Source organism: Emydura macquarii, unplaced genomic scaffold (assembly GCF_026122565.2).
Source record: "Emydura macquarii macquarii isolate MOO-44397 ecotype Brisbane River unplaced genomic scaffold, CSIRO-AGI_Emac_v2 contig_2422, whole genome shotgun sequence".
Lineage (NCBI taxonomy): Eukaryota > Metazoa > Chordata > Testudines > Chelidae > Emydura > Emydura macquarii.
This window is the reverse complement of record NW_027132559.1, coordinates 31740235-31884413: the sequence shown is the minus strand read 5'-3', so window position 1 is coordinate 31884413 and position 144179 is coordinate 31740235. Positions and strand designations below refer to the sequence as shown.

General features: G+C 40.0%; 1 protein-coding gene across 1 annotated transcript; it reads right to left on the bottom strand.

Moving 5' to 3' along the window:
* Positions 1-31261: 31261 nt before the first annotated feature.
* CALCR (calcitonin receptor) lies at positions 31262-134826 on the bottom strand. Its single transcript, XM_067561695.1, has 13 exons — positions 134818-134826; positions 131423-131510; positions 122795-122948; positions 117991-118101; positions 107521-107633; positions 102048-102139; positions 93999-94125; positions 68927-69080; positions 62671-62731; positions 62513-62579; positions 59289-59507; positions 45217-45258; positions 31262-32919 (listed from the first exon to the last, which is right to left on the bottom strand). The coding sequence occupies exons 2-13, from the start codon at positions 131468-131470 to the stop codon at positions 32698-32700; spliced, it is 1410 nt and encodes a 469-aa protein (XP_067417796.1). The 5' UTR covers positions 131471-131510; positions 134818-134826; the 3' UTR covers positions 31262-32697.
* Between the last annotated feature and the right edge of the window lie 9353 nt (positions 134827-144179).

The following is a 144179-nucleotide window of genomic DNA, read 5'->3' as shown; positions in this document are numbered from 1 at the left end:
AGGAGATATTGATTATTCAGTAAATTCAATATTTACTGAAACATTGTCCCCCACTAAGATAAGCAAATAAGTCTTCAGTATGAGATAGTGGATACAGGCCTGCACATAAAGCAGTGTCACTTTGAAACCTCCACAAATTCAGATTGAGCCATCCTTCTTGATCACTGGTACAATGGGTGTATCCACTCACTATGTGAAATGGGTGACAAGACTCCAAGTTCACTAAAGTCCAAATCAGCTGCACCACAGGCTTCACAGCATAAGGCACAGCTCTGGGCTTGCAATAGTTTGGCTGGCTGTCAGACTTAACAGTGAGCTTCGTTGACACATTGCTCATCTGGCCAAGTTCTTTTTCAAAAACTTTGGCGTGTCTGTCCAGTATTTCTTGACAGTTTTGAGGTGCTTTTGCAATTGCCTTGATCCTGGTCCAATTCATCTTGAGCGTCTCAAGCCAAATCTGCCAGATAATGGTGGAAAGTTTCCTTCAATCACATAGAAGGATAAAATGAGTGATTAGTCCATCAAGCTGAACTTTCACCTGAAGTATCCCTTTTGGGGGACACATGGGATGCAAGATCCTTGTCACCAACGTTATATCTGGACCCAGCAGTGAAAGAGAGAGACTCAGAGGGAGCTGATTTGAACACAGCTGTGGTGACTTTATTCTAGGAACAAATGAAAGTGAGGCACTGAGTAGAGTGCCCAACCATTTAAGGGGCAGGACATCACAGTATGTGTGTCTTAAAAGAAGGTGACAGAATGTTTCAGCTGAAAGATGGTGTTTTGGAATGCAGGTATTCGTATGTAAGTTTTTGTTCTTTTCAAAGCTGTTTTGCTTATTGGACTTTCCAGAATGACCAATGCCTTCCAAAGTTAAGTTAGTGGCAAACAACAGTTTGCGCTGAAAGATAATTCAGACAATGGAATTGGCTCTTATGGAAGTATTGGACAGTAATAAGGAAAAATGTGAAGGCTGTGCTTTTCATTACCACATTTGTCTGTCTGGAAATGAATAATAAAGCATAGTACTGTGAGATGCAGAAATGACTGTCAGTATTTTTTATAATTATAAAGTCAGTGAGTTCTAATGTAAGGTTGTGTGATAATGTAAGTTTATTAGTTACATATTAATAATTACATTTAATTATATAGCTTTTTGCATCTAATTGCCTGTGAGTTGGATAAGTTTTTAACAAATGGGGACGGAGAGAGGCACAAAAAGACTAAGTGCTTGTCCAACATCATGAAGTGAAACCTGGAACTCTTGGTTACCAATCCTATACTCCAAGGACTAAAGAATATTTACTTTTGGAAAAACATTCCCCTGAAATCACTGTAATATGAAAGCTCTCAGCTACTCTGTCATCTCACAAATGAGTGGCGTATGTGTTGCTGGAACTGCTACGACATCTGTTCCATTCTGTTCTTCCACGGTACTTGTTCTTGGGTTAGTATTGTACATCTCTTCTCTGTTCTGGTCAACTTATTTAAAAAAAAATAACTGGATGTTAATATTAGTGATTGTAAAAATGCCATCATTAATACTACTAGAACACATAGACTTGCAATACTGCTGCCAATCTGGTTTGGGGCTATAACTGGTGCTAACCTATGTCAAACTGCGTTAGTACCTTTTTCACAAGAAATATGTTTAACATTTCAACACAGTTCTCCAGCAAAGTGTTAACATGCTTTGAAAATTCTGTGAAGCCGGTAGGAAAAAGTTTTATGTGGTGGACTCTAAATATGGGATCACACTCTACTCCACCGTGTGAAAACAGCTCTTGAAGGTGATAAATTAGTGAATTAAGATATTTCCCCCAAAAATGATATGATGTGCATTGTGAATCTGGAACCTGCCTCTTAGTTTGATGTTTCAGTGTTATGCTTTTCTCTGGTTGAAGAGGTGAATTCTGCCACTCATATCTATGGGACTACTTGTGAAGTAAGGTATTAATCTATGTAAGGGTGGTAGCATCTGACAAAGATACTGCAAAGTCTGAAAAAGTCTCCTTTGCCATGACAAAGGGAATTGATATTTTTTTGTCTAAAATGTAAAATCATATCATATAAAAATTAGCTACAAATCCACAAAATTCTGTGGTACTACTGTTCTTCAAAAATGGAAGGAAGAATGATACTGGCAATTACCTTCTTAAAGTCCAGCTTCTACCCCTTGTAAAATAATGGAATGAATGTTGAGAGAGAAATCCTTGATCTAGAAATGATACTGTGAGAATTAAAGCTCTAATTACATATAGCTTGGTACAGCAACAACTACATGGAACAGTCTACAAATATTTATCAACTGTTCTATCAACCAAGATTTGTAGGTTGAATGCATATTTTGGTGACGTGTCTGGAATATCAGCTGCTGAGATAGCATAGGGCTAAGCCTGCCTTTTCATCCAGAGATCCAACAGATGGAATTCTTATGAGAAGATTTAAGGAGCCAAATACGGTGCAACTCTTCTCCTTACCACGCATGACTGAAAAGTCAATAGGATTGCCGGTGGTATGCCAATGATAACTGCTCTAGGCAGAGATCCACCAAAATCAAATTTGGCTTGATGCCCAAATCTATCACATGTACTACTTTACACATGCTTTGTGCACTGTGTAGTGTTGATATCTCTGCAATACTTAAATAACATATATTTAAAAACTTTGTACATGCATTTATAAGAACAATAACACACCTCAATACACGTATGTGTGGTCTTGAAATAGGCACTTTAGTGCTGCCTTTGGCTGAAAGTTGTACAAATGCCCCCATCTATCATGACTGCATCTGTTTCCCTATTATGGGGGGAAAAAAGATACTATTGATTTTTTTCCCTATCAGACTGCAGCACATTCGCTCTGTGAACAAGGATGCATTTGTCTTCCACAGTGGGAGAATAAATCCAAATAGATCATTGACAAGTGACCTGTACAGCATGTTCATCTATGTAACGGAAAGAAAAATCTTTCAGCTTCTTAACACTTTCCAAAGTGAAGAAAATGAAACAAAAACATATTACCTTTATTTATCATGAGCTTTTATTGTTAACTTAATAGAAGATATCTCTTTGCATTACATCCTATATCATTGCAAACAATTACCTAGAGATGGTTTGATCCTTTGAGGTATCCTTAATACCCATAAAATGACTCTCAGTACCCACCATACATAATACAAAGAGTAGTGTAATATGAATATCTGAATACTGGAAATGGCAAAAGCCACTACGAAGCATGATTATTTGGAGAAGCTGGAGGTACATTCCAAGAATGCTAAGAACTATTTGTAAATGATTTTGTTTTGCAGCTGGGGGTCATGATTTATGGTAGTCCCATTCTATGATAAGATGCCTAGAGCATTTTGTGTGGGCATATTTTTTCTTGTTTAAATATAAGTTTAAAAAATTAACAAAATTCCTAAGCTCTTAAAAGAAAGCTTAAACAAGAACACTTTTATAAAGGATGGATTCAAAAGAGGTAGCTTAGTATAACAAAATACAGAAAGTAGCTGGCTGCCTCCTACAGTGGTAGGTTATGTGACTAATCTTGGAGGTCTATTCTCTCATCAGTGCAAATGCTCTAGCAACTTTAACTTTCTGCATCTGCCCTGAGGAAAGAATATTACATTCCTTAGGTTCCTCTTTGTGGATGATGGGATAAAGGAGAGCACCTAGACACCTTTGTTCACACCATTGCAATATACTCCTTCAGGGCCAGTACACACACTTATACTGGAATGCACTCTTTATGTCTGTGAAGCAGGAAACACGAAGAACAATCACTCACTGAATAGAACACCAGAGCGGTTTTTCTTTTGCTAGACACCACTTTGCTGGTCCTTTGGCTGTACATGAATGGAATGCTGTACAGGAAAGAGGTTTTCTTTTGACGCTGATGTTTTGTAATTTGTAGATACAGACAGATTAAATAGTCTTCAGCATTTGCTATTTTCTTGTGATTGCCCCATTAAAGAACATGATTTTCTGCTGAGAAGTGAGTCTGTGAAAATAATGTCAAAGTAGCATCCTTTAGGGTGTTTTAAAAAAACCCATGCAATGCATATTCAAGTGACACATAAATGACACAATCCTTTCAAATCAAGCTAGATCTTTCAAACTTGTTCAGAGATTTTTATAAATATATTGTTATGCTGGGGGTTTGGCCAACTGGCTGAAAGGGGTTTATAGCTGAGAGCAAATAAATTGTCTCCTGCTGTTGATTCCCACTGTGTTCAGGGAAACAGGATTTTATGTACACCCTTTGTAAATAAACATCAAAGAAAGACCTAACTCCGAGTTTTTTTTCCTGCTAATGGAACCACCCACAAGACCCTGAATATTGGCTAATTGCTCAGGTGAAATGATTTAACAATAAAATAGGTTGTTTTACAAAAATGAAAACAGATGCAAATTAGTGCATAAAGACAAATGAATTTACAAAGGGCCTGAGTACTACAACCAGGTCTTATTAAAGGATTATTTAAGCAACCGATGATTTGAAGAATGGGGCCAAGGGGAAAGAATTGAAAAACTTTCTTTAAGCATAGAACAAAGGGACTTGAGGTGAGGTCCTGAACTCATGTTACATTTGACAATTCCAGCCTCGTTATGCATGTACATACCACATATCTAATATGAATTTTTTTTCAATTATCTATGGCCTTATTTGTGTGGAACTCTCATGCATTTCACTAGTGCTGGATCAAGCCCCTAGTAGACCTGATGAACTCTTATTTTGACTGTCATAAAGTGACCAGTAACGTATGATCATTACTTTGAAGATTTGCTTTGTTTTCTGCAGAACATTTTTCAAGTTTCACGGCTGTGTTTCAGTTGAAAAAATAAATCCTCCCGAACTGGGCTCTGCCCATTCTGTATTGCACCCTTCAGTGGATTTCCATTAGGCACATGTTAATAGAGAAGGTACAGTGATGTGAAATGAGCAGACTGTTTTCAACACATAGGGAAATGCATCCGTAAAGAGAGTAAAAGGGCCAGTGGCCAACAAAAATTTCACTCATCAAAATTACATTGATGACAACTTGTTTGTGACTTACTATGCTCTGGCTGCAGCACGGTGTTGTAAATTCAACAGTGATAAAGTGAACATCAAACTCATTTGGAAGCAACAGTGTACAAAGTGACAGGAAGAGCTACAAGTCATAGACTACCATTGTCCCACTGACACTATTGCAGGATTTATGAGAGCCGGCATGTTAACACAAAGCTATGTATCCTTCTTTCATTAAAGCTTTTTTTCTCTATTTCACACTATTAAGAACTCGGGAAGTTAAAAACCTTTCTATTAAAGCCATGTTAAAATAAGAAAGCCGCAGCCATGAATGTGCACATGGTGAGTCAGGAGAAGAGGCTCGGTACTGCAGCAGAAGAACAGAGAACTTTGTGTGCAGAGAAATGGACCAGCAATTGTCACCACTTCATTATGACAAAGATGTATAGGTGATTGCCCCTAGTTTCATTATTACATACTCAGTCTGTCAAGAGGTGCCCTAGAAGACGCTTAGTACCAAAAGCTGAGGCAGACGAATACAAGGCCTACCAAGCTGTAAAGAGGAAGGCATCTTGCCTGTGTAAGGAATGCAGGTTATGAGCCACCATCGTGATGAGTAGCACCTTACACCATGTGTCTCTTCACTATATGGGACTGGTAGTAGAACAGGGTGCTACTCAATGTGAATAAGGGTAGCTCATTATGACTCCATGAAAGAAACTAATATCCTAGTCACTGTGATAATATATACAAGTAATAATCATTGTTACCCTAATCAGTAATCTAATAGGGATCATTCGAATAGAAAGAGAAAAGACCAAAATCACTACTTGCAAGACATCAGAAAAAATTTACCGAACTGGTGACCCGTAGGCTCATTAGGCTTGCACCTTAATTTAATCAGTGAGCCCTATTCAACACTGTTCCTGTGTCCCTTTGCCATAGTTAAGCCATAGGGCAAGAATAAACTCCTCCCCTCCTGAAAATACCTATGGCACGGGGGGCTTTTGAGTCACTGCCACAACAGCCCTAAATGCGGGGAGCATTCCAGGTCAGCCAGGGTTGTAGTGTGGGTGTGCTGGATAGGACAGGAAGGACATATCCAGGGCATTCTTACACTGGCTATTCTGCACCCTTGCAAAGCCTCATAAGGACCATTGCAGCAGAGGTGTAACCAGCAGTGTGTGTGTGTGTGTGGGCTGCAGAATGGGAGGGAGCTTGTGTCTCCTCTGGGTTCATGTGCTAGGACAGAGCTGTATATGCCTCACTATCATCAGAGAAGAAAGCCCTGGCAAGCAGATCTGATAAAAGTGACATCTTCATAAAACAAGAATTACATGTAAATAATTATATTCTTTATGACTCTTCCATTTTCAGTTATGGAAAGTTTATATAAGAAAGGCAGACTCTAAACACTTAAAAATGCATTAGTGGTTGTCACCGAGATGGTGAAAGAAGTGCAAGATTTCTCAACAGATTAAAGCCACCTAAGTCTCAGTTCCCCCTGAATTTTAAATGAATTAGTAGTTCCTCATCCCTTCAAAATGTCACATAAAAATCAAATTAGCAAAGATTGGTTCTTGTATCCAATTTCAACCCTGAGAGATTTATTTTTATCAGAAAACTATTTGCTAGACTATGCAGTTTTGGAATATTGTTGCATGTTTTATTCTTCCTGATGGTTATATAGCATGTCTGCTGCCCCAAATACACTACCTTTCACCTAGCTCTCATTTCACTGAATAGGTTTTGACAAAAAGATGATGGAAAAAGTTTATTGTGCAGTTAGGTTGCCATCTGAAAGACTTGGAAATAGAGGCGTACATTTTTAACACAGTGCATAGAGATTTAGTAGCACAGTTCACATTAAGTTCCTTAGGTCACTCCTGGAGTCTTTACTCGTTGTGTTTACTCTGGCCTTACTCCTTTAACTTCTTGGAATGTTTTGTCTGAATTAGGTCTTCAGGATTTGGACCACTGACTAACCAGGTGGCCATCTTGACTTCTTGACTACAAGACAAATATTGAAATCCTTACTCTATATTTGCTCAGTAACAACTCAGGCAAATTTACCATTGAAGTTAGAGACCTTTGCCCTAGTAAGGACTATGTAAAAATAGAGTAAGGACATCAGGACTTCATCACAAGCCAAATCATTCTCTATGCTTTTAGTTACAGGGAGGCTGAAATGTGCAAAATGGTGGCTAAAACTGGAAGGTAAGTATGTAAGGGAGGAAGAGGAGGCTAAGTGGCATCATCACCTCTGAACATACACTATGACCATTGCACATCTGGGGCTCCATGTAGTATAGAGTATAGCCTGCCTCATATTGGGAAGGGCCACTCTGAGTCACTGAGAGAATCCAAATGACTCTTTCTATCAGTTTCTCAAAGCAACACCACACCAGCCCCCTTTTCTCAAAAGCTGTACGTTTTTGTGGCGTTCGGTGATCAGTGCTTAAGGTGCTTCCCAGTGCTCTGTTTTACTCTGCATCTGATTCCGTCTGCTGGAGCCTCTTAAAGGTATATGCCCCCCCTTCATCTTCCTTCTCTAGAGGAATATAGCAGTAATCAACTTTAACATATTCCTCATACAACCGGGGGACAACCTCTCTATCTGTGAACATTGTCTCCCACCATAGTTATGCAGAGCATAACGTGAAATGGTGGCAGCTCCAAGATTTTTGTTTTTCCTTATCTGTCTCTTTATACATCTGCAAATCCCCAATGACACTGACATCATTTTCTACTAGTGCCGGCATTCTTGTTTTCGGTTTGCTGTTGACCAAAAGTCAGCAGGTGACAAGCCATGCATCATTGATGCCATTCTGTAATTGAATAGTGCTAAATAAGGATCAGCATTCTTTTTCAGAGCTGCTTCATTATTTTGACACTGTGCTCCGCCAACCCATTGCACTGGTGATAGCAGTTACATGTCTCACCTCATACTTCACTGCAGACTGCTTAAACTCATGCCCACTAAACTGTGGCCCATTGTCAGACATCACAACGGCCTGTATTTTTTGACATATGTGAAAAGCCTTAGCAGCTTCCTCAGTGTTGCTGTTATCCAGTATGAAATGACTCTGGCACTTCGCTTAGATTTTTCAATCTCTAAATTACCTTTATGTAAGTCTTTTTAACATGCTTTTCTGTTATACCTTAGGACTCACCATTTTGGTATCTTTAAACAAAACCCCATCTAGTACTGAAAACTCTCTTTTAAGGTGATAACAGAGGCTGGCCTCCCATGCTAATAATCTTACTGACTTTCCACAGTCAGGAGCTCTAGCACTCACAGTCCACATTTTAGACACTTTTAAAAATCAGATTAACATGTACAAAAATCTAGCTACGGAATTTGCTCCATTGCATTTTTGTCAAATGTGCTGGAAAGCAACTGTCACCACCAAATCGCTCTCATTTGTATTCAGTTTCAAATTTGCAAATCATTGCGGAAAAAACCAATTGCTCTATTTTTGGAGGCGTCTAGGGGAAAATTGACAGACCCTTTGGCAATGGCAATAAGTGGGTTATCATCAGTTTCCTGTAACACAAGCCTCCCAAAAAATACATCCATTTAGTGAGGCCAAAGGCTCCTTTTCTATGTGAGCGTTTTTAACAACACCCATCAAACATAAGTCACTGGCCTCCAATTTTGACCATACTGCTGTCAGAGCACTGTGCCAATACCTTCCTTGGAAGGACCCGTCAATAACTTAGTTTTGCATTTCCTCTCATTGTTCCAGAGGACTGGGGCATCGTTAATTAACTCCTTCAGTTTCTCACACTCTAAGATTTGCATCCCCTGTTAAAATTAGATCTCTTTGTACAGTAGTGCTCTGAGGTTGCAGGTTTGGGCAGCTAGAGTAGGTACAAATTTCCTTATATCGTTCACCATTCCCAGGAATCTTTGTATCCCTTTCATGTCTATTTGGGTAGTGGGGATAAGCTCACCACTTTAACCTTGAATTTTACCCATTTACCTTCCAATACCTGTGGTTTTTCTTTTAGTGTTAACACAGTTTCTGGCAATCCATTGGTTTATGCAGCTAAAATGAATAAATGTCCCATTTGCTATCAGGCTGACGGTCCACTTGTCTGCTGCAACTTTGTCCAATGCTCCTATGTAGAATTCTCCTGGGCTAGTCGTACTGTTGTTATCCACTTCATCCATCCTGTGTGCACTTTGCTGGGACTTGTAAACTCTTGCAAGGTAATGTAATCCATTGCATTTCTTGAATCTTTCCCCATAGGCCTGGCATTTCTTGGTTGTGTTTGTTGCTACAGCATGTGCAGCCCCATGTGCTATTTTTGCTGGACTCTGACTTTGAGATCCGCATGCTTTTCTGTCTGAGGCCTCTTTTCTTGTCATGTTTTTAGATTCTCTATTATGTTTACAGTGTTAGAGCACTGTCTACCCCACCATAAGCTCAGAGCAAGACAGCAGTGTGAATGCTCAGAAGCAGAAACTTAGGCAGCTGGGAAATTTTACCCTGAAAATTCAGCTAGCGAGTGAGTTTAGTTGCCTATGGGGTTCAGCAGGAATTTTCCTGATTGCACTGAGCAAAAAACTGGAACTTAGGTACCTAAACTCAGACTTAAGCTTCTAGATTTGGGTGCCTAAGTCCCTTTGCGACTCTAGCTCAAAGTGCCTCCCACGGAAGCTGAAGACACTTCACACCATGAGAAAGTTTGTATTGTGAAGTTACATAGAGTATCTTCCCAGACTAGGAGAGAAATATCAAGTAACATTCTCTGCCACCTATTCCACTCTGATCACGTCCTCAGGGAGTTGTTGAAGGCGGATGTCAAAACTAAAGCCTCTGTAGGAATTGTAAGCTGAGTGTTAAGTCATCGTCAATTTTTGTCAGCTATTTATGATCTTGTGGTATGAATGTCTGTTTAAATAGCTAGGGAGCCCAGAAAGCGCCCAGTTGTGCTGTTTGTTGCTGGAGCCATCCATCTTGCTCCGAGCTGGCAAATATATCAGGCTTTTGCTTTTGTATGGTCTGAAACTATCAGCTTTACTAGTTGAGCAATACAGCCATGTGGGAGGATGTCCTGGAGACACAATTGACAGCTTGTTTTGCATTATTTAATTACAATGGCTAAATTCTCTCTGTCAATGTGTACTCTGAAGGCAGTGGAAAAACTGAGATTTGTTATCTGCTGAGAAACCTTATAATGCATATGGCCTGAGGACAGATTAAATCAAAAGGTGATGCAGTCACATGGTGCCAGAGTGTTTAAATTCTAATGGCCTCTCTACTATATATAACATCCTCCAGCTGACACATTTGTCATGAACTATATTTATAAATGAACCAAACACAGTAAACCTTCCCTCATTCTCAGTAACTGGAAAATATAACAAAGTTTTAAAGGAGTCCACAACTTGTCCTTGAAGTATCTTCCTCTGGTTTTCACTGGTACCGTTCCAACTGGTGAAGGCGCATTTAACAATGCCAATCCAATGTACTCTTCAATTACACTATATGTACCAGTAGCTGTGGTTTCCTATGACATAGTTCTAGGGGAAATAGGGATAAAACAGGAGATACAGTTTGAAGCTGAAGAAACAGAAATAATGATTGTAAGGAGGCAAACATTTGAATATCTAAAGGAAAATAGTCTGGCATATTTATTAGTGTAGGATCAAAACTAACCTATGATTCATTTGCTTAGAGCCAAATTCCTCCCTCAGGTGAACCCCACTGAAATTAGTGGGATTGGACAGGTATAACTGCGGGAAGAATTTGCTCCATTATCTGTGAACATTGCTATAAATCACAGAAATAAACACCACCCTACTTTATGACACACACTAATTCTCCTCTAGGGCTTAATCCTGCAAAGTGCTGAGCATTCCTGGTATCCATCGATTGCAGTGGAGGCTGGAGGCATTCCCCCCCCCCCCTTTAGGACTGAGTTCCTGGGTAAAAACAAGTAAACAATAAAGATAAACCTGAAAACCAGAGAGCAAGGTGAGCTCAGAGGGAACTGCATCTCACCAAAAATAAGTCAGAGATTGATGGATACTGCCAGAAATTGCCCACAATGAATGTTATTTCTGGGCTACCATCCAGGTGACCAAATTCTCCTTTCAAAAGAATCTGTGAAATAATGGTCTAAGAAAATCATCCTGCAGCCCACCATATCCAAAATCCTTTGAAGCTGCCCTCCTCCCTACCCAGAGCTCAGTTTCAGGGCAGGGCCACTTCAAGATCCTGAAAAACTCATTGCACAGTCTTGGCGTGCTGTTTCCATGGCATTATTCTCCAACTCTTCCAGCCTCTCAGTATATAAATACCTAACAAGCATAACATGTTTTGTTTCTTTGCCTACTCACCACTTTCGTTGGGAATATCTACATTCTGGCCATCAGTGAGGGCACTCTTGGTTTTCTTAAGAGCACAGAGAGGGACAAGAAATTCCCTGCATTTTCAAAGAGTAATTCAGAAAAATGAAGGCTCAGCGTATCAATAGAGCTCTAATGTTTAGACGATATTGCTCGCGGATAGAAAGTGATTATAATGTACATAAAAGCAACTGTAAACAAGTTATGTTGAAGACAAGAAATCATACTTTGGTGGAACATCCACATCTGGGTGTTTCTGTCATGTGCGCAGTAGAGAGCACTATACTTTCAAACTGATCATATCTCCATCTTCAGTTATTCTACTCAGACTAGTCTGATCAAGGAAGCCTGTGTAAATGGTTTAAAAAATAACCTGTCAGGTTTATGAGGGGATATTTGCCCTAGATGTAGCCAAGGGATCTGTGACAATTTAAAGAAATCCTACAGGGATATTATATCTCACAGTTATTTATTCTGTTTCTGCCTTCAGCTGGCAGCCTGTGAAAATATATTTCACACGGTGTAAAGCTGCAGTGAACTTCACGAGCAGGAATGGGAATTTATTTATAACTCTCTCTCAAGTTAATGCAGTAGGGCTGTTTTAGCTTCTTCTTCTTAATTCTTCAGACCTTGGAACATATTCTCTGGCCCACTCTGCATTTTTGCTCAGGTGGCAGTAAGCAATTGGAAACCTCTCACTATTTCTGAGCTGGGGCTAGCCCCATTATGGAGGAATACCCAGCAGGGATCGAAACTGGTGGATATGATTCTTACACTTACAACCGCCTGCAGCACAAGTGGCGTTGGGAGCAGGAAAGAGAGCATTAGCGGCAGAAAAGGCTGGAGTACTTTGCATTCCATAAAATCCCCAACTAAGGTACCATAGCCATCTGGGCTAGTAAGAGCAGCACTGCACAGGCAGGTTGCTCTAACCTGTGCTGAGGTCAGAGCTAAAAAGCAGGAAGCCATAACCTTCTCTGACAACTCCCACCTCATGTCCCCCTCGCCTCCACTGCTCCCCATTGTATGTGGGATACAGCAGAGAATCTGGCTCATTTGTTTTCTCTGTTTTGGAATCAGAACCAATTACTTTTGTACTTTCCAACTGAACTGGAGCTAGCGAGGATTCAGGTACTAATCTAATCTTCCCCAGTGTTCAGAATAGTTCCATCTGGGGCTAGATCAACAGAAAGAACTTAAACTCAGTGTTGCAATAGCTGACTTTTAGGTGCCCTCCTTTCTTTTGGAATCCACAGTCTTGAGTTAGATGCCCAGACTCCCTATTCATTGCAGGGGGAGAAAGGGGTGCCTCAGAATGTAATTCACAAAATCCAGCAGGCTATATAGGGAGTTGTCTAAACTAGCCAGTGGAAAATAACAAGGAGAGGAGTGGGGCCTGAGGGAGAGAGTGATTTTTATCACCCAGAGGTTAGGGCTCTCACTTGGGAGGTGGTGAGGGACTGAGTTGAACTAAGCAGGGATGACTTGGTATAAAAAGTCACTTGCTAGGTGAACTCCAGAGCCACTAATAGAGGCAGCTAACAGGATAGTTTTGAAGAGAGTGTGAGGCCTGCCTTCTAGGGTCAGCCCTATGTGGATATCAGGATGGCCAGTGATGGAACAGTGGTGGTGACCTGCAATGGATGTGTCATGTTCTCTTTCCTGCCTGAAGCGACTTCCTGTGCACAGCCTGCAAGTTGGCAGCTGTGCTGAAGGAAAAGATTCTTGGACAGGATGAGCAAGTTGAGGCAATTCAGAGAAGCAGAAGAATTTGGGAAGCACCAGTAGCCCCAGACACAAGGAATTATGGAGCTTTGCATAAAGAAGGCAGTCCGGGAGAAGAAATCAGAGAGGAGGCCTGGCAATTTGTAACCACCAGGGGGCAAGAAGTCACAATTGTCCAGGAACCCTTTACTTGTAGTAAACCTCTTTAACTTCATAAACTCCAGTGACCTGACATCCAAATGAACGCTACAGACACCATTCACAACTAGCAATTGCGATGAGGCAGGACACACTTTGTTTTCTCCCTAATGCATCTTAGAACAATGGCAGGTGTTTTCCAGCTGTTTTATCCTTTAAACATAGATAGCAGTTTCTGGATCACCAATACCAATGGTATTGTGCATTAAAAATGCAGATAGATAGTCAGATGTCTCTGAAATCCAGGGAGCGGGACTACAACTATTTCTATGAAATTTGATAGTGTAATTAACTGAGCAGGTAAATGCTACCACCAAAAAAATAGAAGTGAGATACTAATTCCTTAAAGCAGATGCCTCAGGGCTTGTCTACACTACAGAGATTACAGTGGCACAGCTACAGCATTGCAGAAGTGCCGCTGTAGTGCCATAATGTAGATGCTTCCTACAGCAATGGAAGGGGTTTTTCTGTCGCTGCAGTCAATCCATTTCCTAGAGAGTCAGTAGCTAGATCAAAGGAAGAGTTCTTATAAAAGCTGCCAGAATTTATAATATTTCTATGTTGTTCTATGTTTCTATGTTGTTGTGTGTGAGAGTTAAACCAATCAGCAAGAATAAAAGAATATGAGCCACGACCCAAAGTGCACATTTAAGTTCTTTAGAAAGGTGGATGGTCCCAAGACCTCATAGCTGTCTGTGTTTCTATCCCAATAACTTTCAGCTGATTAGATATAACTAAGGTGTGTTTCCTAACTGTCTCTGAATCAAATTCTTCAGTGCAGAAGGCTGTTGGATCTCCCCACTCTCAGCGGCATCATTCTGTAACAAACACTGACTGCATTTATACAGACAGCCTGCTGGTTAGAGGGGACTCAAGCTTGACTTTTAGCACTAGGGATCCAATTCAGCAGTCCATCCATAATGAGCAAAGCACATGCATAACTTTAGCCATGTGCTTACATCCCCCTGAATGGTCAACTACTTTGTTGAACTGAGGACTGAAAAGTGAAAGTTGAAGGCAGAACTCCATGAGCTGTTAGAAAGTAACAAGCTTTCTTCTTGGTGGGGTCAGCCATTAGTAGGAAACTTGCTCTCACATGCTAAGACGCTTGCATATTCTAGCATAAACGTGATCATTGTTAACAATGAGAATTTTAGGAAGTTTTCAGACACTACCACAGACTTCCTTACTGATTTTTTTAAACCTTTTTAATGGTTAGAGGTTTATAGACTCCAAAGTGTTTCCTTCTGTCTTGATGAATGAAAATTGGAGGGAAATAAGACCCAACCCCATAATGAGACAGTACTTCTTTGTTCTTGCAAAGAGCTTCAAAATGGCCATTAGAAAGAAGACATGAGCATGGACAATGACATGAGATATTTTAGCAATGAACAAATAGAGTTTGAAGATGAGGTTATTAGTCAGAGGATTGCCAGTGATGTATGGGAGCTTTCCAAAGTCACTAGCATCTCAGGACATGAGTTACCAATAATTGTTACCATCTGGCAGCTGCTCAAGGTGCCTAGACTAATTGAGTTGGTGATCTCAGTCCACCTCCTAATGGAGAGATGGTCAGATCACAAAAGCAATTATTACAATTGGTGCTCTTGTTGGGAGTTTCAACAGCGGCCAAAACTATACAGCCATAGAGAATAAATTAGGAACGACCCCTTTGCATGGTGGTTAAGGCACACTGATGAGGCAATGGGATTAATTTTGTGCCAGTGGTACCATCATTATATATATCATTGCCCTTAGACAAAGATAATACATCAGTTCATTGTGTGTCAACATGAGCCTTGAATTTACTTTTCAAGGTTCCTAATATATTTTGTATACCTCTTACGGTGCTCATTAGCTTTTCACATGACAAGCACATCTTGCCATCTCCTATTAGACATGTTCTGTTTATATCTTTTAATGACAAATTTCTAAAAGTGCAGGTAGAATTTGTCATTTCAATATTGCCACCTAACACAGCCACACATATATTCTCTGTCCACTAGAATGTATGTTTTTTGGGGCAGGGACCATCTTCATGTCATGTGTGCATACAGCACCTGGCACAATGGGACCGCTGTGTGATACCACAATACAGACAATAAATAATAATAATATGTCTCAAAGATCCTAAACAAGTTTTGCATGATGTTGGACTAAGATATCATTTTGGGAGGAGTCTTTGCCTCTCACTTTTCTGAGATGCAACGTATTTAAAAACTTCCTGTTCTGAGACCTCCATCTGTAGACGGGACAGGGTCTGTGCAGCTGAATAGAAAGGCAGCAGGAGTAACTCTGGTTAAACAGAGTGGGAGTGGAGGAGGTGATTTCTGGATTTGCGATGTATCTGGTTTAAGCAAAATAAAAGCAGACTAATAGGATTTCTGCTACATGCCTTTAATGCAACTGGCAAGTCTTTAAACGTCAGATTATATAAACAGGGCAGGTCTTGTGCTTCCAAAGCTCTCTAGCTTGGTTTCTCAACAGGAAACTTCCATCTCTTTGGAACCTACCTCTCTTTAAAGCTTTGAGTCTAAATAAATTCAGATGTGCATTAACGCAGGCGCATTTAGGAAGTCCAGGGCATCCCTGATGTTACCCTCGGCCCCCAGAACAGTGTCAGCAAACTCAGTCTGGAACCTCTGACTGGAATGAATCCCAAACCCCTATCCCACTGTCTGGCTCAGCAGGGCTTTCTCATAGGTGTCTGACTGGGCCAGGGTGCTGCATGGCTGGGGGATGGAAACTGACGAACACACCCTTGGCATGCCAGGTATTGTGGTGATGGTGTTTCAGAAATGTCCTGTGTTGAAGACAGTCCCTTACAATTACATAAGGATCTGAAAAAAGAACTCATTTCCACACACATAAATAGGTGTGCTGGAACAATTTTTATAGGGGGGGAATGCTGAAAGCCATTGAACAAAACAGTAAACCTTGCATATGATGTAAGCCATGTATTTGGTTGCTATTATTACTTCAAGCCAGGGGGGTGCTGCTACACACCCACCACTTCTAGTTCCAGTACTATTGCCTGGGGACAGTGAGTACAACGTACAGATAATACCCAAGTTGTAGATGTTACTGAAGAACTGGTGATGGTAATAGAAAGTTCCTCCACCGTTTTCAGAATGATTTACTTAGTGAGAACCTTTTCTAGAGAGGAGAACATGTGTTCCTGTCACTCTCAGCAAAGTACAACATTGACCAATGACAATGCAAATTATTTACAGCTCACAACAATTTGACATTTGATTCCAGCTGTGTGATTTTTTGCATGCCATAATCAGATGCTTAAAACAGTTTGTTTGGACTGTGAGGTAACTGTTTTGTCTTAATTTCTCATTTGTTCCAAGGACCAAATTACACCAGAACAATTGCCAGAGAGGAAAACAGATAAGGTGATTTTGCAGGCTGTTGGAAATTTAACTCAGAGCCAGCAGCAGCAAAAGGCACCCTCTGCATAACCAGCACCTGCTTTCTTCAGCACCAAGAAGAATGAAGGTAGAGGAAATTAATTGCATTGACTAGTGACTACAGAAATGGGCAAATCTAAATACTTTGCACTGAAAAAAGGAAACTATGTGGCTGAATCTACACTAGATAGTTTTGTAGCTGTTTTTCGGGATTGGGATACTTAGCTACTAGCCGGTTCTATAATTTGATACCTCACCATGAAGTGAACAATAGGAAGAGATTTTAAAAAAGCATTAGATACATCTAGGGTTACCATGCAGTTGTTTGTGTGGATTTGTATTCCCTGTAACTGTTTGCTACCTACCATTTCACGACACAGTTTTTGAATGGTATGATCTGAAAGCTGGGGACTGCCTCGTGTTTCTTATAATTGGATTAGCAGTCAGGCTACGGTCATTATGTGCAGAAACTGAATGGGAATCTTTGAGCTTCAAGATATGCAGAATCTAGCTTTGATTGAAGAAATAAAATCCAGAATCCAGGATGCTGCATTTAGATCGTAAACTTTTTGAGGCAGAGATGACTTTTTCATTGTGTGTTTGTACAGCACTTAGCACACTGCAGTTTGGGTGTCTGACTGGGATCCTAGGTGCTATGCTAATACAAATAATAAGTAATACATAATAGCTGAGTTGTTGTAAAGAGACATTGAAGGGAATTATTTCAGGCTGCTGTCAAAGATATTTGGCAAGGAAAGGCAGAGCTGGATCAGACCCTTTAATGCATCATAAATCAGCAGTTTGAAATGGCTAATGCAAGGAAGGACTTTTAAATGATGTCTGAATACTTATATGTCAATATACAAACCAAGGGTCTGAAATGTTCAGATCACTTGCAAGTGAAATACTATTTTGCACAGATGATTTAGATTCAAAGATCCATGCACAGAAATATGAATGTTTTGGGAGTCATAAAAATAAACCTGCTGGAGAAATAAAATGATCTTGAATTTGAAATACCAGTTCTTGATAATAGCAAAGGGGCCTTAAGTCATGGCTCGGCTATCTGATGAGGAAAATAAATGAACTGACAACGAAATAAAGGAAAAAAATATCTATTTAACTAGAAAGAATCTATCCTAGAGGTTTCTATGGCACCCATCACCCATGGTTTCTATGGTATCGTTAAAAACAAACAAACAAAACAATGAACCCGCCCATCAGCCCTTGCTTGGAAATCAATTCAGAGGCTCAGTCCTGTATGTTGCTGAGTACTCTAGACCAATCCAGCGAAGTACTTATGCATGTGCCTAACCTTAATCATGTGAGTTACCGCATTCACTTGAAGGGGAGTACTCACATACTTGAAGTTAAGCATGTGCTAAACTACTTTACTGGGTAGGGCCAGGGTTCTCAGCACCTTGCAGGATTGACTCCCTAATGCAGAGGAGTTAACTATGAAAATGTGGTATCGAGAAAGTGACGTCCATTCTTTTGAATATCTAAATTGTGTTGAACATTATAAATAATTAGACTCTTTACAAGGAGGCTAAAATATTGGGACAGATGGCAGTAATTAGCAGATAATCATCACGGCTCTGGCACCCAATTTCATTCCCTTCTCCCTGATGTAAGGGGAATCCCCAGTTTTCATAAAAACTGCATAGGTGACTAAACCACCCACTCCTACTGGTGTAGGGTATGTTTTAGTGGTGGGAAAAGGGCAGGAAAGGGTGGAGCTAGAGTATGACCCCTCACATTGGTGGAGCAGTCTTTCGCCAGAGTAATAGCTACTCTAAGTTTTACTGGGAATGGTTCACTCACTTGTTCGGCCAAGCACTGGGGAGAGGAAGGTGGCTTAGAGTGAAAATGTGCAATGTTATGAACTGTGTCTGCATACACACAGTGAAGTCATCAGTGGCATCAAAGCTGGGACCTTCAGCACCAAAACTATAGGCCACTTGTGCTAATGGAGAAATCTTTTACCTGTGCATAAGAGGCAGGTGGTTATAACTGCTGGAGGCCGGCCACAAAAGGGACACATGTTCATATGCCATAAGCTTGTCTGCTACTCCACTAAGAGCCTACTGTGTCTTTGTAGCAATATGTTTTTCTGCCAGTGTGAAATAAAGCATTGCTGGAACCTTTCCTGACTCCTTGGTTGTGACACCATGAATTTCACACAGCTGTGAATACAATTTATGAAAGAGACTGAAGTATTAGGCTGGGACACACAAAGGCTAAATGGAGGAGCTCTCTGTGAGAATGTTCTGAAAGATGCCTCAGATTCTTTTAGTGAAGGAAGGAAAACACATACTGTAATCTAAATATAATTAGACTCTTTACACGGGCAAAATTTTCTGGAAGAAGGGAAAGATGGCACTGACCATCTTCTGGGTTGAATGTCCTACTCCCCTAGCAAATCCTACATTGGTAATGACAGTGACATTTCCCCCCAGAAGTTCTTCACAAACCCACAAACTCAGTGGAATAATTTGGAACTAAAAGAAACTCTGAGGGAAATGGCAGCAGCCACGAAGATGAAGATTCGCTTCCAGCAGAGTTATTGACTGGCCACGAAGTCTGGATCCACTCTTTAATTATTTATTATTAAATGTTAACATAATACCTTCTGTTATGAATACCATAATGACTGTTACCTTAACATCTTAGGATATGTCTACACAGTTTTTTGGAGCAAGGGGGAGTGAAACCCCCCCAAACCAAGTCAACAGACTGGGCTAGCGTGGCTCACACTAGCAGTCTAATAATAGGTCTATAGACGACCGCTTTGAAGTTGCAGTTCCCAGGCTAGTGCTTGGGCTGTGAAGCGCCCCCCCTCCTAGGCCTCAGAGCTGGAGTTCCAGCCTGAGCTACAACTTCAAAGTGCTGGCTGTACAGCTATTTTTAGCTAACCCGAGTCTATCAACCCAGGCTGGGAGTCTCGCTCCTGCTCACTTTGAAATGTTGTGTAGATGAGCCCTTAAGGTGTCGGGTACAGAAAGCCTTATCAGTTAAAAAAGGCACGTCTACCAGGGCACATGCGTCACTTTTGGGAATACAGTTAGGCAATGTGGCATTCCATAACCCACCCAGCTCTAATTCTAGTCTGAGTCTGAGTATTCACTGGGAGCACTGCCTTCTGTACGCTGAAGTTAATGTTTCCATTATACGCTCTGAAAACCAGGGTTTAAGGTTTCAGCTGCTCCTAATTATGTCACTTTGAAACTTGGCTTACAATTTACCAAACCAGATGCATTTTTCCCCCCAGGAATCCACTAAGCTTTTTGGAAAGTACACACCAATAAAATAGTAAACGGCTCAGGATTTCAGATTGTATTTTCCCAGGTGCTATATCAAATATGGCTCAGTTTGGAAAAAACAGGAATATGCTGTATCACTCAGTCACTGCCTAATATGGCTGGGTTGAACTCGGTCTCTGTAACGGGGCATATGTTCTCTCCCTCCAACATCCTTGATCACACCAGAAACAGCTCACCTACTTTTGTTGTAGTGTCCCTCCACCCACACCCGTACAGTGCAACACAACAATTCTAATACCAATGACCCTATTGCCTTCAGCCCCTGTTCATTAGAGCCCTGGGAGGAAAAGAGCTCTCCCTTCCTTGGGATCTCCGCTAGTCTAGTTAGCATCCCCCTTGCTAACACTTTCTTCCTGCCTCATAATAAGCTAGTCAGCTAATGGGCCAATTAGCTCTTTAAATCACCCAGCCTCCCTGTCTGATTAGCTAATTCTCCCTATTTCCTCAATCAGCCATTGCTGGGAAAACTAACTGAGGCAAACTTGATCAGAGTGCTGACCTAGGCCTCAGCCCTCTGTCACAGGCTCCAAAGAGGAGGGTGGTGCTCAAATATGCCAGCCGGTGCTTTTTACTAACCTATATTTTCACATCAGTAGAGACTGCAGCCCCTGCTCTGGGCCAGAGGTAGAGTGTCACAAACTACATCAGAAAGGTACAAGAGAGAAAATGGTGTTTTCCAGAATGAAGTGGTGGGAGTTTTTCAAGACTGTGTAAGGAGCAGCTCAGGAGAAAGTAAGGTGACCTAAAACAGATGTTTGGTGTCAGTAGGGCATGTAGTCATAAAAGAGAGGGGCTTATTACAGACTCCATTCTGCTACTCTTACTGCATATTCCCTGGATAGTCACGTGGGGACAAATTCTGACATCTTTGCTCATGCTGAATGGTGTCTTACTCTGGGAGCAGTCCCACTAATTTTGGTGGGGCTATTCCTGTTGTAAGATATTGCTTACGGTGAATAAAATGATCACAGTCTGGCTACTGAATTCAATGGCACTGCTTACAGAGTAAGATATTATGCAATGAAAGTATGGGGGACTGAACTAGGTTCTTAATTAGTTCCTATGTACAAAGGCCTTGTGCCAACTTCCATACATCTCTGGTAATTAGTCCCAGATTTCAACTCTCCTGCTGATTTGCTATCTCTTGAGCAAAAGCTATTGCTTAGTCATTTATTTGATATATGTTTAATGCAGCCACACGGAAGAGCCATTTGCCTGCAAATGTTTATATACAAATCAGGGACTGACAGGAAAACTGAGGCGACTGAGCAGGGGAACAGTGGAAAACCCTGTAAAAGCCTGCGCAAAGTTTGGATTTCAATAGACAGTTTGCAAATGGAGAAAGTCCGGTTATGTCTAACCTTTTCATCCCTGCCTGCAATCATAGCCTGAGTCATGTTACCATTAAATTGCATTGTATTTCAGAGCAGGACTGTCAGGAACATCAGGGAGATTGATATGTGTGGACAAAGACTAGGTAAATGATAGCTGCTAGATCTGAACTCTCTGCTGCTTGGAACAAATACCACCCCCAAGAAGCCTAACAAATTGCTTAGTCTGAAATACTAATGTTAAAAGTGAAAGATTGGTAGCAAGCACCACTTCCTCTCCTTTTATATATTTATAGTCATTTCTATGGCCTTCATCACGATTGATTATAGGTGGCAGTCATATTGTGGCGATTATAGCAAAGAACACAATGGCGCGATTGACCTATTAGACAAAATGTATTTTTCTATGACTGTGGGCTTGACTACACGGTGATTTTGGGCATGGCAAGCCAGGGTGTGAATCTCCAACACCCTAGCTTGCTGCCCTCCAACTGGCTGTGTGGACCCCTACTACTACACACTTAAAGTTCTGCAGTGAGCTTTGACTTATTGCTGAAACAGCTGTAGGTCAAAGCGTACTATGTCAAATTGTGCACTACACACAACGGAACTTTTGGCGCCCGGTAACAGGATCCGCAAGGCCAGTTAGTGCGTGGCAGGCTAGTATGCTGGAGATTCACACCCTCGTTTGCTGCACACTAACTAGCCACGTAGACATGCATGAGAACTCGGACAGGTACGTGTCAGTCCTGATTTCTATAAACCCTTAGCTTTGCTGGGGACTTAAAGAAATACCCATTTCAACCATTTTACAATGAATCAGACTTGTTTTTATTGCAAAAATAGAAGCCTCTCACAAAGCCAAAATATTTAAAGTACTGAATTCAACACTGAACAAATGACATGTAAAACACTCTTGTGCAACACCTAAAATAAAACAAGAACAGAAACATTGGGGCAGCTGAGTGACACAAGTGGAATGCATTCAGCTCAGAATGTGCTCCTTCTGACACCCAAGTGATCTGAAGACCAGAACATCAGGATACTGAACCTACCTCTGAACTGGCAGATGTTACTGTCTTGGCTGTCATACATGTAACCTTCCAGAACACGCTGCTTTAAATAACACCATCAGAGCAAGGATTGGCTACTGCATCATTTCCACACAGAGTGCTCTCTGAAAGCAATACTTCTGGGGATGTCGTAAAAAACATGATGGCAGCATCTACTGGTTAACAGTGCCGTTGGGTGGGTAGTAGTGAGAATCCCCTGCTTGACCCAGCTCTAGTAGCTAATATTCATAGAACAATAGGTATGATGTAAGGAGTGAAATCCTGGCTCCACTGAAGGCAATGGGACTTTTGATGTTGACTTCAGCAGGGCCAAGATGTCCCTCAAGATCTTTAGGAAAAGAAAATTTCTTCGGAATGAGTGGTTCTAGATAATAATCTATTGGTGAATTATTTACACCAAGCTTCAGATAAATTTAATTATTCATATACACTGCACAGCGCTACAGAACAACACACATTACTTCGCGAAATACAAACATTTCCTAATATAGAAAATCATCAGTGGTTTTTATGGTGTAGAAACACAACAACTAATAGATGAAAACATAGCCATGAACTTCCTGGCTCATAATAAATCAAAGGAATAATTTCCTTAGAAATGTATCTGCATTAATGTTAGACATAAATAATACATTTGTAGCTTATTGTCATACACTCAGCTTTACCAACAAGGAAATGTGTGCCACTCTTTCAAGCTATTTCATTTTATGAATGATGTATTTTGGCCACATTGCAATAAAACTTGGTTATGTAATAGTTTCCTTTGATAAGCCTGTCGTATTTTAGCCAGCCTGGAGTTCAAAAACCTATTCAAGAAACCTAATTAGGATACGTGGACACCCACTTACTGGGTATTCGTATTTCATCATGTTCTTGACTTGTGACTATCTACTGCTAATTTACCATGACGTAAGTTGGGCTGAGGTACTCATTTCACAAATATTATGTGAAAAAACCACACAATATATATGGGATGATGCTTTTTCTTTATTTAATTGATGCATCCTTCTCCAAATCACTGTTAGTAACTCAGATACCATTCTAGTTTTTGCACTGAAAGTTCCTGAGCATTAAATATTTTGCTGTAAACAAACATTATGGCTGAACAACAGAGCTCTCTGTTTAAAACAGTTCTTTATAAAGCAAATTCGGTACCGCTTTGTCCCTTTGGTCAACTACTTCTGCATGGGGAACAGGAAACAGTGTGGTTCCCTCTGTGGGATTTTGTATACCTTTCTCCATTTGGTGACGGTGGCGATGAGCAGCGCTGCAGCCATCCATTGCCCTCTTACACCCTCAGAGATCCTGAACATCCATGGAACTCATGCAGAGGGGCTTCGTCAGGGAGCAATAACAAAATGGAGGAACAAATTCTGTGCCTTCTCCATAACTGTGGAAGTGAAGGCTATAATATGGTCCATATATATTATGTATGTGTTGGACATACTAATTACATCATGCACGTAAATGTTATGTCCTATAGTCAGCTTTTAGCCACAGAATATGCCTGAATAATGCCTCACTTCATTCGATGGCTAGTTAATCTTAAGAACTGCCACAAATACATTGGCAGAATCCAGTTAGGCGTTTAAATGCTTGCTGTGTACTCAAACATATTATGCGAGCTCATACTCTAAAAAGCTCTTTTAATAATAGAATTTAATAAGTAGAAAGTTTTCTTTGATGATGTTGTGTACATTACTGGCCTGAATTAGCTAAACCTGCCCATGCTACAATCTGTAACACTCCAAAGCTGGGCTTCCTTCCATTTTATACAGCTATGTTCATGACAGATTGTTTTTTCTCTGTCTTTTTCCCCTGAGGATGTCTGTACTGATGATGGCATTTCTACTCCCGAATATTTACAGTGTCCATATTAGTTCTTATGTTCACAGAAATTAAACAGGCCCTTTTTCAAAATTGTGACAAGCCCTTGCTTCTTTGCCTTCGTGGGAGGAAACATGAGTCATTACCTTATCTGTCTGCAAAGTGACCGTTAGTGAAAAAAACATCCACTGTAGGTGAAGTTCACCCTGCACATGGTTACCAATGTATCCCCTTAAATGCCACTTATACTCTCAGAATAGGGAATACAGGGGACTTAACTGGTGCATCAGCCTTGTGCCACTATCTGTACAGGGATAAACGTCACCTTACATGCACAGGACTTATCGTGCAGGTGAGGAGAGATCATAAGAGTACCAAGAAGTGTAACTGATGGATTCCACATTGAGGCAGGTACCATCTGCTTAGAGATCATGGCAGGATCTGGGCTTTAGGTAGGGTTTTTTGATATTGTAAAAAGATGTTATTCTGCGACGTGTTCAAGATAAAACAGTCCCTTTATATATATATAGATATATTTATATATAAAAACAGCACTGATACGGATATTCAGATGGTGGGACAGATATTATGACAGTGTAATAAAATAAACGAGAGGAAAGTATAAAAATAATCTTATTACGCATTTTATATACGTATCATATTATCACTATATTTTAGCCCTGTTGGAAATATGAAGGCATGATTACCTTAATCAGATACCTTGAATGTATGCCAGTTATTAGGTACTAATTTTATAATATTGAAAACAGGCAGGGCCAAATTCTGCCACTGACATCAATGGGAATTCCCTCTGTGCCACTCAGAATGTACTGAACCTACAGTTATTTCACACTGACCCACAACTTATCCTAGAACAGCCTTTCCCACAATAAGGGGGGTTGACTGCTAGTGGCGCAATGAGGTTTCCTCCCATGGACTAGACGTAATAGTGGGGAAGAGATTACTTTATATTGGCACTACCCTTTTAGCCACTTGCAGCATTGACTTACTGGTGCTTTTCTCTTTGTGGGGTGAGGGAGAAGCGGAAGAGGGGAAGAGTGCCTCTAGTGTGGAAATGTCTCAGGAGTTCTGCAGATTTCTTGCCACTGCAATGCCTTCCTGGTGAGAGGGTAGGGGCAGGAGTGAGACCACTGGACTGGCTGATCTCAGCAACATGAGCCCCAGAAGTATATTAAGGAGTTAATATATCTGAGTGACCACTAAGGGACCTGGAAACATTAGCATAGCTCCTACAGGAGCCATACTGCCAGGGGAAGGGACACCAGCATGGAGGCTGGCTATTCTAACACAGGGCCAGAGATGCACACAGAGACCCAGAGTTGGAGGGGTGCAAAGTTGAGCTTTAGACCAGCTACGCACTCTGATCCCTCTCCCACTCCCAACTTGCACTGTGTGTATTTTGTTTGGACTCTGGATTATGCCCTATATAACTGAGTACAGACATATATATATATATACTAACTAGACTTTGATAGGATATTTGTGGCTTGTGTCCTGTAGTGTAAATTGCTTCCAAATTCCTAGGCACTTTTGGCTGCTGGTTTAATTTTTGTTAAAAAGTCAGTTATAAGTAGCTAGAAGCCATCATTTATTTGGTTTCTGAATGTTTTTGGCCTATTTGCTCAATGCTTTCTTCCTAACCTTTGTTGGAAACATGCAGCTATAATGTCATTTGTTAAAGTATTAGTGTGAAAAACTTGTTTGGACAGTATTATATGGTAGGGATTAAAATAACGCTCCAAAGAATTTATACTCTTGACATACATCAGACAGGAGTGCACAAGTGGAATTAATAGTAGGCAATAAAATGTTGAAATTCTGGTTGTAGAGAAGAAATGAGCCCCATGGAAAGATATATGATTGCTGGCTGATGCAGCGATGAAAGCGCAAACAGGTCTGCCAATGAGAGCAGTGGGTTCTGAAATGGAAGACAAGGAGGAGACAAATGCAGAGCGCATTATAAAAGGTGTTTGTGTGGCCATGTTGGTCCTAGGATATGAGAGCGAAAATATAGGTGAGGTAATATCTTTTATTGGATCAACTGCCATTGGTGGAAGGTACCAGTTTATGGGCTACACAGTGCTCTTCTTTAGATCTGGGGAAGGAAGCAGGGTATCTGAGACTAGGGCTACACTACAGTTTAAGTCAAAATAAGCTATGTCACTCAGAGGTGTGAATTAGCCACCTCCGGAGCCATTTAAGCACTAACCTGAGGGAAACATGCTCATCTTTATTTTTCAGTGGTGAGAAGTATTTTCCCTTGTAAGGTTTTTTTTCCTGGTCATGAAAGCGGTGCTCACTGAAAGGATTAAACCCAGAGGAGCTTTTATAGAGATTAATGGCCCAGCTAGATGTCCCTGTACAATACTGTGCTCTGCAGAAATATATGGATTACATGTAATATATTTACTTTTATATTAAAGGTACTTTAATTACGTCCTCTGCCAAATAACTGGCGATGTCAGGGAACAGCACAGGGTTTCTGGCACTGGATAGGAACTCAGGACTGTTAAGGGAATTATATTTTGCCTGGATAGACACATAAGAATGTGGTTGTATGTTGGTTTTTTTTTTTGGAGTTGGAATGTGAGCTCCCTTCAGTGCTGGTCTCAGCCTTCAACTTCTTTAGGGGCAATGGCTCCATTTCCTCATGCCCCAGTTTGCAAGCACATTGCTGTTGCCATTATTGTGATTCTCCTGCACGATGGAACTCAAAGGTCCCAATTCTGCTGCAATTGTAGTTAGTGGCAAAACTGCCATAGAGTTCAATGCAGTGGTTAGGATTGGGCCCAAAGAGAACAAGCAATGGGCTTCAGGTGGCTCTTGTACAGTCTATTAGAAGGGTGGGAACCTTCTGTGCCCCTTCCCATGAAAAGTCATTTGGTAAAATATAATGAGGTTGGAATGAATTGCTGTTCCAAAGGCATACAAATTTCCATATGATTCTGCAATAGCCAAACACATATGATTGCCTGTATCATGAAGATGCATTTGAGTTACAAATATGCAAAGCACTGAAAACGAGGACATCTTTATTTTTGTTAGTTTTTAGAATTTGTATAATTGAAAATAGCCAAACATTGGTTTTTTGTTAAGATTTGCATGGGGGAAAAAATAAGAACTGGAATTCACTGAGATTGTTACAGCCCAGAACAAAGTTTCATCCTACAGCAAAGTTTTATTGCCAAGTTATAAACACATGAAAATGGGGAGTTTGCAATGGAAATGCTGGCAAGCCTTTAATTAAGGCAGCGCTGCTGCTAACTGTTATAAGGTAGAGCATGTTATTCCCCCCCCCCCCCCAACTGTGCTGCATTTTTTTAAACTAAAATATATTTATTAGTCATTTAAATGGACCAAATGAAAAAACAGGGCTAAGTTCCAGCATTCCATGCCACAAATTTTTTAATTTGTGTTTAGCTTCTGTACCTAATAAAGAAGAACAATGAGAACCTTTCTGCATGATTTAGTTATTCACACACACCAGCTGTACAAATACTTCTGCCAGGGCCAACATTAAGTGAACTGAGATGTTATATGAAGGGATGGGGTTTGAGAGGTGAGAGGTCCTACTAACGTTCTTGGTATAGGATTTGTCTTCCCTGAAACTACTCTTTAAACCCATTGATACAAATTTTCCTTCCAGCTTTTTGACTCTCTGGTATGTATGTGATGCATGTCCCTGGAGGAGAAAAAGGAGCTGTTCTTGTGAAATATGCTAGAATAATAAACATTTCTAAAGGCTGAATTTGTCTAGGCCAATAAATTACTATTGCTCTGGTCATAGAAGAGTTCTTCTCACCATCATTGTCATGGAGAGTTCAATACTATCTATAAAGTACAGAGGTGAAATTCACTTCACTTAGGTAATGCCTTAGTAATCAGACTGTCTGAAGGTGAAGGGAAGGGCCACTGAGCAGGTGAAATTCTCTTCCTCAAACCCCAACATAAAAAATAGTCTCTCTTACACTGCTGCAATTATTCCATCCTAGTGGGTCAATTAGCAACTGCACCTCTGTACCATTTGCACAGTGTGCTAGGGCCATTGGAGGATCTATGTCCATAGGACCCTGGCTTGAACCCATTGCTGCCTTCTGTGCAGGCTGATGTGATGCTGGCATGATTATAACATCTTTGGCATACATGGAACGTGAAGACATCCCTGGAGAGAATATGCCTATGTACTAGACCTGGATGGGAGCTGGATTCTCTGTTTCACAGGAAAGTCCAGTATTTCAATACTTTTTTCCATTCCAAAATGGAACAAAAAACTGAACTAAACTACTTTCTCACATAACAAAATTCTAATTTTTTTGTTTCAGGTCAGTTGAAACATTTTGTCTTGGCAAAATCGAAACATTTTGTTCTAATGTTGATCTTTAAACTTTTTAATTTTTGTATATAAAAAATCCTAATTCATTTGGTTTTGAAAAAGTCAGTTTGAAATTTAAAATAGTAAAACCTGACATTTTGAAAGTGTCTAAAAGGGATATTTCTACCGCATCAACCTCATCTTCTATTTGCTTTTGTCGTTTTAAAGAAATTTCATCAATATCATACATTTTTCAAAACATTTTAATTTTGATGAAATTGGCTGTTCCCATTGTTTTGATGGAAAATTTCTGACCGATTCTAACCTGCAGGCTTTCCTGCACTGCCTCAATGTGAAACCAATATTGAATTAAGTACATCTGTAAGCCAGATTCTCAGTTGATGAAGATTGTTGTAACTCCACTGACATCACTGAGCTACTCAGGTTCACACCAGAATGTGAGGTTTCCATCACATGGAAAAGAGAAAACCAAAATCCTGAACTTTGTTGCTCCAGCTGAGTCCATGAAGTGGAATGAATAAATGAATGAAGAAACCAAAACATGATGTTCCCTTAGAAAAATATGTCAATATTGTACATGACATGAATATAACAGACTCTGAAAAACAATTTGTACATATGTTACACACGCATTTATCAGACCTTACGTATTATGTACATTTCTATTACAATAATCTATTTCCTGTAGTTAGAAATTAAGTACACCTGCTGAAACCCTACTGGAAAGTACAATATGCATCAAAAATGTTCAGAAATATAAAATTCATAGTAAAGCTGCCTCATTTTCTTTGACCATTAAATCGTCCATTGCCCATGGCTCACTAGCACAAGTAAAAAATAGCAACACACAAAACACTCTCGTCCAAAAAAAAAAAAAAATCTTCTTTTGTGAAGCCAACAAAGCAGATGTGTTCAGTGGTCTCCAACCTAGGTTTTTCACTGAGTGAATAGACAGGACTATTTTTTTCTCCCTAAATACATCACTGGATTAAATTCCTCTGTCAGTGAACTTGTTCTTGAACAATAGTTTGGTAGGAAGATGTGGTCCCACTGTGTGTGTTGGAATGTAGAGATTAGCACAGTTAGGTATAAACAATAGTCCTCCATGTCAATTTTATAGGTGAACAGAAAAAAGCTTTCAGGCTTAATCCTGCTCACAATGTTTAAAATCTCTTCCATATCAGCAAGCATGAAATTCACTTCAGTGCAGAGGGCCCACACAAGGTCTGTGACTATTTAAGTTGCATTCAAATATTCTAGAGCCTCATCCAAAGCCCATTTAAATGAATGGGAGTCTGTCCATTGACTTAAATGGCTGTGGATCAGACCCTCAGTGCTTAATTGTTGCACAGGCCTTGTGTGAGCTTAATGAATGAATTTCACCCTAAGAGAATATGAACTTGATCCTGCAGTTCTTTCTTCTCAGAGTTCTTCCTGCAGGATTAGGTCCTCTATTTGTAGACTTGAGTTACAAATACATTGACATTTTAAAGTAAAGTACTGTATTTTAAACATTTTCCCTCTTTTACTTATCTGGCAAAATTCGAGCTTAGGACTATTAGAACTAATTATAGTTTAGGCACCTGAAGCAGTGCAAAATTACTTTTTTATGCCTTCATCAAGACTTTGATTCTTGCAGGGGAAAAACAAATCTTGGATGGACTCTCAGAAAGTAAGTAAAGAAGAAAGGGAGTTTAACATATATTTGTAATTAGCTGGTGCCTCTGAAAAAGGCATTGGTTAGTGCCCTGGTGACATCAGAGATGGTTTTTCCTTCTCCTCTTCTTCCTTCTCCCTTTCTACTCCCTGCTTCTTCCTCTTTTCCCTTTCCTTTCTTCTCCTTGAATCCCAATGATGGGATTGTGACACAAGTGCTAAGTCAACCTTCAAAAGACACATGGCCGAATGCTGGTATTGAGATAGCTAAGGTACGCAATTGACACCAAAGGCAGGAGTAGGTGAGTTTGTGGCATCGGAAGTAAGTGACTGATGTGACTGTCTCCCTTCTGTTCTTCATTCCTTGTGCCTGGAGCAAGTGGAATTGTGATGTCAAATATACATGGGATCACATAATAAGCAGAAGTGGAGGCAAACAGACATGTGTGGCCTCTTTCTGGCCTATTTTAAAGGTGACAGATCAGCGATTAACCTAATAAAAAAGTCAAGACCTCACTGTACACCTACTGGTTGTTGGCTTTCAAATTACCCAACTACATGAAAACCAGAGGAGACATAGTGAGACATTTCACTGGACATTCTTTCAGAGATACTTGGGAATTTATATATCTGCCCACAAAATAAATTCTATAGGCAAAAAGTCCTACGATGTGCAAGCACCTAGAACTAGAATTGAGTGAACAATGGGTTTTTTGGTTCACTTCCAATTCTGGTGGGGGGGAAATCAGAACATTTTTGAAATTTCAGTGAATCAAAACGTAAAGAAAAAAATGTTTCACGTCGAACAAAATATTATGTTCGACCTGAAACACTATTGTTTTTATTTCAATTGAACATTTTTCTAAACTTTTAAATAAAATTAAAGGAAATTTCTTCACAAAGTCTTTTTGAATAAAAACATTGAAATATTTAATTTAGAAAGTGTCAAAATGAAACATGATTTTAAAAATATTTTTAGGGTGTTTTTTTTAACTGAAACAATGCAGAGAAATTGACACAAATTAATGGAATGTTTTGGTGTCATCAAATCCTTTTCTTTTTTTTTCTTTTTTCTTTTTTTGCCAGAAATAAAATAAATCAAAATAAAATAAGTTTGGTAGAAATTTTTCACCAAGTTCTACTCAGAGCCTCCAAGGCACAGTGCTCTCCATTTGCAAGGACTTTTACATTCACCTTTGCAAAGAAATTGTAGCTATTCTACTCAGCCCACTGGTGTGTAACCGTCATTTGATGCTGGCAAAGAGGAGCCTTAGAGCTATAAGTAAGTTTCTCCATGGCTGTAACACTCAATTAACAATCATTAAAAGACCTTTCATGTTTAATAATTACATAAAATATTGACTTTCTAATAATGAATATTTCTTCTGCTCTGACATTGTAATAAACTAATTCCTCATCTCTTCCAGTGGACTCATTTACTACCAGCGCACATCATTAGATAGGCAAATGTTCACTATCTGGAGACTCAGAATGTCAACATTAATTAACAAAAATCTTAATTTCCAACTACATTTCACAGTTTATTCAGACTGCAAAAGTGTTTCTTACTTACCCAATTGCTGGGCGGAGTATGATGGCTACAGTTTTCCCATACATTAATATTATTGAGCAACTAGCATAGCTTGAACAAAAAATATTTTTGAGATCTCTGCAGGACTTTCATGAGGCTCCCAAAGAAAGTGTTTTGTTTCTCTACTGATGCTTATGTCTATTAATGTTGAATGTTTTTAATACAATAAATAGTTTACCTTCATTTGTGTTATGCACCTGATGTCAGGAGGGTAATACTGTATGATATCCTCTTGAGATAAGGATTTGAATACCTTGGAATGATGGGTTCCCCTACCTCTCCCCAAGTGCAATCATTTCTAGGAAAGCAGCAGAGCTGATTAAAATGAAAATAATAACAGATTCCAAGCCCATTACACCTAATGAAAGATGATCGTTTAAAGTCTAGGGTGAAAGAAAGGTATTTAAAGCAACAAATGCTGAACAATTCCAATCCTGGAAACTGAACATCCCTTTCTATGAACTAATCCATTCTTCTATATTTGCTATGGGATACCTTGAATTGTTATGACTATTGAATCCTTGTGTTCTATGGCCAGTAGCAGGAACTGTGGAAAATCCAAATGTCTCAATGAATAGTTCCATTCTCAGTCTTGTTTCTAAAAGCAGCATGCTGTAGTAGTATCAATACTATATCCACCCCTTTCAGTCAGACTCTCGCTGGGCCATCACCATCTGAAGCTGATGTTTCTGTAGTTTGCATATGATGTGTCCTGTCATCTGGTTTAACACTCTCTCTCAGTGGCATTAAAGTCTGCACTCCTCTTTTTTTCCCCCACCCTGTCATGAAGAGAATGCACAATGACCTGTTTGTCTCATTTTCCTCCATGCTAGGCCGACGTCTCTCCAGATTTTAATGCAACGAGTTCAGAGTCATCTACGTATTTTCCATTTAACTGTTCGTTGTTGGAATCATGATGATACAGGTAAACGGGGACCTCGGTGATAGACGTTGCTGTGTAGGAGGTAGAGCGCGTAGAGCAGTGCTCTCGTCGTCTTTGCCCCCACTGAGTCTTATACTGCATCCATTGCCTTTTTAGAGCTCCCTGTACCTGGAAGGGGAAATCAAACAATCATTTTATACTTATTACTAGTTGATGGAGTTAGCTGGGATGTGAACTGGCATAGCAAGGCACAAGCTGGCCCCCCTTCCCTTTGGTATTATTCTGGATTTTCTAGTTTGCAATATTAATGCAGCACCATGGCTTTCAACAGAAAATTTATTTGAATCTTCTCTTCTCCACCTTGTCTTAAAGTTCGAACTGGTTGAATAATATTCAAGAGTAATTTTATTCAGGGTGAAATGTCCTTGGTGTAGACAGCCAGCATACAGAGCTTAAGTAAAACTTTGTCTGTAAAGCTTAAGTGGTGTACACTGAGGACATTTCACCCTGACTAAACTAGCCATGAATAGCGAAATGGAAGTGATGAAAACCTGATGCTGGCCCTCTGCCTGGTGGTGATTTTCATCCTTCATACATACCCCATCACGGTGGGAAAAGCACTTTCCTCAGACAGCTGCAGTCAAATGTATTTCAGATAAGGAGGTTTGATTGTGACTCGGACTATGTAGCCAGGCAGGGGAACATGAACCTGCCGTAGCATCTTGCCTGCTTGCTCCTTCCCTGAAGCAGGTGTATGGAAAGTAAGAGGGTAATAGACAAAGCCAGCGTGTTGGGGTGGTAGTAATTTACTGCAAGAATGTGATGTAAATAACTACCCTGGTAGCAAGCAGGTGAGGAAACGAGACATACAGATGTGCCCCTGAATCACAGTGCTCTGCATGGTACAGATTACATACCACCCTTTCCTCAGGGCCATGTCTAAGGACACAGACTACCCCTAAACAGGGCTTACCTTGATTAAGATAGCAACATTTAAGAATCACTGATATCCCTACTATCGCCAGAACTCTAATGCATTTTATTAGTTCATATACAGTAAAATCTCAACCACACACACAACCAGCAGCAGCAGCCTCTGTGCCTCTCTGGTGTGATGGAGGGAAGTTACTGTCATGTCATATAAGGGTGAAGCTTCATTAGGCATTGCTAAGACGCTGAGATGCTTACTGAGCATACAGTGGGTTACATCACTAAGCTAGGAAGAGATATTCCAATTCCTTGCAACTTTGTATTTTTAAGCCATAGGACAAGCCGACTGATCCTACAAATCCTTCCTCATGCAAGTTGTTGCACTGACTTCAGGAGGACTACTCGCGTGAGCAAGCAAACATTTGCAGGACTGGGCCCTCAACACTTAATAAAAATGATATCCATGGCTAGTTTCAAATATCATCTCTTTTAGCTGTAGTCTAGTTCAAGACAAAGTGGTTAGAATTGTTTTCAGCTGGAGATGTGTGGTTTTTATTCACTTTCCCATAACTCAAGAATGGCTGAATGTATTTTTTGCTAGAGCCCAAGCACAGAAAAAGCATAGATTTTAATGGAAACCACTGTGCAGCTTACTTTTAAGGGGCATGACCAACGTTTACTCTGGTAAATGCTGATACAATTCAATGGGAACTGGCTGCATTAATGAGATTTTCATATCATACCACTGCAGAAATTTGATGAGTGAAAAGAAGCTGCGGTATGATCTAATGTGACAAGGCATTGCTAATAGAGCAGCAAAGTGTTAGTACAGAATTGTGAGGTATGTCCTGTAAGCAGCTTTCACCCTTGCAGTGGCTCACATCGAGCAAATAAGACATGTAACTGCAGTGGCTCACATCAGTGAAACCCACAGGAAGGGACCAGGGGAGTAATCTTTGCAAGGACTCATTCAGAGAATTTCTCCACATCATTCTGTGGGAGAGAAGCAGGCAAGGTTTCCCACCCACCCGTTGGGAAAGGGCTGGAGAGCAGCCCTCGAAACCGGTTGGATTGAAGGGAGGCCAGGGTAGCCTGTGCAGAAACCTTGTTTCTCTACGCTGGCTCTGGCCATCACCAGCCCCTTTTCCCTCTGGCCTACCTTGGAACACAACTGCACTAGGGCACGGTGAGCAGGGCCTGCCCCTGGCCATCACTGCCCTTGTGGCTACTGGAGTGTGGGTTGGTGCTCTGCAGAAAAGATGATTTGGAGTTTACCCTTTCTGAGTAAGCTCCATGTGGTCAGAAGGAGGAAGAGGATGTGTCCCCAGGTCTTGCTTCTGGCCCACCTATATCTTCCCCCTCCATGAGGATCCCAGGACCAATGAAAAGGCCCCAGTGGGTCCAGGGTGGGAGGGAATGCTGCTGCAGGGGGGTAGGTGAGCCCCTCATACACCCTCAAGCCTGCTCTAACTTGTGCTGTGGGCTGAAGTTGCATCAAGACAACTGCAGGTTGGGGACAAACATAGCTTAAAGAAGAGAGGCATGATCCTATCATAAAGAACTGCACAATCTACGGTGAGAAGCAGCTCATGTTAGTTTCACCAGGGGGTAAAGCTTTGGTAGTGGGTAGTTTGAAAGCGCGCAGACACTCCTCTCCCAGTTCAACCCAGGGTAAAAGTGCCATGAATTAAAACGCTCCAGCTAGTACCAAGTGCATAAGGTTAAAGTACGTGTGTTTTTAATTCTCTACAGAAATTTTCTGCTGCACTTACAAATTGAATGAAAGTGTGTTAAATTGTATTCCTGTGCTAACTCCAGCGAATAAGGAACTGATCTCAAATGACCGGATCCTCTGCTAATTATTTAAAAGAGATTACACAGACTTGAAATGTGTTAGCCACATTACTGTGCTTTTAAAAATCATGCGCATGACATTAATGTGTTAATAATCAAAGAGATTATCAGCTGGGGGCTGCCATGTGTTACAACACAGTGGTGCATGGAATAAACCAAAGTCTGAAGTACAGAGGACGTTTGTGTTTACTTTAATCTTCAGCTCTCTAAAACGTTTTCTGTTCTCGGCCATCCATTCTCACCTCTTTGGCAAGAAAGATATATGGCTATTTTTTCAGACAGACATTCCATTTTCTTGGCCACCCTTCCAGTCTAGAAGTAACCGCAGCACTGGAAGTATGGTCTACTGAGCAAGCTAATGCCAAAAGCTTCCGTCTGCATAGTGTCGTTGTTGGAGAGAGATACCGCAGTGCTGCTTGACGTTGTCACTTTACAAGAATAACGTTCTGCAATCATGTATGGGTCAGCTCTCAGCTTAGGGAACTGAGAAAAGTCATCCCCATAATTTACGCATTCCTGTTCTTTCCCTATCATTTAAGACACCAATAATGTATGATGGCTCCTCAGTCAGTGTCTTGGCGGACAGTGCTGTAGGCTGGACTTTTATGGAATGGTGGGAAATAATATGTAGCGAGGAAGTGGGCGTATGGCTTGCTGCAAATACTAATGTGAAATACTAGGTAAGGCTAATAAGTCTTGGGAGCATTAGTTTTGGAAAAACATCATCTGGTTGTGCTTTAAATGAAATGATCCAGTAGTACAAGGTAAATCACTGAGGCACAGAACTTCTGTTGTATTAATGCTAATCCCTTTGTCTGTTATATTATGTTTTCCCATGAAATATCACTCTGTGCGCTAGTGATCTGGTAGTAGCTGGATATACAGGTTTGGAAATTGTCTCTCATCAAGACTAAGGACCCGACTATTGCTTTAATCTACGCCATGCGTTCAGTCCAAGCAGCAACATGAGCCCTGGGAGGAACTCTGGTTGACCAGACAGAATTCTCCAGAGACCCAGGAGGGAACACATGCTGGAGTGGCAACTGTGCCAACCTTTAGGAACGGGGAGCAGATGTTCCTTTCAATACCAGGCCAACTCGTGTGCGTGTGCGTGTGCGTGTGCGTGTGCGTGTGAGAGAGAGAGAGAGAGAGAGAGAGCACGAGAGCTCAGACTGTCCCTTTCTAAGTCCTTTATTGAGGTGCCTAATGCTGCCATTGATGCTACGCTGGGCAATATCTCTGCTCCTCACCAAGGTTATGGTCCTTGCACCCCTTTCTCTTTCCTCGTGCACCTGAAAGACTAGCTGGAATTTAGAAGAAAGGGATGAAGAACAAAAAGGAGGTGAGACGTAGAAACCACCCTTTCCAGAGAGAGAAAATATTTCTGAGGATTATAACTGTCCCCTAGGTGAATCTCCATTGAACACTGTGGGCCTCTCATTTCCATGTGTTAAACCCATCACCCTACCCACTGATTTTATCTTTTGTCTAGTTTGTAGAAAATAATCTTCATCTACGGCGACTCTGATAAGTTTACTTAGTGCTTCGATAGCCATGTACAGAACTAAATAATACTCACACAGAGGCGGGGAACCAATTGCTATTATCCCAGTTTCACAGATGGAAACTGAAGTAGAGAAATGAGGTGACTTGCCAAATGCCACACAGGGATTTCTTAGCAGAGCTGGGCTGAGAACTCTAGCTCCTGCTCCTCGTCTTGATCTCAATCTATTAGATCACAGTGCGCTCAAGAAGGCTGGTTCTAATGTTTGTAAAATTAGACTAGATGAGTTCACATTGTTACTATCTTAAATTAGGTGCCCCCTACTCTGACATTCTTTTATGGACGATGTTTATATTTTTAACTCAAAAAGTACCAATTATGGGTGAAATCCACCTTCGGGATAAAGGCAGATGCAAAGCTTTCTGTGGGGGCTTCATGGTAGACTTGATTCCTGGCCCTGGGGATGGATTTCATCTTTATAGCATTCCCCTTTCTGCCACACTTCACCCATTTTCTTGGATTGTACAACCATAAGCACATTTTATGCTTCATGGATATCTACCAACAACTTACAGATTTGCAGAGACTAGCAGATAGCCTTGAGTCTATGTGTTATAAAATGTGCCCATAATTATTTTCAAATTATTGACGACTTGATCTATAAATGGGTTCATGAATTTTACACTGCTGTATGCACACATTGTGTGATATTACTAAATAGTAACGTGTAGTTTTTTAAAGCTTCCCTGATTGGCTGTTTGCAAAGGTAAGTGACACTCTCTCAGAGAATAATGAGATTTCTAAGCACATCTCTCATTGCCCTTGCTGGAAACCATATCTAACTCATATATATGATCAATTTAATCATGGATTCATTAGACCATCATCATATCTACAGATACAATCATGTAGTTAGATGTCCAAGCAATAGAATGCACCTGCAATTATTTAGGCAAGCAACTCTGTAGATGCAAAATTGGAAGCACCACTTTTCAACATCAGGCTCTATGTCTTATCTAATTTTAGGCTTTATTTAGTCCAAACATTCCTCAGTGATGTCCAAGTTTAATACATGTGCTATAGCCATGGAGATGCGTCTTGTTTCATTCCAAGTTGGTAATTTGCCATCAGAAGTGGATACCCAGTCACTAGGAAACAGTTTGTGACTACTCCTCTGCTGACCACCATATATGTCAATACGGCTATCGTAACTAAGGATCCAGTGAGTTTGTGTTCTGACTGTTCAGTGTGTCCTCTGATGCCCTAGCCATGGTTTGGATTTTCTGGCTGAGTGACAATCAGACAGACGGGGAAGATTCTTAAAGGGGCTGAGCAACCTGAGGAAGCAACTCCCACTAACAACTGTATTATAAAGCTGGAGATGTCATGTGTGGAGTAATCAATCCATATTTTGCAAATAGCCACCATCAAAATAGTACTTCATACTTAGCAATGTTGCTGAAACTTGGCCTTTGGTTTTCTGCTTAACACTACATTATGAGTAAATTAGTAAATCATATTGTAATTCATACTCTGTCATCTAATGTCTTAACTAATTTATGAGTGACACTTTGCAATACATTATCTATTACCACATTGCAATTTTTTTACAAGGACACGTAGGACATTACTTCACTGCTATACTTTGAAACCAGTAATAGGTAGAGAGCCCACTGGTTAGGGCATTCACCTGGGAGGTTACAGTCACTTGCTCCAATGACTAATTACTTATACACAGTGGAACAGCTTCAACAGGAGAGATTGAGAGAGCCTTGCTCCAGAGTACATCCATGGTCCAGTGGTAAGAGCACTTTCTATCAGGGTACTCTAGTTCAAATCCCTTCTCCCCATTAAGCAGAGGGGGAAAATTGAACCTGGGTCTCCCACCTCCTGGGTGAGCATTCTCACCAATGGGCTAGAAGGCCAGGGTGGTGTTGGGCACCACCACCTCTGTCTGATTGTGGGGGATTAGGTGTGCTGTGAGTACACTTAGTGGATGGCCCCTGCAAGCAACTTAGCCAGGGCAATGCCTTGCTTGAGCATCCTACTGGGTCTTAGGCTGAGAAAGGCAACACAGCACATAGCCTGAGGCAGCTGTGTACTTGCTCACTGGCAGAAATTTAGGCACCCTGGGTGAGAGCCACAAAGGAACTGAGGTGTTGTAGTGCATCATGTCACCTAACTTTTTAGTGCCTAGAAAATTTATGAAACAATTCTGTGAATCACAAAGCCTCAGTTAGGTGCCTAGCCTCCCACTACAATCAATGGGGAGAGACAGGCACCTTACATTGCCTAATCCTCATATTGCCATCTACAAAGCCAACACGCATGGTGGGGAGCCACCTAAGCTAGCCTCTGGGAGAGGATCGCTAGAGTGGTATGTGCTAAGCCCTACTCCTCTCATGGTGCTAGGTACCTAAGTATGGGCTGCAGGAGGCGCCGATCTCTGCTTGTGATCTACAAACTGGTGGAAGATAGGCGTTCGGCCACTTATGTTGCATGTGAAGCTTGAAGCAAAAACAGCTGGACATGTGTGTGTGTATGGAGGACCTCCTTTGTATTCTTTAGCTTAGTGGATAGGGTACTCCCCAGAATGTGGGAATCTCCGCTTCACCTGAATGGGAGAAGGGATTTGAAAAGGGATTGGCCATCTCTCAATTGAGTATCCGAACCAAAGGTCTATGAGACATTCTGGTGTGGGCTCCCTCAATCTCACCTATAGAAGTTGTTTCATTTTATTTAAATAATTGTCTAATTAAATATTAATTGGGCCAGTGAAGAGTTAGAATGACTATATGACCCAGTAGTTTGCGCATCCCCTTGAACTATAGTCAGTCCCTGTTCAAATACCTTCTCCTCCTCAGGAGGAAGGGGGACTCCTGCTAGGGCCTCCTGTATTTCAAGTTACTGCCCTAGCTGCTAACCTAAAGGTTATCAGAGAAGTCCTCCTCCTCCCTGCCCCATTCCCCAGATGTTTTGTGTGAACTTGTCTGAGGGACCTGATCTGGTAGGTGGCTTTGAGCATGTCTACTGGGTTGGGTCGCTACATGTGAGCTAGTTGAAGTAATGCCTATCTTCCCTGGTTTGTGAATCACTCTGGAGCTTAGGCGCCTAGAATGAGGGAGCAGAGTGCATGCTCAGAGGCAGAAACATAGGTGCTTAGGAAATCTTTAGTGCAAATCTTATGTACCGAGTGAATTTAGATGCCTGCAGGGTTAAGCAAGTGGGAGTTTTGTGGATCACAGAGATATCTAAAAACAGGACTTAGGAACCAGAGTACTTTTGTGGATCGCACCCTTAATGACTTTGGTTGCCTACTGGGTTAGGCGCCAGCTGAGCAAGGCATTTGATGATCTCAGTAGTGCCTAAATGTTGGAGTTAGGCACCTTAGTTCTTTGGTGGATCTAGCCCTTAGTCCATTTAGATTCTATGTCCTTGATTTTGGGATTCTATCAAGGATTTATAGAGGGGATGGTCTAGTATACTTAATCTTGCCTCAGGCCTGGTCTACACTACAAATTTAGGTTGACAGAATCTGCCTTACATCAAATGAATAATGTATGTGTCTACACTATTGGGTCCCTTCTGCAGACCTAACTCCCCTGTAACATCGACTTAATTACTCCACCTCTGCAAGAAGCATAGTGCTTAATTAAATGTTGATGGGTTGACAGAGAGGTGGTGTAGACACAGTGTTATGTAAAGTTGATTGAATTGGCCTCCAGGTGTGCCACAATGCTCCGCTGTGATCACTCTGGAGACCGTATTCAACTCTACTGCACAGTAGTCCCTTCCCTGATAAAGCCCTGGGAACTTTTGAATTCCCATTTCCTGTTTGATCACCATGGAGCACTCGCCAGATCAGTTGATCATGGTTACTCAATGCCCCAAACACTTTCCAGCCTGGAGTACACAGGTGGATCTTCTTGGTCTGTGGGGAGAAGAGTCTGTGCAGGCACAGCCCCGATCCAGCCAAAGAAACGTAGACATCTACAAAAAGATCGTGTGGGGCATGCAGGAGAAGGGCCACACCAGGGACATGCAGCAATGCCATCTGAAAATCAAGGAACTTCAGCAGACGTACCAGAAGACAAGGAAGGTGAACAATCATTCTAGTTCTGCACCACAGACATGCACTTCTACAATGAGCTGCATGTGATTCTCGGTGCTGAATTGACCTCTACCCCAAAACGCAGCGTCGATACATGCCTCAGTCAACAATGAGGAGGATATTCTGGACAAGGAAGAGGAGAGAACAGGAGACAAGCAAGCAGGGGATCCATTCTCCCTGAGAGCTAGGAGCTATTTTTAACTCTGGAGCAGTCCAGCCAGTCACAGGACAGCATGGTGGCCGAGCATGATGCCAGGGAAGGCACTTCTGGTGAGCAATTCCAATCAAACTGTAAAGGTTACATGCTCTTATATTTTATGTTTTATAGGAAGGACAAATGAGGTGCAGTGGGTATCTGCTTCTCAGGGGCTGCTCCAGCTACGTGGAGGGTACCCTGTGGAAAAGACTGTTTATGGGAACTGATGGGCAGGATTCCCTGGGAAGCCAATGTGAGGGGGAAAGAAATCCGATAGAGCTGGCTGTATTTTAAAGAAACCTTATTGAGGGTGCAGGAACAAACCATTCCAATGTGCAGAAAGCATAGCAAATATGGCAGGGGAGCAGCTTGGCTTAACAAAAAAGTCTTTGGTGAGCTTAAACACAGAAAGGAAGCTTACAAGAAGTGGAAGCTTTGACAGATGACTAGGGAGGAGTATAAAAATACTGCTTGCGCATGCAGGAGTGAAATCAGGAAGGCCAAAGGCACTATTGGAGTTGCAGCTATCAAGGGACATGAAGGATAACAAGAAGAGTTTTTACAGGTATGTTAGCAACAAGGAGAAGGTCAGGAAAAGTGTGGGCCCCTTACAGAATGGGGAAGGCAACTAGCAATAGATGATGTGGAAAAAAGTACTTGATGCTTTTTTTGCCTCTGTCTTCACAGACAAAGTCAGCTCCGAAACTACTGCGCTGGGCAGCACAGAATGGGGAGAAGGTGAGTAGCCCTCAGTGCTGAAAGAACAGGTTCAGGACTATTTAGAAAGGCTGGACATGCACAATCCATGAGGCTGGATGCAGTACATCCGAGGGTGCTGAGGGAGTTGGCTGATATGATTGCAGAGCCATTGGCCATTATCTTTGAAAATTCATGGCAATTGGGAGAGGTCCCAGACTATTGGAGAAAGGCAAATATAGTGCCCACCTTCAAAAAAGGGAAGGAGGAGGAACCGAGAAATTGCAGACCGGTCTGCCTCACCTCAGTCCCTGAAAAAATCATGGAGCAGGTCCTCAAGGAATCCATTCTGAGGCACTTGGAAGAGAGGAAAGTGATCAGGAATAGTCAGCATAGATTCACCAAGGACAAGTCATGCCTAACCAACCTGATTGCCTTCCATGATGAGATGATTGGCTCTGTGGATGTTGGAAAAGTAGTGGATGTGGTATACCTTGACTTTAGCAAAGCTTTTGATACAGTTTCCCACAGTATTCTTATCACCAATTAAAGAAATATAGGTTGGCTGAATGGACTATATGAAGGATAGAAAGCTGGCTATATCATCAGGCTCACAAGGTAGTGATCAATAGCTTGATGTCTAGTTGGCAGCCAGTAACAAGCAGAGTGCCCCAAGGGTCAGTGTTGGGGCCAGTTTTGTTCAACATCTTCATTAATGATCTGGAGGATGGGATTGCACCCTCAGCAAGCTGGGGGGAGTGGTAGATACGCTGGAGGGTAGGGACAGGATACAGAGTGACCTAGACAAATTGGAGGATTGGGCCAAAAAAAAATCTGAGGAGGTTCAACATGGACAAATGCAGAGTCCTGCACTTAGGACAGAAGAATCCCATGTACTGCTACAGACTGGGGACCAACTGGCTTGGCAGCAGTTTTGCAGAAAAGGACGTATGGGTTACAGTGGACAAGAAGCTCGATATGAGTCAACAGTGTGCCCTTATTCCCAAGAAGGCTAACAGCATATTGGGCTGCATTAGTAGGTGCATTGCCAGCAGATCGAGGGAAGTGATTATTTTCCTCTATTCGGCACTGGTGAGGCCTCATTTGGAGTATTGTGTCCAGTTTTGGGTTCCCCACTACGGAAAGGATGTCGACAAATTGGAGAGAGTTCAGAGGAGGGCAACAAAAATGATTAGTGGGCTGGACCACATGACTTATGAGGAGAGGCTGAGGAAACTAGGCTTGTTTAGTCTGCAGAAGAGAAGAATGAGGGGGGATTTGACAGCGACCTTTAACTACTTTAAGAATGAGGGTGTTCCAGGGAGGATGGAGCTAGGCTGTTCTCAATGGTAATAGATGACAGAACTAGGAGCAATGGTCTCAAGTTGCAGTGGGGGAAGTCTAGGTTGGATATTAGGAAAAAGCTTTTTCACTAGGAGGGTTGTGAAGCACTGGAATGGGTTACCTAGGGAACTGGTAGAATCTCCATCCTTAGAGGTTTTTAAGGTGCGGCTTGACAAAGCCCTGGCTGGGATGATTTAGTTGGGGTTGGTCCTGCTTTGAGCAGGGGAGTGGACTAAATGATCTCCTGAGGTCCCTTCCAACCCTAATCTTCTATGATTCTATGTGCACAGGGATGACCCAGGAATCCTCCATGGAAATCTCCAGGAAAGTTTCATGGAGGTATTCTGCAATCTTAATTACTGCGGTGACTGGATGTTGATTTAAATCAAATCAACTTAACTTTGTAGCATAGACATTCCCTTAGTGTCTAAATGAGGTCCCTTCCATCCCTACATTTCTATGGTTCAGACATCCCTAAACACAAACACAAAGTTATACCCACAGTTATTTGCACCTGCAGTTGGAGGTCTGGTTAAAAGTATTGGGCTAAAAAATCTTCAGTGTGATTTTGTTACATGGCAGATATTGTGTAATTATTCCCATTGATTTTCCAGTTAATTATGATCGATGTTATTACAAGTATTAGTTATTAATGTATGTACAGATGTGTGTAGCTTTACAGGGTGACATATTGAGTCTTGATTTTTTGTTGAAGGAAGTTGCATACCTATCTCTCTTTGCGCAATGCTGAAAACTGACCTCTTCAAGTGCACCCAATTTGTACAAGAAATATCTTGTTTTAATTTCAGTAGAGTTTCATGGTAATGCTCCCAATATGTTTCAAAAGTATTTTTCTGCTAAACTGTTAAACTTTCAGAAAATGGCTTGTTGTAGCTATTAAAGCAGCTCTTGATGTGTCTTACCACGCTATTTTTATTTAAAATACCATAATGATAGTGGAGTAGACCTAAAAGCAGTAGTAGGCATATAACATATTGAACCAGCTATCAGAGAGTGGGAGAGAACTTTCACTCAGGGGTTTTTATTTATCAGTTATTACTTACAAATCATAAACCTTAAGAGAGGCCAATACTGCTCCTCAAATGAGTGAATGAAATGGCACTTCATAATGACACAGTACTGCTTCTCTGCATATATCATCCTAAGAGTTTGTATCTCTCAGTTTAATTAGACAAGCAAGTTAACTTTTAAGGTCAGGTGTTGGATTGAGATAGTATATGGTGGGTGTCTATAATGGCATTTGTAAGGGAACCCAATCACTTTTTTGCAGGATAAAAGCTATGATTTAAAAATAGATTCTAGGCTTATGGCTATAGATGGAAATAAAAGCTCTAAGAGATTGTCATTACTTCCATTCATCTCAATAGAGTGTTGACAATGGTGCCTAACGATCAAAATTCACCTATTAGTGCCATTGACTATTTCACTGTTGATTATTTTAGCCAATCATCAAGCTATTCTGGGAGTGGAGGCAGAGTTTAGGTTTTCAAAGGTGGCTGATGAAGAGTGTAACCTACTTTTTCCCTTCCTCTGACCTCTGTCTTAGATTAAATTGAGAAGCTAGAGGGTGTACCTTATATTCCACCATCTGCTCTGTAAAGATCACAATCCCAACTCATGAACTTCCCAGAGATGTTGCAAGGATAAATGAGCATTTCTACAGTGCGATGAAAGTGTAAAGCACTATATCACTTATGCATGTAAAATACAGATTTATTGTGCTCCAGTTATGTCAATTGTGAACTATAGTCCAACTACTTTAAGAGGCTGACTTTTGTTCAATACAACTGATGAATTTCACATGCTTACCTCTCCATTGAAGAAGCAGAATATAGTTGCAACAAGTAAGCCCTAAGGAAGAAGGACAAAAAGAACATAGATAAGAATATTCAATGTTTGTGCATTATTTGCTAATTCAAGGCTTAGAGTCATGAGATGAAGGCATTATGCTAGTCTCCCATCTCTACAACCTCAAATGACCATCCTGGATAGGTTTATAGTCAGGTATTACAGTATCCCATTGATTTTTGTCTTTCCACCATGTTTTACTAGTGCCTATGTTGTCATGGTCTGCTGCCATTACCAGTCATTCCATTTCACATGTTTGCCATTAAGCATTATAGTTGCTTCTGGGGAGTGCTAGAAAAGGGAAGTTAAAAGGGCAGATCTTAGTCCAAGGTAAGGGGAACAAAGCAGCTCATTGGCACTGATTCTTGAGGAAGAAATGATGGAGGTAGAATGACCTAGATGCTACTACTCTTTTTTTGGAAGGGGCATGCAAAGGGAACTGGACAGGCCAGGTGCCATGGCTGCTTTTTCAGCAGGAATGGAGTGCCCCAGGAGCTCTTAACTGGAATGTGTATTTGGAGAAGTGAGGCTGGGAATGGGAGGCAACATATGCCTATGTGGGAGGATGGAAGCATCAGTGGATAGGAAAGAAAGAAGAGAGAGAATGGACTGAGCAACAGGGGAGAGGGAAAAAAAGAGAACATTGGCCATAACTTGGCCTTCACTGTTTAAAATTAATCTAAGTATCACAACAGGAGTTAAGAGGGATATTTAATTGCTGCCACAGCAAAATGAAACAGGGTCAGGTCAGGTCAGGAACATGCGATGAGGAAGTGCAAAATAAATAAGAGCAATTTCTCACACTTAGGTACTGCAATGCAGAGCCACTTAAGTAGAAAAGATTTTTTCCTAAAAGATTTCTACACTGTGTTCTTAAAGGTATATTAGATGTTTTTAATAGCACTACATAACCACATTTAAAGTCAAGTGCATTCATTTTAAATCGCTTAAAATATTCCTTAAAAACAGTGATAAAATAAATGTAGTAATGAATTTTAGGGGAAAATTGCAATGCAGTGGGTTAGCATTCCCAAGGGATGCTGTGGGGAAAAAAAGGTGTGTGGGGGGGACAAGGTTAGAAGTGTTGTAGCAAAATCTTTCAACATCAAGTCAATTGATTGCCAGTTAACTGGATGTCGTTAACACCACTGTATAGTTTGGACACTTCCCAAATATATGTTCCAGGCTACAACCCCAGGGGAGCTAGCATTTGAGGAGTATCCAGACTAGCATTTACAACCACTTTGAGTACAATGGCAATCAATAAACTGAAGGTTAAAATCCTCTAGTGATGACAAGTCCAATGTGACTGACGAATACCAATCTGCCTTGGTCAGAGTGATAAAGAAAAGAACATAGAACCATTAGGAGCAAAAGATCCACAGTAGACAATGCAGGAGAAAGGAGAGATATGGTTCTGAAAAAATGATTTCTACTCATTTTTAAGAATGAAATGGTGTGATTCTCATAAACTTCAGCCCAGATTCTCCAGTTCAGCAAAGCAGTGCTGAGGGGAAAGAGGGAAGGCAAAGGTGGCTTTACGCTTCCCCTTTGCTGCTCCATGATCCTAGAGCAAGCTGGGAGTTGAACTGCCTTAGAATCATAGAATATTAGAGTTGGAAGGGACCTCAGAGGTCATCTAGTCCAACCCCCTGCTCAAAGCCTTCTAGGGCTGCTCTGAATTGTAACCAGTTTTGGCCAATTGCCTATGGCCCCAAGGGACTGTTTCAGTAGCTGGGAACTGGTGAGTTACTTTTATGCTTTGCCTCATCCCCTTTTCTCCAGCCAACCCATTGTGAGCAGGGAAAGCTTAATAGGACAGCAAAGCCACCTTTGAGGTTACTTTTGTGCTTCTAGATTTGGCTCGTATGTGTGATACAGTTGTGTCAGTAGCACACTTCATTATGTGCTCCCTTCTATGGCATATGGCATAAACACAAGAGATACCACTAAAGAAAATACAATCCATACAAGTAAAAATGAATGCTCACTTACTGTAGTTTAAAGTAACAAAAGTTACCTATGATCTTGAAAAATTCAGTTGCAGCTGACTGGGCATTATTCTGAGTGGAAGCTTAATTCTGTTCTGGGGTTTAGAGAGCTTTTCATTTATACAACCAAGCATTTTTCAAAGCTGCATTTCTTAGCCTACTGAAAAGATCTATTTCTACATTGGCTTCATGTTCCTGTTTTCAGTGTTGTCAATTTTCTTTCCCCCTCAAGATATTTCAGAAGAAAGCATCTGAATCTCTCTCCATTCACATTAGCTTTTTGTTACATTGTTAAAATGCTCTTTAAATTCCTTTGCTTTTATGTTAGCATGAACTGGTTACATTCATTATCTGAGTAGCCCAGAATGCACAGTGTAACAATAGATGAACTATCCTAATATTGTAATAAGGACGTGCTAAGGCTTAATTCTCATGGCACTCTTTACAGAGCATAGTAAGATATCCAACATATATATGTCATAGAATTGTTTTTTGACTTCAAACCTTCCAAAAGTGAAATCAGAAACAAGCTTTGCAGAAATCAGACACAATGTTGATGGCAGTTTCTTTGAAGGGATAATGAATGTTCAGGAAGTTGTTCATCTATGGTTTTGGAATAAAGAGTGTCTGTTTCCAAACTGGAAGTTATGTTTCTCTTTATTATAGACCAGTCCTTTATGTAAAACTGTGGAAAGGCAGATACAGTGAAATGACTGATTCAAAAATCAGGCATGCCTAATGAGCACGATAAGTGACAGAAAAGGTGAAACAGCTCAGAGTAAAAGCTGCAGTTACGCAATTCATAGTATAAAGCATTACTGTTTGGACATGCCATCCTTGTGATCATAATGAAAACAAAAAGATCACACCCTCACATCCACTAAGGGATGGTGTTCAGCATTTGGAAAAAATTGTTTGTTTGATTTCTGGAAAAACTTTGTCAGTTCACAGCTGTAAGGGGCAAGGCCATCAAAGCTACTGATAAGGGCAGCAGATGTGCTAGAAGCTCACTGCTAACTGGCTGGCTGCAGAATTAGCCAGTACTTCTGCTGAACAGCCAGTGGAGATGTCTACATAGTATTTTGGAGAGAGCATCCCAGTCCGGATCGACAACATTGGATTAGTAGGGCTCTGGCTAGGGCTCTAAAAACTGCTGTACAAACAGTGCTTTGAAGTTGTGACTTGGGCTGGAGCTCAGGTGCTGAAGTCTGGGGGCCGGGAATGTGGGCATGACCCGCAACGTCAAAGTGCTGTCTATACAGTTAGTGTGAGTCCCAGTAGCCCAAGTCTGTCGATTTAGGCTGGGAGGCTCACACCTGTTCACTCCCCAATGCTGTGTAGACACACCCATTGTGACCTGTGCTTGCAGAGAGGGAGGGACATCTTAATAGCATGACAGGCACTTTAATCTGGTAGACAAATCTCTTATTATATTCCCCGTCCCACTCTTGGCTGCGAGTGGGAATATGATAAAATACAAGATCAGATAAATAGAGAGGGGAAGAGATGTGAGGGACTATTAATGATTGGCGTTTATGCCAAAAGACACATCTCACAAATCTACTCCAGATCCTCTCAGGATCCTACCCTGAGGCCTCTAACTTGCACGTATCAACATTCATTCATTTTTCACTATTCTTTTAAATCGTCACTTAAGCGCTTGTTGCTCCTTTCTGCATTAAAACAATTCTAGGAGCTGATGGGAAGTGAGAAGTGGCCGGAGTAATACTTGTTCTGCCCCTTATGGAAATTGTGATCAACCTTATCTGCATGAATTTGGGCCAGGAGCCAACTCTTTTTGAAAGCATTACTATTTATTGATTTGTATTGCACTAGCACCTAGGGGACTCAGTCATGGATCAGGGACCCATTGTGATAGGTGCTGTACAAACGCATGCCCCAAAGAGCTTACCATGTACATATAAGACAAGAGACAAGAAGTGGCTACAACAGGCAGATGGGAGCAACACAAGGAAACAAAGACTCACTCCTGGTTGGCGTGGCCTGCAGTGATCACATGACACCAGCTGCCTAACCATTTGGGGGGTTTTCACAGGCATCGTGGCAGAGGAGAGTTTTACAAGGAGCAATTTGAAGGAGGACATTGAGATTTAGCCTGAAGGCTAATGCACACTGCTAGGATGAGATCAAGGACACTCGCACAGCATAGGTTTCTAACATTAAACTGAAAAAAGCAGATAACACGGAGAGTTGTTTTCAATTACAGTCAATACTCTCTTGTTCTTGAACATTAGGGCCTCAGACACTTGCTGTTGGATAAAAGTTGCTACTTCATTGGGGCTGTGAGTGTGAGGATGACAACTCCTATCTTTAACACTAGGACTGCCCAATACTGCGAGACTGTTAGGGCACATCTACATAGCCCATGGAAGCATGTCTCCCAGCTCGATCTCTGAAGCCTGGGGATGGGGGTGGGCTTCAGAGCCCAAGCTCCAACCTAAGCCACAACTTTGAAGCACCGTCTACAGTACACACCTATTTTTAGAGTGCTAGTGAGAGCCCCCTAGCCCAAGTTGGCCGACCCAGGCTGGGAGGCTTGCTCCAGTGGGCTGAATAGACATACTCTCACTCTCAGGGATTTCTTTTACCTGAACATATGCCATGCGCTTTCCTTCTGCACTTATGATGTAAGGTCCTAGTATATGAAAAATCTTTTCCATTTTTATTTTTGCTCTATCAGCATTCACAGCTCTGCAAGATCTTTCTCCTTAACCGAGAAACTGCAGAGCCACGCGTTTGCTGAGCTAGGGGATTTAGGGTATGATTGATTTTAAGGTTGCTGTGTTTGTACTCTAGCTTTAAACAACAGGGAGCTGCATTTCTAAGAATATCACTGGTGGGGGCCACTGAGTCCTTCCTTGAGGACCACAATGTGCAGATGGCTCCTTAAATTTCTCTTTTCTGTATCTCCCATATTCTTTGCTGATACCATTAGTTTCCGCTTGAGCTGCTACACTCTTTGAAGCACTCATCCTCCAGATCAAATCCTCTCTCTGCCTCCTCGATCCACTGTATAGAGTAATTAAGCTGCTCTGCTATATTTTGTCTGAGACATGAGATAACAGTGATTTTGGGGGGAAAGCATACAGCATGACTGATGTTAGTTTTGGATCAACGCCTTTAGTTAATGCTTCTGAAACCCTTTTTTTTTAACTACTGAAACTCTATGAAGATCACCTGAACCAGAGCTTTCTGTTGAACCGGTTCTACTTTACCAGCATTGAGACATTTATGTGTCTTCTTCAACTGATATCTAGATTTTTGCCATGTCTGGAAGACATTATTGGTCTAAGCACATTCGTTGCTCTACAGTTATTTGGTTTGGTTTTCACTTCACTACAACATCCTAAATTGGAGTTACAGTCTGAAAAGTGACTTGTGCAAATAGCTTCTGGGCATTTCACATGTCTTGTCTCTCAATGACTCCGTATTAAATTTGCTCATTTTACCAATAAAGAGATGCTTGCTAACTGCTAGCCTACACACTCTGCCTGGGTTTCGGCAGCCAAACTGCCTGCCTTCTGGATTGTGCCTCATCACCAGGAATAAAGATTTTGCAGGTCTGATGTTGCCCTCAGTTATACCTGTGCACCTCCACTGTCTCCAAAAGTCTGCCCTTAATTACACCTGGGCAACCAATTGCCTGTCCACCTAGTGTCTTCAGTGGAATTGTACTACTTAAATGATGGCTTCAAAGACAGTGGGGGTTGGACAGTTGGTCTTGAAACTGGAATTTAGTGAAGCATTCTGGCGAGGATGCAGGTATGAGCCAGAATGAAATCTGGTGCACACATGCAGGTCCTACAGAGCAGAGAGTAGAAAAGAGCAGTAAATGTTTATTTGCCATCAAATTGAACAAGTTTACTCCTGCATGCAGAATGTAACTGTGCTTTAAGGAAATGGAAACTGAGATGTGAAGTGTCCTACTCCGGGTTGTCTCTGTATTGCCCTTCCCAATTAATCACTAGTACTGCTCAGGCCCACGTAACTCTAATGTTCTGGAGAAACAGAAATCTTGCCTTCCAAATTAAACATTAAATATTTAACATCTCTGTAAAATTGATCTTACTATATGGTGCTGAAACTTGGAGACATATTAAGACCTTACTACCTAAACTGCAAGTTTTGATAAACAGCTGCCTTAGAAAATCCTCACGATCAGATGGCTAGAAAAAAAAGCACAAATGAAGAACTCTGATGGAGGACAAAGCAGAAATTGCTAGGACAGGAAATTATGGAACGAAAATGAAGATGGCTAGGATAAGATAGAGGCCAGACCTGAATAACATAACAAGACAGGCACTGACACACAGGGCAAGAGGACATGAGGTAGACCAAGGATAACATGGAAACACACAATCGAAGCAGAACTGAAAGATCAAAATGATATAGGAAGAAGTATTAGGCCAGGTCTACACTAAAAAGTTAAGTCGACCTAGCTATATTGCTCAGGGGTAATTCACACTTCTGAGTGACAGAGGTAAGCTGACCTAACCTCCAGTTTAGCCAGCACTACTGCCGCTCAAGGAGGTGGATTAACCACAGAGATGGGAGAACCCCTACACTGGGGAGCGTCTACAATGAAGTGCTACAGCTGCAGCTTTTCTAGTGAAGACATAGCTTAAGGTCCTGTCTACACTGACAGGCAAATTTGGCATCAGTCAACAGGAGTTATACAAGCTACGTAGAGTAGCTTGCATAACTTATGTCAACTTCCGAAATTACCTTCTGTGCGCTGTCTCCACTATGCTGCGCCAACAAGAAATGTGTACCTGTCGATGCAGCACTACGCTTTTTGGGGAGGTGGTTTTATTAAATCGATTTCTGGATCGATTGAGCAGGTTGTCACTTCTGCTCAACTGATCTGGATAAATCGATCTGATGGCGGTGAATTTGCCGCCATCAGTGAAGACATACCCTAAGAGTGCAGCAGCAAAGATGGAAGGCAGTGGTGAAAGCCCTATGTTCTGCATGGAATAGAGAGGCATAAGAAGGTAAGAGACTGTTCAGTTACGTGAGGCACTGTGCAGAGGAAATATCTATAAAGTCTCTGCTATTGGCCAGGTTGAGGGAGGGAAGATGGTGAATCTCCTGCTCAGAAATGGTTGATGCTGAATGCTTGTGTGCTCACTATCCCATTCTCTCACCACTAGAACCTCCACTACTGCCCCTTTTACACAGGAATATGTGGTACAAAAATAGTGCTCTAGAAATAGTCATGTTGCAGAAGACGTATTTTTGCCATTTTTAGTGGCTGAAATACACCAAGAGAATTTAAAATTAGCAGCAACCCAAGTAAATGAGAACAGAAAAATGAAAGAAACATTTATCCCATCAGGAGTAGCCCCACAGCTCTAGTTTTCCATGGCAAGATGAAAAAGTTTCTGTCTGCTTTGGCACCAAACACTGGGAATGTTTATGTCCTTTCAAACCTGGATATGTATGAATGCATATACTGTAAAATGGAGCAAAGAAGCATAGTATTTTAAATGGTTAATTTGCTTCTGCATAAAGCAATTACTCCACCTTTCAGCAGGAGTTGAATTTACAGGCTCCAGGCTATCTCTATATAAAAATATTCAACCTGCTCTTAGACAATACAGAGCAAACTTCATGTAATTGAGGCCTGTGAGTTGTCTCCTTATTTTGACAAGGCAAGTGCTTAAATACTGAGCATTTTGCTCAGAAGCTGATACAAAAATGTTGAATTAATCTTATTTCTTATGAAGGGCAAACACCAATTTTCAGGAGCCAGGATTCAGTAAAGTATTTAAGCACATGAGCATCTTTAAGCTTGGGAATATCACCGTTGACAGTAGTGGGATTATTCAGATGTTTAAAGTTAGGCCCATGCTGAAGTTAGGCCCTTGTTGAAGCAGGGCCAGGGAGACTTATGTTTGGATCGATTGCAGTCAGAGAAGAATTAACACCTGAACTCCCTGGTGCACACCATTTCACTGCTTTATGGGCTACCTCCTGCTTTGCCATAGATATCAGGTCATCTCTTCAGGCCACTGTGGAGAAATTTCTTCATGCTCACAAGGGACTCCTGAGTGCTGATTCAAGGAACCTTTGTGCAACAGCCTGTAATTTTGTGTGAGATATATGAGAGTAGGGTGATGTTTTTCATATGAAGCCAGTGTGATTTTATATGCTTTTGAAAATTATGTCTTCCAAGGAAAATCTATAATTAATTTGATGTTCTGGAATTCAAATATTTCCTTTGTGAAACTTACATTAGTGGATCTTGCTGTTTAGTTGGATGGATGTGTCCATCCCTCTAGCTAGAGCCTCTGCTTCTGAGATAGCTGTTGTGCTTTAACTACACTTAAGGGGTGAAGTATCTCTTCTGTTTGATGTAATCTTCAGTTCCACATATTTTGAAACTGCACAATTTGTACTGATGAGATGATGAGGGGAGCTATTAATCTCCATTTTAGAGATCCATTGGAACCACTATGGATGTGATGCAGATCGGGAGTAGAGAAACCATTTGAAAGATTGATTTAAGGTTTAGAGGGGTTGGGGAGCAGCCAGCCCTGTTTTGGAGAGTAGACCTGCAGGCAAGTGCTGGGAATCATCTGGCAGCGTCAGGTGATTGGGTCTGATTACCAGCTAGGGGATATAAATGGAGGCCCCAGCGCCCTAAGGGAGCTGTGATTAGGAGAGGGCTAAGAATATACTCTTCTGTGACTATAGTAGAGAACTGTGAGGGGGAGGGAGCCCTGTAGACCACTTGCTATTGGGGTGGAGGTCTTGTCTATTAAGCTTCCAGAAGCCAGAGGGCCCCACAATCTAAGTTGAGAACAAGACTATTACATTATTTTGTTGCTACAAGTTTCCTTTTTGTACTGGAGAATAAACCCTCAGGTAAAGGCCATGAACTAAACTGGGCAGTGCTGATTATTTTTCCCAGGCTGGTGATTGAGTCCACCAGTCTACATCATTTTTCAGTGCTACAATTGGGAAAAAAAAGTCTTCCGTTTTATAACTTAGGCCAAAATCCTCCTAGCAGATCTGTGGAGTTGATCTCTATGTGTAGTAACACTCACGATGTGATAATACTGAGGTACTGTACAAAATAGCCTATCAAAGCCCAGAGAATGAATAGCATATGAATAGCATCTTCAGTGAGGCAGAATGTTGAGGAAATAGACTACTTCTGCTTAAAATGATGACTGTGGAGGATAATCTCATAAAGAAGAGTTTAGCGTGAGAGTGGCTCCTATTATTCAAATTAACCTGTACTATGAGAAACCTAGGAGGGAACATCTCACTTTTGTTTTCTAGCTGGGAATAAAACTGTGAAAAAAAGTATAGTTTCTTCTGGGAACAAATATTCTGTCATTCATGATCTTTAGTCATCCTATTTTTACGATGACTGCAGCACTGCAGTCTGAATTTGTAATTGTTGTGAGTGGAAGATTTGTTCACTATGTCAAATCACAATTGTCACATTCTGCTGCAACAACTGCTGTTACTGAAAAATAAACAAACCTGAAAGCTGCTATACTATCTATAAGAAGATGCTGGGAAAACAAGTATTTAAACAATTCAGAACTGAACATAAAAGTTACAGTGAAACCATACAAAGAAAGAACTGCTTATTACATCAACAGCGCTAGAAGAAAATGAGCACACAGAGTAGAGCTCAGATATGTGACTGTTCTGAATATATGATTGTTATAAGAATTACCTATAAAAGAAATGCTCTAAAAATGATCCAAAAATCTAACTCACAATAAAACTACCAAAAAAAGAAAAATCTGCATTGTGATACTCAGCTAAGGATCACACACTAAGATAACTGCAGGGCAGTCATGAAATAACTTACATACTGCTATGTAGTACATTATGACCATATGCCAAACATTGACACAGTAGAACTTCAAAGATATGAAGAACCTCAGGAATGGAGGTTGTTCGTAATTCTGAACCATTTGTAAGTCTGAACAAAACATTCTGGGACAGTATCCTGCAGTTAGTGTCTTCCAGCTGAGGCTGGGAGAGATCACTGCAAAGGCTGCACCTGGCAATACTGCGGCTGGTTTGCAAACAGTCCCTGCCCTATTCCTGTTTCTTGCCTTTGGGATGAACTGGGAGGGGGGCCTGCCCAGCACCATTGGTGCTACAAGCTCCAGCCCTCAGCTGCCTCTCCCCAGGGGTCGTGCTGCTCAGTGTACTGCTTGCCATGATCCAGTGGCAGGGGGTTGGCAGCAGCCCGCTGCCAGCACACCTCCCTCCCCTGTGGTTTGCACTCCCAGAGGTGCTGGCAGGATCCAGGAGTGCAGCCATGGGCAAAGCTTGGGCCGCATCAGTGCACAGGCTCTGGCCCTTTAAAACTCCTCCAGAGCTCTGACTCCCACTCCAATTCCAGGCCAAGTTTGGCTGCAACCTTCAGTTCCCTGCAGCATCAGCAGCTCCCTGCAGCAGCTTTCTTTGCTGTGCTGGAGGGGTGTGTGTGAAAACATCTTCCCCCTTCTAGTGGGGTAGGATGGGAGGGGGTGAAACAGCACCCTTGGTTTACAGGAAACAGTGCAGACCTTGGGCTGTTTCTGCTTTGCATGCCAACCTTTAAGATGCAAGACAGGCACAGTATAGTATTTGCTTTCTTTTTTTCCCCCCTTCGCTGCTGCCTGATTGCTTACTTCCAGTTTTAGATGGTGTTCAGTTGACCTGTCAGGTTGTAACTCTGGTGTTCATATCTTTGAGGTTCTACTGTAATTATAAGGCATCTCATATTTCCCAATGCACTGTACCAACCAACTTTTAAGAGTTCTACCTAAATGTCCCAGGATTTGTCTGCACCAAGAGATGTTACCCAAAGTTTTCCATTGTTGCTGTGAATGTGGTGGCTGTTGGTAGAAATAGTGGGAATACCAATGTAGGAAAGGGATCATGGACTGACAGCGTTCTAAGTGCTGTGTCATGTAGACCTTTTCTGAGCAAGGTTAGAGAACATACGGTGGGATCCATGAAGGGCCTCAGGCATTGCAACACTGAGTGTCATGGTGCCTAACTTTTATGCTCCAAGAAAATTAGAGGAACAACCCTGAGATCTGTAAAGTCGAGCTCGGCACTTAGGATCCCTATACAATGAATGGGGAGAAATAGGCGCCTTAGAATATGATCCAGAAAGCCAGCACACTAGGCGACATGCTGCCTAAACTTGCCAAGGGGAGATACTGAGCAGAGATGAGTGTGCCAAAGCCTACCCCTCTCTTAGATATAGGTACCTAAGTCCGGGCTGCAGTGAGGTGCCTATATCTGCTTGTGATCCACAAGTGGGATCGTGTCTCCTGGAGTCAGGCAGATGAGATACCTAAGCTGTTTCTTGCAGGACTGAGTTAGATGCCTGCCTGGCTCTACACAAAGTGGCCAGAGGAAGAGGTGGTGATGCCCAGCTTGTAACTTTTAGCCCCATGGTTAGAGCACTTATCTGGGATGTGGAAGACCCAGGTTCAATTCTCCCCTCACTGTCAGATGTGGAAAAAGATTTGAAAAAAGGTCTCACACCTTTCAGGAAACTGCTCAAGCAACTGAGCTATGGGATAGTCTGATGTCAGGCTCCCTCAGTCTCCCCCATGGAAGCTGTTACACAGTGGCTAAATAATGAAAGAGTGATTGGAGAAGAGGGAGTGGACCTGAAGTCTCTGACCTCCCAAGTGGGTGCCCTAGCCACTGGACTAAAGAGTCACTCTCATTCTCTCTCTCTCTGGCCTTCTGAGCAGGTACGTATCTACAGTGGAACAGCCATGCCCAGGCGAAGAAACATAGGCACCCAGGGAACCTGTAACCTGAAAACATAGGAGTTGAGTGATTTAGGTGCCTACAGGGTTTGGCAGCAGTTTTGCAGATCTCTGTGATGCCCAGACTGGGATGTAAGTGCCTAAACCTCCGATTTAGATGACTTTAGATGGAGTTTAGATGATTAAGTGTTTTTGTGGATCCCACCCATAGAGGATAAAATGCAGGTGGTGACCTGGAGCCCTATCTACACTAGCACTCCCACCACTGTTGCTACTGGCAGAGCTGCACCAGTGGCAGCAACATTGGGAAATTTTTGGCTAAAAAGCCTAGCACAGAAATCCATTTAACTTGATCTTTCGCTGTGGAAGCCCGTAGGAGGTGGAACTTGTTTTCCTTGGGCCTGTGCCTCACCCTAACCCACCCCACTCTACAACGGTGTATGAGGGACCCTTTCAGTAGTGTTTTCTCTTCTAATCACAGTTTGGACCTCATGGAAGATTAGCTCTTTTTTCAGTGATGCCATTGTTTAGGATTTTGTTTGGTTTGTCCATTGCGTATGGTATGTTCTAATCACTACTGCTTGTTATTAGGATTTTGTATTCATTCTTTGTGATGCTTCCTGACAGCCTTCTAGGGCTGGTAGGTGCTTTATAAATAAAATTATTATCACCACTGCCACATTGCCTCACTATAAGTGGAGATAGCTGTATCATTAACTTGACACCCAATTACTATGTTTGGAAAGGCATACTTGCATCCTTAGAGATCTCAGAAGTGACAATACACGGAGATGCACACAACAGTAAAAGATACACATCTTCTCACTATGCCTGATGGGAATTATGATAAAAAGATGGAGCTCTTCTTAAGAATCACACCTGGTTGTCCCTGTTAACCAGGCACTTGTCCATGCTGAAATAAGCACTTCCTAAATAATTAATCAAATTTACTTACAAGAAATGAGTGAAAACAGCTTCTGCTTTAAACTTTCCTACCAGGAGCTCTTATAAAATATAACCTACCTGAATTTATTTTTAGTTTTTCATTTGGTTGTTTACTTGCACAAAGAACTGAATATCATTATTAGCAAAAATCCAACATAATTTTTTTTTCAAGTAGCTTGTTTTATATAAAATAATTTCGTTTTGCACCAAATTCATTTAAGTTGTGAATGAGTAGTTTTCCTGGGAACTATAATTGATAGGCAAGGCATAGAGCAGCAATGTAGGTACACCACCTATTAAAATACACACGCATCTGTTCTGGACAACTTTCACTCATGCAATTGCTATATATGCAGGCAAATCAGTAGTTTGCCAGGTGCACTGATTTACAGGAATTTTGAGGGGGAGATAATCATTCTACATGCAGCTGAAAATATAGCCAAATATATCAAGGAAGATGATACACAGAAATCAGCAGAATTATGATGTTATTACTTAATTTGGGGGGGGGGGGGGGAGGGTTATTTGTTTTGCACAGTGGCTCACTTATCTGCAACTTTCAAATAATACTCCGTCTCTAGCCTCTTCATGAAAAAATGGTAGAGGCCAATGGGGTGTTTGTTCACTTTACATATGTCTAATATTTATATCACAAGTGTGATTGTTTGAAATCTGCCACCCTTGGTGAATGATGGACAGCATGCATTGAAGCCAGGGTAGACAGCCAAGCAATTGGAAATAATTATTACTGTACAAAAGAGAGAAAATAGAAGACAGCCCTTTTGAAATATTGATGCTGTTCTTTCAAAACGCTTATAAAATCAAAATGTTAGTGTTATATTTTAATTTAAACATCTGAAAATTGTGAATTTACAATTAATTGAGCCTTAATTGTCTTGATCCTTTCTTCCACTATGTACCAACATCGCTTCCTTGACACTGCAGTATCCACATACAGTTAATTTTAATATCATCCCCACTGCAGTGGTTTTGGAAAGGCTGTCTGAGCACATTTGCATTAGCAGGGATTTGAACAACATTTAAAGCCCTCTGTGATCTCAATTTTCTCTCCTCAATCCAGACACATCACTATTCTATCATTTTTGAAGCATTTTTCCCATTTTCCCCAGCCACTGGTGACTGTTGGCACACTAATAATAAAGCCACAGAGGAAGGTAATATAATGATGTGAAAATGTTGGAGAAAAAAACAAGCAGTCATGATTACTTTCAGAGACAAAGCATTTGGCAAAAGAATTCTATGCCAGCCAAATTAAACCTACTGGCAAATACATCATGTAAACCTAGCTTGCTATTATATTCCATACCTGGTAATGCATTAATATATGCATGATGTAATCATATATTTCTCCGGCAAGTCTGTTTTCTGGTCTCCAGGGAATAATGACAAACTGAATTCCTAGTAAGGGCACCAGGATTAATGTGGCTCTGACAGCTTTCATGTACATGTTGGACTCAGCCCGATGAGTATCTCTTAACTTGGTCACCAGAACTCGTACAATGTTAAGCAAAAAGAAAAAATTGACCTGAAAAAACAGAGTCTTTATTGATTAAACACTCAAATTTAAATACAAACCCCAGCAATGACAACAAATCACAGCTTCATGACCCCAGTCATAGCTCATAACAACAGCTCACTGGGTTTGACATACAGGTCAAAGTATGTAACCCTGGGTGCCTTTGCATACCTGGGGCCAGATTTACATCAGTGAAAGATATGCCACCTAAATCCCTTTTTGGGTAGTAAGGGCTCAATCCTGCAAGGTGCTGAGCACTCTGGCTTCAGTCTGGCAAAGCATTAAAATTATGTATGTAAGAAGTCTTCACTGAATGCAGTGGTACTACTCGTACTTAAAGTTAAGCATGTGCTTAAGTACTTTGCTGGTTTGGGGCATTAAGGACAGAATTTTCAGAAGGACTCAGCATTCACACTTGTGGTTAGATTTTCAAACCAACTCCTGCTAAAGCCGATGGGAGCTGTGCCTGCTCATCTCTGCTGGAAATCAGGCCATTTGGTACCTAAGGAAATGGTACCGCTTGAGTATAAGCAGAATGTGGGCTTTCCATCTCTCTAGACTATCTAGCTCATGCACTTCCACTCAGATGTCATGATATCACACACATACCAGTGATGGAGCTTCTGCACCAAAATAGGTTCTTGTCAGATTTAAAAAAAAATTCAAATTATTTTGCTGCATTATTCAGAGCAATATTTAAAATTGCTGTAACTCCATAAATAGAGGAGAGAGCATATCTGGGCCTTCCAGCCTGAAAAGCCATGATCAGATAAGCATCAGTATTGGAACTACTGAGAAATACCTCAAATGTTTTACGCTTGTGCTCTGCTTAAAAAGGAATAACAAACAATTTCCTGTGTCCCCACTCGCCACTTATTCTCCATACTTCCCCAGGCTTCACTGACTCAGATCACCTAACCTTCACTTTCAGAATTCCTTGAGGCAGCTGATTAAAAAATATCTGCCAAGGTAAAAAGACTTGGCTCCTTTGAACCTGTTTGCCACTCATGGTTTCCGCTGGGCAAAGAGCTGATATCTGGAGTATTTTGTAAAAACTGAGTTTCCATGACTCAGCCACATTATACATAGCACAGTTTCAAACTGGCAATTATAACCCAGCCCCTGCAGTCTCAAAGGCAGGGGGGCTTAGTTTGGCTGGGTATGAAAGAAAAAAAAAGGTAGCAGCTCCCTTCAAGATCACCCTCCCTTGTGGGTTGAGGTGATGGGGAGGAGGCATTGCCTGCGATGGTGGGGATCCCATAATCCATTGCCCCTGCACTCCTGAGAGAGGGGATTTAAACATTGTCTTTCCAGTGTAAGCACCTTCTCATGCCTGGATTAGCTCTATTTTAAAGAAAGATGAACTATTCCCTAGAAACGTGATAGATCTTTTTCTCAGAGTGGCTGAAATACACAGCACTGGAAAAGAGTGTTAAAAAAATCCAAAAGGCTTGCGTGCCCTCTGTCAGACATTATGACAGCAGAAATAATTTTAGGCTGCTTTAATAAATCTGGTGCCAGAAATGATTGTAAAGAGGAGGAGCTCACTGAGTATTATCATTTCAGGCAGGAAAATTTCTTACAACTCCAAGCAGGATGACTTGTTTTCACAAATGCTATATCATAAAACTGTCATACATTGTTTTCCATTTCCCATACGTGATTACAACAATTAAACTTAGAACGAAGATAGTAAGTTATTTTCAAAACAATTTTTGGGAGGTATAATGCATCTTATTATTGCTATAATCCAATAACACTTCTTAAAGGAGGAGGAGAAAGAAATTTTAGAGATTTTTAACTACTCTGAAACAGATTTGTGTCCATTTATAGACATTTCCACAACGCTCATCACCATCGCATTTGATTTTCCAGTCAAATACTGTGGATGTTTGCAAGTGGATGTTGGACTCCAAGAGGATGAAAGTTGGGTCTGTTGGGATGCTGACACAGTGCATCTGGGTGATAAGTAGAGATGGGATGATGTTTGGTTTGAATAAAACTTTCCCAAATTTCAGGGTGTTCAGATCTGTTGTACCAGTTTGGGCATCTTATAGTGACAGGACAGTGCAACTAATGGGTTCCCTGATGCATACACTCAGCTCTTATGAACATTAATGGAAGTTGCAGGGTTGGTGTTACTACATAGGCAGAACCTGTAGATGCCCAGGGTGGCAAGACCGAGTGAATGGGGGAAAAAACAAAAAAGACAAACTTGGGATTCCTAGCTGCAACTTCCTTGCTTTGCTTTCTCCTGCTCTGTGCTGGCCCTACTCAAGCCTTCTATTCAGGTTCTTATCCTCCCAGCCTCTTCCTCGTTTAGTTCCCTATCTGTTCCCTTTTAGCACAAAGCCCAACAAAAAAGGGCAATTAATCACTGGGACACTTTACCAAGGTCAGTGGTGGATTCTCCATCACTGGTAATTTTTAAATCAAGATTTGATATTTTTCTAGAAGTCACGCTCTAGTTCAAATAGGAATTATTTTGGGGAAGTCATGAGGCCTGTGTTATGCAGGAGGTCAGACTATATGATCACAATGTTCCCTTCTGCCTCAGAATCGATTAAATCCAATGCTGAATTATTGACTTGGTCTCACTCAGTCTGCCTACGCTGGTCTGGAACATAGTTATTTTACTTATACCACATATCATGCAGCACATTTATAACAAGTAAGGTGAACAAAGGTTAACTGCATTGAATAGAAGATTTTGTATTTTAAATAGCTCGGCCATGATTGTCAAAAGGAATTAGTGATTTTGGATGCCTCCATTTTTAGATTGTCCAATTTGAGACACCTTGAAGGGGCCTGAGTTTTCAGAAAGGGCTGAGCACCCACCCTCGGAAAATCAAGCCCCTCTGAGGTATTCCAACTACGGCATCCAAAATCACTAGCTACTTTTGAAAATTTTGGCCAAGCTATTTAAAATACAGAATCTTCTATTCAATGCAGTTTTGCATCATTTCCTAGAAGAGTAACTAAACAGTTAACATGATAACAAATAATATTCTTACCAATAAAGCCGCCATTACAGGTCCATGAACAATATAGAGCAAGTGAGTGTCAACACTCATCCAGCAGCTGGAGGAAGAATATATCATTAACTCACATACATTTTTATACATAGCTATAAAATATGCTAAGTACCTTTAAAAATAGATATAATACTCACTTGTCATTGAAGTATTTGGCTCTTGCAACAGCGTGAATAGATGCTGGCACTAAAGGAAACCCTAAAATGATTAAAGGTATAAATCAGTCTTCATATTTTTGGCATGCACTTCATGTGACACTAAAAAATAACATTTCTTCTTTTTAAATCACATATAAAAGGTTTTCAAAATTTTGACAAAAGAATTATAATTCCATCTGACTTTGGGTCATATAGTTTTCTCTGTTGCGAGATGTAGAGGGGAGTAAAGTGGCCGTGCAGAGATGTCAAGCTTCCAGACATCATGCTACTTTCTCAGCTCAGAGCTGCTGTCAGCTACTCCAGGCATGCTGTGATACAAACAGAGAAAGGGGGCATGACCAGCCACACTGGGGAGGAGAGAGGAACCATCCAGTTCCATGTGGAGTGTTCCTTTTGGAAAGCAGGGATGGTTGGTATGTAAATCTCAGCTGAACAGGGCAGCAGTAACTTATTCTGCATGCCAGGCTGCTTTTATCGTGGCGAAGGCCCAGGCCCTAGAAAATGTGTGGAGTGAAGCCAGGAGTCTTACAAGTGGATAAGATCTAGATGTATGTACTCTGCTAATCCTGCAGATTCCCAGCTACCATACATTCACATGGCCTTACTCCACACCTTTCTGTAATCAGAAGAGAGGATATGGTAGAAATGATGACTTCTTCATATCAGCTAACGTAAATCCTCTTTTGACACAAAAGGGGAGGATACCGCACTTACAGACAGCTGTAAGGGGCACATTTTTCTTTTTATGCCAATCCTGCATAAGGGAACCAGTTGTACTGGGCTGACAGCATGGAAACCTGCCATGCTCCATTCTCTCCCTTGACTAAAGGAGCGGACTTTATGTCTTCCAATCGTCTGGGTGGTCTTGAGAATCCTGCCCCTCTAGACTATGAATCTTGGGACATCCACACCACACTACTTTCCCACCCACACCATTTTACGGTGGGGTGATTCAGTAACCAAGCTGCTATTGCCTTTCCTTCTGCCTTGCTTCTGTTTGCATGCTCTGTCCCATTCCAACAGGCTAGAAACCAAGAAAAGGGAGTTTGTGCTAAAATGACAGCATTAATTTATACAACAATTTACTTTGTAAACTACGATGAAGCTGCTAAACAGGTAACTACCTTATCCAACAACCCCCTCCTCACTGCACAGCCCCTTCCATTGTCCATGTGTGTGGTGTGGGGCCCAGAAACACCATAGAAAGACCCTGACCAGGGATGTGTCTTGGCTCTGGGAAAAAACAGCAATGGCATGTCAAGCCAGGAGCAGCCAGGAAGCTGGACACATAGAGAAACCACCAGGAACTGTGTCACTCAGGTGTGACTGCTGGGTGCAGGTCTGTATGGGACGTGTGGGGAAGCAGCAGAGACTGGGCAGGGAGCTAGTGCAGAGAGGCCCCAATGAGAGACACACACCACTGAGTGATCCTGCCTGGAAACCTGCAAGTTCCTATTTGCTTTGAATAGAAGATTGGACTGAAGAGCGCACCCCAGGCATTAGGCTTGAAGAGTGTAAACCTTCTACTGGACTGCTCCAGGGGCCCCAATAAGAACTGCTAATTGTTTACTTTGAGTTGTAACTGTTTATGCCTCTGTATTGATGGTATTTGCAACATTTCCTTTTCTTACCTAGGAAGATACTCTTTCACTTGAGCTAAGTGTCTGAGTGGGACCCAACCGTGCTAGTTACGAGGGGGCCTAGCGACTGACTCACCATCAGCACTTGCCTCCGAGTTACAGAACACCCGGTGCACCACTAATACCTTAGAAGTTTTGTAGTAAAGCAATCATCAAGCATTTAACTAGGTAACTCAGAGTATTATGGTTTGGGGCTCTGGCCCCTTACTTCCTGTTTACTGAGTGGGAGTTCCCCTCCTCACCCCATACACACTGTTGCAATGCATTTAAATAAAGCAGCAACTTCCCAACCTGTAGTCTTGTGAGTAGACTTGTTTTTGTGGCGTGGAGTGGTCCCTTTACAACAGGTTTGGTATGCCACGGTCGAGCAGCTATAATTATTACCAAATTAAGAGCTACTGCTATGGTGGCATGTCTGGCTCTAGAACTGCCAGCCAAATTTCTGACTTCCTAGCTGGCCACTCCTTTTTAATATGTAATCTATTTCTGCCGTGGGGCCACCAGCAGTTATGCAGTGACAAACTAGCGCACCTTTTCTAGTCACCATTCCTGTTTTTGCGCACCCTACGGCCATGTTTTCGTATAAATACAATGCATTTATTTGTTTGTCGCCGCACCTCACAGTGGAGGTTACCATAGGGTCCTAAGTCTGTAGATGTTATATTTATAAATTAATACATTTCAAAGTGAACCCGTTGAAAACCAGTTTTGTTCCTTCGTGGATCAAGACTAGATTGCAGGCATGTGTTTAGTTTTCATGGGTTGATGGCACCATGGACATCTATAATAGGAAGAGTGTAGCTCTTTGGATGGTTTGCTTTAGATGTCAGTGATCTCATCAGTGCTTTTAGGAGAAACATAGAGACCTGAACTCAAACCTTGGCAAGCAAAGCTTTGTTCAGTTCACCTTTCAAGAGTGCCCCTGGCCAGAAAAGTGACTATGTGGAGATGATGTCATTTTGATCACTGTATCTGCTCCCTGTGGATCTTCAAGTGATATTCATTTACTCAGCTGCCAAAATAATTTCTCACTACAGTTAGGATGGCAGAGTCAATGCAGCTATTGAAGAGCAAACTGGATCTTTCTGCTTCATGCATCACTAACAACATTATTAGTAATGTTGCAGGTGCAAAATCTTTTAAAATGACAATGATGCACAAGAAGCAGCAGGAAGAACATAGCTCCAAAACCTATTTTCATGGAGCCACTTAGTAATAAAAAGCAAAATTTTTCATTTTCAGATAAAACCCTGCTTTTGCATATGCAGTGCTACACACGGTGAGAGTGGGGTTTTATTATTCTGTTAGGTGCATAAGTCCAGTGAATTTGGCTCTACACATTCAAATGTACATCTTAAGGTCACAATGGAAAGTTTTCATTAGTACATTACAGTTCAGCTGGCTCAGATTTATCTAGCTTTAATTTCCAGATGGGCCCAATATAACTCTTCAAATTTAGGCCAAATTGTGATCTGCCCTTGTGCAGCTTCTCACAGTTTGGAGGGGTGAACCAGAAGCGGAAACAGTGAACAAGGACTGCTCGTTCTTTACTTCTTCCAGGGTGAAAAACACACAGAAAGGGACAGGAGGAGAGGAGATCCTGGTTCAACTCTTTCCCCAGATCTATGCATGGAGCTGGGCTGGTGTACCAGAAAGAGAAGGGGAAATCTGTACCATCCTTATAAATGAAACAGAGTGTGCATCCCTTATGCTGACTAAGAAGCCCTGTGGGAGACCATACATCCTTAGGCACCAGGTACATCTCTCCAGCTATGTGCTGTCTCCTCTACTGGACTGTGAGAAAAATCACAAATTGTAGCCTCTAAAAAGCATCTGAAAGTAGCCAGTCCAGTGATAAATATGACAAATCCCTAGACGTGAGGCTTGTTCCTGCTATGGCACAAAATGGAGTTAGGCTTGAGTGCACTTCCAGTTACTTTGTGAAAGAATCTGTCTCAGCGCTGCCCAAATCAATGATCCTGTTGAATTAAATGCAGTTCAGGCTGTTTGAAACAGCACAACATAGAACAGTGTAACTGAGTGCACTTGAAACAATTTCTCCTGACCAGTGATTTAGGGGTAATTTATTAAAACACTGAAATAATATCAGGTAAAGAAAGGCACTTCAGAAGGGAATATTGCTAAAGTGGGTGGTTTCCTGAACAAATCATGCTTGAAATACACAATGGCCTCACGGGTCAGCATATTACAGAACCTATCCAATGATTTTAATTACCTCAGCAAGGGGAAACATGAGAAACTCTCTCAGATATTTTCTTTTCTTCAAATGCTATTTCTACCCTTGCTTTAGTGGGTCTTGTAAATAAAGCCAGCTCTCCTAGTGCTGAAATCGACAGCACTGAAATCAAATAATTAATTCTTATATTTATTCAGTGCTACACGTTTACAGTGTTTTCAAACACTGATGAGTCACATTCACTAGCCATGAAAAGGGAGTTTATGTTAAAATGGAAGCATTCATTTACACAACATTTTACTCTGTAAACTAAGGACTAATGCCATCATGGCATGTCTTATACCATAGCCATGTCCTAGAACTGCCAGCCAAAGTTTGGACTCCCCTTTAATGTGTAGGAAGGAAATATTTAAACTTGACCCAAAATGAAATGTATTCATTTCATTGTTCTCCTGATTGGGCCTCATCCACCCCAATAAAGCTGAACCTTTTGAACTGTGGAACCTTCATAAGGCTGTATGTGCTTGCTCTGGGGCAGGCTGAGCTATTCAGCTGACATAGCTTTCTCCAATTATGAAGTTGTCCAGGGACAAAAGACTCCCCCCACCCCCCTCATTTAGGGCTCATAATGTTCCATGCATTTTTAAACCCTAGAGCATCCCTTCTCATGAGCGTTGCTAATCTTACAAGAATGGGAGAGAGGGTTCTTATCTACTACGGAATTTGTATGAGAGAGATGTTCCCTGGGGCTTAAACTGGGAGAAACTCTAGAGTTCTGTTTAATTCTTCAGGTGTCTGATCAGTGGAGTTCAATGGAGTACTGAGTCCCATATAGCTCAGGAACTGAGGAGGGGTTGACACACTCTTAAGTGACATCCCACAGAAGAGGAGGAGCGCTGCATTCTGCTGTCACTTTCTACAAGGGACCTGTGATTGGAGGCCTGGGAAGTGAATGGGGAGGAGGTTGTTGACCCTTTAAAATAGGTATTAAGCAAAGGATGCAAGTTAAGGCCAGTTCTCATTTTTGTCCCATCTAGTTTATACCTAAGCCCACAATTCTTTTCTGGTGAGGTTTGGTTTCTTCCTACCATAAGTGAAAAGAAGTTTAGCAGATATGAAACTTGCAGAAGGGGTGCTGTAAATTTTGTTTGCTGCAGCTTGGGTTTGAAATAGATAAACATGGGCAAAGAATCTTGAAATGGATGTAAATAAGAAGCAGGACAAAGATCTCTGAGCTGCTTCCCAGATGTGTGAGTGGGTTTTATGAGGTGGGCTGGGCACTCATTCACTAGGAATTGGAATGAGACCAGAAATTCATTGTCTATAGCCAGCTAAAGAAAGTGTTGATGGTAAGGCCTTTCTGTCAACACTTACCTGAGCTAAATTTAGAGCAGTGATTTTCAAGTGAGAGAGTCTGCATCCCACTGTAATGGGCTGACTGTGTGTATCTGTACACGTTACTTTGTAGTGGCCAAACAATAGAGGATGAGGACTACGACTATTATTACGCCTAGCCAAGGGGCATCTTCTTTTGCACACACAACAGAGGCCTGCATATTTGGAGCTGAAGGAGCAGAGTTCTAGACATGGCTCCCTTGGCTTTGTGCTCACTGCATCTGTTCCATGCAGCATGTGGATTTGTAACTAACTGCATTCGCCAGGTGTTGTTGATGTTTACTTACTTATCTGTAAACCGCTCTTAGATACTGGATATAATAGTTAATATTATTACTACAGTGATGATTATGAATCCGATTAGGCACCCATGTCCTCAGGCCTCAGTGCAGAGCATGTTTATCCACCCCCATGTAGGTGAAATGCCTCTTTCACCTTTCCCCCACCTTCTTTTAAACATACAACACAGTTAATAAATACAAGCAAAGGACACAGTCTGTTTCATGTGGTTAATCTTCTGAAGAAATGTTTTGAGCTTTGGGAAGGATTGGTACTAACTTTTTCTTTCCTGCTCTGCATTAAAGAATGAAATGCTGGTTTTTTTTCTCCCCAATGCGTACTATAATTGCTTAATAATTAGCAAACAATGTGACAAAAATTGGTAAATTTTTATGTACACCTTATATGGGATTAAAAATTTACGTGTTCAACACTTGGACATTTTTTCCAGTTGATCCCAAGACCACTATCATCAATGACACCAACTCCTATTAATTTTTACAGATGTGTGTATTAATTATAGTAAGATCACTCATTGTCCAGTGCAAATGAAATCCAGCTTCAAATTTCGGATCCCAAGAGATCAATCTTCAGTCCTAATACACACCCATGAATAAAGCTAGTCATGTGTGCAAGTGGTGGCAGGATTGGGTCCAGAGAGTATTAAAGTTCCACAAACATTGGAAAGAAGTGACCGAGAAGATATGAACTATAAAATACATACCCCAGCCCAAGAGATAATACCAGTGCAAACGCTGCTCTTCAGCAAATACTGCCACCACAATTAGAGTATGAAGATATATGCCTTCGCAGAGCATCCAGAAATAGTTACATCCCAGCATGTATTGGTGAAAAAATTGCAGCACCTTGCAGCTTACCTGTTGAACAATTGGAGAGTATTAAATTACAGATCTGGATAGACAATGTCTGAAAAATGTATCTAAGCAGGCAAACAAAAATACCAGTGCTAAACTTCAAGACAATCTTTCCTAGCATTTGCTAGATTTCTTCATCAAATATCTTTGACAGGGTTATAACATATTGATAAATCAGACAAAGGGAGTAAATGTATCCTGTAATCGATAAAAATCAGGTGCCAATAGCAAAACTCAAAAAAACACTATCTGGCAAAACCACACTTTAAAACATTTTTGAGTCTGATTGGTTTCAGAATTGAAGTAAACAACTTGTTCTGAAAAGTCCAGACAAGTTCTGTGCAGAAGAGATACCAGCTGAGTCCTCCAAAAGGTCTAATTCAGCTGTTTTCCTTTATATTTATTCAAATCATTACAAGCTAGAAACAGCTCTCCTGTTTGATTTTATATCAATAATCCCCAAAGACATATACAAGGGATGGACCATATTTACAGGGACGTCTACACTTAGAATGATACCGTGGCACAGCTATGCCGCTGACCCTGCAGTGCTTCAGTGTAGATTCTACCTATTCCAACAGGAGTTTTTCTTTTGGCATAGGTCATCCACCTCCCCAAAAGGCAGTAGCTAGGTCGACAGAATTCTTCCATCGACCTAGCACGGTCTACACAGAGACTTAGGCTGGCTTAACAATACCATACAGTGGTGTGGATTTTAAACACCCCTTGCTGACGTAGTTAAACGGACCTAATTTTCTAATGTAGCCCAGAGGCCTAGAGATCTTATTCACTGCTTATTGAGGAAGAACTGCCATTGGAGTCAGTGGGAGCTTCTCCTGGTTAAGGTGCCTCTAAAGGTACATACCGAGTTACTGTACTTGGCACTGCTCTTATAGACGCAAAAAACCAAGGGCCAGACTGTGCCCAGCTCCTGTGCCACTTTTCCAAAAGGAAGAAGGTGTGAGGATCCTCTCACCTTTCTGACCTCTATGAGAGGTTAAGCATAATTGCAGCCCTTGTCCTCACTTGAGCACAAGCACTGCATGAGGCTATTGCTACTAGAAACTGAAAGGGGGCCATGTGAAGGCAGCACCGTGGCCGTTCAGTCAAGCAGAGCTGGCAGGAGCAGCAGAGCAGAACTGTAGAGGGAAGCCTGATAAGTCCACCATTTTCTGCCTACCTACCAAAGCTCCAATGGTGCGGTACAATTCCGTATCTCTCCCTAAATGGGTTAGTGTCAATAAAGTACAGTCAAGCTCAGAGGACTGAGCAGGACAAGCCCAGTTGCCTTTACAGTTCAGGATTTCTATAGGGTTCTAGATTTCCAGTTCTCTACAAATCAAATCTTATGGCCACTGGGTATGAGGAGAAGTCTATTTGTATCCATGGGGGCTCCCTGCATCCCAACATGCAAGGAGGTTTTGAGGATGGGATGGGATAGGCTGTTGCTGTGGTGTCTAGGTGAATCCACTGGCTTGTGGTGGGGAAGCAGAGGGACTTGAGAACACCAAGGCTGCAGTAGCAACTGTGGAGTGACAACTGCCATTCTGTTGCTGCAGAAGAAGATTCCTTTCCATTGATGTCTGTAGATCTTCCCAGGGCACAGTCTGATTACTCGGGCTATGAGGCGGGTTTAGGCTTTATTTGCCTCTTTGCCAAAATAGCTTCAAAGGAGACATTTTTTCTGTCATGCAAGCAGAGTACTGTACATATTATAGCTCTCTGAAGGACACAACCTGCTCCTTCCTAAAAAGGCTTGTTTTATCACTCCTTCGAACTGTCTTTTCTCACCATAAAGCACACACAGTTACTTGTGTTTCAGTACTTGAGTGTGAATTTCAAGGCTTATGAAAATGCAGAGCGGGCTGACAGAATTAACTTGAAGGGCTGACTTTATTTTCATCACTTCTTTTTCCACTTCCTGCACAGGCAGACTAGACAGTACATCATTTTCCACGGTGCATCTGAGTAGCTTTAACAAAGTACGCAGACAGAGGAGTAAGCTGTAATACAAATATTTGGTAGGAAAAAATAAAATCCTGGGGTTTTTTATATGGGCAAATGTGCTCATTAGGGTGCTTAAGTGCTTTTCATTTTGTTTTTCACTAGTCTGGGTCAATATGTGCCATGCCACAGCCCTCAGCATGTGCTGAATATAGCTAGTCAGCTGGGGGCCAACCTGTCTCCATTCACTTCTTATTGATCTCTCTTCCTCTTGAGCATTTCCTTGGCTGGCAGGCACACAGAGCTTGTAAAGATTACAGTTGAATCTTGTTGGTATTCTACCTCACATAAAGTAACAATGCCAAGGTCTAAAATGTCAGTGAACTTCTTTGGTGAACTCATCACTATCTTGCAGACAGAGTGGATCAAGACCAGCATGTCTTACATGGCCAGTGACAGCCAGACACTCCCTCGAGTGTTGTAGGGCACCAGCTTGACATCTTCAGACACACATTCCATCTAACAGCTATTGTGAATCCTGGTAATTGTCTGAGAGTGCCACCGTTCCTATGGGCACTGCGTCTGGTGTGTGAGTATTGAATGGTTGTATGCAGGCTGTCCCTGTCTCACATTAAAGGCCATTCTAGTTGGTGGTGCTGACTCTGGGAATGGTGCTGTAGAGTTGATCGCCAATGGCTCGGGTTTGGGAGAGGAAGAAATGATTGCTAGTTGCTGCCTGATGCTGTCTGGCCAACGACTGCCATATCAACAATTTTGTATGTCCCATCCGACATGGCATTGAATCTGGAATTCATTGCACTGTGAATGGCAGCTGCAGCTGCATTTTTCACCAGTACACGTCCATTCTTGTAGGAGAAGTTGAACAAAATCAGTCATTGTTTTACTTTTCTCTTCACATGGAGGATCTAATTCACACATAAGCACAGTGCAAGTTTCATAGACACTTACTGTATTTATTTCCCATGGTGCAACACTTCCCCAGCTTCATTTTCTTTATATTTATTTTTTCTACCCCAAACAATTAAAGTGTATAGCTTTCTAAATTAAATTCTGTACCTATCTGACAAGCTAATTCCCATACACCCATATCAATTTATGGCTTCTCTGAGGCACTTAGTCACTAGCTATGCAATCAGTTTAAGAAAACTATCAGGCTAGGCATGAGGGATGTTTGATTTGATTGCGCTTGGATCACATCTCATTAATGTGAGAAGAAATTCAAAAAAGCTGACTTGAATGGCTTAAACCTGGCAATCTATTAAGATGGATCATATTTAATGAACATTATTCAAAACATGGAAGAAATCAGTTTTTGTTTATGATGAACAAAATAGTACAGCATCTTTCATTTATGTACAAGTGGTGTCATGGAATTTGTGTGTAACAGCTACAGCTACAGCCACAGCAGTCTTTTTTCTTAGTCCTTATCAGTTCTAATAATGTAAGGAAAAAATCCTAATGCTGAACAAGAATTTACATTATTGGCACGCAGAGTTACCAAGTCATTTACTTGTTACTAAAGTCATGTTACTAAAAAAATGCTGGCAAATATAGAAGCATTGTATCAGCACAGGTTTGTCTGAGCTATGCAAAATCAACTCTATCCCAAACTAGGTCTCTGTAAAGTGTTTATGTTATTGTATATTGAAACTGCAAAAAGTTAAAGGAATAACTCTTCCATCTTTTACATTGCCTGATAACTTTGACTTGCATAATTTTAATTAAAAAAAAGGAAATTTAATGTGGCTCTGTCACATCTTATGCTCAAGTTACTTAGGGCAGGTCTAAACTATGTTGCCCAGGGATGTGAAAAAGCCACACCCCTGAGCAATGCGGTTATACTGACAACTCCTGGTGTAAACAGCGCTATGTTGAGGGGAGGGCTTTTCCTGTCGCCATAGCTACTGCCTCTCATAGAGGTAGATTAACTACACTGATGGGATGGGCTCTCCTGTTGGCGTAGTAACATCTTCACTGAAGCACTACTTCGGAGCAGTGCACGGGTGCAGCTGTGCCGCATCAGCGTTTTAAGTGTAGACCTGCCCTTAGAGTATAAGCTTTTTGAGGCAGAAGCTGTCTCCTTGTTATGTGTCTGTAAAGAGGCTAGCACAATTGGGCCCTGGCTTCTAGGTGATACCACAATAAAAATAATTACAGTAATAATAATAATAATATAATATTCTGCTATCTATTTCTTGGAGATATTTCTAGCTACAATACATAACAGAAATAATGCAGGAGATACAGAAACTGACTGGAACATCCTCTCATGTGGAAGGCATATATTCTTTCTTACACATATCTGTACAACCAGATTTTAGAAAGAGAAGCCAGAGGCTGGATTCTGTGAAGCTCTTAAGGACTAGAGCCATGATCCTGCCAGAAGATCCATAGCGGAGCTCCATGCAGAGACTTCATGGGGGTCCACTCATGTGGATTGTCTTGCAGGACTGAGACTTAAGATTTTGCATTATACTGCAAGTTGTGTTTTAGCTGCTGCTCAGTTAACTCAAGGGCACTTGCTTATATATACTTGCCACATCTCAGAAAGGACTTTCCATCTGATCGCCTCCGAATAAAAACCACTATTCAAGAGCTAAACATGAATTATTATTTCCACGTTATTATCAAAATCCATGAAGACTACATAAAAATAGCATAACACCATAAAATACAGTAGAAATATCACAGAAAATGAATCACTGTTTGATATTGGACACATTTTCATACTGTCTCATTAGTTTGGATGAATGGAGCCAACTTTGATCCTGACATAACCAAGAAAACTCTCGTTGATTTCCTGCCTGCCTGCCCTCCCTCAGAGCCATTCCCCAAAGCATGCAGTGGGTCAGGCTGACCTGGCAATCTGGCGTTTATACTTCGCTGGGCCAGCTTTGAATAACCTACTTCTAATAGTATTAGAGCAAATGCTGACTGCATGGAATAAAAACCTCTCACTTCAAATTCCCTCTCTGTTTATTTATGATCACTCTGGGTGTTTAAACAATTTCAAAGAAATAGCTCTGTGACAATGAGCCAGACAAGGTTATTATTTTTATATTAACCCCTCTTCGTGGGTCAGATTAAGTCAAAGGCTGCCAAATTTGCCTCAATTTGTTTTAAAGAAAAATAAATATATTAGATCCTCACTCGGGGGGTCAGTCAGTGCAGCTCCATGGACTTCAATGGAGCTCTCCTGATATACACCAGCTGACAGTCTGCCCCCTTGCATGGTTATACTGACGGCTGCAGTAGCTATATGTGATTTATTATCTGCATTCAGTTTGAAAATAAAATATTTTCTCAGACATTATTATTGAGCATTCAAAGGGAGTGAGTTGGGTTTTGACTACTGAGCTGCCTCACAGTTTCTTCTGATTATTAGATTATTATTCTAGGAAAGTATCCTTACATTCCAAATTGGACAAATAAGCAATAAAGGACTTTTCCAAAGTAATGTTATGCTAAGCAGTGTGCCTCTAAATCACTGGCTATCAGAACACATCATACTTGCTCATATGTCAGTACCTATTTTCAGAAGTTTATGACTCACCCATTACAACATGTTCCAGTCAGAAATATGGCACACAGGCTCGCAGCCTAAGATTGATGTTTTAATAAACTTTTTTAAAATTCACATTTAAAAAACAAAATGGACACAGTTGCTCAGCGGCACACTGCATTTTGTATAGCTTAGAGATATGGTATGTGCGATTTTAAAAGGGTAAAATTTTCAAAAGTGCCTACGCGATATAGGATCCTAAGTCCCATTTTCAAAAATGACTTAGGCACTTAATACCCTAAGTCTCATTGAAAGTAGAATCAGTATCAAGTTTCTAAGGGACATATTTGTAAAGGTATATAGGCCCCCTAAAAGTGCAGGTAGGCACCTAGTGGGATCTTCAAAAGCACCTATGTGCCTAACTCCCATAGGTGCCTACACACTTTTGAACATCCCACTATGGACTAGTTCCACAAAGGGAGTTAGGTGTCTAATTGCCATGCTAGGCACCTAAATCCAAAATTTAGGTCTCAAAACCTCCCACTCAGCTACCACCTAATCCTGTAGGTGCCTGAAGTCCTGAGGCACCCACATTTCTGTGAGTAAGGTCCCCATGACATCTAAAAATCTGTCAGTGGTCATGCACAAAGCCACCTTAGTCCTGATGCCTAGGTGCCTAATTCCCAGTGGAATCCTCACAGTAAGCATTTCTCCCCTCCTCCCCACATCGTGCCTGTGGGGCCCAATCAAGTAGCTGTGCTCAGAAGCTGCCTAACAGATAAGTCTTTGCACCAAACAGTGGTGGGGATACCCCAACCATATAAGCTTTAGCACAGTGGTTAGAGCACTCACCCATGAAGACCAGGGTTTCAATGCTCAATAATTGATCAGCAATAATTAGTCAATAACCACGATTTAATATGGTATGAAATTATCAAATAATTAGAGAGATCATGGATAAGTCAGAATTCAATGCACTAACTGAATTTATTAGAAAATTAGACATTAGAACAGTGCCATCATAGCAAAATCTGGAATACCAGTCCTCTAGTGATGACAAGCTGATCCCAGTCTTGGTTCTGAAAATGGCTTACAAATTGACATTCTCATAGCCCCCTCTTTATAGGTTGCTTCTATTATTTCCTCTTTTACACAGACAGATACATTACATATTTAGCACATTTTCTGATAAATTTCAGACATCTGTTATTTACTTGTAGCTTTTTGGTAAGTCTGTTAAATTTTGATAACATAAGCATCTGTTCTTGCAACTTAGGATATCACTAAAAATAACATTCTTTACTTAACCTTTCTTGCACTGATAATTTTTAGCAGGTCGGCAATTAGCTCATCTTAGCATGACTCCCAAAGCATCCTGGGGAAATCTGGCTCATAAACAAGCTATAGGACCTCTTGAAAATCTGCTTCATAGCTCAGCTCACAGGAAATGGGAAACCCAGGTGAGACCCAGGTTCAAATTCCCCTCTCCCTGATGTGAAGCAGGAATTTGAACCCACGTCTCCCATCACCCAGGTAAGTGCCCTCATCACTGGGCTCTGGGGTATTCTAGGGTGGGGCTCTCCTGTTGAAACTGTTCCACATTGTATACAATTCTTAAATAGCCATTGGAACAGGAACTTGGATATCCCACATCCTAGGTGGGTGCCCTAAACCCATGGTTATAGAATCATCCTCACTTCTCTCTGGGTCAGTGACTAATTATTTATGCAACATGGTACAGTTACAACAGGCGAGACTGAGGTGCTACCCTCTGGTCTGGACTCAGGTGCATAAGTTCCTCTGTGGGGCAGGACTTAGCACACACCCCTCTCCTTTGTATCTCGCATTGGCTAACATAAACAGCTCCTCGCTCAGCTTGCTAGCTTATTTTAGATTTTATCCTGAGTCTCCTAACTCTCCCCATACATTTTATAGCAAGCCTGAACACCTAACTCAAGCCTGTGGATTCCATTAGATGACAAGGTGCCTAAATATTAGGCTTTGAAATGCTGAGTCTATGTCCTCATAGTGGATCTAGCCCTAGTTGCCTAAACAACTTTAAAAAAAACCCCAACCCTTATTCTAAGTACCTAAGACACTTTTGAAAATAAGTCTTAGACACATCTGAAAATCTTAGCCAAAGACTCTTAATGTAATAGAATGGGGGTGGGGGTGACTGAAAGAGAATAAAAAAATGTTTACCTCCTCAAGCCCAGCTAGCTCTGGTCCTTTTTGGAGGAAACTACAAAAATAAACGAAGATAAGGCATGCAGGAGAACTCAAACTGGCATTAATGTATGTGAACAGGGGCATTTTAGCAATCAGCCAGGTGTCCAAGCTACCGCCAATTAGTGGGATGGACTACCAATTATTCTGCTTGCTGCTTTTAGCCATTTTTAGGCCTCTACAGAAAACTTAGCATAACCAAGGCAAACCAGGAAGGGGAGATGGAGGGGCATCACACAGTAAATATGTGAAGTGGACTTGACTCTGCATTCTCTCTTTCTAAGTTTGCTGGGGCAAATGTCTGTGAAAAACAGGAAGTCAGCATATATTTTAGGACTGGAGCTATGGGGAAATCGTTGCTAGACTTATAGCTGAGACGGCTTACTTAACAATTTTTTTTAGTGACGTCTCTAACTCCTGCTTCTGCCCAGTGATTGATTTGTTTGGTCAGCTGTGTAATATTCTTTTGATTGACATGTCTCTGTAACTTTTGGGGTATAAGAGGAAGGTAGCGAGTCTAAGTCAGGCGGATCGCTTCATGAAAGCATTGAAAAGATCTCCAGGCACAGACAAAAGGACTGGCCATCCAGAAACTTGTGACTGGTTCATCCGAAGACTGCCTCAGACTTGTGGGGTAACTATCAGGTTTAGGGATACTCTAGTGTATTTATATGTGCTTAAGACTAATAAGTGGAGACTTCCGGTAAAGGTAATTCAAATAGGAATTGCTGGAGACCAATAAAGTAAAGCTTTAAGTTAATAGCACTTGGTTTTGACTTGTCTGTGCCAGCCATAAAGCAGGTTGAGTTACTACATTTCCTTCGGTTTATTTCCTGATACCGACTCGCAGAGACTAAAAGTTCCTGGATCGAGCAACCCTGGGTAACAAGTGCACTGATATGCGACTGCCAAGTAGCAGGAGCAGATCCAATGAACAGAATATGGAGCTAAGCACCTTAGGTAGATCCTTAGCCTGGGTAAGTTGGTGTGGTGCTTTTGACTTCAATGGAGCTACGTTGATTTATGTTAGCATGGCTCATTATTTTCATGCTGAGAATAGGCTATTGCTTATTCTCCCTGTCATGGGCTTTGCAAGGACTTGCAGGGTCAAAGCCAATGTGTGAAGTAATGGGAAGAAAAGGATTAGAAAAAGAACCCATTTTTTTAAATGATGGGGACAATACCCTGACCTACACCATGTGCAGGCCCTAAAAGCTGTAGAACTTCACTGTTTCCACTGCACTGGGATGGTGTAGCTGAAGAAACTGCAAATGGCCATGCAACGAGAATCCCACCCACCTTGTCTGTCAGAGCAGTGCACCATGGTGGCTTTTTCTGAGACGGCACCGAGGGGACATCATGTCTGACGATGTAGCCAGTGGAGGGGGACTGTGTGGATCCATAGTCTAAAATTGCTGTGAAAATGCACTGATGCTTTGCATTCTGAGAGAAGATTCTGTCCTCCTGCTCGATCTATATGGAAATTCCCTATTTAGTCAGTACACAAGCAATAGCCCCATTAATATTAATGGTTATGCAAAATCCTCCTGAGTGAGGCACAGGTGGGTTGATATTCAGTGGGGGCCACATCCTGGCTTCCACTTATTCCTGTACAGCTTTGTACACTCACACAGCAGCAAGCATGTTTACCATGTGTATACAGTTAGATTCTAACACCTGTTGCCCTAAGTGCAAGAATATTTATGGACAAACCCTTTTGGTTTTGCAGTGATATGCTATTGCTTACTGTGGATAAGCAGTAGAATCTGTCTAGTTCATGCATGTGTTAGTATTAAGAAGTCCACGTGCAGACATGCAAAGCCCTGCCTGCACAAGTGGAAGCCAGGAGCTGAAAATCAGACCCCCTCCTTGTATGTTCTGCACACATTGAAGGCAATGGAAGTTTTGTACAAAGAATGAATGTGAATGAGATTTCCAAGGGATGGACAGGGTGGAGGGTCCACTGATAAGAGATTTGCCTTCTTAATTTGAATAACGTTTATGAGGTACTCACAGAAAGAAAGCTTGGAAAAGAACATAGGACTGAAATGGGTATCCTGAGCCATCAAATCCAGTCTCCTGCTATTGCTGGCAGTATAATCCCATTCAGAAATGTATCAAGCTCCATTTTAAAACTAGCCCCACTCTTCCTATTGAAAGGCTGTTCCGGAATCGCTTTCCTCTGATGGTTCAAAACCATCTAATTTCCAGTTTAAATTTATTCATGGCTAATTTATATCCTTTTGATCTTGTGCCAACATTGTCCTTTAGTTTAAATAGCTCATCAAGAAGCATCAAGTTTATCATGAATTATCTGCCTCTTGACATTTATGCCACAACAGTAACATATTTAAGTGTATTGTTTTTGCATTTGCAGAATAATAGAGTAACTCAGAGTCATTCTAGGCCCCCCTTCCTGGAGGCACTTTGATTTCAAAGAGTAGATGAAAGTTTATGAAAGGCAGCCTAACCCATTGAATGCACTCAGAGCCACATTCACTCCCACAACAAATGTTAGTATTTGTGCTAATTAATCTAACATTTAAGCATGATGCAATGGCTAACTCTGATTTTGTCATGTATGTGTTGTTAGGGGCAAATGATACACAATCTACTTGTAATTCTGCCTTTTAGAATAGCAAGTAGATTGTAGCATTAAAAGAAGTCCATGGTCATCTGCTGTAATAATAGTAATTAGATATTTCTGCCACTTATGCACATATCTGAAACAGGATGCTTGCTTCCTGGAAGTCTCTTAGCTACTGGGAGAAGTACAGAACTCAAGACTGCTCAGATCTCTTGACGATAATCAAGAAAGAAAGGGGCAAGGGAATAAACATCTCAATAAAGCACAGAGACCTGGATTAGTGTCAAGAGTTCCTTCAACAATCACTCCACTCCACTTAATAGTTGCAGCCTTGCAGGGACTCACTACTCAGTCCCCACAAAGGTTAAAATAAATATAGTCTCTCTAGTGTTTGATAAGAGTGGATGTGGTAGAAAACAGACATCACATCACTGCCAGAGTTCAGGTCATGTGCGTCTAATGGACCTGTTAAAAACAGAGCAAGTGAGGAAGGATACATAGCAGTAGTAATGGGAAATTTGAAGAAACAGTTGTCTTTCTTAGATGGCAGAAATATGTAAGAATTGCTAGTCTGGTGACCCAGGGTGTGTGGCTGATACTAAAAGCCAAGTTATCCTGGTCTGTTAATTCATGCTGATTAGCACAGTCACTGTCAGAATGTGAGTGCTGATGGATGAGAGCTAGTTGGCTTAGGAACAACTCAGAGAAGACTGTGGTAATGCTTGGAAGTTTGGATAAGCAATCAGATAAAATGGTAGATTAAATCAGCACTGTTGATTGAGGGACTGTTCTCTCTGTTTATTGCTCAAGTTTGCAATTTGGGGATTGTGTCAGAGCCACAGTGGCTTCTGAACGTTCAGGTGGCAGCTGTAGTTGAGACTGATGTTTTCACTTACACATGGCAAGAACTTCTCTCAGAACTTGCTATAATCTTTTATCATTTTAAGATTAGACACTACAACACACTTTCCATGGGGCTACAACATAAGATCATTTAGAGTTACATTTACAGAGAAAGTGATTACCTGCCTATTAAATAGGATTAACATTGGTAAGAGCAAACGGGACAAATGCCCAGTTTTCGGGAGAAAAAAAAAGATTTTGATGTCCAGGACAGTGCTTAAGAAGGAGACTGTCGTGGCCAAAATGGGACATATAGTCACCCTAACGCTGTTACATCTCAAGAACACATTACTGCACTGCTACGGGACCTGAACTGGTTTCTTATTAGATGTAGGTGGAATATCAAATGTTGTTTTGGGAAAAAAAAAAATGGTTTGGGACTTGGCTACCTGAAATACATGAATAGATTCATAGACCATTGTGATAATCTAGTCTGACCTCCTGTATAACACAGGCCATTGAATTTAACACAAGTCATGGAATTTATGGCCATAGAACATAAACTCTCTCTTTGTGATACTATGATAGCTGAGATCTACAGAGATGACTGAACTTAGAGACTCTGCCTTAAAGGGAGAGAAGTCAATAGGAATACTCATATAGAAAAAGGCCGGTGGTGATAAGACGGTAGAATCTGGCCAAAAATAGTAGATTTGCTCTTAACCCCACAGTTAATTTCTCTTGTCTCCTCTGCTATCAGCTGATTAATTTGGTGTTATAGCGCATCCCTAATAATTTTCTTGAGGAAGTCTGAATCTTTCTCATGAAGGGTAGCTGCATGATTTGTTTTCAAGCTGAATTCAACTGTTGTGTGTGTGACTCTGAAGGTTAGTGCTCTTCACTGAAGTGCCATCTAAGTATGCTGCGAATGTCCTATTATCATTAATACTTTGGATCCTACAGGCTGAATATGGCTGGTCATTATATCACTACTTGGCATGAAATTGCTGCCTGAAAAGGGAATTTGATACTGCTGGGGTGAAATGTAACTCTGACTTTGCTCTCTTTTATACACAAGTTATGAAAAAATAAACAAGAATATAAAACTGTGGGGATAAACGAGAATTACTGCTTTGTTTTTATGCTGTTTAGTCCTTTACAAATCTGTGTTTAAAACGAATTAATATATTATTCCACCCAGGGAAATAGGACATTCATAAATGAGGGAGAAAATCCATTTTTTTGTTCTCAGTATATGTTTTAGTATTCACAGTGTACCTTCATCTGTGCTAATTCTGTCAAGCCTTAGGTGACAGGGATAATTGTTCAATCCCAGGATAAACTAAGGAAGGCTGACTAGGATGACTCACTGCGGAGTTACTCCACTTTTATGCCAGTGTAGTTCCAATGAATTCAACAGTCACACTAGAGTAAAACTGGAGCAATGCAGTAGTGATTAGGCCCTGACTTTACTGCTGGCAGACACTACCTTTACAAATGACCCTCCAATAAGTTTAAGCAACAGAGGCAAACTAATAGCTCTTGAAGAAATGCTACGTTCAGGCTGCCACATAATCCATAACTGAGGCCTGCTGTGCAAAGGATAGGTCACGACATCAGTTGGAACCAAATCCTGCATTCCCTTCAGTAGGCCTTTAGTGCAGTGCTTTGGCTGTGCTTGGCGGGAGAAGCTGAAGAGTGCAGGAAGACCTGCAGCCCGGGTCCCTGTGGTTGTTCGGAAGGTGGGGGCTGTACAGAACAACCCATATAGGGAAATCTGGGCCAGCGGCAGCCATTACTACAGGAGCGCAATGTTGGTCTCATTGGCATAGGGAAGGATTCTTTTCCCTGGACTCCTATGAAGGTACCCATCACATAACACAATAATGCATGCTTTGCACAATGGGCCCAGGATGGGGTCCTAGGTATAAAAGTTTCTCCAATGTTCTGAGACTCCAGTGTCGAAGGGCCTTCTCTGTTATGCAGCGAGGCTGTGGCTTTTAAGCTACAGCTTCTATGGAAGCACAAGGTCTTTGATGCTGCTCCTTGTGCACAGGGAGAATGCAACGTGCTCCATCAAGGGGTGGTGGTGGTGGAATAGATTGCTCCCCTTGGTGTGCCAACCCTGCTTTGTCGGTCAGGACCCTGCCCCCTTCTTAGAAGATCTGCTATGAACAGCCCCTGTGCAGTCACACACATATGGGGCGCATCTTCTTGGACTGTACGGTTGCACAGGCACGATTCCCAATCTGGGCCACAATGACAAGGAAGCTGAGGGCAGGGCTCATATTGATAAGGACACTGTGGTATCCTTAATGTAAAATCTCCTTAGTGCGGGTGATTTGTCTTGAACCCTGCACATTATTTTAAGTAGGTTTATTTTCCTGCTTGGTTGCCCCGTTAGGAATGGGAATCAGCTGTGTGCTAATAATTCTTACCAGAAGGTTCATGACAACACTAGTTCCCATTCTGAAAGATGGTTTCACTCACCTATTAATTTCACAGAGTTTGTTGTCAGGAAAGAAACACACACCAGTGAAATACATGCTACTCTTCTACACCTACAGGCAAAGGCTAATTAAAATCAGGCTAGCTGTGACTGGGGATATGGGCGCGATGGCAGCCTATGAGTCCTGATTTATCAAACTGAGTTTGCATGTTTGTTTTGGGAAACTAGCTTGAGAGAAGGAAACTAATTGGCTTTGAGCATCTTATTTCTACATTTCATTAGCGATTATTCTAGGGAAACTGCAAATTGAGGCATAGTTCTTCTGTTTTGGTTTCAAAATTAGAAAGAATAAAAAAAGAGTAGCCCACTTCTCTGCTCTGCCATGTGGGAGTCCCAACTAGAATTCCTAGGAGAAACACTTTGCTCCTTTTGCTAGCAGTGACTGGAGTGCTGTGAAAACAGCACACTTGGCCTCTTCGGGATGGGCTTTATATTTTTCTGCAGCAAATCCTCCTACCTTCAATTTAAGTGTTGATAGGTTCTAAAGGGAGTCCTAGCCCCTGGATCCCATGAATAGGGTTGGTAAGAGTGATGTGAGTTTGAAGCTGTGTAAAATGGAGAGAGACAAAGCACCTCTGAATGAATGAGAATCCAAGCCAGCATGCAGTCTGTGCAGTATAATGGTGTAATATACAGGAACACAAATAGAGTGGCATTCATCTGTGAACTTTTCAGTCTGAACCCGAATTCTCAGCCTGATCTTTTTTGCCTCACTGCAGACAGAACAAGTTACAGTAGTTCAGGAAAACCATGGAAAATTGACCAAGGCCACCTCCAGCTGTTTGATATACTACTGAGCGAACGTCTCTTTGAGAAATGCAAACGTAGGCTTGGTGGTACAGATTCACAAAGGTATTTAGGCCCCTAAAGATGCAGAGAGATGCCTATTGGGATTTTCAAAAGTGCCTACGTGAATTAGGCACCTAACTCCCTTTAGTTTCCCCATAGTTGTATCTGCATTTCTAGAGGCCTGAAATCTGGCTCTTTGATACATTGCTGTTTACCTGTCAGTTTGGCCAATGAAAATCAGTGAAGTCAGTTTCACCTTTGCTCATAGTTGGGTTCCTGATCCTGTTTTTAGCTCTGCCCTGTTGGAGTTTCATGCACTGCAGGGGAATGCTTATTTGTTTGAAAACAAATGTTTTTATTTGATTTTGTTTTCAAAATTAGAACCATTTCTATTTTGCTTTACAGCATTTACATCCTGAGCAAAATTTCAGGTGACAGTGTTTCTTTAAGGACCACAATTTGCCCAGATTCATACCCTGCATAAGATCACTGACTTCAATCAGGGGTTACATCAAGTGAAAGTGAAACCGGAATTTGATCCTCCCTGATATACTCAAAACCTAGTGAATATTTTGCTTACTACATCTAAAGGACCACCTGTGGTCATCTTATTCACATAATTAGTCCCACTGAAGTCTACAGTTATTGAATACTGGGCTCACCCCTGAGCCCTTCTATGACTCATTTGCATACCTCTGGCAGCGCAAAGAAACCACATAACTGGTCAGCTGTGGAATTCTTTGATATAGTAGGACATCCCTAAATGGCAAGGCGACAGTATGGCCACCCTATAGCAACCTCTCATCCCCTAGTGTAGAGGGTGTGCAAGAGGCTGGATAAGGTGTGGCTCCAAGGCACTGCACTTCAACAATCTGCAGCAGGCAGATTTTCCCTTAGGGGCTCTTGCAGCCAGTTTGTATTTTATAACAGCTCAGGTTGATCTAAACCTGCTGGGATCTAAAATGGCTCTGCTTGCCCCTGTAAGCAATCTGAACAGAACTTGGAAGGAGGCACAGGAGTTCTGGGATGGAAGAGTCTGGAGAGGCACTAGGAAGTCATGGCTAGGAATGCTAAAGTGCAGATATAGCAGCTCTGTGTATAAAAACCCAGTTTAATGTAACAAGAATGGAGTCCTCCCATGTTATTACCCAGCATGCAGTACATGGAACAACTCCCGGCAGCTGCACTCTTTTGTGGCTCCCCAATCTTTGCCATGTCCAGCAGAGACTGGGAAAAGCAGAAGTTTGAGCTATTGAGGCAAACACTGATTACACTGAAGTTAATCAGAATTTTACCATTCATCTTCAATGGGATCATTTTTGGCTCGGTTACTGAAACAATTACATTTCTGAAATTCCTCAAGACTCTGTCAGGCTACATCAGAAAGAATCATAAATAACAAAAGGCAGAAGGTGCTTGCTGCAGTGATAACAAGGAAGATAACAGTTACCTTCAGAAAACAGCTACAATTATTTCTGCTTCTGCAATATTGTCCAACAACTTTATTTTCCTGGCTCTCATTCCCTGTTTATCCCTCAGGCAATAATGGAAAGCCAATTGCGCTTTAGCTCCATAAATCATATAAGTTTTCCTTTCCACGCTTTATCATGATATACTGTTCATTTCTTTCTGTCTCTCTGCGTCTCTCCATATTTTTCTACAGATCGAGGAAAATCTCATTTGAATTGAATTATGGTGGCTGTACTCTTAATGAGTGACTGGTGAGAATATCTATGGCATCCTGTTGGTCATGATTTTTTGGTATTTTGTTTATACCACAATTTTGTTGTTAAAGTTTTTAACTATTAAAAATATTTAGTGCTGTTCTTTCATTTTCCTCTTATGCACTGGTGGCAATGCTAATGCTGAGCTGGAGTGGGAAAGAGGTATGTGGTTTCTCTAGGAGGCATAATTCTTTTCATGGAGTGCACTTGGCATGGTGCACCTCCACACCACTTCTTACATAGGGCAGATCGGCAATGCACACCATAGTCCAATCCTTGGGCTGGAGACAGTCTGCTCCCGGCTAGTGTCTCTTTAAAATGTGCAGGAAGGGGAGAGGACCATATGATGCTAGTCCTGCAAAGGGAAGAATGCATATTGCCTCCTCCTCCATGAGAGTCACGGAGTGGCTGCACTTTTTGAGGACTCAAAGGTATCATACCTGCCTGAAAAGCAATGCTCTCAGGAGTGCCCAACTTGGTACATGCCACTGTGCTGTCCCTTACCATGCAACAGAGCTCTAAACTTTTAAACTACACTTACCATGACTGCTGAGTAACCAGGGGAAAGCTAGAGCACAAATGATTAAACAACTGTATGAAACAAGGGATAACTAGGTGTGACAGGGGTTACCGGAGGGTGGTAGAAGGACGTTATGTTAGCCTAAGAATGACCAAGGCCCTGTTCCCCTAGCAGCTGCCCAAGGTTTCCTCCAGGCTGATTAGGGCCAGCTGAAGCCAGGGTCAGCTGAGACCAATTAGGGTCAGCTGAGGCCAGGATCAGCTGAGACCAATTGAGAACTGCCTGGGAGCAGATATAAGCTCCCTGCCAGCCAGGCAGGGGAGTGTTTGGAGAGTTTTGGAGGGCATGGAGAGTTTGGAGAGCAAGAGAAGGAGAACTGTGAGTGGCAGGAGCCATAGAAGGGCTGGGATTTTCCCGTTGGAGTGACCACTCAGCCCTGACGAAAACCAGGGTAGGGAAGCAGCCCAGAGAAGAGACTTGTATAGTGCCTTACAGCAGCAGCCAACCACTGCTGTCAGCCAGGGTCTCTGGGCTGGTGTCCGAAGAAGAGGGCAGGCTCGGACACCCCCTACCCCGACTGCCCCTGGCCCAACCAGGGAACTTCCCCCCTGCCCGGGAGAAGAGGTCTTTCCCTTCCCCCCCGCCTCAGAACTTAAGGTCCAGAAGGCACTGCTTGGCCTTCAGAGGCCTGAAGGAAGATGGGCAGAAGCGAGACGGCTGCCATCTTAAGACTGGTGGGAGTCCAAGTGGCCATTTTGTGCCCACCGCACTGAAAAAGCGCTCAGCCCACGGGACATGAAGGCCACCTTATCACATAGGGTAAAGAGGAAGATACAGATATTTTCTCCCTTTGTACAATAAAGTGCTGCGAAATAAAATACAATCTCTGGGTAATTTAAAACTTTTCCAGAGCAGCTTCAAATTAGTCAACCATTGGTAACTTGGGACCAAATTCAGCCCTCATATATAAACCTGTAACCCCAATGATTTCAGTTGATACTGCAAGGGTGTAATGAGGGTATCTGTTAAATTATTCAGTTTCTCATTAACGGAGATATCCCTCCTGACTCCAGCTATGTCTTATCCACATACACACATCAATATTCAGTAACATAGTTACCAGGGTCATGGAATAAGAAAAGGGAAAATTACACTGTTAATGTATAAGACCACTTGAAATTATTAGAAAGCTGCTGTTCTATTTATATTTTTCAGACCTTGTAATGGAAAAATCTAATTTGTTGTTCACAAATAAATGTAATTCTGAGGGTCCTCCTAAATTTCAGGACATAAGACTTTTCTCTATAGTCAAAGTTAGAGATACTATGATACATCATAATCATCATCATGGCAATCAAAGGGATGTGGCCTCCTTGCAAATCAAATGCCACCCGCATTGATCTCTGGCAGGGTGGTGTAGAAACATGAAGTTTGTCACAAAGGCAGTTTGAGCTTGTAGCTGAAGGCTGAGGGACATTAGGAAATGTGCTGACCAGTAAGAGTGGTCAGCTAGGCCGGGCGAAGTTTTCTCAGAAGCTGAATGAGATAGCAAACTACTAACTGCCTCTTTCTTCTTAACTGAAGTTGTATTTTTCCAATTTAGCATTAAGCTATGCGCATGCCTTCTTTTGTAACCAAATATGGGAATGTAACCAAATACGGGAAGTTCCTTGTGTTGCTGTATAACAATGACTTTGTAATAAATTTGTATAAAAACCCTCACGTGACGCAGATCAGGGTCGCAGTTCAGTTGAAGCTGTTGCCCCAGGTAATTACCTTGTAATAAAGGTCTTTTCCTTGCCCATCCAAACAGAAGTGAAAACTGTGTTTTCTTCTACAGTAGCTAAGGTTGTCTAACTGTATATTCAGTTTATGTCCACCATTGGCAATCATGTCCTGCCACTGGAGCTTTTGGCACTGACATGATCACTGGTTCTGTAGTAGCATTCATTGATACACACTTTGGAATTTGTTGGTCTTCCATTCCTATAATATGTCCATACCAAGAAATCAGCAGAAACCGAACCCGTGCTGATGGAGGTGGTTGCTGGGTTCAGGTTAGAAGATCCTCATTTCCGATCTTGTCCTGTCACTTGCTATGGAGCAGCTGATGGAGATGACAAGAATTAAAAAATGTCATGTAGTGTTCTTTGGCCTTCCTCAGTGCCCGTATTTCACTTCTGTACAACAAAGTTGGGATAAATGTGGTTCTCTAAATCCACAGCTTTGTAGCAAGCTTGATGTTACACCATATCCACGGAGGCTGTCAGGCCCATAGAAAGCACAAAATGTTGTTCTATCTTTTGAGCATCCTCCAGCACTGTCAATGACAGCCCAAATATTTGAGAGCTGCTGCATGCTTGATGTCCCATTGGACAGGTTAATATGACCTGGTTGTAATCTGGAGCTGGAGGCTCTTTGGTGGTAGTGGCAAGGAACTTCGTTTTATCCAGATTAATACCCAGACAAATGCATGCTGCTTCTTGCCTGACCAGATCAGTCACCAGTTGCAGTGATTCTCTTAACTGAGCTACCAGAACAATGTCATTCCCATATGCAAGATCCCGAAACAGAATGGTGGTACAACAATACTGTCTCCTGTCTTCAGCAACTCAGGGGTAATGTTGCAAACCCCTGGCGCCTTCCCAGACTTCAGCTTATGGACAGTGGTCCAGATCTCTTCTTGGCTGAAGGAAGATGGCTCTAACATAACTTCCTTTCCCTCTTCAAGTCGAGGAGGGACTGCAGGTGATGGACAACTGAGGAACATCATGAAATGATGTTCCCATCAATGCAACTGATTCTGCAGACTGTGGCTGATGCTGCCATCCCGATTCTTTACTGGAGAAGCTGGTGTCACATTCCCTTGCAAAGACCCCTAAGTTGAATAGAGGGTGTGGATATTGTACCTGGTGGCAGACAGCTGGAAACTACATTCCAAAGTTGAATCCACTCAGCCTTTGCTTTTGCTCTCCACAAAGTTTCTTTGAAGACTCAAATTCTAGACTCGCTTTTTACTTAGCTCCAACAGGTCTGAGTATTTCCTTGGTGATCCACAGATGTTGTTTGAAGGGCTGAGGCCCCATCACCAAGCTGGCAGAGATCCTCACTGATGACTTGAAACAACGCCATTGAGGAGGGAGTGAGACTTCATAATGCTATGATAGTCTTATGCGGCTCATAATGGAAAGAGTTCCAGAGGGGTAGCCGTGTTAGTTTGTATACAGCAAGAACAATGAGAGTTCTGTGGCACTTTAAAGACTAACAAATTTAATTTTAGCAGGCATAAGCTTTCGTGAGGCTCAGCTCACTTCGTCAGATGCAGAGGTAGAAATGAGAAACATAGGATCATCATATACATATACAAGTGCATAGAGAACAATGGGGGAGGTGGATGAAAGCCGGGTACTTGAGGTCTAATGACAGTCATTGAATAGGGGGTGAAAATGAGTGAGCAAAGCAATTACCTCTTGTAATGAGTGCCATTCCAAATCTCTGTTTAAACCCAGTTTGAATGTGTCAAGTTTGCAGATCATTTCTAACTCTGCAGTTTCTCTTTGAAGTCTGTTTTTGGAGGTTTTTTTGGAGAAGTACAGCAACTTTCAGGTCAGTGACAGTGTGCCCTGGGAGATTAAAGTGTTCTCCCACTGGTTTATGGATGTTGTTATTTTTTATGTCTGATTTGTGTCCATTTATCCTTTTGCGAAGTGATAGTCCAGTTTGGCCAATGTACATGGCAGAGGGGCATTGCTGGCACATGATGGCATATATAACATTAGTGGATGTACTGGTGAATGAGCCCCTTATGGTATGATTTATGTGGTTAGGACCAGTGATGTTGTCACTAGGGTTGATATGTGGGCAGAGCTGACAACAGGGTTTGTTGCAAGGATAGGCTCCTGGGTTGTGTATGGTTGCTAGTGAGTATTTGCTTCAGGTTGGGGGGCTTGACACATTCAGGTTGCTTCAGGTTGGGAGGCTTGACACATTCAAACTGGGTTTAAAATTAAATTTGTTAGTTTTTAAAGTGCCACAGAACTCTCGTTGTTTTTTCATAATGGAAAGCCATTGTATAGTAAGTTGGTTGTAATAAGAGGTTTTGGTTGAATTGGATTAATTTCAGCTCATTAACTGTCTGTCATCAAAGTCAGAGGTGCACTTGTGTCAGCAGAAGCTGATGGTCAGTATCAAGTTCAGAACCTTTGTGAACTTGTACATTCAATGCTAATTGCCAATGATTGTTAAGGAGGATATGATTAATAACAGTCCTAGAGCCCTACATCTGGGCTGTATCAGCTCTGTTTGTAAATCTTTGGCTGACGGAAGAGCTAGCCAGTGATCACCATGTTGTTGGCAGCTGCAAATTTCAGCAGTTGCTGAACATTCCTGTTTTTCTGTCTAATACGAAACTTCCTGAGCTTACTTGCTCCGATGTAATTTTCTTTTCCTACCTGCACATTAAAGTCACTCAGGATCACAATGACATTGCTTCTTACAGTTTCATTAAAGAGTGATTGCAGCTGCTGGTAAAAAACAGCAGCTTTATCGTTGGCCTTGGTGGGATCCTACACTGAGCTGATGGTAAGATACCCACAGCTGGTACAGAATCTAATGGCGATTAGTCGCTGATTAATCACCCACGAATCCAGCAATCATCAGGCATTAGATGAAAATACAAGGATCGCCCCTTGCTACAGCAATCTGTTCGGCCAACCTGGGAATAAAAGTGCAACATCCTCAACTTCCTTTTCACTGATTACTGGCCAGTGCACTTCAGCTGAAGTACAGATCTCCATGTTCAGGATATTGAAAGACTTGATGAGGGGGATGGATTTAGCTGTTCCGGAAAATGTGCAAATTTTCCAATTTTGCATTTGTCACCAACACGCAGAAAATACTGGAATGGCTGTTTTACAAGGTTTCATTTGTCATTTTTTTGCCACAGAGCAAAGAAATTCTTGGTTGTTTCAGCTACAAGGACAGCTGACAACTTTCACTTTATTCACAATGTTAAAAAAGGAATTTAGTTTCATAGCATTATATGTATGTACACACAATTCTCGTTCTCTGATTGTCGTTACACTCTTTGCTCTTCTTCTTCCCCTTAACCTGGGAAATCAGGGCTTGTATACTTTTTGTCTTCCATCAGTTCTGATCCATATGAAGTTAAGAATAAAAATAGAATCAAACAATAAGAAAGAACAAAAAAGAGAAAAAAGAAAAAAAAAGAAAAATAATAAATACCTTTAAGAAGCAGTTTCACTTACCATTTTACATTGATGGAATTGTCACAAAATGACAATCAATGCTAAAAATGTACTCAAGGGGCAATGTGTAAAAGTTTCTTTCCAAGTCCAGGTGGATGTATGAGAACCTGGTCTCTTGATAGTAAAAGGCCCTGTGGGAAGAGAATGGGGCTTTGGTGTTAGGGAAACAAGGACTTGTTTCCTGGTCTCGTCCCCTCAGCATCCATTATATAAGACAGACTTCTTTCTTCCTTCTGGGGTTGTCTTCCATTAGCGTTACTGACATCTTCATAAATATATATATTCACTATGAATAGCCTTTTTGTGCTATCTCATATTTAAAATCTACTCTGAAACTTCCAGGAGGGAAAAATGCCTGAGGAATGAGGTGGAATAACATTTATTTTTAAAGTATCTTTCCATAGTGCAGAAGAAATACTAACTACGTCATATCTATATCTGGCCATTGAATAATGGATATCTGTGACTGTCTGAAATTCCCATTGGTATAGCGATTCCTCCTCCACACTAAGATACGTATGTCTGTGTATTTCTGATGTATGAGATGCACAAATCCATGTGTCTGTCAAGCTGGGAATATCCACAGGAGGAATGAGGACAAACATTGCAAATTACAAAAAATCAGAAGCAACAATCTTAAATGGAATTTAAAAAGAATGGCAGGTGTAATAAATATAGACCAAAGCAATATATAAAACCTTTATTTTCTTTGTTAAATGACTACAAAATGAAAACATAACAGGAATGTATCTGGTGTGATTTAAACATAAATTCATTAAATTGTCAAAACATTTTCATTATATTTTTGAGAACATGACCCCCCTCCCCAATGGCTCATTTTCTCTTCCCATCCATAGGTGTAAAGAGTACGGTATCAGTCGAATAGAATAATAATAAAATAATGTATTGCCTTGTGCTTGTGAGGGGTGCTTTAACCATGAGTCAGTAGAAGAAACCAGGTCTTCTGACTCCCAGTTTTATGCCTTAGTTACTAGGGAGCAGTTCACTGCTGGATCAGGCAGAAGAAGAGTTGATGGTGAGGGAGAAGGCACAGAATAAGGTCCTGATTCATCAAAGCAATTAAACATGTGTTTACATGCTTTGCGGACTTGGGGCCCAGACATATGAATGTCTTCAGTAATAGCAATGGAAACCACGAAATGCACTGGCCAGGTACATTTCTTTGTACATAGGTTTCCTTTCCAAATATGATCCAATCTAAAGAACTTCCTTTAACTTAAGATACTAATTAAGGCCCCAATCTTGCAAGGTGCTCTGCATGGGCAGACCTCTGTACTTGTATGGGGTCCCACTGAAGTCATCAGTATCTATCTATGTTATTCCTAAAGCACTCATCACCATAGTAACTAAGGGCCAGATCATCAGTGTAAACTGATGTTTCTCCACTAACTTTAATAGAGCTATGCCAATTTACACCAAGAAATCCTGGCACGTTATAGTGAAAGGAATTTTGCCATTGACTTTTGGGGCCTGGATTTCACCCTCAATGAAGATTTGGTCCTAAAAATCTACATATATTTGCCTCATGTCTCCTTTATAAATCAGTATACTCTCAATGCATAAAATTCTTAGCTGTGACCTCAGCATTTATTAAAAAGCACTCTGATTTAGATAATTTATCGCTTCTGTCAGGAAGTATCATTTTTAACCCAAGCTCAAGGTAATTATTCCCACTTAAATTTCAGCAGCCTGATGTTAATGCTTTGCTTATCATGTATGAGCTCCTCATCTTCAAATATCAAGAGTATTTTTATCATACCTTTTGCGTAAAATGGAAACATAGGACAATATGCAGTAAGGTAGAATTAAATGTGTGATTTTTTTTTCTGTTCTATTTTTTAATTTCCAGATGGTCGCTGGAACAGATCATATTTTTCTGTAGTCAGTTCACATACTACTTTAATTATCTTGATTAACTGGTAGCACATGTTTGAAAGATGCATGTAAAGAAGGTAATACTGTAATAGCTTTTAATCGCTTTTTGAAACTTAGAACTAGAGAAATTATTAAGCCATAATTTAAATATCCTACTAGAAGACAAACTGATAAATGTTATGACATAACGATAGAGATCACAGGCCTGACACTCATTTCATATCAATGTAGCCTAGTGCAACTCTATCAGACTTGGGTGAATTATTCCTAACTGTGAGTAAGGTCAGGTTATGTTTAACACAAATTTCTTAAATATTTATTAGCTGATGGACTGGCAGAAGCCAACAATATGCAGATCTCTCCCATCTACTTAAAGAGGAATAATGGTACTGAAAATGAATTGAGCTAGTGTCTTGCTTTACTGGCTACCGGCAAGAGTTTGGCTAACAGTCTGGTTAGCATTAAACAGTGAAAACTGGACTGGATCTTGGTCCTTGCATCAACAGTGAAGAGCACCCAGAACCCTGTGGACTGGTCACCTGAGAGTCCCCCTGCCTGTGGGAGACCCCAAGCAGTATAGAGCCATATGGTGGCCACTTACTCCCCATTCCTACTCTCCAATAGAGGGCACATCTGGGAGAAAGTGGACATAGTCAGGGCCACTCTATCCTTCAGGAGTCACTGTCAAGCAATGTAAAGTAGAGTCACTCTACTTTCTGCTGGGAATAGGACTGCAGGCCAGGACCAGGGAGACAGAAAAGTGATTTAACTTTTGAGCTCCCTTGTGAGCTGCACCAATGTAGTCCTGGTACTCTAGCTCACCAGATGGTGTAAAAATCCTCTCTCACCATTCCAGCAAGTCCATGATGCTAACAAAATGACTTTATTTTCAAAGCCTCATGCTCCTCAGGAAAAATTCTGAGATTTCTTATTGAGCAAGACTCTCCCAATGGGAGCATTTGCTTGTGCAAGACTCTCTGAATTTGGTTCTGTATTTTTGACCTCATGCACTGCAAGGCTAGCATTTACAAATGTATCCACGGTGGATTTGTTTAGCTATGTTCTGGAGAAGAAGGGAATAATTAATACTTACCGGATCCCTCTTTACAAGGCCTGGATTAGGCACTACTGTGATGAGATGGGCGATGGTAAACACAGAGTTAAGAACGTAAGAGAAAAACAAATTCTTGTGCAGTGTTATCCTTTGACAGCTGAGGCTCCTGAAAAATATGTACCACAAGTTGTAAATCAGTGTTTTTATTCTGATGTCACTTTAACAAGCACATACTGGCAACTGTTTCTCAAGAATGCCCTTTGGCAAAAGGCCGTCAGAAAACACATGCCTAGCATTGCAGCCATGGGACACTGCAAAGTTTTTGTTTTTTTATTTTTACACCTGTTTAGCACCACATGCTTTCCAGACCATGCTGTAAGGAGCTATCAGCTTAAATTCAGTACGCTAGATGTTGGTTTTTTACAGCCACAGAAATGTTAAGTGGTGAAGCAGAACCCTGATAATTATTACAGATGTGCATGAACATGAATTCTGAACAGAAGAAATACTGTTTTGCAAGAAACTGCTCTCTGAAAATTGAGTATCTCAAACATTCAGATGAAAATTATTGGATACTTTAGGAATTAGTGATGAGCCAGGGTGGGAACCTTGGACTGGAATCCCCTTCAATTTCAGGGAGATTTGGTTTTGTTTTCTCTATGGTTTTAATTCCAGCTCAGATCAGAAACCAGAATAGGCCTATTTTCCTGTTCAGAGGTGGTTGAAATGTTAAACAATGTGCTGCTTTTTCAGGATTTCTACCATTTAGGGTCAAAAATCTCACAAGAACAGCTCATAATATTTCTGTACCATTGAACCACTACCATAGCCTTGATTTGGCCTCATACCTGATCTCTAATCTAATCCTAATTCACATTTGAATCCAAACACCTCCAACTCATCTTTACTAAGAAAGCAGAGATGGGGGATACAGATGAGGTTGTGATGAAGAGAGACTTCTTGCAATGTTTCTTCTCTAGCTGATGAGGACCACATAGGGCTGAGAGGAGAGGACTGTGGAGAGCCAGTCAAGAGGTTGTTAGAAGAGTGCCAAAAGGTCTAACCTCAATGGGGCCTATGATAACCGAAAGTGAGCAGGCAAAACTGATAGGTAAATGAATGATCACCAAGTGAACTAGGTAAATAGCTTACTGTAGCTGAGGGAATTCTTACCGTGTACACTACATGGAGCTGGCACAATCTGAACTTATGGCAGGCTGCCATTTAAAATCCATCGCTCTGTATGTGTGAAGGTATAGGGGTGTGCACATATGTGTGCTGCAGCTTGTTGTTCAGAGTTCAGAATGCTCTGTCTAGAAAAAAAGTAAGCAGACCCTAATAGATCTAACTCCAAGTTACTGTTAGTGATTCTAGGCATGCCACTAGCAGGAGCATTGGCCTCTGTTGTGAGTTGGGGCCAGATGACACGCCCATAAAAAAGAGCTTTGAGTCCCACAGCGTTGGGATGGGGAGAGAGTGCACTGAAATACTAACTCTGCGGCTGTGTGCTCCTCTGTGCTAGCCTATGAGAAGAGAGTGTGATGTCATTCCTTTGCATGGCTTGAAAGCACTGTCACAATGCCAGTCCTCATGGGCTTCTCAGGGTTGAGAGTTTATTGGAATGAATGTAGTTTGCACAGGAGTCACACAAGTGTGTGCAATGAGTGCCACACCAGTTACTTGTTCCAGGTTAGAAAGCTCTCTCTACTGGCTCACAGGAGTACTCAAAAATGAAAATAAATGGTAAATAAATGGTCACGACTGAATCACTACACCCCTTCACATAATGCAGCCACTGCAACATCCAAGACACCACACAATTATGAACCTTAAGACCCAAAGTAGGGAAAAAAATGCCTCTGGCAGTGAGACTGTGGATGTGCGAGGGAACTCGAACTCATGTTCACTTAACAGTCACACTTGCAAGCTGTTCTGTCCAGTGTCTAAAGCCAAGGGCTCTATTACTTCAATCCAAATTTCTGGTACTACTCTGTCTGCTTGTACTTCTCTCTGTCATAGTTGAAATCGTCTACCATGTGGGGTCTAAGTGCCAAAACACAATTAAAGGTAGGATTCCAGAACAGAGATTAGTTTCATTCTCTTTTCCACATACTCTTAATCTCCCAAAGACCTTGCATATTAGGATTGCAGTTGAAAAAGGAATATGTAGCCAGTAGAGGCTGCAGAGGATTCTTGTGATGTGCTCTCACAAGCTGTTTTACACAATAGGCTGGCAGCCGCATGCTGCATGAGTTGTAGTTTTACTGCCACTAACTTTGAAGAATTTGTGAGGTGCCTCTTCCTGTTTTCTAATGATAATCATTTTAATGAACATATCTGTGACTTCATGCTGGGTGTCTGTGGTGAAGTAACCTACGGAGATTCCAGATGGCATTAACGCTTTGCACTTACTCTGCAGTACACTTCACCCAAGGATCTTGAAGCACTTCACAAACACTAATTAATTCAGGCTCAGAAAACTTCAATGAGCTAGTTAAATGCACATACGAGAGATGGCTATACCAGCATAGGGAAGTTAAATGCATATGCAATATTGGAAAGTGGGGCAGTCAAAAAGCTATCATTAGAAACAAGCAGTCCTGACTCCCAGTCCCCAGCCCTAGGTATTCGAAATGCTGCTTCTTCCCTTAGTATCTTGATGGCTTTGATGGTACTATTACACTCATACAAATGCACTTATCACACAAAACCAAACCAAAATCCAGATAATCAAATACAACTGCAGTAGAAACTATACAAATGTCAAAATGTGTGCACTGTACCTACCCAATTGCTAGAAATGTCATCTTTACTAAAAGAAGGAGAAAACTGTAGCAATGGCAGATACCATTGTAAGGTCATTGTTAGCAAATGTGAACTTTAATGGTGACTGACAACTGTGGTGGTATTTGTCGAGTAGCATGGCATTAACAAGTAGCTGTACCATTACATTCCTGAAGTGCACTAAATATTTAATGAAAAGAAAAAAGATTACTTGTTCCTTGGATAATTTCAAGTGGAATATTAAGATAATGCTTTGCTGAAGAGAATGATGGCGTTTTGTTAAGGGCAGTACTTAGTGTACTTAAAAGACCTTATTAAATTATGTTCAGAGTTTTGCTGTTTATTGTTTTTCTCTCCATTGTTTGTAAGTTTGAAACACTTTTTCTTATTCCTCAGCTAATTTTGTCTTGTTTACAAACACTGATTGTTCACCATATTTTTTAAATGAGAGGATGGAGGAATTAATTTATGACTAACAACAACTTATATTTGTATAGCACCCTGTCATACCAAATCAGCTCTGATTTTGCATTGATTGATGTCAGCACAGAACGAACAGATGGCCATATCTGGTCTGTGCTTCAGCCTCTTTGCATTGCTCAAATGGCACAAAGAAGCCAGAAAGCTGATTTATATTATCAGCTGGCGTGTGAGAATACTCAGATGACATAACTCCCGTTACACAGCTTATTCTCCTTCTCTGATAAAGGGGAAGTGTTCAGGGAGGGAGGTGCCATGGTCAGAGTGCATTTCTTTTTTCCCCTATGGCCAGCTGTGGAATAGCCCTTTGAGACCTGTGGCAACTCTGCATAATTTAAAATAGCCCTAAGTTTTTTTCTAAATTATATCAGTGCCTGGACTATCCCCTAGCAGTCCTGGGGAGCAGGAGACCACAAAGGAGGCTTAAAAGAAGCTCTGACCAAGCTGTGGCTCTGACCCAGTTTGTTTGTACGTGAACTACTGCTGCTGATCCAGACCTGAGAAAAAATGTGTATGGAGAATTTGCAGGGTTCACAGAGATAGTAGCTATTGCTTAAAAATAAAAATGGATGAATTTGTAGTTTAATTTTGAAAGGCTTCCCCCCAACACAATGACGCAGGCTCAAAGTCAGTCAATATTTTGGTCCTAGAACTTTTATACTATCTTTTACCTACAATACTTTCATCCTTTTAGCCAAAGGCTCAAATGGTTAGTTTACAGAGCAGTGCAAGGATCCTAGAAGATTTTCACATCCAAATATCCACATATGAAAATATATCCTGTGTGGAAATCCATGATTCCTTATCCTCCTAACTGACAAAATGCAGCGACTGAAATAGTGTATTGAAAAGTGCTTTGCTTTAAGTTGCTGGAGTGTGATAAAGAAACAGATGAAATCAATAAAATTTTGCATTTTCAAATTTGGAAATTTTAGTTCAGATAAGCACTCTCTTGGGAACTAGAAGTGTTATTGAGAAAGGGGTCTCATCAACCATTCTGTCTTATTGAACCTTAAACTCTTGTTGAAGATAAGGCATATAAAAATGAATGATTAGATCCTGCATTACATATTATGGTGGGAGAGGGAAAGAGTTAAGTGTGAACCTTCTTGAAGATCACAGGTTTATTTCTGTGGTTAATAAGACCTTGCAAAAATCAAGTTGGTGATTTGATTACATTTGATTCTCCAGTGAGCAGGTTTTGGATTTGCTTTTTTTACTAGGAATCTTGGGATACATAAAAAAACAGAATAAATTGAGACTAGTGTATGCAAATTATGTCCTTTCCCTCTTGCAGAGGTAATAAAATAATTTGACATAGCTGGATTTTTTCTGTTTGAGGTCAAATCCTGTACGCCTTACTTGTGCTAGTAAGAACTTCAGTGGAAGTTCCCATGGCTAGTCCCATGGATAAAGATAGGATTGGGGCTTTCTACATGAAATGGCATGTCCTGGAGTCTAAAATGAAAAAGCCTCATCATATAATATTGGTATCTGTCTTTAGTTTGGTATGTTATATAAATGAACATGCTCTTGTGGGTTGGAACACCGATGTTCACTCCTACATACGACAGGATAATTACAGTTGTCTTTAAAACAGAAAAGAAAAGGAGCAAACAATGACAGCAATTTATAGTCCTAGTGATGTGGTGTGGTGAATGAGGAGACTATGTTCGATTTTGAGTCACTTTGCTGGCAAATCAATTTAAGATAAAATACATGAATGCCACACTCCTACAACTCACATGTACGTTAGTGCTGTCTTGCAAAATTATCAAAAATGTACCAGGCACAAAATCTTATCACCCACCTTATATGAGGATAATGGTACTGAAAAGACTAGTTATATTTTAGTTGTTCATTAAGGCCCTGATCCTGAAAACAAATATGCATATGCTTAACTTTCCCACGGTTAGTAGCCCCTTTGAAGAAAACTAATGAATGTTAAAGACTAGACAAATGCCTAATACTGGTCTTCATGCAATCCACTGTTCACAAGTTGAAGAGAGAGGGAGGGATCTTGGCTTATCACAAAGGTGTCAGTAGAGTGCATAATTCACAAAATACTGAGCAATTTTTCTCACAGTAAATACATTTTTCATACCTGTGTTCCTTCTCCTTTAATACCTTTGTTTGAATTTTGTAAAACACTTTCAAAGTCTAGTCACATCTGAGTTAGATAAGTATTTGTCAATTCAAACAAAAAGTGTGTTTTGTTCTTATAGATCTGTATAATTCTATTAGTATGTCTATTAGACCCAGGGCCATATTATCAGCTAGTGTAAATTGGCACAGCTCCAAAGGTGACAAAGAAGACAAGTTGATTTACATGAGCTGAGGAGCTGGCCCATATGCTTTGGATATCGCCAATATATATGCAGGTGAAATTTCGATCAAAGAAACGCAAGCAAAATGAACACATTATAAAATTGGGCACAATATTATTTAAAAGAAACAAAGTTCTCTCCCTTGTTCCCCTCTAACATCATCCTTCTAATGTGCCCTTCATCAAACTGTCTAGAAGCCATAAACGAAGTAAAGGTACACATATCTTCTAAGATTAGATCTTTAGTTGTGTTGAACTATTGCCTCCCTAACCATGTGTTTCAAATCACTGCCATCAGTCATTAAATAGTCTATGCCCAGTGGGTCTCTCCCATTAATAAAACTGCTCCATCTTTGTATCCCTTTTCCAAAAAAGCTCCATTCCTGTCTCCGCATTGGTTAACTACCATGTCATCTTCTGCCTGGTTTTCTTTCACAAAGATTTGGAAAGCAAGATTTTTTTCCCCCATTTCTTTGACCTAGTCTCCCAACATAAGCTCCTTGTCTGCCTCTAAATTGGCTTCCAATCACTTCCCAGTACTGAAAATGATATGGCACCTTGTCACACCAAATCATCCTTGTTTGTGCACTAGCATAACTAACAGATGGTTTGTTTCAGCCTAAAGTCAATTTTTAAGGCTAAATTATCATCTCCAAATAAATATGGGTTTATAATAACACAACTGGCAGATTTTTAATTACTAATGATTGTCATTATTCTGCAATTACTCTTTCTTATACACTGTACAAGAACCTTTCTAGAGAGAAAGAAATTGTTCATATTTTCTATTCTTCATACTCTTGAAGTCTTCTAAATGTATGTTTTGCAATTAGCTTTATTGGTTTTGCTGCTGCTTTCTTTCTGTGCAGCTCTTGAAAGATGTAAACTTATTCTGGAATTGAATATTGAAATTCCAGTAGGATATAATTGTGTGCGTTATTTGTTCTGATGCAAACAGGCTTTTAAAATTGCTATGCTTTTGTTGTTGTATGGAGTGGAGAAAGCTTTTCTGAGTGGCTTTTTTATCACTCAGATTTGGAAATATTTAACTAGTCTTTCAAATTTGCAATTTTCCTGCTATTAGTTTTGGTTGTGTTGTGCTGAAGTTGTGCATTTCCCTATTTGTGAGTTAGACGTAGAAATCCTCATCTGGTGTTGATTAGTGTAATATCGCTGTGGACTTGATTCCCAACCCCATATATTTTTTACAACTTGTATGTGTCATTCCTTCTGCTTCACCAAAATATTTGTGAATTTACACTAGCGCAGCTCTTTTAGGGAACATATTATCAGCGCTGCAGGTTTAGTTTATTATAGTATGATGAAAGCAAATGCCATGATAATGTTGCTTAAGAACAACACATCTGGTGTAAATCAGTATCATTCCAGTGAAGTCAATGCAGATTTACACCAGTTGAGGACCTTGCACAATGTTTCATCTTTATGTTTGAACGTTTTCCTCATAATTTGCACTCACATGCTCTCTCTCTCGCACACGTGCACAAACACAGAGCAGCTGCCATTAAGAAGTCATCACTGACCAAGAGTTACCATACATTGGTATTTGTGATACTCTAAATACAGTGAAAATGGAGGTAAGAACTAACTGGGGTACTTAATCTGCTAAAAATGTTTTTTAGTTAGGGTGACTAGCATTTCTCTTTACTGAAAACAGTAGGCTCTATTTGGTCTTCCTATAGTCCTATAATACTGCCAGTGAAACTGATGGAAGTTGTGAATACATCTCTGAAGGCAAAATTGAACCCAGGGAGATCCCTCTGATACCTCAGCAGAGATACTTCATAAAAAACTCTTTGCCAGACACACTCTGAAGCATAAAATTTTATTGTTGTGATTAAGTTGCTATACAGTAGTTGCAAATATTTTTATGATCATCAAATGATCCAGACCCTTTCAAACTCCTGACACAGGATCTCATTTTATAACCTCCAGTGAAATTCAGAAGCTGACAACATGCTACATAATTTGTTTCAGGTTCACTGGATTTCTGCTCTGTGAGCTCCCATTGAAGTCAATGGCCCAGCTCAGCAAATGATGAGTATTATACAACTGAAGTCAGAATGGTGGACCCCAAATTATAACCTAGTATGATCCTTTGGTATTACAATAGCTACCAGCATATTCAAAGGGTCAATAGGCAACTGGTGAATCAGCGAGGCTAATGAAGCCCCATTCACACCACCTTTCCACTGGCCACATCCTGTATGCCAACCACAGAGAGTGCAGTGGTGTAGGATCCAGGCTATCTATTACTGAAAGATTCCTGTACACTGGAGAGATCTTCCTATGGTTAGGTACTTTTGGGTCACTTGATACAAGATCTGGGCCAATATATTTCTTCCTATATTATTGGGAACAAAAATAAGAAGTGGATCATAACTGTCATGTCCCCCCTATGTTCCCACAGTTAAACACTCCTAGTATTTGATAGTATGTCAGTGAAGAAAAAAAAAGCATATGCTATAAGAAATACTTACTTGAAATAGAAGAAAATCCCCAGGGAAATCAACAGTGAAGTTATAGACAAAGTATGGCCTACTATAGCCATATAATAAAGGATGAATGCCATCTGGAATTAAACAAAAAAGAAAACATGAACAACTGACAAGAAGCAATTTCATGCTTATTGTGAGCAAGATTTTGCAATACCAACCAACCATTTTTTATTTCTTTTTTATTCAGAAGCTCATTCGAGATACTCCTGAAACATTCACAATACATTAAAAGGCATGACCAAAGTAAAGAGATGAGATTAAGTGGGTTTTTTTGCATGCAGAGTATGCTTCTGCCCCACTGAAGGTAATGGCAAAATTCCCATTATCTTTAAGGGAAAATGATTAGATTTATTAGAACAAAAAAACCAAAAAACCAATCAGATCCATATTGCAAACATGACTCAAAACAAATGACACATTCTTCAAAAAATTCTTTGCAAAACCAATTTGTGTTGATTACATTTCCAATTTCCAAGTTTCTTCTCACTTACACCAGTATGAAGGAGTAAGTCCATGGGACAAATTCCACTTGCAGACTTGTATAAATCCAGGGTACCTGCCTGGCCAATAGGAGTTACACCAATGACAAGCTATTGTAAGTGGCAGGAGAAAAAGACTCCTAGTTGATATCACCAAAATATAAAATAGGCTCATTCATGTTTCGTTTGTTGTTAATTTATTATTGAAACAAAATCATACATAATAGGACTGGCTATAGAATGCTGCACTATTCAAATGTCATATTTGTTCTTGGCCAAGTCCTTGAGTATCATTGAGCTACAGAATGATTTCTGGAAACTGGAAGCTGGGAAGGCTCCACTATTACCTTGTTTAATGAAAGGATAGATATTTTAGTAGCGTACTTATTTATTAGCTGCTCTGCTAGGCTTATTTTCTTTTCGGAGATACTTCATTAGTTCTTCTTTTGTTGCACACAATAAGTTTTCCTTTTCTTTTTTCATCTTAAGTAATTAAATGAACTCTTTTTAAAGGAATGTCCTCCTCCACAAAATGCTTCAGTATCGTACCAGCATTTTAGGCATTGTTTGCATATTCATCACTGCCCCTCCTCTTTCTCTTTTCATCCTGTGTTTCTGGCAATGTGGGAAGAATTGATGGAGAAGAGGTGTTTCAACAACACTTTGAGATCACTCATTATCAGTTAGCATGTAGCTAGCTTCTAATTACCTAGCTTTATTCATGCTTTAGGTGATTCTGGATTTATGGGAGCTATGAACACAAATTTCGCAGTTTCAAGTTAAAAAAAAAACAAAGCAGAAAAAATAGTTCTTCATGATGCAGGTGCATATTTTTTAAACTACTCTATGCTCTTGCCATTTTACATGTGTGGTGTCAAGTCCTGCTCCCACTGACTTAAATGGCAGCAGGATTGGGAGTCCCCCCTCCCCCTTTTCTTTTTTAAACACACTGTAGTCACTTTACACAATTCTGGCCATTGATAGGGGCCTTAAAGTGGTTGTACAAATAATTGACCAGATTATTGGTACCTAGCAGAGTATTGTATAGTGGCTATTGTGTAAACAAGAATCAGCCCACTTGGATTTACAGACCTGGAGTTTGACTGGCTCTGTCCACACAGATGGTGCAAGGAACCTTCCACTTCTTTATATTCCTATTCAGTGGCAGCCACAATATGAGTGGAGAGTGCAAATGCTAGGCTAGAAGCTCTAGTGATGATAGAAGCTATGGACAGAAGAGTGGTCAGGGCCAGGCAACTTGAGTATCTGATTAGAATACTATTTTTTTCACGTATGTTCCTTGTCATTCCTTAACTGTTTGCTGAAGTTGTGCTGGTGCATTGATGTATGTCCTAGTTAGCACATTTTGCTAGCTAGAACTTAGTTCACACAGAAGTCAGTCCTAATTTTTTTGATTCGTTGCCATTCTTGTACACCAGGACTGCTATGAACCAGCTATAAAATGGAAAAGTACGATAGGTATTAACATACAAATGAAAATACCAAGTATGTTTGTGTGTGTTTATCCTGAAAGACTGAAACCTGTCCAAACTGTCAAACATTCATGTTAAGGCTATGAAGGCATTTTGAAACATATTACCTCAAAGTCAGCAATAACATTTTGTGATAATACCATGAAAGCATATTTGGTGCCTGTTCAATGAAGATTTCTAAAAATTAAAAACTGAATGCATTCATTGGACTGTCAAATAATACATCATGTGTTGTATCTGCACAACTGTAATAGCCTCTGCATGTAGACTGATGAACTGTTATATCCTACCAATGAAGAATATTTGGTATCTCCTATTAAATCAGGACAAATGTTGAACTGTTCTAGTAACTCTCTATTCCTAGAAACTCCACCTTGTCCTACGTCGTATCCCATATAAGATTTATAAAGCTTTGTATATAGCTTTTTGTCTTCAGTATGGAATGCTACTAAATGAAATACTTTTGATGTTCACTTTTTTCCCCACACTTCTTAACTGGAAGGAACAGTTAAAGGAAATCTAAGAAAATAACACCTCTGGCTCCAATACTAGTGAGATTATCAGTATACACAGGACAGAATCTATAAATTAAACACTCTTGGTTTAGGAGCACATGGATTAAAGGTAAGAATCCAACTTGGCATAACTGTAGAGATGGGATTCTGCTGAAGGAAAAAAAATAAAAGGTAAATGCAGAAAGAACCTAACATATGCACAGTTTTCCTTTGTATTTTATCTGAACTTTGGCTGACTTATGTTCAAAATTCTTCTTTTGGAAGGCATGCTTAATAGGTAACAGAGCTAAATTTTTGCCTCTTTGCCTTGTGCCAATATCTGAAAAAATGATGTTTTTATGGTCCTTCTATTCAGTGCCTTTGAAACCTCAAGTTGCTACTATTACTATAATAGTTGTTACTATTACTCTCTCTTTATCACACATAGGTTAGCACATTTTACAACAATGGTTCTTTATGGTTAAGAAAATCATATCAGTCCAATGGATCTTTTCAATATACTATAGAATGGGCTATTACTAAATATAACCACAGACATTTAGGTAGCTGTTTAAAAAACAAAAGCAAATGAAGTTCTAGCCCTTTTCCTTCCAGAATTCCAAAGAGTCATAAATTATTTACTGTAAACAAATTTTCCTGAAGCTCCACTCAGATTTCAGAAATGTGTTGATTTTCATAAGCTCCCCTAAATTTATATTTTTTAAAGCTTTTCCTCACACTTCTTGGCCCTTGATTCTTTCTGTGTCACCTTTGGTTCAATATTCTTAATTAGGATAACATCCTAAACCTGCAAACAATTTATGCACGTACTTAACTTTACTCATACAAGTAGTCCTATTGATTTTAGTGGAATTGTTGCATATTTAAAATTTAGTGTATACAGGTTTGTAGGAATTTCTGGTTGAGTACTTTCTTTATATCAACTTCTTTTCAAAGAGCTGGAATGCAAGGCTATGATTTTTACTTGTGAAAGGTCTTTTTATTTTAAAAAGTCATGTTAAGATTTAGCCCAGGAAAAATACCATCAACAGCTGGAGTTGGTTGTCACAGTAACTTCAAATAAAACACTAAACTGCATCTTCATTAGCATTGGGCAAATAAGTGAAAATAATGGCAATTGAAACAATTATTATTGAAAAATTAGTTAAATTAATTGATCACAAATTCTTCATCTAGTTCTTAGCCCAGCTCTAGGAGTGGCTAAATAATTTTAAAAATTCTATCAAATAGGGGGATAAATGTGAAATTTATAGGGTAAATATTTGAAGGCTTTTATTTGATCAGCTCTAATCCTTTCCCTGGCTTTGTTATTTCATAGCATATTTTCCATATCTGGCTAACGATATGTCAGTTATGGAGACAGTAGATGCTATAATATTGATATCTGTTCAGTGTAAAATAGAGTGAGATAACCAACTCATTTTACATAGGTAATAAATTGCACTCAGGTGGTAAAAATAGTTAGTTCCTATCATCCCAGGTAAATATGAGCCAGTTCTGTACTCTGTAGGTGAAAGGTATTATACTTGAAATCCTTTGTGCAATTTAGTTTTCTAACTGCTTTTTTTTATGAGAAAAAGAATCACCAGATGCTCACATTGACAGGAAGGATAGAATGAGCAGCTAACGTGGTTCCATATAATACATATTTATCTACCATAAATGAATATATCTGAAGTCAAGAAAAAGTGTCAGAGTAGCAAAAAAAATTTCAAAACTCATTGATGTACTGATGGACATTGACAATTAGTTTCAACCCATAGATTTGCTGGAGACCATAAAATTCCAGATCCAATGCTTTAATATAAATAAAATAAAATTAAGTTTTTATAGAAATGATCATTTAATTGTCACTGTTCACACATTCTCACCTACTAATCAATGGTTGTGAATAGGCCTCATCTACTCTAACTGAATGGACTCTGCGAACACCTACCCTCCCCATTGTTGTTCCTGACTCTTGGATATATATATACATCCTATCTGATTTCTATTTCTTGCATCTGACGAAGTGGGTTGCAGCCCACGAAAGCTTATGCCTGCAGAAATTAAATTTGTTAGTCTTTAAAGTGCTACAGGACTCTAGTTGTTTTTGCTGTATACAGACTATCATGGGTACCCCTCTGGAACTTTTCACCATTTTTATGCCGTCTTTTTCCATACTCTGTATTCATTTTGATTATCATCTCTTTTGGCAAATTCATAGTGAATACATGATCCAAAATAATGCTCCAATCCTGCAGATTTATGCATGCACTTAACTTTACATATTTTGAGTAGCTCCCACCAACTTCAATGGACTGGTCAAAGTGCATCAACAGACATGTGCATGTCTTTCCAAGATCAAGGTCTAAATGTTTTCAGAAAAATTACATCTAGTTTGTTCTACAGTATAAGCTATTGATGGTTGCAGAGCACACACAATGCCCAATGAAATTATCTGGAGTTGTGGGTGCTCACTACCTCTCAGAAACATGTCCTAACCAGCATGGCACAATATAAAATAAAAGCACAGTGTATCTGCTGTGTCTCTAAGATCCCTTGGAGAGAGCCACTGCAACACATTGATTCATGGCTTGCATGGGGTTTGCTCTTTCTGCAGAGACCAACACAGAGGAATGTTCTCATGTGAAAAGCCCCATTAAATTCTAGGGTTTGCAGGATAAGGGCCTAAGATTGCTATAGTCCACTGAAATAATTATTTAACAAGATGCTTCCCTTTAAGAGCTTTTATTCTGAAGCAACCTCCTTTCCACACAGAATTCAGATGCCAATTTAAAATACTTGATAAGAATATAGACCTTAGTGGCAGCACACAAAAAAACAAGTAATTGGATCATCTCTTACATTGTCAAGACTCCAGCTAATCTGTGATATTCTGGCTAAACTTTAGATCATATACATTTTTCACAGATAATATGCTGTTGGCACGTTCTCAGAAAGTATTGACATTTTAATTGTAGCCTACCTTCAGTTTTTCAGAGGTGAAGGAGTTACACAGTGTATAATTAGACCAAGTCCGATTGCTCTCTGGATGTCGGAACCAATTTCCTGTTTCATCACAGTATTTTGAAGCCCTTTCTGTCAACAAAATGCAAGTGCTACTATTTTAGTGCATGAATATTACTACAAGAATCCTAACTTAATTTAGATGCAATAAAGTATGTAATGATAACTCAATATGAGAAGCAGCTGAAAATTGTGTGTGAGAGCAATGCCAAAAACTGCAAATTGAACAATGCCAGAAAAAAATACACATGTATGCACACATAGATGCTCATTCACACACACATACCTTTCTCTTTGCACATCCTTGTGTGTTCACACCTTCTCAATTTTCATGCCCAACTGTGCTTGCATGTAGTTTGTTGATACAAGTAGTTTTTGAAAACCTGACCTTTAGGGGAAGATCCTGCCACCATTACACAGGCACGAAAAGGACTGAACATGTTAGCAAAGCTCCAAGACAGGGGAGTGAGGCGCGTCTAACCACGGAGAGGCCATAAATGGGACTCTTGCAAGCTATGGATCAATACTTTGCCGTTGCTCTCTCCAAGGCAGTGCAGTAGGGCCAGAGGTGGGACAAGTGGGTTAATAAACTACATGGCAAAAAAAACGGAGTAATGGGAGCATAGCGAACAATATCTTCTATTGCGTGTGCGTGTGTGTGTGTGTGAGAGAGAGAGAGAGAGAGAGAATTCTGTACTCTCTCTCTAAGCTCCAAACCCACTAAAGTCAATGGGAGTTTTGCCTGCAATGAGGCTTCAAGACTGATCATACCACTGGTGAAAATGTCAGCAAGCAGGTATCCTGGTGATTTATAAAAACCTAGAGTGGACAGATGCTATAGCAAAGGGTTCAGGTGTTACAGTTTTATTTGAAATGGTGACAAGCCGTGTCTGCTAAATCTGTTAAATTAATTTACTGCGTGTAGGGATTCTGACCACAGGTGTACATGGCCCCAACTGCTGAGTGCTGGGCACTCCAGATTGATTGTAAAATTGTAAATTTGGTAAAATTGTGTCAGGCAGACAATTACATGTCAACATCTGGGCCAAATCCTGCAGCTCTTATTTAATCCTTACTCACCTGGGACTCAATGGAAAGCCTCACTGAGCAAGGACTGCAGATTTGGCCCATTGCTCTGAATAGTTGGTGTTTTCTTGGACAAGGGTGAACTCTTATTTTATGAAAAGTGGAGCATTTTAAAGTTCAGGTTTTTAAAAAGTGATTTTAATTTTTCCACCTAGTCTAATGTTGTAGCTGTTTTAGATCAATAGCTATATTGTCACCCTTTCCAATCAATATAGTTTTACAGAAAAAATTAATATAATTTGCATGTATACATTCTTTGCTCACTCTGTGCATTTATTTTCTTCTTGAATTTTGATATTTTGTGATTTATTTTAATTCTTAAGATTTATCCTTCCCCCACATACTAATGAAAAAAGCAAGTGAATGCACTCACAAGGCAAAGATTTATATAGAATGTGTTATCCTTCTATGACCAGACACATGCGTTATATAGAAATAGTTGGAAGACTTGGAAATAGTACATTTTACATGCTTCAAAAAGAACACTCTTGAAATAGCTGCAAGTTTCAGATCACCAGCTCTGGGGACCTACTGTTTAAAATCAGTACGTGCATAGGCAATACAGAGAGGAAAAGTACACATTATCTCAGCCTTCCATCAATTTAACTTAGAGATAATCTTAGACAGCATTCATAGCATCTTTCCCATTGTACTCATTGCCAGATATTATCTAAAGCTGGAATGAGTTTGCAGTCATAAATTGAGATTAACAGTTACTGTACTATAGAACAAAATGTACAAGAGTTTTACCTACTGTCCTATGATGCTGCACAATGTATAAAGTTTTGCTGATATGCTATGGATCATAACATTCCTAACATCCATCTCTGTTCTCTGATATCTGGGTTGTGCTCTGAGGGTTGTCTATTACTTTTCATTTAGCCCAGAAAAACATAACTGATCCTGGTTTGGTGGCTTTTTCCTATATCCTCCTACTGCCCTCCGATTTCTCTCACTCACTCTTCCTTGTTAGATGCTGTAGAGTGTGATGTTAGTGCGCTGATCAGTGTGTCACTTTCTTTTTCCAATAAGTCATGTAGTAAGTTTGACTTTCAGGCAGTAAGCAAAGGTCATCAGTTAAAGGGCGATTTTCCTTAGCAACACTCTCTGCTTTTGGAGGTTTATAAATAATTAGCAACATGCTAGTTATCTGAGGCGCATCTGCCTTGATATACCTGAGATGTGGTATCTGATCACGTTAGGGAAGATTAGCATTTGAAGAAGTACTTTTATATGAGTTGCTTGCTTCTACCTCCTCTGCATATGATAAATCAGGTGTCTCATCCTGGGGCATTGGAAGCTTTCCTAATGCCCACTTTATTGACTCTCACAGTAAAAACATTTTATTTCTGTTTTAAACCTACTATTCTATGAAGTAGTGGCCATTTAACTTAGGCTTTACATTGAGTTGTTCTGCTGGAGGTTCTTAAGGCAATGTTACTGGAGCATTTCTAGAGCAGGCATTGGGCTACAAGATCAGGATACTTTTTGGAATAAACAGAAGGGCTTATAACAGAGAGAGCTTTGAAAATAATAAAATAAGGTGTGAAAGAAGGGCTAGATAGATATCTGCATATTAGCAGGAAGAAACTAAAGTGGTGACCTTTGGAATATTCAAGTGATATGGAATTATTGCAAATATTATGTTTTAATTATGAACTGTTCACTTGGACTACTCATTATTCATAGCCTGGGATTAGTCACATGACACCGTTTCTGCTCCAGGTTAAGAAGGAACAATAAACAATTAACGCCTGATACATAGTTATGTATGAAAAATCATTCATGCTAAAATTATTGACGCTTTTAGGATTCACAACCATTTTCACAAGTAACAGAGCAGTCATTTGCATACAACAAATATATTGCCTCATGAGTCCCTGTGAAACAAACTTGATAGTTTTAATTTAGTGATCACTATTAGATCAACTCTACTGATAACTGACATCTGTGAGCTTTTAGAGATTTGATTATTTGATTGTTGCTACAAAACTTTTTCTTTTCTGTCAGCAAATGCCAGTAGTTGGATTGTTTTGTCATTCTCTGAATAGAAGTGTATAGTGCGTTGTACACTGACTGAGTATGCCCCAGAGATGGAGGAATATCTGATATTCCTACAGAGCATCTGATTTATATATGTCCCCTAAGAAAATATTTGTAGAGAAAACATTTCAACTAACAGATAAACATTTATATCACATGGAAACCTATATAAAGCTTCAACTCCAATGTCATAATTATAATTTTTAAAAAGTATCGGAAAGGCGCATGAGAAGCTGAGCTAAAATATACATAATATAATCATATTCTGTACTTTGGGGAAATAAATAATTAATTAAAAATATAACTGTCAGTCAGGATGAAAAGAGGACCTGAAGTGCTCAGAAGAGAGAGAGAAGGAAAACAAAAGATCCAGAAGGCGCTGAGGGCAAGTGGACGCAGAATTAAGCTGGACAAATAGTTTTTTTAAATTTAACCATGAACGAAGTGATATCTCCAAAAAGTCTATAAACTGAGGCTGTACTTCCTTATCTGGGCTATGGTCATATAAAAAGGGCATTTAAACTTTACACTCACAAAGCCAAATTGAGGCCTGCTGTAGGAAAATGCAGTTCCCTGATAAGTTCACTACTTATGGGTAAATGTGATCTATTGTTGCACTCTTGTAAACTTTACTTCAAGAGCCAATCTGGACAGTTAAAAATGACTGATTTCTGAAACAAAATCAAAGACAGAAACAAAACCACCTGCTGTCCAAACAGGCTTGATAAGCAAGCACACTTGGTTCTGGGAGACGCTTGCCTGCTTCAACCAGACAGACTCCCTAAGGGCTAGGGCAGTTATTGCTTTTTTAACATATTATTTTTAACAGGGAAACTGTCTTCATATATCCAAACCACATTAAGTTGATGAACTTTATGAATACACAACACGTGTACTATTCTGTACAATTCAGAATACTTAATAAAGAATACTTAATAAAGAATACTTAATAAAGAAGTAGTCTTACTACAGATGCGTGAGAAAGAAATTATTCTGCTTATCAAGAAAAAAGACTTTTTCAAATACTCAAAACTAATTTTGCAACATGTTATAACTGATAGATGTCATAGTGTACTTTTCACGGGCAATTTCCTGTATTACTTATGTGATGAAATGAGGCCAAATTCATCCCTGGTGTAAGCCCATTGACATCAGTGTAATCACACTACTGATGTACTATTGTGCTAAAAAGGTAATAGGCCAAATGCAAATCCACATAATATACCACATTCATTCTTGTTTTGACTCCACTGATTTGAAAAGGATTACACAAGGGACTAATTTGACTCAATGTTTATAAAATTTGCACCTAAAAATATAAACCAAAAACACAGGACTGTAGAAAGCACTATTTCAAAATATAGAAGATGAGCAAATGCACCCATTGTAGATAGTGGAGTTGAAAGAGCGGTCAGTTTGGCTCGGGATGTTTTCCTGACAGACTGCTTTGTTCTTAATAAAAACATAAGAACAGCCATATTCAGTCAGACCAATGGTCCATCTAGCCCAGTATCCTGTCTTCTGACAATGTCTGGTGCCAGATGCTTCAGACGGAATGAACAGAACAGGGCAATTATCCAGGGATCCATCCCTTGTCATCCAGTACCAGATTCTAGAAGTCAAAGGTTTAGGGACACTCAGAGCATGGGGTTACACCCTGACCATCTTGGCTAATAGATTGGTTCATGGAGGATAGGTCCATCAATGGCTAATTCTTTTTTGGACCCAGTTATCTTTGGCCTTCACAACATCTCATGGCAACAAGTCTCACAGGTTCACTGTGCAATGTCTGAAGAAGTACTTCCTTATGTTTGTGTTTAACGTGCTGCCTATTAATTTCATTGGGTGACCTCTGATTCTCGTGTTACATAAAGGGGTAAATAACATGTCCTTATTCAATTTCTGATTTTACAGACCTTTATCATATCCACCCTTAGTCGTCTCTTTTCTAAGATGAACAGTCCCAGTCTTTTTATTTTCTCCTTGTACGGAACGTATTTTATACCCCTAATCATTTTTGTTGCCCTCCACTGTACTTTTTCCAATTCTACGCTATCTTTTTTGAGATGGGGCGACCAGAACTGCATGTAGTATTCAAGGATTATCATTTTGCACAAATGTTCCATGTGAGGAAGAGATTGCAATGATCAGAAGTAATTTTGTATTGAGCAGGACAGAATTGAAACAGCTTGAAGAGGCCTGGATATTTAAAAAAATATATATCCAGTAAAGAGCAAAGGAAATGAGTCAAGTCATGGGGAAGGAGAAACAGAAATCCGTAGGTGATTGGTCAGACTAAATGATCATAATGGTCCCTTCTGGATTTAAAATCTGTGAGGCACATTCTCAGCTGCTGTAAACTGGCATAGCTTTACTGAAACAAATCGAACTACATCAATTTACACCAGCTGAGACTGTGGCAGACAAATAATCAACTGAATGCTGAGGTATGCTGGTGCTCTTTCTGTGTTCTCCTAGGCCATTCTCTCCAGAGTCTGGTCCCACCTTATTTGTTTTCCTACATACTGTAACTGTTTCCCTTAGTTGTCAACATTAAGTGTTGACACAATTTGATTTTTTTTTTTATAGTTTCAATGGAAAATATCAATGTTAATTTTTAAGCTTTTTAATTTTTTTTATCTATTTATATTTTCTGCAGTTGTGCAAAATTATAGATTTAAGCATTTTTTGTATTGTTATCAATTTAAATTTTCATAGTGGCAGGAAATTATGGAGGGTCAGACAATGCTGGGATCAGACAATAATAATCTAATGACAGTAGTTGTTGAGATTCAAATAGTTAAAGCTTTATAACCTTTAAAACACAAACTGTCAACATCACATGTTAAAATTTTACCATAAATCAAACTCCAATGCGTTCTCATGCAGCATTTTTCTTACTTTGCCTATCTGTAAATTTCCATGAATATTGATGGCCTTTTTTTTTTTTGTCTTTTTGTGTGTTTATAGTGAAATTGACATTTATCAACATTTACCGATAAAAATCTAATAATTTCAAGCCTAGTTAAGTGTCACTGTGAGGTTGAGCTCATGTATATAGTATACACAGAAACAGATGACCAAAAGGCATATGGACAGAGGATGTATCATCACCAGACCCTGTTTCACTTTTCACGTTATGAATACAGAAAGCAGCAAAGTCCAAAAAGAAAGCTGCATGACATATTTTATTCTTGGATTGTTTGTCCTAGGATTCAAAACTACACATGGATGTTAGCCAAGAGGAAAATTAAGGAAGCTGAGGTAATTTAGATGTCAGTGATGTAGTATATGATGCACTGCAAACCTCACTGGAGCCCCAATCCAGCAAATCACTAAAGAACATGCTTTAGCATATGTGGGATTACACGTGCTTAAAGGTAAGCACATGCTTAAGTGCTTTGTGGGACTGGAGCCTTAAAAAAGGGAAATTTGACTATGTTATTGTTCCCCCCCTAATAAAACCATTATTTGCTAGGAAGACTTCTTTTTTCCTCAACAAAAATCTGAAAATCTAGTTGCATTGTGTTGATCAGTAACAAGTCCTTGTTGAAAGTAATTACTTGCAATTCAAACCTTCACACAATTTCTCAGTACAGTTCAATTTGTGCTTTTGTCCCCTCAAAGTGACAGTTCCCTACATTAACAGTTGTAAGATTCTAGTCATCACAAGACTTCCAGTCTCCCTCATACTTTTTAAAATCCCCATGCAAAAGCAACCACTTGTGAAACAAAATTCTGACCACACGCGGTCTTGTGCAGCACCTGTAAATTATGGTGTAGTACCTGATAGAGTGACCTAGAAGGAAGCTACTCCAGCTGAACCAAAAGAAGATGAGCTGGTCACTCTCTCAGGCAAAGATGCGGACTAAAAAGCTAACAAAGGAGCAAAGAAAGATGCTAAAAGAAAAATGTGGAGTATGAAAGACAGCAAGTGTCATCTATGAACTCTAGAGCAGTAAGACGAGCAGGAAAATAGTAAAAGAGGGATTTTTTCCCCCTTGTAGTTGTATACAGATCCCAGAAATTAGTAGTCCATTGTGTTAACAACAGACTCTGAAATTACTGTCATTCATAGATTCTGAGGCCAGAAGGGATAACTGTGATCATCTAGTCTGATTGCCTACATAACACAGGCCATAGAACTCCTCCAAATAATTTTGAGAGCATATCTTTTAGAGAAACATCCCATCTTGATTTAAAAAATGTCAGTGGTGAAGAATCCACCACAACCCTTGGTAAATTGTTCCCATAGTGAATTACTCTAATCTTTAAAAAATTATGTCTTATTTCCAATCTCAATTTGTCTAGCTTCAACTTTCAGCCATTGGATTGTGCGATTCCTTTCTCTGCTAGATTGAACTCTTTGAGTCTATGACTGTACAGCATGTCTTCTAATCCTTTAGTCATTCTCATGGCTTTTCTTTGAACCCACAGCAATATATCAACATCCTTCTTCATAGCACTGAAAGAGTGTTTGCCAGATTCTGCCACTTTTACTCATGTTGGTTAGTATCTTAATTATTCCACAAGGCACTCCTCTGAAATCAAAGGCATAAATCGTGGAGTAAGGTACTAGTAACTGTGACTGAATGTAACCTTCCCTTGTCTATATGAGCAGTTTAAACTGTTAGATTGAATAATGTTATTGTGACAGGGACCATTAGTTCAAAACAAGGCATAGGAGACAGCAAACCAGGCAGCAAAGCATGATTTTAAAACTAGCAAAGGATGGCTTGAGAACTGGAAAAAAGTGTTACTCTATAATCCTCCAAATTCTGAACTGTCCAAGATCCGTTCTTGCTATCAGGCCAAGAGCATATGGAATAGAGATGAAACAGGATTGTTTTTTGTTGGTTTACCATGAAAACCATGGAAGCAGTTGCAACAGCAGACTCCTAGTAAATGGAGCGTGTACTTGGGGGTGGAAAGTGTCAAAAAAAAAATCTAGTGGTTGTGGCACTAAAATGAATCTTATTGATCAAAGGGATTCATGAGGCTCGACAGTTCTTTTAAGAAAATGTAATAACTACAAAAAAATAAAATGAATTGAAATTGCAGCTACTGACCATGTAATAACCAGGGGGGAAAGAGATTTCTTTGTACTGGCCTGAAGATGATTACAATGGAAATATTACTGTAGTAGCTACGCTTCAAAATTAAAATGTTATGGGGGGCAATACAAACTGTAAATGAGGAACAAGTGACAACTGTCCTTCCTAACAAACACCTTCAACAGAAACATAGATCACCCCACACGATTTAAATTTATAATTAAAATTGCAGGAGAGGGGTGTTGTCTAAATAGCGATGAACCATGTGAGATACTTTTATATGTCGCAACTATGCTTTTAAATTCTGTAAATCTGTGTCTGATGGAGTTCCAAATAAGTCAATTGCAGCCCAGCTGGAAATGATTTTAAGCTTATTGATTGGTTAAACAATGAGGTCCAACAGGGTTCAAAATTAGGCAAAAGACATTCAGCTATCCCTGACTGGAATATTTCAATCTCTGAATAAATTCTTCTCAAGGCAACTGTGCCAACATAGTGAATTTTTCTAGAGGAAAATATTAGAATTCATCCCAGTCCCTAAAAATGAGTTTGAAAAAATTACAGTGTTTACCTTAGAAAGGAGATGAATAAGAGGGGACATGATAAAAAGTATATAAAATAGTGAATTGTCTAGAGAAGCTAGACTGGGAACTTCTGTTCTGCCTGTTTGATAAAAAGGGGGTTTCACAGAAATTAAAAGGTGGGAAATTCAAAACCAATAAAAGGAAATATTTTTCCACAAAAGGTGTGACTGAACTATGGAACTCATTGCCCCAGGAAGTTATTGAGACCTAAAACTTAACAAGAATCAAAAAGAAATTTGATAGTTTATGGATATCAAGAATATCCATAGTTATCATAATTAATTGCAATAATTTTGACAGTGTTACTAAACCTTGAGCTTCAGAGCTTAACCCAGTCTTCAACTATCAGAGACCAAGATGAGACCTAATGTAAGGAACAGATTATCTCACATATGCCCACACAAGGTTCTTACATCTTCCTCCAAAACATCTGATGCTGGCCACTGTCAGAGACAACATATTGGACTTAGACTGTAAACTCTCTCGGGCTGGTACTATCTTTTTTCTTCTTTTTTCTGTGTTTGTACAGCACCTAACACAATTGGGTATTGGTCTCTGACTGGGGTTTCAAGGCAATATGATAATACAAATAAAAAAGTAATGATCAATGGATCTTGAGCCTGATCCAGTGTGACATTTCTTATGTTTCTAAATGTACAAAAAATTCACTGCATGGAATAAAGAACTAATTCTGGCGCCAGGTGGTAGCATTGGGAATTTGAGGCATTAATTTATTAGTGCATATTAGTCTATTTATTTACATTCATATGATACTTATTAGAGTAAATATTGTTAAAGCCTCATTATACATAAGTGTTAATGTTTAGAATTATATAACCAATAAAATGTTTGTTCACGTTATTTTTTATCTGTGAATGGCAGACTTTGCCTGAGGGTTATCCAAAGTTCCATAGTACTATAAGGCATAAAGTAATTCTTGTTAAATATCATTAGAATTTAGAATAAAATTGGGCGTTCCTTCAAAGAATGCCAAATTAGTGGAGTTGAACCCTAATTTAAATTCCTAGTTATATTCATTGCTTAGATCAGATCTCTCCCCACACTTCTATATTTATCAGTGTTTCTATTTATTAATTATACCTCTCAAAAAGTGTTTTGGAGCCACACATTCTCTCAATCTCTTTCACTATAAATTATTTCTATGAACGATTCAACAATCTGCACTGAGACTCTGTGGCATAATAAAAATTATTTCTGATTCTGTTCTTCCAAGGGCTTTGTAAAACTATCTTTGCCAGGAGAAAATGGTAGAAAGGAATACCAGAAATATTTATTTTATGAAGACAACAGCACAAGACTTAGCATCTGCTTCTCAGTTCACAGTATCTAGAATGGGATAACTATAAGAGCAGGCAGATATTAAAATTATCCAGCAAACTTTCATATAATTGATTTTAATATAATTTTCATATTATTGATTTCAGAGATGTCAAATGAACATGCTCTATAAGTGAAATGAATGTATGCTATAACTTAAGAGTAAGAAAACACCCTGAGATGACTATACAGCTGGGTACATTCTCATTTAAGAGTCTTTGAAATTTCACAATGTGTAAAACCCATTAGAAACATGTGTCTTTTCAACATGAAGACTCCAAAGGCTTCCTTACTAAAGATAAAAGATGAAAGGAAATACTCTACCAGTTGGATCAAAGTCTGGAAAATAATCTGGACAATTCTGAGCAGTGACTCTTCCAGCAGGTGTGTCATCCCAGCACAACCATCCATCCCAAATTCGGTTACAGAACAGACCTAGCAATTTAGGAAGAATTTGATAATTAATTTTAAAAAATGATCACACTTAACCCACTCTGTTCTACTCCCTCTCCCCCTAGTTAAAATTTTGGCTGCACGTTTGTTGCACAGTACAGAATTCTTCATGCAATAACATAAAATAATTGCTACACTTTGAATTACATTCAAATGTAAGTTTTAATTTTTGACTGGTATTGATGAGCTATTGCTTGAGGTGTCCTTCTTGTGGGAAAAAATGGATGCTTTTTACACCAACTGAAAAGAACTCCCAATACAGGGCCTGATCCTGCAAACCCACAAGTCAAGTCCCAGTTCAGCAGTCCATTCATATTAAGCAAGGCACTTAAGTACACGCTAAAATGGTTGGCTGAATTGGGGCTCTAGTGACCCGGGTAATACATGGACCTTCAATTGCTCAGCATCTTTGAAAATCAGGTCCTGGTCATGTAAAGCTGGAAGCTTAACAATTTAGAGGCATGCCCAGTTAAAGGCCACTTTTGAATATGTACATTTCTATATTAAACACTAATGGCTGAATTGTGGCTTCAGATTCTAGATTTTAATCAATAAACAGCAATAAAAGCTCCAATACAAACAAAAAAACAAACAAAAAGAAACTGGTGCGTATCCAATAAACACCAGAAAAAACACTAGAAATGGTTACTGGTATCTAAGGGCTTGTCTACACAAAGCTGTAATGTGGACAACCGGGGTGTGATTTCTAAAGCACATTAATGCATGGTGCATGAATTGGTCCATGTAGACCCTGCAGGTGCGCACTAAAGATTCCCTGGTGCAGTTTACCATAGTGCTGTTTGAAACACAAAGCACACTAGGGAACATTAAAAAGAGATTATTCACCCCAGTATATACAGAGTGAAAGTCCTGAAAAACCCTTATTTTTGGACATCTACATCAAATTAAAAAATTGCTAAAAATCCCTGCCCATCAAATTAAACTGATAAACCCAGAAAAAATAGAAGCCCTACTCATGATGCAGAGATTACAGAAGGGCTACTTTATAGACCCAGGTCCTGCAATGTGATGCAAATGGGCAAACTTGTGTGCAGTGCAGGAGAGGGCCCTTATTCAAATTTCCTCCAGAAGGATCCTGGGCGATACAGATTACAACTCTGTCACCCTTCCAACCGATGCACTGTGCGTTCCTCTCCATGTCAGGCTAGCTCCACTGCTTGATGCAGTCCTGAGAGACCCAGGCTACAATCCTGTCTTCACCATACCTCTTTTGGGCAGGTAGCACTTGTGGGGGCAAGAGAAGGGAGCACTGCCTAATGGGTTTATGCCCAACCCCTGATATGGAGTACAATGAGGGTGGGGAAGATTCCTTAGCCCTTTCCCCACCATACTTTCTACCCACACAGGGCTGGGTGCAACTGAGTCCTGACTTTCTTCTTCTAATTGTTAAATCAGAACTAATTTACAGCATGTTACACTGAGTTCACCTACTCATAGTGTAACAAATGACACTGTACTTCTGAATGCTGTGACATGATTCTGCCACTAGCTTCAGGTTTAAGAAACAGAAAAGCAATTTAAAATCTATGGGTTTTTTAAATTTTAAAATCAGTTTATGCAGGAGAAAAAGCATTCACTGCCATGGCCCCAATGCAACACCCACTGAAGTCAATGGAAATGAACCATTGACTGTGATGTTTGAGGGTCAGATGAATTTATAAAATCCTTTGATGGTTGATGGCGGAGATTTTCAAAGAGACAAATGGACAAGTAGATCTATTGTCTAAAAATGGACACTTTCGAACATTACACATTTAATTTTTCAGCTGAGATTACTGTGCATTGTTTTCTTTTTATGACCACTTGTTTCTTATTATATAAGAATTCATGTATGTTTACTTTTTTCCATTATCAACACAGATGTGCTCAACTGCTTGTTCAGGTTATTAACAAACCATGATATTACTTGTGTGGGATAGAATTATATACCCTCAGTTAGTTATGTTTCTTTCCGTCAAGCACTTGACTGCCTTTCTCCAAGGATTTGAGATATATTTACATGAGTTTGAGGAATTGGTTTGTAAAATAAAAAGCAGAGAAAAACAGCAGAAGCAAAGTGCAATTTAAACATATTTCTGAAAGATACTGAAGTCCGGGCTATATAGGAGGCTTTGTTTTTAATTTTTAAAACTGTTGTCATGCCTTAAAATGGAAAAAAAAATTGATGTTTTTCAACACATTCTACCGCCTTTACTTCAAGGAAAACAACAAGACATTTTTTTTTCCCATTGGACATATCAGATATGCACATCTAAGTGATAAGATAGAAAGATGACAACGTGAAAAGAATAATGAATTATAACTGGCTCAGGAATGGTACAATTACAAAAATGAAGGGGGTGCGGAGGGGGGGGCGAGGAGGGGAGAAATCACTTAGGTTGATATTCTGTGCTTCAACTTGTAGTTCAGAGGGAGGGGACATTATGGTGGCTTTAAGCCACTTGTGTGCCCTCCTAGCCCTGGGCTCCTTCAAGGGCTGGAGAGCCTCCTGAAGTAACCTCAAGAGCCTTGGGGTCTGTCTAAGTTATGGTGGCCCTATGGGCTGCAGCTTTGCGTGCTGAAGCCCTGCCCCTGACACATCCACTAAACCAGGATCCTCTCCTCAGAATCCTCTCCTCAGGATCCTCTCCTTACAGATGTCTTCCGCAAATTTCTGCACCAGGGCAATCCTCCCCAGTTTTCTGCCAAGGTATTTAGAGTCCCTTTATTCTGCTCCAGGCCTTTTTGGAGGTCTACAAAGTTGGAGTGAGGGGTGAAGGATTTTGGTTAGTTTTTTAAAATAGATTTTTCTATATAGAACCAAACTGGAAAGAAATCATTTCATCCACGTGGAAATCATCTAAGCTATTCTCATCATCATCATAGGAAATAAAAATAACATCTCTTTACCAAACCCAGCAGTACCAAATGCTGTCATTTCAGTCTAATTGTCAGTCAGCGGAACATAGGAGTTGCCACACTGCACAAGACCAGTGTCCATCCAGTACCATCATCCTGTGTGCGGCAGGTGTTGTGACAGAGGAAATTGCAAGCAATCCTGCAGTGGAAGTTAGTCCCTGATCCTGCAAACCCTTACTCACACAAGTCCCACTGAGGCGAATGGAACTTTTTACATGAGTGAACCTACACAGGTTTGCAGAACAGGGGCCTAATAGAATAAGCTGCTCATAGGGATTTTTTTCCCTAAAGACCAGCTGTTAGAGGTTTGCTTATGCCCTGAAACATAAGAGCTTATATCCCTTAATAATTGGTTTATCCTGTCTCATATAGCTATGGATGTTCTCATTATGGCTCTGAATCCTGTGCCTATTGAAGTCAATGGGAGCTTTCCCATTGACTTCAATGACTTTACATCAGACCTTCAACGTCTAATAATTTTTTGAATCTCACAGAGCTCAGTAATATCCTGTGGGCACAATAACATTTTGTGGTAATGAGTCCCATAGGTTACATATGCACTGCATATAAAAATACCTTCTTTAATCCAATATAGATGTCAGACATTTGTCAGCTTTCAGTTTCATTGAATTTCTCTTTGTTCTTGTATAATGAGAAAAACATACCTGATTTGCCTTCTCTATACCATTCATTATTTTGTATACCTTTATCACGTCTTCCTTTAGTTGTCTGCTCTCTAAACTAAACAGTCCCAATATGTTTAATCATTTTTCACATGAAATCTCACACAACGCCTGTAATCATTTTGTCACCCTTCTCTGGCTGACTTTTATTCCCGTTATCTCCTTTTTGAGATAAGAGCTGAACAGAACACAGTGTTCTTGGTGTGGGTGACCCTTGATTTATATCACGACAGCATTATATGTCCAATATATTTTCCCTTCCATTGCTTTTACATCCCAATATTTTGTTTGGTCTTTTGACCACTACTCCATAGGGCCAGTCCTAGGTGTTTTGTGGCCCAGGGTAGAAAATGTCCCCACCCCACTTCCAAAAGCACACACACTAAAATCAAACCAAATAAAAAACCATCAAAAAACCCTTAAAGTCAGCAGCCAGGACAGCTGCCCACATTACCCAACCCTAAAGCTGGTCCAGCCACTCCAGCTTCAGCAGAGGTTTCACTGAGCTGTTCATAGTAATGCCCAGGACTTTTTACTAGGAGATTACATTTAACTTAGAACACAGAACATTTAGAACATCTATGTTAATTTAGAACCCAGAAAGAAACTAATTATGAAAGAATGAATTAGCTGGTGGAAACAAATAGAATGACATCTATATTGAAGAAATTGTGATTCATCTTATTTCTCTTTAAGGTATTTGTGTCGGTTTCATACTTGTGAAAGGTGCTGGACTTATAGCCCTAAAGACTGGGGTTTCCAAAGCATGAACAGCAATGATTCAAGATTCAACACACTGCCAACTCAGTGTGCCTCAACTGTGTCAAGGAGGAATGATGTCTTAGGGTGAGAAGACAGTTCATTTTCCATGATCATCTGTAGGGCTATTCTCCCTAAAACTGATAAATTGGGTGACAAATTGTTAGTGTTAACTGGAATGCAGACAATAAGACTATGCATAATTGTATTAGTACACAGAAAGAAATGTCCCTTTACAGTTATACAGAAAACATGTTAATGTGCAGTTACATTGCTCTCTCTCTCTCTCTTTTTTTTTTTTTTTTTTTTTTTACCTTTTTTTCTATATGGAGGATCTCTGTTCATTCTCTCATAGCATTTGAACTGCGAATCTATTATCTTCTGTCGTACTGGTGAGTGTTCAGTTACTACAGGCTCTAATGTAGGATCAGTATAATTTACAGTAGAAGTAAGACTTGGAGCCATTCTCTGCAGAAAGGAAAATCTGTTAATGTAAGTGAGTAAAACCAGGAGGAGAAAATTAAAAACATGAGGTTCAGAAATCTCTATTATCCTTACTTCAAAGGCCTTTTATCTGCACATCTGTTTAGTATTTTTTTATGGAGCTTTAGACTTTTGCAAAGCAAATCGTAAATATAGCAGTTTTCCTCCACTATAAACTCAACATTTTAACCAACATTCTTTCCTTAAACTAGGTAACATAAAGAATCATCAGAGACCTTGTAAGGGCTTAGAAATGTTTCATTTGTTTTATTGGCTTACAAGTACTTTTTAAAATCTGCCATTCCACAAGTTGCTGCACCCAGCTATCTTCTCTAACCCGTGTAGGTTTTTCCACTGCATCCAGCATTTTGTATCTTAGTGCCACATATTATAAATTAACTGAATGTTCCGTATTCTGAGTGATCAATCTGACGCCACCCTGGAACTCCACTGAAGTGCTAATGCAAATATAGATGTAGGCCAAAGATTTCAAACTTAAGTGCCTAATGTTAAGCTTTTAAACCCTTAGGTGGGCACATAAGTAAAATGTACCTGATTTCCAAAAGTACTGAGTGCCTGTAGCCCTCTTTGATTACAGTGGGCCATATTGCAGCATTTATTCCACAGCCCTGTGTAAGGATAGGGCAGAGTCACACTACTCTACTAGGATTGTGGAAAGACTGTCCCAGCCAGGCAAAATCTCTCCTGTGATGGGTCAGTGCTCATGGGAGTGCACACTTTGTTCCATCCATTAGAGTCTGATCCTTCCCTCTGTTGCACCAGACCAGCTCTGTGGGCCAGTCTAAAGTGAGATAGTATGGGGCTTTTGCTCCTCTCCAGCTTACACCATGTCTTTTTTATAATGTGCTCCTGATGGGAAGAAGATGGAATGAGCAGTCCCTATGATCCCTAGAGCAACAGGATTGCCATTGTGGCATCTTTCTTGTTTGACTTCCTACTTCTGCATAACTGCACTGCAGCAGTCATAATCTGGCCCATAATAGGGATTTGTGGGTGCTTGGCACCTTTGAAAATCAGGCCAGATTTATTTAGGTGCATACATTTTATTTTGGAATGTAACTTAAGGCACCGAGGTTTGAAAACTTAGGGCACAACCTTTACTATTCCAAGCCTAGGCTTCCTTCGAGACGAGGCATGCAAACCTCTTGGATTTATTACAATGATTCCTTTTTGATGCACTGTGTTTCTCCAAAATGAAAATGTGTGTTTGGCTTTCCCACAAAGAATCCCAGGAGTGTGCTTCAGTTGATATCTAGTCCATTTATAGGTTACTCACTGCAGACTTGGGGGTTTATAGCAACATTTGATTATGTAAACAGGCATTTGTAGTTGTACAAACAGAAAACATGACAATTTTCAATGCTATTTTAATATCAGCCTATTTCTCTAAAATAATACTTATCTTGTTGCGACAGTGTGTTTGAATGACAGAAAGCAAAGATTGTATTTTATCACAATTCTTCTGTTTCAAGTTATTTCATTTTAACCCTTTTACACCCCCATATATAATTGAATTTACAATCTCATTAATTTTCACCAGCATACAATCACCATCTGGAACGTAAGGGGGATGAAGAATGCAATTTACTTTATTGTATTGAGATAATTGTTTGAAATAAAACAGATGGAAATAGGAAGAAGGGAGATATATTCTTGACAGGTGTTATTCTATTATTTAAATTTAGGAACTTATACTACATCCTTCACTCAGTGAGTGAGATATGTTTGGGTTGTTCCGTTTGGATATTTGGATAAAAATGAACTAAGGTGTATAGAAAGCCTAGAACCAAAACCAAACATGTAAATGTAGCCCAGATCGGTGAAAAGGGAGTGGGACTCACAAAAGACCTTCCAAAGCCGCACCAGCAATAACCAAAACTCAAGCAACAGTCATTAGGATGGTTGTGAATGAGAGCCATGGTGAGCTAATGTGACACGATGCAGAGGCTCTTGGGATAGCCATGCTTAGAATACCCCAAAGAATTCAACACAGGGGGCCTGATTATGGTCTAACTTACACCAATTTTACATCAGTGCAACACCATGTAATTCAGTGCTTCAAAGAGCTAGTCTTAACATGTCCAATTGCTACAGCAAGCCTCCCCTTGTATTTTCTACTTATTACTCCATGTAGCCATTGATTTTCCTGTAATTTCCATGTGGTCCTACCCAATCTTCGTGTTGGAAAAAGGAGGTGATGCTGATTTAATTTAATTTCAAAGAGGAATTAACAGACTAGATGACTTCCTGAGGGCCCTTCCAACCCTAGTCTTCTATGAAATATTCAGTGATTGAAGAAGGCTACAGAGGGATGAGATGAAAGAGTGAAGGGACAGAGCCTCCACATGGATGGCCTCTGCTTCTGGTGGCTTCTCTGCAGATTTGGGAAGATATGCAGGTTTTGGGAGCAGAATTCCCTGATTGTTCTGTGCACAGAGTTTCCTTGCCCCTAAATAGGTTTTCCCTGGGTAGGGAGTGATCTAACCCCCAGACCTGTTTGGCCAAACATGATCAAAACCAAATAAAATATTAGCAATGCCAGAAGAAATTGAAAAGTTTATGAACCTGAATTATACATGTTGTTCCACTAGATTTTTCCCTTACAACTTAGAGAACAATTCAAATATGAGATAAAAGGAAAAAAATATAAATCTATATTTTAGAATAGCAAGTACATGTTAGGTAATTAAAAAATCTTGCCATCTTTTGCTAACCCTTTCAAGAGGAACTTTTTATACATATAAAAGAGGACTGTGCTTCACAAAGACTACATAGGACAGAAACATAGTGTATCTTGAAATTAAAAGCAAGAAATGCCAGCAGAGAAGAAATGCACTAAAGATATCTTGTAGCACATGAGGACATGATGATTTACTATTGTAAAGCCCTTTGTAAAGGGAATGGTAGTCCTTTTGTTAGTAGGATATTTCTGAGAGAGAGGGCATCTTATTCTTAAAGAGCAATTTTATAAATTGTCCCACACAAAGGGACTAGTCCTGCTCCCCAAGATGCTAATGGCAAAACTATCATTGGGTATATAGTTAGAGGAGAATACCTCACTTGGTGGTTATTGCTAATCTTGTGGAGGGAGGGGCGTAAATGGGGGTAAGAATTAACACCTGCTTTGTTAATATTTTGTATTTAGCACCGTGCATTTTATCTATCTATACCTATAGTAGTGTTTAAATTAAGCTATAATGTAAAAAACAGAACTGTAGCCTGTCGTTATCAGAAAATAAAGGGTGAAATTGTGGCCCCATTGAAGTCAATGGGAAAACTCTCGCTGACTTCAATGGGCCCAGGATTTCACGCAGAGAAATTAAAAACACAAAGGTGATTTTCCCTTGAAATATTATTTCTATTATAAATCGAAACTGCCTTACGGCGTATAGCAAATCTTATCTGTATTTGGATTAAAAACTAAACCATTAACATTTTTTTTTTACAATAGGCCCAGATTCTCAAGGCATTTATGGTCCTAACTTCTATTGACTTCAATGGAATTTAGGACCCTAATTACCTTTGAGGATCTGGCCTATAGTCACTGACATAAGCTAAGTTTTTTTCTTTTAGTGCACAATGAGCATTCACACACATCCGTTAGGGTTGCACAGTTTATTTGTGCATGCATAAATTTGAAAATCTGATCAATGTTTTGTAAGTATGAACAGCATTTTCTCTCTCTCTTAAAATCAAGTTAAAAATTCAGGCAAAAATTCCAAGAATGAAATGTGAAGTATACATTTTTGGAACGTTAGTCTTTTCTATTGTATATAGGAGCTTACGCTGCACCCACCACTCTGGTATTAAAGGGCTTGTTTCAAAGCCCACTGAAGTCAATGGTGATCTTTCCACTAACTTCAGTGGGGTTAGGAACAGACCCTACATGCTGGGACTTAATCAAAAATATGAATGTATTTCATAATCAATTTATTTTACATCTAGAATGAGGTGACGTATTATTGTAGCATCCTCAATTCTTACTTTATGAGGTTACTTAATTAAGGGGTCTATACATGATAGACTGCAAAAAAAGGTGTTAGGTATCTTTTATCCTTGTTTGCATACAAAGAAGCTTTAAAGCCCATTGGGACAAGTAGGGGAAATAACTTTATTCATAACTCCCTACGGGTATACTCTTCCACACATATAGGCTCCGATACACATATAAGCGCCACATACAAGTCATATATGCTCCTATCCAACTCCCATTAACTTTAACGTAAGTTGGATCAGGCCATTAGTTTCTTGGAGAAATTATAAAGAAATTGGGTAGTAATCTAAATTTGGAAATTTACATTTGGAGTCTTGTAATTGGGTATTTTTTGAATTAACCTTAGTATACTTTTTTCTAACATCTGTTATGCCATAAAAGATATTTAACAAGACTAAATAATCTTTTATTTGATTAATATAGGCGATACTGCATGGGTTTGTAATTTCCACAAGTCCATTACTATGTACTGAAAAAATTTCCCATCCATCAATTATCTTAGATGGAAGCACAAATTATGTTGATATATACAGTAAAGTGCATTAAAACCTTATGTATTAAAATATTCTTTATTAAAGAGAAATAAATAATTCACAACTTCATAATCAGGACATTTGGCATTTGGTGTAAGTGATCAGTATTATTTCTTCTGAAGAAAACTGCTTAAGTGATGTCCCATGCAGCAGTTTAGCAGCCGTACATATGATGTCACTCCTAAAAGTCCAAGTAAATGACGTCATACATACGACCACCAAGCTACCACGCAATAAATGACTGTTATAAGAAGATGAATTATCATTAAGAGTAGAGTGCTGGGAATACTGATGATTTCTTTATACCTAGAATTGATAATACAGTCCAGATGAAAGCAATTTGCATGTATTATTTGTCAGAGTCTACTAGGAATTCTTAAATATTGTACAGGCAAATCTGTCTGTCTTATTGATGCAAGATTTCCCCAGTTTGTACAACACAGACTCCGGATAAAGGAAACATAAAATATTTCAGAAAATGCTTCATGTGATGAACAAGTATCCAAAATGGCTCCTATTCCATCATCAGCAATGATAAAAACATAAAAAGTACTTCGTAAATTATTGACTCTATGAGACATTTAGGACCAAGAGGTATATATTCTATAGCTTTCTTTCCTTCTTTTTCCCCCCCTAAACTAATTATAGTAAATTGGCAACCTTTAATGTTGAGCCAGAAAAATATATTCTGAATTCTGGCCAATAATTTATTATTATTGGTTCTGGTGGCTGAAAAATACGTTCCAAATTCTTTTTTAAGATGGCTATATATTGTCACCACTATACAGTTCATTAAACTCCTATCCTTCAGTGCGTCCAATCTTTCAGTGGAAACTCAACACAACTCAACATGGATTGCACAGACTCTCTAGCACCTTGAATCTGGTCCCATCTCTCTTTATGGCTACTAATGGCAGGAAAGTGATAAAATGCATTGAGCGTGCTTTGGGAAGATAATTAATACACTGTACTCTTGATGTAATAGAACATTATAATCAATTTTTTCCATCTTCTAATATTTGTTTAACATAAGTAGAAGAACTATGAAATATTTAATGTTAGTTCCTCACTTTCAAATATTGAATATTAAAATTCTTCTTATATTTAACTGGCATTAAAGAATTTTTATACTACAATCCCTTGATACTTACATCACTAATGTTAGCAGGTCTTTAAACAAGCAAGCAAGCAACCACCAGCATAATGTGAAGACACTGTATTTTAGTGAAAAACAACTTTTCTCTTGATAATATTTATTATATTACTTTTACAGTCCTGCAAGCCTTGCTCACATGGGTAATCCTTACTTATATGAGTAGTCCAATGGAAGCCTTGGGCTTGAAGGAAGACTAGTTTTATTTTACTTTTTGTCACAAGGAGCTTCTTTAGAGCAATCAACTTCACAATGATGTTAATTATTTTACTTTATAAATTTTCAAAGCAGAGATTGAGCCAAAAACCCGGAGCATACCATAATTTGAGGCTCTAACTTTTTGGGTGCAGTTTAATAGAAAAACTTTATCCATTTTGTTTGTACCACAATTTGAAAATAAGCATGTGCAGAAACACTCTCACCCAGTTTAAACTATAAAACATTTATTTGCCTTCAAGGGGAATACTTGAATGAGTAAGGCTTGTACATTTGAGCCCCAGTTGCTTACAGCGGGCAGGCAATATGTAGCTGCAAGATGGAATATTCATTTTAAAGTAATTTGTTTCAAAGGCGACAGCACAGACAATCAGATTCTGCAGTTTCAGAATAGGTCTTCAGCAGGAAAAAGTGAATAGTGAAGATATTTAAAATGATGATTCACGCGTTACTGCATTTTTATTATGCGACACTTCCACATATATGTGGCAGGCCAGCGAGGTCCATTTTCTTCCGAATAGGTTGGCTGGTGGTGGAATTTTGTCCTATACTTTTTACAGGCATCTGCAAAATTATACTCTGTGTACAGTATCTGTACAACAGATTCCTCTATATTTTAAATTAATGGTTAAAATAAAGAGTGGATTCTTTTACCTTTTTTCAATAAAGTTAATGACTAGTAAAAATTGCCTTAGACTTTAAAAACTATACAGCACCAGGAAAAATGGAAAAGCCCTTTCAGCAGAACATAATTTTAGAAAGGTATAAATATTTTAAGTTTGAGGTGGCACAGGACTCTGATTGGCTAGAGATGGTGGAGGGCACTGCCCTCCAGAGATCCCAAAGGGTCTGCCTCCTCTATTGTGTGGATGGGATGGCTGTAGGAGACTGGCTAACAGACTGATGGACTTTCACTGGTGGCAACAAGTGTCACTCTCAAATAAAAATCAGGGGCTGGTTGCCCATGTCTTGAGTTTCATTAAGGTGAGGGTTGTCACTCTAAAATCAAGGGAGGACATTGGTTAGGGTTCACATGGGTGTAGGGGTTGGAAAAGATGCTGCAATCGCATTGGCAATTTGATTTCTGGACTAAAATAGAGAGAAATTAGATGGAGCCAGGAGCCACAGCAGAAGGGTTTGATCCAGAGAACATGTGGACTCAGCTGGAAACTCTGGGGATGGATGGTCCAGGCAACATGAATTGGAACTCACCGTTCAATGGCTCCACAGCACATTCTAACTTCAGTGACTACAGCAAAGCATTGGGCCATACTCCACTTTGGGCTGGGGCTACTGGAACTTTTAATCAAGTCAGAGAGCATTAATCGGCATATTTAGGTGTTGGGGCCTGGGTACACTGTATTATTGCTGTGGAATGAATAAGTGTAACTTCCCTTAGGGGTCTCCTCTCAACATTGCCCCCTGATATGGATTGAGGGCTTGTCCTGCTTATATAAAAGTATTGCTTTATTGCTTACAGCATTTCTCCTGCCTCCCCAAGGTGGGGTTAATGCTTTCCAGGCACAAAAGAGTTTGTTCCCTCATGTCAGGATTAAGACCTAGAATCCACTCAATTAACCGCAGGTAGCCCCTTACCTGAAAAGTGTCCTCACAAACAGGATTTGGGGAGTTTACGCAGGCACCCCTGGGACCATGTCAATTCTGGATCCCACACAGGCAACCCACCCAATCCCAATGATGATGGCATATCATATGGTGACCCAGTGGCTGCCCTGGTTTATGGGGGATAATCAAACCAGCTTCATGGCTTTCCAGGAAGGGCTTGAATCTGCATTTCAAATGTACTGCCCCCTGAAGCAACAGAAAGTCAGGGTCCTGCTCAGTCAGCAGTGGGGAGCTGCCGGGAGGAAGTAAGGACAGGACATGCTGGATAACCAGATAGATACTGTTGAAAATATTTTTAGGCAGCGGGAGGAAGTATTTGGTCCTCTGACCCCCCACCCTCTGAACAGATGGAGTTTTATTCTCAGAAACCCATAAAATGCTAATGGACAAGGTATGTGAAACAATATCATTGAGATGAAATAGTTGAAAATATAATAATTTAAATTGAATAACTAGCATCTAGAATGAACATTTTCAGACTCAATTATCTTTCTAAATGCAGATTAATGAAGGGGAAGCAGCTCTTAAAAGTTAAAATACACATTTATTATCTAGTGTTTAAGTTTACAACAACTGACCCAGATGTTATTGTACATTTCCAAAACTATAAGTTTTCTGTCTCATAGGTATTTCACAGATAGCAAAATGTGGAAATGAAAAGGCACCTGTACTACCTCTCCTCACTCTTTCCTTTCTCTATCATCAAGAAATACTGATCTTAGGGCACACCATATTTCTAAGAAATCTCTTCTTTCAGGAGCTTTATTATTCTTGTTTTAAGTTGTTATCAATAGGATACTCATTCCTTGACCTTTATGTATGACAATAATAGTATAGACTTGTATTAGATTTCAGAACATTTCGACTGGTTTTAATTTATCAGGTGTCATAAGCAGTTCATTTTTCTTTTACTTACGATTAGAAGCATAATCAGTAAGAAGCAACCGTGAGTTGTTTTTTCCATTGTGGATTCTTTCTTCGTTGATACGTTTCTGCTGACCCTTCTGGGAATTGAACAACAACAAATATATGACAATTTTCCTGCCCATGTGTGATCCCATTAAAAAAGTGTTTTCTATTTTTAAAATTTTACATGTGTGTCTGTGTGAGTTTATGACTGTACTGAGGAATACACTGAGGAGGATTGTGTGTTTTCAAGTCTGTCTCCTCTCCAGCAGTTTCATTTCCATCTGGAGAGAAATTAATTTTTATCCTTTGCCCTTTTAAAACCTTGTTTTTTATAAAATTATGTGATTAAAAGCACATTTCAGTTTGGAGGAAAAAATAGGAAAAAGTTGAGACCACCTCAGAACATCCCATTTTGACATTTTTTAATGAAACATTTCAATTTTTTGTTTTGAAATTACTTTTCTTTGAGATTTTTAAATTTGTTATACTATTATACTAAAAAACAAAAAAAGTCAAAATGAAAATTGTTTTGATTTTGTCAAAATGGAATGTTTTGATTGATTTGAAACAAATTTGTCACCCCAGAACTTTTTTTTGTGGAGAATTTTGAAATTTTCAGTTTTCATTCAAATTAAAAACAAAATCAAATTTTGAAATCTCATAATACTTCATGAAACAGAATATCAGTCCTCAACACAACAACTTTTCTGCAGGTGGCTCTCAAAAAGGCCTTAGCTTCCCAGTGAGGACCTCCTTAGAAGCAGCATGTGGCCTGATAAAACTTCTCCCAAACTCCACAATTCCAGTTGAGTCCTTTAAGTTCTTGCACAATACCATTATTTACAAAGAACAACAATACTTAATATAATAAAATAATAAAATAATAATAGACAAGTTTCCTTCAAATGCTGCTGGCAACTTTATTCATGCAAGTCTTTCTGCAGTACCATAGATAACCTTCAGCCATTGTAGGAAAGTGACCAGGTAATCACACTTGTATTTTTCTGATATCTTAAAATAAGAGACTGAGATGTGTTCTTCTGAAGCCTTGGGACATGATCCCACAAGACTCCACATATTTGGAACTTCCATAGACAGCAGCAGGAGTTCTTAGGGCAAAGGGGATGCAGAATTTAGCCCTTTATCAATTTTACAACTAGCGAGCACATACCACCATGCCACTCACATGCAACAGTGCATCAGCATCAACACTGTAACTTAATAATTCATTTCAAAGCACTCTGGCATGAAATATACCATCATCATGTGGGGTGAAGGAATACAAATGGGATAATTTCTAATCTAGGGTACGTCTTCACTGAAGGCAGCAAATTCACCGCTATTAGATCTATCTATCCAGATCGACTGAGTGGTCAGTGAAGACCTGCTCAATTGATCCAGAAGTTGACGCATTAAAACCACCCCCTTAGATGGTGCAGTGCAGTGAAGACGCCACTTAGAAGAGGAGTTACGAAGTCGACTGGAGTTACACAAGCTACTCTGCATAGCTTGCATAACTCCCATCAACTGCTGCCGAATTTCAAGGTCAGTGTAGACCAGGCCTGAGGAAGAAGGGGCACAGGTTCTCTAGCAGGCTGCAGTGAGCAAATGCCACTTATATTACCCTTGTGTAGCAATTATAGACATTATATTAATGACCCATATGGTTAAAAGAGTTTTTCAAACACATATGGCATGGGTCTTCCCTGCCTTGCCTCTTGTGTTGTGATTTATATCTATGCAAAGTAAATGGAAAGTGGGTATAAACTGCTACCAAATCAGAATGGGAGTATTTTATCCCCACTTTGCTTAGGTGTGAATGATTACACCAGCTAAAAAGCAATGGAAAACTAGGCCCAAAGACAGCAGATTTGTTTCTGATAAGATGTAGTCCTTGTTTGAACCTGGACAGTGTAGACGGGAAATCTCAATATCAATGCAAAAATGATTATCAATAAAATTATTGTAATTTATTTTTATAGAGTTAGATAATTAACTTGCCTGCCCCTGTACTGAATTTTAAGAGATACCTATAATTATTTTTATACCTATCACGCTTGGAGAGTATAACACTTGCTATATTATGAACTGTCAAGCTAATTTAAAGAAATTCCAGGAGGCTTCTGCTTTCTGTCAGCTAGTAACAGATTCCCAAAAAGTCAAATGTAAGAACACTCTCAGCCATAGAACACGTGTGTGTGTTTATACAGGTTCTAAAATGTAGTTTTCATAACTTCTACCTTGTTTTAATGCTATACTATTTTTCTATGTAATGTTTTGAAAATGTATATAAGCTTTGGTTATTGTGTTTTGTATAGAACATTTAATGAGGTAGCTTTTGTTCCAAGTTATAAATATACTGCAGATGACAGGCTGTAAATCCAAGGACCATTTTGGCTAAAAGACAACCAGACAGCAAGGCATTTTAGCAAAGAACTCAGTACCATTGCTTAAACAACTTCCTCACCAAACTCAGGAAGACAAGAGCTATCTCTCCAAAGACTGTGAAGCTGAAACAATGTCTTCTCAAATGGCTATTTAAATGTAAATGTTCTTTAAGAATGAATATTTTTAAAAATACCATTTTGAAAACTGAAAGCTTTTTTCTCTGACATAGGGATGATTGGACTTGTGTGAAGGAGAATTTCAACTCCCATTAAAACTTGATGAAACTAAAGGGATCTCAGAAAATAGCCTGAGTAAAAGTTAAAACTATAACTTTGAAGATGTTCTAAGCAGTTCCCACCAGAAAGACAAAGGCAGTGTAGCAATCAAGTTGAGGAAAAATTACGACTCTACTGTGTATGCATCAACAGACTTTACATTCATGAACTGAACACATTACTAAGACCAACCCAAAAAGATACTGAGCTAATGAAAGGATGACAACAGCTAATTTGAATCTACCCAAGGCTGAAAGAGGTGTATTTTTCTCCTTCTCTGAAATTCAAGGCAAGCAAGCAGTATAAAGCTTTCTGAATTAAGCACACAAGTACTTTATTTCCCTCCTCAACTTTACAGCACTCAGTCACAGTTCAGGGTAATTGCACCTGTATTTCCCCCTTTTGATTCAGTAAGGGCACCCACTTTTCAGCTCTTAGCTCCTCAGCCATCACTTCTCTTTGGAGGAAACATACATCCCTCTCCCACCTGACTGGCATTTTTCCAGGTTGCACAGTTCCCTGCCTACACTGTGAATCCCCAACAAGTTAGACTGCGTAAGCAGGCCTGCTTTGCTTTCTCCTCCAAGGTTATAAACTGTGTAATTGCCCACGGTTATAAGGTACCACACAACTTTTCCTAAGCAAGCACATTTATTTTTAAGGTGAGAGCATTACAAAGCAAACATATTGAAACAATAAAAGAACTGACACACATGCTAATAAGCTTACCAGAGATTACCTCAGCTCCAGCAAGGGCTCTGATAGCAGTCACTCCTTCAAATCTCACACAGGGTTTTTTCCTTTGGTTATAAGTTCATAACACCTTTTGCTCAGAACAAGAACCTTCAAGACCTGTAAGTCACTCCTTTATACAGTCTGGGCCTTTAATTTTGGGACCCTGGGAACAGGAAATCAGTAGATAATGGGTTTCTCCTTAGGGCACGGCTTCAAAAGATGGAGTCTGGTTATGGGCATTTGCATTCCCTTCCTCCTAGCTAATTCCCAGGAAACGCACTAAATTAAAAGTTCATTCTTGTCTGGCACACTGTTTAAGAGAGTCCATTGAAACTCATAACACTTCCCAGGATTTATATTAGTCATGTCTCCCCCTAGAGACTTCACATACAATCCCACAATAATACATAAGCATTTGCATTTTAATACAATATTCTCACTAGATACTTCAACAATTCAATAATGTTTAACTTAATTCAATAATGTTCATCCAGAATATTGCAGGAAATTGCTATATCTGTCACACACACATCATAACTCATCCTGTTCATTTCACCTCTGCAAACAAACAGCAGCTGCAAAACAACATCTTGGAAGAACAAGAGAAGCTACAACACAGTACAAAAAGCAGCCCTGTTTCTGCAATATGATGGTATCACTGAGACTATGGCATTGTTGGTGAGATACAGTTGTAAGGCACTGCCAAAGAATTAGATTTAAATGTCTCTTGTAATGACACTGGAATACTATTTAATTTAAGATGGGAGAAGCTTCTCCTCTTAAACACTGGATTGTTTAGATTATATATTCCTGGCGAGGAGACATGGGCTAATCTTTGGTAAACAGAGAGAAGTAGTGGGATTTAAATCAGATTTAAGATTTTTGATATTCTTTAATTTGCCTGTCTTAAGACAACTCCTTGAATGGTTTCTTTTGAGCAACTGATTGAAATATTTTCATTGATTTAAATACTTTCCGCAGTTTCATAAAACTTACTTACATTTACTTACCTTTATCCATTTATAAACCGTTTAGGTTATCCAGGATAAACCATACAACTGATCTTAGACAAAATTATTTTGCCCACCTATAAATCTTTTTGCTATTTATGATATACTAAGACTAGGCCCACTATTAATTTGGACTAAGATACTTTGGTCCCCTTCAAGAGTAGAACTACTCTCAAACATGTATTCTCTATTGAAGGCTCTCTACAAAGAGACATACAGAAAAGAATGTAGCTGAAATAATCATTGTTTATTTTCTGTTTGATTTATTTTTTCTTTATTTAACAGTAAAAGAGTCATAATTAAGAGCTGTGATTATTTTGCTTGCCTTTAATCGTGGTGTCCCCAAGACATGGAATAAACTCTATGAGACTAAAATAGTTGGGGGTCACATCTTTGAACTGGCATTAAGAGAGACAATTATTAAAGTTTGGCCTCCTATTTCTTGTTTCTCTTGTCTATAAATTATAGTAGTTCTTGTGATAAAATGATTTGGTGCTCAACATCTTGAAAACCTTCCCTTTCTACCTCACAGCAGGAACAAGGTGGTTTGCATCTGCAATGCTCAAGAAGTGACAGGTTGCGTGATGACTACAGAAATAATGTGCAATCACAGTATGTTGTCCACATATTTGTGTTTGATCAGGAATGCCAAACAACTGCACCAAAGCAAATGATGGCGTAGTTAGATCAGAGGTTAAATCCTCACAATTTTCCCCCTGCAGCTTCTCCAAGGTGTGTATTTGTTCAAAATTTCATCATCAGAAAAGACAGGTTTGTAGGTGAAATCTGCTTGTCTTATGTTGAACTAAAAAAAAAGACTGTGCAGTTATATGTGTACTTATGTGATTATACTCTGGTATCCAGTTTGTTTGTAATTCTCCATTCTTTCTTTTCTGTTCCTCATGTACCTCCTACTGCATTGATGGGGACAGGATACACGGTGGGCAAATATTTTTCCATAAACGATGTGGCAGTTATTTTTAAAATATGCTTTTATTGTTAAAAAGCTAGCATCATGACAACATATTACCAAGAGAAAACACAATGTTATGATCTAGTAGGTACAGACTGTATGAACAATTAATAGTGATTGTAGTTAAAAAGCTAGTTTTTGAGTAATAGGTGCCACAAAGTTGTATCTATGATAGCACCATTTCCATCTACATTTAGCTCTGAAAAAAATTACATTATTTCACTATGTGGAAACGATTGATAAATCCTGTCTTTTAAAATGATTTGTTATGACAGTTTAGAATCTGAATCACTATCTGCAAAATTAAAGTGATCCTTTCGAAATATAGAGCGACGTGTTTTAGCGTTTCCAGTGTCCAACACCATAATAAATAATACACATAGCTAATATTAGTACCATGTATTTTACAAACATAGATATGAGAGCTAAATAAAAATTACTAAATAAACCATAATGGATAGTCCAATAGGTTATTTTTATATTAAATCATCATTGATTCCAAGAGCTCATGCAGAATGTGACTTTCATGCCTGCTTTTGCAACTCTCTAACTTTTTACTGCTTTTAATCTGTGTCCCAGGTTGAATGTACAGTACATTCCATGCTACTGAATGAATTGGGGACATTCAAAAATTTCATTGATACACTATAGGAACAACAGCAAAGGGGTTAAGGAAGACAATGAAAGCCAAGGGATGATGTTTGAACTAAGTGTGTTCCTCCTTCCAGTTGCCAAAATCTTTCTGTACCACATTAACAGAATCTCTGTATAATCAGATTTGAATGTAACATCACTCATTACATTGTGCTCTCTTTAATCAATGTACATGCATTCGATTCCCTCATATCATGTCTTGTTGAATAGTACTAAGCAATGTTTTAAAGGTGTGTTTGTAGATGCTGCTACTGTTTACAGGATTAAATATTGAAAAGAAAAATGGTTATACAATATTTATTTGCGGCTAAATCCTGAAATCCGTGTTCTATTTCTACTCTGTATTCAGGGAAACTCCTATTAGCCCTTTGTTTGTAAACATATCTTCCTAAAGGTTGTTATTAAAAGCAAACAAATATTGGGGGGAGAAGAAAGATATTATACATCTAATTCTTATATAAACATATGAAATATGGAAAATCATTAGATTGGATTATAAACTAAATACACAGGCACATTTTTAAAGCAACTTTTTCCCATTTGGCAATGGAATAACCAGTGTTGCATCTGAATCTGAGATTGTTTTATCCTAATCCCTATGAAGGGACATTGAGATGAAATAGCAGCATTTTTTTTCTCAGAAGGATACTTCTAATTTATGCACAAATCTCACTAATAAGAAATGCAAGGCAGCATATGGTTTAATGTAAAAAATGTGAAGATGCTATAACACTGTCATGAAAGGCCTACAGTATCTGTTAACACGCCTACACTGAAATAAATTAAAGATAAATAAAAAATTAATTTAGAGCTGCTATCCGATTTTTATACATAGTTTAAAAACTGATTTTGTAATGCTGTCTGTGAAGAATATTGACATTAAACGGAATTAAGGAAATATGGGAAAGGTGGTTAAAAAAGCCTCTCTCCAGAATTTATTACAGATGAATTAAATATATCTGGAGAAATACATCACAGTTGTCGTTCTTGCTCCGTGTGTTGTCTATGTCACCAACAATTTAGATACTGTATAATTATTCTACAGGCTTAGATTGAATGTGACAGTTTCAACTCCCAGTTTCAATTAGGATAAAATCAGCACATTGCTAAACATTCCATTAAACATTTATTAAAATCCCTGAATAGGAAGTTACATATGGCATATTACTACTGTGAATTATTTAATTATGAAAGCACCAAAAGGATGCTTAAATTAAAAACACTATGGAAGTATGCTTGATTAACATTTAGATTTAAAGATTTTCTGTGCATGATAACTAAGCAGGAATTATTCCAAATCAATATACACATTCTCGTATTAGAAGGAGAGTTTGGGGTTACACACTGGAAATAATGGAAAAATGTTCTCTTAATTTTCAGATTGACATCTTTTCCCTCCATCCATACTCTACTTTGGACAAATCTCTGAATGCCTGAGCCTGAAAAGTACTAAGAGCTTCCTGCAAAGCATTGCATGTTCTCAGCTCCCATTGACTTCAAGAGGAGCTAAGGATGCACAAGATGTTTGCAAGATTGGGTCTTAGTGCTGGCATTTTACTTCACCGCTGCAAGTGGCATCAAGAGGCTGCAGGATATCAGCCAATCAGGGGGAGGCAGCAAGGGTCTAGTCAATTAGAGGGTTGCAGGCTAGTATAAAAGGAGATGCTGTGCAGACCAGAGTCAGTTGCTGTTTGGAGCCTGAAGAGTGAAGTGATTTTCACTTCACTGATTATACACGATAAGTAGACTTATGGAGGAGCACTAGGCAGCTCACTACACTCCTGAAAAGAAAACAACAGAACTTGAGACTGGGGAGGGATTTACTGTCATTGACATTGGCTGTGGTATATTTTCAGATAGTGTTAAATGTACTAAAGCATAATGTATTGCCCCTCATGGTTTTATTGCTATTCCTTTTCACATTACTATGCAATTCTAAATAGCTCATTTATCTCTCTCAGTTTAGCCTTATTCTTTTCCGTATCAGTAGTAATGCTAGATTAGTACTGAATTAGGTAATACAGGGCTGGGAAACTAAAAGGGCTCCCATTCCTTTGGAGTCAGAGGCCAGCAGCTGATTAGTCCCACCCACTGCACCTGGGAAAAGACCAGCAGTTTGACAGTCTGATTCTCATAAAAGGAGGAGCAGGAAATGGAGAGAAAGAGTGTGAGCGCGAGAGCTGCATTACCTATCAGAGGCTGGAGCTATTGCTGGGAACTGCTTCCAGAAACAAAATTGATGTAAGGGAGACTGTGGGAAGTTTTATTGTCACAAAGGCTCTGAGGTCAGATTCAGGAACTTGTGGATTGAGAAACTTATGTGGAGGGAGGGAAGGACAGGCATGGGGAAGTTTTGATCTTGCTTTGTTGAGGAGACTTTTAATAATAAAAAGAGCTTACAACTGTCCCTGCTGGAAATTACCTTTCCTGGAGTCTGTGAGGTTTCAGGCAAAATTCCCCCAGGGAGGGTGCTGGCTCAGCAAGAGCAAGGCTGGGGCCAGCTGGAGGAGGGGGCTATAAGACAAGTCCCAATCCTTTACAGGGACCTAATCCTGTCCTGTCCAAAGCACAGAGGGGCAGCAGAGACCCAGCTTGGTGCAACCATCATTACAAGAATCCTACCAATCAGGGACAGGGGACACACTCTGGAGAAGAGGCAACATATTTCCCAGCTAGTGCCCATTGCACCTTCAGGAACCTGTGATGATCCAGGGGCCAGTGCCATCTCATCAAGTATTCAGAGCACCCCAGGATCTTATTAAATGTATAGCAGCGATGAAACCCAACTTCCAGTGCACCTCTCCGATGAGGTCTGCACCGTGAGGCAATATGCTTTACCTCTGCTGGGGTACATTCCACTGAGGCCAACTAAATCAATTTTCTGCCCCATTTAAGTAGCTAAGATGAAACCCAGAGTCTATATCTCTAGCCTATAAAGGGTCTCTTGGCAGATCTTCGGAAGACCATATGAATGGCCATACTGGGTCAGACCAATGGTCCATCTAGCCCAAATGCTTCTGAGGGAATAAGCAGAACTGGACAATTAGCAAGTGATCCACCCCCTGTTGTCCAGTCCTAGCTTCAGGCAGTCTGAGGTTTAGTCACATCTGATGTCCAAATTATTTTATTAATTGTAATATAACTTTCCAGTCCAAGCAGTTTTGAGAAATTTCAGAGCAATTGCACAATTCTGTTTTCACAACTAACATGTTGCATACAGACATTAATTATTTGTCTAAGCTAAAATGTATGGATCCTGTCAACTTCATCACACAATTGTCTGAAATTCTTTCTTACAGTTATTGTAAATAATGTGGATTATTTTGACTGAAAGATTAGAGAATAAAGAATTCCTCTATTTTCAGTTGGTTTGCTTTATGCATTTGACATCACTTTGTGCATAGTCAGTGTCACTGTTTCTTTTCTGTAATAACTTCCCCCTCTTTGTGTGGGTGTTTCACAAAACCACAGGGGAGAGAAAAATACTTTTTCACATAAGAGAACGTGACTATAAAGCCACAAGTTGGCAGGTGAAGTAAGAGGTAGGTTTAGCACGGAAAGTAAACTGTGTGTGACTCACTTTTCAAATTGATGGTGTCCTTCTATTTCTGTGCCCATCTCTGACCGGGAGCTGCGTAGGGCTCATCCCTGCACCTAGGCAGGGCTGAGTTGGGATCTGCTCATTTAAAGCTATTTGCCGGATCAGGATCTATGATACCAGCACACAAAACTGATGTTTAAAAAAGGGAAAACCTTCTAGATATTACTGCTTAGAAGTAAATAGTCAAAATTGTGTGGACTATATTTCCAGTTCCAACATGGTAGAATGAAGAATAATCAGGTTTGCGGACTATGAGATTGAAAGTATCTAATTAGAACTTGCTAGACAGTCACCCAACCATCTTGGTGAAGCTATATGTACTAAGGATGTTTCAGACATATTAGTTTTAGCAGGATGCTATTGTAAGCAGCTGTAAGACATTAAACCCCATTCTAGTTTACTCAGTTCTGCTCTAGTAAAACCATTAGGCCTAGACATTAGTAAAGCTAAAGAGTCTCTTGGAATAATTATATCTTCTGACATCTACACCAATCCAGAGGTGTCATCCACTTTTGATCCAGGAGACTAGTTTTAATAAGCCCGTTGACAGGTAAGTGCTTTTCTGTGTTAATGGATAATGTTTTCAAAACTACCTAGTGAGACTGCGGCTGTAAACATCCGTGTGGGCATCAATTGAAGGAGCCATGTTCAAATGCAGAAATGTCCATTTGCATGTGTAAATACAGGTTTGACTGGCATGAATGTGTGTAATAAATGTGAGTGTGAAAGTCATGGGCAAGGGAAATCAGTGTATTCTATGATTACATGGCTACACAATTTTCTGCAGAATCCACCTCTCCTACAGAATTCTGCCCAGAGTATAAGTTTTCATTTTATGTCAAAAATGTTTCTAGCCATTAGGATTATAAAGAAAATCTTACAAGTGTAACCAAAATGCAAACAGAGGCAGTAATGTCTGCCTGAATCTGCAGATAGCCTCAAACAGTATTTTAAAGGGAAGTGTAAACAGCCCCTTCACCTCGCTGGGATGTTAAAATTTCATTAACAATAAAAAAAAATTAAATTGTCCTGATCAAATGATGAGCAGTGAAATAGCTTAACAGAGTCATCCAGGGTCCTTATCCCACAATTCTAAACTTCCCAGGTGCCAAAAGCCCCAACTGCATTCTTCCCAGGGGACTACACTCCATCTTTCTCTCTGATAACTTTAACAACGCATTTAGAGTATAAAATTCCATAGCACATGGAAATGAAAAATTTGGAGTCAGCATAAAATTATTTAAATTCACAATTCACAGTAAGCCTGGAAAAGCTTTACTGATTGCATAATTCAATGGTCCCAAATCATAACTATTGAAATAACACATATTCTGCCTTTTCCCGCTAAAATAATGATTTGATGTTGCGTTCTTTTGATCCCACCCATTTTTTTTATTAGACCACACCTCATTCCGGCAGAGCTCTACCAATACAAATCTAGCCAATGGAAGGAGCTGAGATCTGCTCTTTTTTCAGTATAGCGCCACACAAGAGGAGCTGACTTTTGGTGCACAGTCCTGAGCCTGGATAAATGACTCCAAATTTCAGAAATCAACAGTGAAGATCTGACAATATCACATAGGCATTAGTGACTTGACCTCTGTCAGGAAAGGTTAAGTGCATATGAAACAGATTAGAACAGTGAGTGAAATGAATTACAGACGTTACATCTTACTTAGAAGTCAGTGTGAAACATGTTGGGACAACACAGTTAAGATGTACTTTGCAAACAATGCCAAGCACACTATATTGCACACTAAACATTTAATAACCACAAAGAAATGTGCAATATCCTCACTTGAACTAAAGTTGGATATGTTTGACTTGCTCCATATTTTGAAAAAAATGTAATATATCAATAATATCTCAGCGCTGCAATATAGATTTAAAAAAGACATTTTAGGATCATTTGTCATCAGCTCTTAAGTGTTTTAAGATTTGATGACAAATAATTAGTAAAAGTCTTATAATTTGCAACCAAATTTACAAGGTATTTGGGAGCAGGGACTATGTCTTTCATCCTGTATAGTAATACGCTTGAGCACTGTAAGATAAATAATAATACTATATTACTCTGAAATTACATAAAATGCTTTGTTCCATTATATTTAAATCACTGCTATACTTGTTTTTGAGCTAGTGAATAAAAGAAAAAATGATGCAGTTGAAAGAAGTCAGATTAATCCACAATAGGAACTTGAACTCGGTTCTTATGTCAGGCTAGAAGTCCACATTTCAAGCAGTTTTTTATTAAATAAACCAATGTCTAATAAGACATGTTAACTAAAGGAATAATGGCCTTTCTCAAGACTGTCTGTTAGGTAACTTGATTATTAATCTGACATTCTTCCTCAGGCTGATCTCAGTTCAGTTGCACTGAAGCATTCAAGACTTCTGGTTATTCCAGGTCATGATAAAGGTGTGTAAAATGCTTGCAGTGTGCCCAGTTTCCTGGGGGAAGTTCTTTTCTTTTCACTTCCAAATGGAGACTTGAGAAGGGATCAATACGTGTATTTGATTAAAAATATTGAAAACATTTAAATATTAACTCACAATGGGAAAGTCTTTAGTTCCATTTTAGTTTAATTTTGAATTTTTATACAATAGAATATCCTAGCTTTCTGGTCACTAAAACGATTATGCACCACTAACTAATCACCAATAGGAACTGCCTCAGAATGAGAGCGACTTATTAACCATCCCTAGTCTGGAAGTTTCTAGAAACCGTTTTGCCTATTTAACGTTTGTCCTCACTCTGGGCTATCTGGTACAATTCAAGTCAAGTGGAAGTTTGCTATTAACTTCAATGGGAATAGGATCAGGTTCTCTAAGTGTATGTCTATACTGGAAAAAAAAAGAGACCCAGAGCATCAAGTCTCAAAGCACTGGTCAGCTGTCTTGGGCTAGGGCTACAAACAGCAGTCCCTGCTCAGCCTAGAGCCCAGACTCTGAAACCTGGCAAAGAGGGTGGGTTTCAGACCCTGGGTGTCAGCCCAAGCCCAGATGTCTACACTGCTATTTCTAGCCCCCTAGTGCAAGCCCTAGTCAGTTGACCTGACCTTTGAGACTTGCTGCTGCAGATTCTTTTTTTTTTTTTTTTCCCCCCCGTTTCTTTGTTTGTTTTGGGG

Coding starts and splice junctions, on each gene's coding strand:
- CALCR (XM_067561695.1), bottom strand. CDS start 131,470: ATGGAAAAAACAACTCACGGTTGCTTCTTACTGATTATGCTTCTAATC. Junction 118,102..122,794: donor TCCTCCATATAGAAAAAAAG/GTAAAAAAAAAA, acceptor CTAAATTGCTAG/GTCTGTTCTGTAACCGAATT. Junction 102,140..107,520: donor TCACCTCTGAAAAACTGAAG/GTAGGCTACAAT, acceptor GTTTAATTCCAG/ATGGCATTCATCCTTTATTA.